This window comes from Rhineura floridana, chromosome 17, assembly GCF_030035675.1.
Source record: "Rhineura floridana isolate rRhiFlo1 chromosome 17, rRhiFlo1.hap2, whole genome shotgun sequence".
Lineage (NCBI taxonomy): Eukaryota > Metazoa > Chordata > Lepidosauria > Squamata > Rhineuridae > Rhineura > Rhineura floridana.
Genome location: NC_084496.1, coordinates 5,888,724 through 6,010,619, shown reverse-complemented (window position 1 = coordinate 6,010,619; position 121,896 = coordinate 5,888,724). Strand labels below are relative to the sequence as shown.

General features: G+C 45.5%; 3 protein-coding genes, 1 non-coding gene and 2 pseudogenes across 4 annotated transcripts; 4 read left to right on the top strand and 2 right to left on the bottom strand.

Annotated features, from left to right (window-relative positions):
• The first annotated feature begins 467 nt into the window (after positions 1-467).
• On the top strand, positions 468-1,403 carry LOC133372064 (olfactory receptor 13C2-like). The gene has a single exon (XM_061600296.1). It carries the CDS (start codon positions 468-470, stop codon positions 1,401-1,403), a length of 936 nt encoding a protein of 311 aa, XP_061456280.1.
• A 2,724-nt stretch (positions 1,404-4,127) lies between these two features.
• Positions 4,128-18,482, bottom strand: EEF2KMT (eukaryotic elongation factor 2 lysine methyltransferase). Its single transcript, XM_061599364.1, has 8 exons — positions 18,288-18,482; positions 12,106-12,168; positions 10,734-10,814; positions 10,174-10,275; positions 8,941-9,074; positions 8,528-8,835; positions 7,832-7,981; positions 4,128-6,251 (listed from the first exon to the last, which is right to left on the bottom strand). The coding sequence occupies exons 1-8, from the start codon at positions 18,405-18,407 to the stop codon at positions 6,151-6,153; spliced, it is 1,059 nt and encodes a 352-aa protein (XP_061455348.1). The 5' UTR covers positions 18,408-18,482; the 3' UTR covers positions 4,128-6,150.
• Positions 18,483-23,470: 4,988 nt separating this feature from the next.
• Positions 23,471-23,544, top strand: TRNAA-UGC (transfer RNA alanine (anticodon UGC)). The gene has a single exon. It is a non-coding gene; the product is annotated as a tRNA-Ala (tRNA).
• Positions 23,545-24,706: 1,162 nt separating this feature from the next.
• LOC133372063 (ectonucleotide pyrophosphatase/phosphodiesterase family member 7-like) lies at positions 24,707-54,681 on the bottom strand. The gene is made up of 5 exons (XM_061600295.1): positions 54,426-54,681; positions 45,678-45,822; positions 32,033-32,660; positions 25,918-26,242; positions 24,707-24,813 (listed from the first exon to the last, which is right to left on the bottom strand). The coding sequence occupies exons 1-5, from the start codon at positions 54,679-54,681 to the stop codon at positions 24,707-24,709; spliced, it is 1,461 nt and encodes a 486-aa protein (XP_061456279.1).
• Positions 44,618-44,736, top strand: LOC133372170 (5S ribosomal RNA; annotated as a pseudogene).
• LOC133372190 (5S ribosomal RNA) lies at positions 52,412-52,530 on the top strand (annotated as a pseudogene).
• Positions 54,682-121,896: the final 67,215 nt, after the last annotated feature.

Here is a 121,896-nt window from a genome sequence, read left to right as displayed (position 1 = left end):
CATAAAAGGAAAAAAGGGAGGGGAAGGGAGGAGAGGAAAAAAGTGCAAGCTCACACACCTTAAAGTTAGAACGGTGGAGAAATCTTGCTTAACTCTTCCCCTTTGTCATTCTTCAACGCTGTTCCCCCCTCCCCCCGCAGAGTTGTGGGCTCTGGATCTTTGCCACAGTGAGTAGGGAAGCACCTCTCTCTTTCTCTCTCTCTGAAAAGCTCAGGGGTAGAGCATCTTCTTTGCATGCAGAAGGTCCCAGGTTCAACCCCCGGCATCTCCAGGTAGGGCTGGAGGGATTCCTGCCTGAAACCCCCGAGAGCTGCTGCCTGCCAGTGTAGATGCTACTGAGTTAGATGGGCCAATGGTAGGTCCAATGAGGCAGCTCTCTATGTTCCTCTGCAATGTCTAAGATTGGTCCTATGGGACACATCACTTGACTCTGTTCTTGCTTTCTAAGCTAGGTACTTGTCACAAAAATGGAAAGTAAGAACCTCACTTTTTTCACCGAGTTCATCCTCCTCGGATTTTTGGGCCACCCGCAGCTGGAGGTCTTCCTTTTTGTGGTGGTGTCCGTGATCTACACAGTGACCCTCTTCGGAAATCTCTTCATCTTGGCATTGACTTGCTTTGATTCTCGCCTCCACACCCCGATGTACTTTTTCCTCAGCAACCTGGCCTTCTTGAACATCTGTTACACATCTGCTGTGGTCCCCAAGATGCTCATCAACTTCTTAGCTACCAAGAAGACCATCTCGTATCGCCTGTGCATCACCCAAGTGTACATCACACTTTTCTTGGGGGCGGCCGAGTGTCTTCTCCTCCTGGTGATGGCGTTTGACCGGTACGTTGCCATCTGCAACCCTCTGCATTACACGGTGACAATGAGCAAGAACATCTTCCTTGCTCTTGCAATCGGTGCCTGGGTCGGCAGCTTCCTGGTGTCCGTGGTCCCTTCCTTTATGATGCAGCTATCTCTGTGCCATTCCGTCATCGACCACTTGTTCTACGAAGTCCCCGTTCTCCTCCAGTTGGCCTGTCCCAGGGACGACACGTCGACCAACGAAGCCATGATGGTTGCAGGGAGCACCTTCACCTTGCTCATGCCATTCATCTTGATCCTGCTGTCGTACGTCCGCATCATCGTCGCCATCCTAAGGATCTCTTCGGTGGACGGGAAGCAGAAAGCATTCTCCACTTGCTCAGCTCACATCACTGTTGTTACCATCTACTATGGAAGCGGGATGTTTATGTACATGAGGCCCAAGGCTAGCTATTCAGCCAAGAAGGATAAGCTGATCTCTCTTTTCTACTCGGTGATCAACCCCATGTTGAACCCCATCATATACAGCCTGAGGAACAATGATGTGAAGGACGCCCTCGTGAAAGTGCTGAGGAGATCCAAAGCACCCTAGTAAGAATAAGGCAGCGGTAGAGAACCTCACAACCAGGGGACAATTGGCAGCCCTTCCAGGCTTATCTGGTCCTTGGAACTCTGTCCAGGCCACACTAGGTACAGAAAGATCTGTCAGTTGCAGTTCTGTGTCTCATTTTTCCAATGTGAAGTTCAGTTTCTGCGGCAATTTACAGATTTCATCCCCATGAAAAATTCTCCAGCATTTTTAGTGCGAATGTCTCATAATGAACACATTTTGTTGGAGGTTTTGATCAATGTACAGATTTTTGCAAGCCATTTCTCGTCCTGTAATGCACCCTTGTATATTGTTTTCACTCGTATATTCATTTTTATGTACAACTTTCCCCTAATATGTGCATTTTTGTAAACATTGTTTGGTGGGCGAATTGCATTGCGAAAATTGAACAAGCATGACCCACAAAGGACGCCTGTGCTTCAGTTCTCATATTGTTTCAGAAAGGGCAAATTTGAGAGATTCGGCTTGAAATGTGAACTGAATAGAATTTCCCACCCATCCCTAGGCCACATCCCCTTCCTTAGCCACACCCCTTTCCCCAAGGCCATGCCCCTCACCCACCTTGCTTCACCTACTCCTTGAGTGTTTTTTGGCCTGGCTGGCATGTGTCCTGTGACCCTGATCATGCTTCCCAGGATGGAGGACAGAGAAGGGTGTGCGAGTACGTGTAGAAACTAGCCGAGCAAAATAAAGTTTATATTTATTGATCCGCCCACTTTTGCCTCTGGCCCCGCCTTCCAATGGCATGCAACCTCCATAAGGTCCTCCATAAGGGAATGTGGCCCTTGGGCTGAAAAAGGTTCCCCACCGCCAGAATAAGGTAATCCTAACACCTCACAGAACCTGTACTTGTCAGGCCCAGGATGTGACTCAGAAACCAGACCAACGGCTGTAGTTAATTCGTGTTTTATTAGGGTAATGTCCAAACAAAGACTGCGTTTTCCACTAACAGGCAAGCACCCTTCTTTCTATATTTTTCTTTTACTTGACTTAAATTGTTGCTGTTTAAAAGAGATTTGCCAGATTGATCGGTTTTGGACATCTCACTGGGGAGCCATAACTTCTCTCTGCTACGCACTAATTAATAGCTTATCTCTGTTTTTGTTGCAAAAAGCTGTCCTGGATTTGCATTCTAAAGATATACACAGAAGAGGGATTTCTATTCCAGATTTTTATTTTGAAGAATATTATATTGTCTGAGACTACTCTCTTTTTGGTCTATTTTATTTTGACGAATCTGTTTTCTGACGACTGCCATTAATTGTTTCGATCCTGGGAACTGCATTTTGTTTACTTAACTATGGAGAGATAAGGCTGTCTGCTCTGTTTATACTGTGATGTCACCAAGTTTGGAGTATTAACCCAATTGTTGCTGAAATAAGAAGTGGTTTTCCTATATTTTTCTTTTAAAATGGCAATTAAGAAAGTGGCTGAGAATCTGGAAATAACTATGTTTCAGAAAATAATGGATGAGATTGAGATAACGAAACAAAACCTGCGACAGGGTTGTAAGGAGTTGAAAATTGAATTGAGTAAAATGACGCAGGAGATTAAAGATATAGGGGTCCCTGTGAGAGAGGTGACCCTGGAAGGGGTCCCTGTGAGAGAGGAGACCCCGGAGATTGGAACAAACGTGGAACAGGAAAAAGATTTGGAGTCTATGGACTTTAGAAATAAAATCTATTGTTTGGAGACACAGGAGATTAAAGACATAGGGGTCCTTGTGAGAGAGGAGACCCTGGAGACTGGAACAGGGGTCCCTGTGAGAGAGGAGACCCTGGAGACTGGAACAGGGGTCCCTGTGAGAGAGGAGACCCCGGAGATTGGAACAAACGTGGAACAGGAAAAAGATTTGGAGTCTATGGACTTTAGAAATAAAATCTATTGTTTGGAACTCAATGTTATCTCTGAAGAAATTAATGAAGATTCTAGAGATAAAGTTATCAATGGCATGGATAATCTTCTGGACTGGAATGACGTGATGGAGCCCAATATAGAGAAAATCTATGGAATTAACTGCAGCCATGTGACAATGGAAAAACTTTCAAGAGATGACCCAGTGTATTTTGAAAAAAAGAACAGAGATATGATTTTACAGCAGTATTTCAGCAACCTATTCAGAATGGATGGCAAGAAAATATTTGGGATAGAGGTAATTCCCATCAGACTCTTACTATATGACTATGGCTTTGACAGCAAGATTATTATGGAATACTGATAATGGAAGATTGGATACTGAAATTACTGGACTTAACAAGACTACTGAAGATGGAAGATGGAAAATGGAACTAATAGGGATAATAGAACAATGGCTACTGAAATTACTGAACCTAACAGATTCTGATGTGATGGATTAATTGAAATGTTTATTTTGACTATGGTTATGACAATAAGATTATCATAATTAGTAATGAGATGGATTAATCGATATGCTTATCTGGAAAAAAAAATTGATAGATATATTTCTTAAAGAATTGAAACCTCTCTTTGACTTTTTGTGGAAAGAATAAAGTAATGTTTATGAGATTTGATGATTAAGTAAGATAACTATTGGAGGAAAGTGATTTTATAATATGACTTAAGAGACAGGATTGTTATATATTATAGACTTATAACTGATCTGATCTTTGACAAATGGGAAGTCAATATTTTACTCTTTATTTTTTATTTTTATTTTTATTTTTATTTATTTTTTTTTTTTTGTTTAACTATTTTTGATTTTGTTTTTTGTCTTTGAATGTTTTATGATTTCGTCTTGTATGTTTTATGAAAATTTGAATAAAAATTATTGAAAAAAAAACAAACAAACAAAGACTGCGTTTTCTCATGAAGCAATACAGGGATACAGGTCCTGCGGCATTGGGAGAAAGTTGACAGAGCAAGGGACTTCTTCCCGCCTGTTCTTTAAGAAGGGGCCAAACGGGCACGCAATCTTTTGCTCCTCCTTAACTGCCCCTCAGGTACTGCCCGCCTTCCCCCCCTTCTCTCCTGTCTTTTCAGCTGTCTGCGTGTGCGCGGTGAGGGGGGAAGCATCACCCCCTCCTCTTCTGAAGTTTCCGATTCCAGGATGGGGGATAGGGGAGGGGCTGATGGTAAACTGCCTCCCGCTTTTTGGCTGTGAGCAGCCCTCCCTCTTCCCCCTCTTGCTCTGAGCCTGAAAGAGGGGGAGGCGTGAGAATGTCCAGGGAGGGCTCAGGCTCCCCGTTGCTAAGCGACCTTATCACTGGCAGTTCCTCTGTTTCGTCTTCGCTCCAAAGGGGGGGGAAGTTCCTCCCCCTTCCCTCTGCCATCCATCCGAATACTCTTCTCCCAACTCTCCGGGATCCAGCTCCCCGGGATTGGGACTCCAGCTCTGCCTTCCGACAGTACTGGAAGATCCTTCCTTGTTGCTGTTCTGTGATAAGAGCGCATGCTTTATTCTAGTATCGGCATTTTCGTAACTACTTGACTGGAGAAAGGCAGTGCATTGCAAAATCTGGAGAAGTGCAGAGTTCTGTGTTTCAGGTTGCCTCTTGCATCGGAAAGTGCAAATTAGGCAAGTTCACCTTGACACGCAAATGGAATCGAATTTCTCCTTCATCTGTAGTTAACGGTGGACCTGAGTCACAGAATGTCGGTTTGACAGGCTGAGATGGTTCTGATCATAAAATAAGATATCTCACTGATCTTTTTTAAGGCTAGATTTAATTTCCTTGGGTTGTCTCTAATGCTAATCCTACTCAGAGTAGACCCACTGAAATGAACGAACGTGGCTAATGTTGGTCCATGAATTTCAATGGGTCTACTCTGAGTAGGACTTATTTGGATACAACTTCCTTCTACTATATTGGATGGCTGTGATTTGCTTTTTGTATCCCTTATAAAACTGTTCGTCAACTTTGGGTCCCCAGATGTTCTTGGACTCCAACTCCCATCATCCCCAGCCAGCGTAGCCAGTGGCCAAGGGATCATGGGAGTTGTAGGCCGACAACATCTGGGGACCCAAAGTTGAAGAGCACTGCCTTACAATAGACGTCGCTGTCCCTGTGAAGATGTACAAGAGAAACTCTAATACATGTTCTTTTTCTATGCAACTTTTACAGAGACAAGGGAAGGGCCAGAGCTCAGGGGTAGTGCACCTGCTTTGCATGCAGAAGGTCCCAGGTTCAAAACTCAGTGTCTCCAGGCAAGGCTGGGAATATACCCAGTCTGCAATCCTGGAGAGCCTCTGCCCATCTGTGTAGACCACTGTTCTTCAAACTTGAGTCCCCGGATGTTGTCGGACTACAATTCCCATCAATCCTAGCCAGCTTAACCAATGGCCAAGGTGATGGACGCTGCAGTCCCATCAACATCTGGGGACCCAAGGTTGACGAACAGTCTTCTAGACCATACTGAGCTAAATGGACCAATGGTCTGACTCTGTATACGGCAGCTTCCAGTGGTCCTATGAGCAAAACAGATTATTTACTCCCATCTCACTTATTGGCCTACACAAACAAAACAATGACGGAAAGAGTTGTTCGATTACTTTTTTCTGCTGCAAAGATTCATGCAGAGGGATTCTGTTTCTGTGCAGTTTCCCCCCTCCTTTTTCTGTTCTATAAACGCCCCGTAAATTTTAACCCGTTTTCTGCTAGAAATTGTACGTAAGGTGTTTAATTTTGCTTTTAACAGGTCTGTGACTGCGTAACAACATTTGATTGATGAACTGGATATAAAACAAGAGTTCAGAGGGAAAAAAACTAACTTAAACAAGCAATCTTAGAATTGTTATATTTGCACGCCGGTCGTAAGGAAAAAGGTGCTTCCGAGGGTTGGGGACGACTTCCCATCTGATGCCAACTTTATCTAGAATGAGAGTCAGGAAGAAAATGGGTTATGCTTAGGGAGGCTTCCAAAAAGTTCCTCATCTCAACTTAGCTCTGGACTTTAGAGGTTCAAATTACAGTAGCACCTCAGTTAACAAATTCCCCAGGAAAGAAGTTCATTTTAAGAAAGTCTTTTTTGGGTGAGGGGGGCACTCTGATATAGAATATGGCTCCTTGCCTACTGGATTGTGGCTGCTGCAGGCAGCTCTCTCACGCATGACTGGAGTGGCGCTCCTTGTCAGGTGGTGCAGGCGCTTCCGCAGTCAGCATTGCTTTGGGTGCACTATTTACTGCAGATGCATCTGCTCGAGTGTAGGGGAGGATGGCAGAGAGAGAGAGACCAAGCGCAGGGTGGTGGTGGTGGCAGCTTCCCCTTGCTGGCCTGCTCGAGTGTACGGACAGAACTGTGCTCAAAGCTTTAGACTGCTACAGCAAGATACTACACGATAAAAGAAAAAAGGCAAGCCATGGATGCATTTTGGAAGAAGCCTGCAGGTGGTCTGTATGCAAGGCTTACCTGACCTGGTTGTTTCATTTCAGACATGCGCATTGTTCATTTTGAATAAAAAGTTTGCTGAAATATGTTAAATGGCTCTTCCTTTTTGTGGTGTAGGAACCTGTCCCTATTCTTTCCATGTTATTCCTACCTCTGGTACCAAAGTTTCTATTAAAGAAGTGCCCAGGAACACACGCACATCATTAACTGAGGTATTGCTGTACTTAGTCTCCTTTCCACAACAGAACCGATACGTCAGAAATCCCCCCCTGGTCCCAAAGGTCCCTGGGATCTCCAGGTAGGGCTGAATATTTCTAGCCTGAAGCCCTGAAGACCCAGTGCAAGTCAATGTAGACAGAACTGAGCCAGATGGAACAATGGTCTCATTTGGTATAAGGCACCTTCCCGTGTTCTGGATATCAGTCAGAGGACAAGATTCCAGTAGAATCTTCCCAGTAGGAGTCATGCAATAACAGTGAAGGGCCGTAGCTCAGCGTTAGAGCATCTGCTTTGCATGCAGAAGACCAGTCCCTGGCATCTCCAGGCAGGGCTGGGAGAAACCCCTGTCTGAAACCACAGACAGCCGCTGCCAGTCAGTGCAGACAATATTGAGCTAGACAGACCAACAGTCTGACACAATATAAGGTAGTTACCTGTCTTCTTATGCCTGTTAGGGAAAGGGCCATAGCTCAGTGGCTGAGCGCCTGCTTTGCATGTAGAAGGTCATAGGTTCAATCCCCACTATCTCCTGGTAGGACTCCTGCCTGAAACCCTGGAGAGATACTGCCAGTCAGTGTAGACAACACTGAGCTGGATGGACCAACTATCTGAATTGGAAGAAGGTGGGTTCCTATGTTTGGTCTGGAGCAACCCTTCCCCAAGCTGTTGCTTTCCAGATGTTGGACTTAATCCCCATCACAACTGACCATTGAGCATGCTGGCTGGGCTTGATGGGAGCTGTAGATGGGAAATGTTTGGAGCACATCCCGTTGGCCACCCTTGTTCTACAGGTCTCCATCAAAGGAGGGTGGATCCGTGGTTCACAAACCGACAAGCCCACCTACCAAGTTCTGCTTGGAAGCCGCAGTAAGTATCTGGATTTCGAATCGCAAAGGCGATGTAGACTTCGGGGGCCTTCCCATCGCTGCTGCAGCTGAAAAGTTTTTGCACCGCACCAATAAGGGACTGTGTTAGCTCTGGATCATACACCACATCTGGTTGGGAAGAATGTATTCAAAGAAAAAAGATGATCAAATACTGTATGTAGGGGGGAAATATCTAGGAGAAAGCAATTTGACAGTACTGCCAAGTGGCCGAAAACGGTTTCAGTGGTGGAGGAAGGCAGGACATCCACTCAAGTGAACAGTGGCTCCAGTTTAACAAACCTTTAAATTGGTCCCTCTAAGAGCAAACTCAGCTACGAGATAATAATCATGCGGAAAATAATTAGGTCTTGGCAAAACTAACCCGGTTCCCTTTCTTCATCTTACCAGGCAGCGGAGGGGAAAAGGGTCTTTCAAGTAACCCAGTCCAGAGTTGTTTAGGGCTTTGTATGTAAGTAAAAGGATCTTAAAACAAGTTCAGTGGCTAACAGGCAGCCAGTGGAGATCCCCCAAGTGCTGGCATGATATGTACCTGATAAGGAGCACCGTTCATCGCTGAGGCAGTGACATTCTCCACCAGATCCAGCCATAAAGGAAGCCCCACACAGAGCGCATTACAACAGTCTAAACCTAATGTTTAGACTCTATGGACTGTACCTGCAGCAATGACGATGTCAGCCTGAAGTTCCATCAGCCGTTCTCTTGTAACCAGGTTCCAGTCAAGCTCTGCTACAATTATGTTTGGGCCCTGCGATCTAGCAAGCTCTGCCTTACAGGCTGCATGTTCTGCTGTGCTGTGACCACAAACTTCAGGCTGCAGAAAGAGGCCATTCAAGCGGATGTTCGCCGACAACTGCTGAAGAACACACTCGTGGTGATCGCTGAACGTATACGCTCTGGGGTGGCAAGCTTTGCAAATCGCAATCCCCGTCAGTCCAATGCCACTTCCTAATTCCAAAACGCTCCTGAAACACAGAACAGCAATAAAGGACGTCGATTAGACATCCCGAGGCTAAGCCCAGCCAAGCACTGGATCCTGCCTGGGACCAAACCCCACCAGAAATTGCTACCTGTTACAGAAAACTGCAGTATTTTCTAACGCCCATTCGGCCAGGTAAAGACCGGCATCCCATGTGACGAGGCCGGTGGTTCCCTGTGAAATAATCGCCACGGTCTCACAGAGTGTGACAGCATCTCCTGAGGGCTGCAAAAAAATAAATAAATAGTATTAGTACAAGCAGCACAACTTAATATTTTAAGGCAGGGCTGGGGAACCTTTGGCCCTCTAGTTGTTGCTGAACTACAACTCCCATCAGGCTCAGCAAGCATGTCCAATGGTCAGGGATGACAGCTATAGCTCAGCAAAATCTGGAGGGTCAACGATTCCCCACACCTCTTTCAAGACAGCACAGTTTATTCCACTTCTACGGGACTTGATTTATCAAGCCAGAGCAGAGTTAATACCTTTTATTAAGCCTCACCAAAAGGTCTCAAAATAGCATGCAAGCTTTTGAATTATTTATTAATTATTTTATTTATATCTCGCCCTTCCAACTGACAGGAGCCCAGGGCGGCAAACAAAAGCACTAAAAACTTTAAAACATCATAAAAACAAACTTTAAAACACATTAAAACAAAACATCTTTAAAAAAGTTTCTTAAAAAGCTTTCAAAACATTGTCTACGTTTAAAAACATTTTTTTTAAGGTTTAATTATCCAGAACAACCTTATTTAGTTTTTAAATATTTTTAGATCTGGATCCCTCCCTTCTTTCAAAAAGCCCAGAGTGGCATGCATGGGTTTCTCCTATTTTGTTCTCACAACAACCCTGTGAGGTAGGTGAGGCTGAACGACTTTCGTCCTGCTCAAAGGTACCTAGTTCTCCAGTGCACCCAAGGGCAGAAGGTTAGTTTACAGGACACAGGGCAGACTATGGAGCACCCACAGTTTTGGAAGTATCCATAGCTCAGCGGCAGAGCATCTGTTTTGCTTACACAAGGTCCCAGGTTCAAGCACTAGCATCTCCAGGTAGGGCTGGAAATATCGTAAGAACATAAAATGAGCCAGCTGGGTCAGGCCAGTGGCCCATCTAGTCCAGCATCCTCACAGGGTTGTTGTGAGGACCAAATGGGGGAGAGGGAGAATCATCTTTGACACTGCAAGCTCTTTGGAGGAAAGGTGTGAAGTATATAAATAAATAAATAAATAAATAAATAAATAAATAAATAAATAAATAAATAAATAAATAAATAAATAAAATGTTGCCTGCACTAGATGCAAAATAAAAAGACGTTCTTATTTACCAATAAATAGTTTTTATAACAGTGTGTGGTTTCTTCAGAATTTAAGACATCCCCAAGCGCTTCGTACAACTGATCCAGGGGTTCGGCACCTGTAGACTCATGCTACGTGACACAAAGAAGACGCGGTAGTCAATCTGTGATCTTTGAACATCACACAAGCAGCAAACAGTCATAGAATCAAGCTGAAAATCATGGAGTGGTGCTGTTTGAGTTTACTGGAACAACCTTCCTCTAAGTAAATTTTCTGGCTGGCTCACACAGAGAAAGGCCATTCCTGAGATATGCTTGTTCCAGGCCACTTACAGCTTTAAAGGTCAAAACCAGGACCTTAAATTGAGCCCTGAAACTAACCCAAATCCTGTGAAACTGGTTTGGGTTCAACGGGTTCCAATCAGTAGTCAGGCAGCTGCATTTCAAACCAATGGAAGTTTCTGAACTATTTTCAAGGGCAGTCCCAAGAAGAGTGCATTACAGTAGTCTACTCTGGAGGCACGTTGAGCGCGAATGACTGATCTTTCAGAACACGACTGATCTATGCCACATTACCACCATATTTTTACCTTCTTAATGAGCTCTGATAAGAAGCATCTTCTGTACTTCACAGAGGGAGGGTACTTCAAGCACATTGGGTGAAAAACAGTCTGAAACACAACAGAGTGACAGCAGATGGCAGCAACTGTATGTCGACTAGAAACTCATCCAACAGGGCCCGATCAAAAAACCCCTCTCAAACCAAATTAGGTTACAGGCCAAAGCAGAAGTTGCTAACCCTACAAATGCCGTTGGACTTATTATTATCAATATTTATTACCACCGGTTACAACAATTTTAAAATACAGCATTAAATAGAATTAAGAACAACTTAAACAACAATAGGAACATAAGGAGAGCCTGCTGGAGCAGGCCAGTGGCCCATCTAGTCCAGCATCCTGTTCTTACAGTGGCCAACCAGATGTCCCAATGGGAAACCCGCAAGCAGGACCCTGAGCGCAAGAGCACTCTGCCCTGTGCACCTTCCGGCAACCGGCATTCAGAAGCAAACTGCCTCTGACTATGGTGGCAGAGCACAGCTATCATGGCTAGTAGCCACTGATAGACTTTTTCTCCATGAATTTGTCTAATCCTCTTTTAAAGCCGTTCAGCAATCCCATCAGTCCCAGTCAAAATGGCCAAGGGTCTGGGATGATGGGAGTTGTGGGCCAGCAACACCTGGAGGACGCCACATTGACTATCCCTGGACCAAACCAACGTGTAGAAAACATGTTGAAAAGCGATGACTGAATACTTGTAATTTAAAGACAAAACAAACTGTACAATAGTCCTGAATGCCACTCAACAGGGAAGAGAAGCAGACAAAGGTTTGCAGACCACTCGTCCGCACGAGAAAGGATGGAGAGTCCTCTCGGGACTGTAGCACATGAAAATGCAGGTGGGAGATTGGATGACTTGCTGCTTCCCCATGCTCCAAATTCTCTGCTCATTGAAAGCAAGTATTTCAGAGAAAAGGCGAAATTAGCGCCCTCCCCTGGCAACATGCTCATTTTGCGTGTTATTTTACACAGAGAAGAACTCAAATGTGCAATTCACCTTTTTCCACATTCTGTAGAGGGCTCTGCCATCTGCTTTTTCTGAACATGAAGAGCAATCTAAGATGCTAAGTTGCTAAACCTGCGCCCCCCCCTCCAAAGAAAAACACAACACAAAAAGACCCAAACTAAAGACTCTTTAAGTTGAATGCTTTACATTGGATTCCTGCAGGGGGTTGGACTTGATGGCCTTACAGACCCTTTCCAACTCTGCTATTCTATGATTCTACTCATCACTAGGAAAAGAGGCGTCTGTGAGGGGACCCTGAAGGATCCCTCCACAGCTGTTCCTCAGTTTCTCGTTGCGTACCAGGAATGAAAGACATCGTTCTCAAGAGATGCTTACCTTCTGCAAAATAGTCAACAATGGCGAGGAATCCTTTGAATTCTTAAGTATCTCTTCAAGATCCTAGATCACAAGAAACATAAATGATCGGGGGCAAACAGCAGCAGCCTCAAAAAGCCTTGCAGCACTGTGGAGACTAACGAATGTTGACAGGGCACACGCTTTTGTAGATTATGGCCCACTTCTGCAACACGAGGATGCGGGTTAAGAATCTCGCTCAGTTATGGATGTAGCTGGATTACTTTTGAGAACATATCAAGCATGGGCTCTCTCTCTCTCTCTGTCTCTGTCTCTCTCTCTCTGTGTGTGTCTCTGTGTCTGTGTGTGAGTGAGAGAGAGAGAGAGAGAGAGAGAGAGAGAGAGAGAGAGAGAGAGAGAGAGAGAGAATACTCCTGGGCTAAAGCTGCCTTTTGCACACTGTGAATCCAACATCTAGAATCTGGTCTGCTTCTTGGGTATCGTTGCTTGGTCACACTAGGGTGTGACATGGGATGTTTCAAAGTGGCTTCATGGAACACAGCGCATAGGAAGCTGCCTTATATACAGTCAGTGACTAGCAGTGGCTCTTCAGGTTTCAGGCTCTTTTAGGGTTTCTCTTCCAGTCCTGCCTGGAGATGAACCTGAAGCCTTCTGCATGCAAAGCAGATGCTCTGCCGCTGAGTTATTTATTATTTATTTATTTATTTATTTTTTAAACTTATATACCGCCCGACTAGCAATAGCTCTCTGGGCGGTGAACATAGATACAATAAAATACAATATAATACAAAAACATCAGTCTAAAATCAAATTTCACAATCTAAAAACAGCAAAGGCTAAAATCAAATTACAAACATTACAATCATGAACAAAAAATTAAAATGCCTCGAAATAGAGAAAGGTTTTATGGTCCTTCCCACGGACCTTGCAACCCAAAGCAGCTGGGGAAAAGCAAAAGGCAAATTAGCAGAGCGGCATTTAATTCTATTTATTACGTGTATACGTTAACGGCAGTTGCTGCAATGCAGCCGTTTCTGATCCTTGCTGAAAATATTCTCTGGTGGATTGAGTTGCTGAAATTAAACTCCCTCTTTCCTTTTAAATTGCCAAGTGCTCCTAACGAGATGAATGAAAGCAGCATCAGGCGAAGAACTTGCTGGGAAAGGAGAACTCACACCCCCGCCCAATTTAATTTTACTTTGAGGGGAGAAACAACTTTATTTAAAAAATTAATTAAACGAACACTCCTTGCTACTAACAAGCCATGCAAGAAATGCAGAGAGCTCTTAACCTACACACTGCTGCATTGTTTGTTTTTTTAAAGATTGAGGATTAAACCAATGGGGAGTCCTTTTCATCCCAAGGGCCACATTCCCTTCTGGACAACCTTCTGAGGGCCACATGCCAGTGGTGGGCAGGGTGAGAGGCAACAGTGGACAGGACAATGAATGTAAATTTTACCTTTTACAGTAGGCTAGTTTTTGCACACCCACACCCTTCTCTCTATTCTCCATTCAGGCATTGTAAGAATTCAAGGATGCATAAGCCCTGGGTATGCGTCTATGCTGGTGGGCTCTGTCAGAATGTTGTGCCTTGGCTGCTGCCTTGGTACTGTGGTTTTCCCCATTATGGGAGAAAAGTGGGGATGAAATAATAATTTGAACAATCCCTTGCTAACCACAAGAAGTTACACAACCTCATCAGTAGGCACAGCTACAGCTGGCCCTCGGAGCTGGCTTTGAGCTTTCTCGGCGACAACCCTGCCGAGGAGGCCATGCAGCCAAGGTCGTAGCCAAAAGTTAGTACAGTGAGCCAATGGCAGTCCATTCTCTTCTTGAAAAACATATTTTTTCAACAGGAAATAATGAATCTCCTGACTGAAGCCCCATTCACACTATTCCTTTAAAGCAGCATTATTCCACTTTAAACAGTCACAGCCTTCCCCCCAAAGAATCCTGGGAACCATAGTTTGTTCAGGGTGCTGAGGTTAGGAGACTTCTGTTCCCCTCACAGCTACAGTTCCCAGAGTGGCTTAACTACCAATCCTTCTTCCCAGGGAACTCTGGGAATTGTAGCTCTGGGAGGGGAACAGGGACAAAACACAATCTCATGCATTTTTATTGAGAAGTAAGCCCCACTGTATTTTCAGTGGGGCTTTCCCTTGGGCTGGAGAGCAGTGGGTTCTCTTTTTCTGGAGAGGCTGATGAACTCTTAGGGATGTGCTAGCTCTGAATTCCTAGCATGGAGCAAGGGGGTGGACTAGATTGCCTACCAGGCCCCTCCAACCCCAGGATTCTACGTGCAGGGACCCCAGGAGTGTTTTAAAGAGTAGCGACGGTGCTCCAGGCCATCAGGACATGATGCACACTGCCTACATTTGGCAGCTATTTCCCCATCTGCTTATTTAGCGGGTGCATAATACAGCGGTAAGCTGCCACAGTTGATATTGCTGAAACAAGTATATTGCAAATCACATGAACGCTTGAATGAAGAAAGAAATTTTAGACCCGGATGTTAATCAAAAGTGATAGGATGCTTATAGAACATCCATCAGCCTTAACTCTAACAACAGCATTTTTTTTTTCTCCGATCATGCTGAAAGGATCGGTTCTCTCTAACCAAACCCCTCCTGTCAATCTTAGGGGAAACTCTGGCACCCTTTGTCCCCCATTTCTGGGGTTTGGGGGTTTAGGATCACAGCCTAAAGGAAGGTCTGAGAGCATAGCGGATTGCTCCACAGCAATAGCTTAGTGGTACATCCAATCTCCAGGTGGGGCTGGCAGAGATTCTCTGTCTGAAAAGGCCCTGGAGAGCTGCTGCCAGTCAGTATAGACAACACTGAGCTTGATGGACCAATGCTCTGACTCAGTATAAGGCAGTTTCCTGTGTTCATCAAGGGCATCCACAGCTCAGTGGCAGAGCATCTGCTTTGCACGCAGAAGGTCCCAGGTTCAACTCCATGGCATCTCCAGGTATCTGAAATGGAACTGGGCTGCCTTCAAGTCGATCCCAACTTATGGTGACCCTAGGAATAGGGATTTCATGACAAGCGGAATTCACAGGGGGTTTCCCATCACCTCCCTCTGAGGCTAGTCCTTCCCAGCTGGCTAGAGCCTGCTGAGCTTACCACAGCTGCACAAGCCAGCCCCTTCCTTGTCCGCAACTGCCAGCTGGGAGGCAACTGGGCTCCTTGGGACTGTGCAGCGTGCCCACAGGTGGCAGGGCACGTAACCCCTGAGCCACTCACTTTGGGGGTGATCTTTAGCTGGCCCTTGAAGACACCCAGGAGACACGAGCGGGGATTTGAACTCACAGACTCTGGACTCCCAGCCAGGCTCTCCTCCCCACTGTGCTATACCAGCTTCCCAGGTATCTACTTATTTATATTTAACAAAATTTATATACCGTTTGAAATACTGTAAGAAAACTCTAAGCAGTTTACAAAACCCCCCAAAAACATGAAAATTACCGATAAAAAACAGCTGAAAGCAAGTAATTAAAAACACGTTTCTAGAACCGATCCAAACGAGAGCAGACAAAGCAGCACAGATTAAAAAGCGTCAGCGTCTATGTGTTTGGAGAGGCTTGCCTAAGCAGGTAGGGGAGGGAGGGAGGGGCTAATGGGAGATGTCGCCCAAAATACCTGAAGGGCACCCACTTGGCAACGGCTGGCTTAGCATCAACTGGACCAGCGCTCAGCCTTCCGGAGTGTCGGAAGGCAGAGCTGGGGTCCCAATCCCGGGGAGCTGGATCCCGGAGAGTTGGGAGAAGAGTATTCGGATGGATGGCATTCGGATGGATGTTTTATTAGGGTAATGTTCAAACAAAGACTGTGTTTTCTCATGAAGCAATACAGGGATACAGGTCCTGCGGCATTGGGAGAAAGTTGACAGAGCAAGGGACTTCTTCCCGCCTGTTCTTTAAGAAGGGGCCTGACACGGAGGGAGGGCTTCGGTAGGATCGCAGGTCATTCTGGGTGTGGGTTGGATGTTTAAAGCAGCGTGTAAAACTTCCCAAGTTTTTGAGCCCTGGGGCCTCTTTTTCCCCTCTTTCCATTTGAGGCCCAGGGTTCTGCCCCAGGTTTTTTGCGTGGGATGAGTAAATAGGGAAGAGAGTGCTTTGGGGCATGTGCAGAGTGTCCTTTGGGTAGCCTGGTAGCAGCAGTAGATAGTGATGGTGGTGGTGATGATGCACCCATCAGCAACAGTAAATCTGCCTTCTCTGGGGTTTTAGCCAGGGAATGTTGTGCGATTGAGTGGGAACCACACACAGCCATAGGAAGTTGCCTCATACCGAATCAGGCCATTCATCCGTCTACTCTGACTGCCAACGGCTCTCCAGGTCTTCCGGCAGGGGATGTTTCCAGTCATCACCAGGAGGGATCGATCTGGGACCTTTCTGCCTGCACAGCAGATGTGCGACCACTGAGCCATGGCCCTTCTCTGAAGTTCAAAAGGGGTAGGGTTTTTTGCATTGATGCCGGCTGCAACTCAACTACCTTGAGTTCACGTCCGGGTTAATTAAACCCCTGGGTGGACAGTCTAATCATGGATTAAGAACAGCTTTTTGATTTTAAGCCTCCCCTCCAGAAGAGTATTACGGCATGCATCTCACCAAAAGCGTTAGGCCTGGGAGAGATGCCAGGGTAGGGTCATGCCTGCGTTAACCCGAGGGTCGAGCTGGGCTATTCTTTACTTATTTGTCGAATTTCCAGGCTAGTGGGTGGGGGACCATGGATAACAAAACGCAAAATAAAAGAAACCACCAACACTCGAGCCATAAAGCTACAACTGCTTGTGGGCTTCCCATCGGGGCATCAGGTTGTGAGAACACAACGCTGGATTAGACGGGCCTTTAGTCTCACTCAGCAGCGCTCTTCTTGCATTCTTATGCGCCTAGCTGCCATTTCAGTTCCCCGCAATGACCCTGGTGTGGCCACACTCTGGAGTGATCGGCTGCTAGCCAATGGCCATATTCTACCTCCCCTGTGCCTCTGCATACAGGTTTCTGGGAATCGCAAGTGGGGGACAGTGCTGTTGTGCTCAGGTCCTGCCTGCAAGCTTCCCATGGGGGCATCTGGTTGACCACTGAGAGAACTGGATGCTGGACTAGAAGGAGCATCCACACCACGCATTCAGTAGCGTGGTGGCAAATTCAGAAGTGCAGGGACCCTTCATGATAGTCACAGCCACATCTCTCTCCCCCTTTCTTTGCTGCTGGGTTGAGAATGAGATCCTTGTCAGTGGCTTCTCCCACAACAGCTGTTAAGCCAATAGGCATGCAAGGGGGGGGAGTGTTAACTACCGAGAAGAGTCTTCTCACTGGCTGATTCCAATTAGCTCCAATCAGCAGGAAAGGACAAGGAAGCATGTTAGGAGACTTCTCAGTAGCTCCCTTTTCATGCTGATTGGCTTGCAGAACACAAGAGACACAGGGACCCTGCTGGGACCCTGCTCCCAATAAAGTAAGGGGTCTAAGACCCCCTGAGACCCCAGACAAATACACCACTGTATGCACATGGCTTTCCTCAAAGAATCCTGGGAATAGTAGTTTGTTAAGGGTGTTGGGAATCGTAGCTCTGTGAGGGGGCAGACTACTGAACCAGTTGAAGTTTCTGAACTGTCTTCAAGGGTAGCCCCAATAAGAGAGGTCTGGCGGGCACTCAGTTCACAGACTACTCTATATAATGCATTGTGGGGGAGGCTCGAATTCTGCACGTCAAAGAAATATTTCTTTCTGCTGTTGGAATAAACTGTACAAGCCTGGCCGTGCGAGCACAAAACAGTTTGGTAAATACCATTTTTAGCCATTCAGAAGAGGCCTCTTAAGAACTGGTGGATTCCTATATAATAGGAAATCCATTTCTTGGGCTGCGTACATACCGTATATTTAAAGCACATTGCTTCCCCCCTCCCCCGCCAAAAATCCTGGAAACTATAGTTTGCCACTCACAGCAGAGCACCCTTAAGCAACGACAGTTCCCAGGATTCTTTGGGGGAAGCCATGTGCGTTAAAGGTCTGGTGCAGATGTGACCGGCCCTCTCTCCCCCAGCAGAGCTCCTCTGACGGCACCAACCCCTCCTCACCAGATCGGCCACCCCCTTCCAAGTCCCCCCATCCCGGGGCTTGCTTCCCAGTTTCCTGCTTCCGCGCATGGACAGTCCCCGGCAGTGGCGTCCTCCGCTCCGCCTCCGCGGGCTCACCTCCCAGGGGAAATCGCTCAGCCGCTTCCCGGCTAGGAAGCCACGCTGGAAGCGGTGCGCCAGGCTCCCTTCCGGGGCCTGCCCTGCCTCGGACGCGTGCCGGGGCTGTCGCTCCTCCATCGGCAGCCGCCCCTCCTCCTCCTCCGCGGCGCGGGCTTTCAAGCCGCGCCTCCCCGGCTCCAGCGGCCGGCCTTCCGGAGGGAGGGCTTAGGAAGGATCGCTGCTCAATCCCGGGTGTGGGTTGTGGCGTGTAAAACTCCCCGAGGTTTTGAGCCCCGGGACCTCTTTCCCCCCCCTCTTTGTATTTGAGGCCCAGGGTTCTGCCCTAAGGTTTTTTTTTTTTTGCGGAAGAGAGTGCTTTGGGGCATGTACAGTGTCCTTTGGGTAGCCTGGTAGTAGCAGTAGCTAGTGATGGTGGTGGTGATAATGCAGCCATCAGCAACAGCAAATCTGCCTTCTCTGGACTTTTAGCGGGGGAATGTTGTGTGATTGTGGGAACCACACACAAAATTGCGTTGCACCCTGTGCTAGTCCTAGTAGACCCATTGGAATTAATGGACATGGCTAACTTAGTTTGATTCATTTCAGTGGGGCTACACTGAATCGAACTTAGCAGGATACAACCCATCTCGTCAGCATTTTTATATTTTGGAGGGGAGGAGGGAGTTGTTGCTTTTGCTAACCAGTTGGGAGGCAGAAACCCTTTGTGATCTACTGCTGCAACTCAGTACCGCTAGATCCAGATCTGCTTTCCGCCCACCCCTACTCCCAGAAGATATATCTGGGTGAAGAATGGGTGCATCTTGGGGGAACGTTGAGTGAGCATCGCAGCTGATTCCTTGAAATCGGTGGGCATAAAAGTCAGCCATCGCTATCGATTTCAGCAGATGAACTGTAGATGAATACAATCCTTCATCTCTAGTGCACACTCAGAGGGGGTTTACCATTGCCGTCCTCTGAGGCTGAGAGGCAGTGACTGGCCCAAGGTCACCCAGGGAGCTTCATGGCAGTGTGGGGATTCAAATCCTGGTCTCCCAGGTCATACTCCAACACTCTAACCACACAAACTATAAAGCAGGGCTGAGGAATCTTTTCCAGCCATCTTCTCCTCTGGCAACTTTCCAGGGGCTACTTGCAGAGGCAGAAGTGGGGCGGGCAGAGCAACAGCTATAAGTTTTACCTTGGTACAGTAGGCTTTCGACCCACAATCGCACACCCTTCTCAATCCTCCAGACAAGCAAGAATTCAGAGTTCAAGGATGCATTTCAGCCAGGGAAAAAAAAAGCCGGGTTGTGAAGCAGAGCCTATGAGGTGTGTGGCTTGGGGCGAGTTCCGAGGGCCAGAGAGAGACCTGGAGGGCCGCTCTCAATCCTCTGGTCCTTAGGTTTTCGTCTCCTGCTCTAAAGCATAATATACAACGAGGACATTGAACTCGTCAAGGCTTATCAATACCTCGGCACAGTTGTTAACTAAAATGGAGACAATAGTCAAGAAATCAGAAGGAGGCTAGGACTGGAGAGGGCAGGTATGAGAGAACTAGAAAAGGTCCTCAAATGCAAAGATGTACCACTGAACACTAAAGTCAGGATCATTCAGACCATGGTATTCCCGGTCTCTATGTATGGATGTGAAAGCTGGACAGTGAAAAAAGCGGATAAGAGAAAAATCCACTCATTTGAAATGTGGTGTTGGAGGAGAGCTTTGTGCATACCAAGGACTGCGAAAAAGACAAATAATTGGGTGTTAGAACAAATTAAACCAGAACTGTCACTAGAAGCTAAAATGATGAAACTGAGGTTATAATACTTTGGACACATCATGAGAAGACATGATTCACTAGAAAAGACAATAATGCTGGGAAAAACAAGGGAGTAGAAAAAGAGGAAGGCCAAACAAGAGATGGAGTGATTCCATAAAGGAAGGCACAGACCTGAATGCACAAGATCTGCACACAACAGATCTGTTCACAACAGATGCTATTGGAGGTCGCTGATTCATAGGGTTGCCATATGACTTGAAGGCATGTAACAACAACAAACTGTATGCAGCATGCAGTTTCACTCGCTGTAGCCGCTGAGATGTATTTTGACCTGCGAAGATCTGGTAGTGTGGTTCTGGTTTGTTTTTTATTGTCAAATAACTTTAATTAATTAATTAAACAAAATGTAAGTACCGCTTGATTGTAATAAACCCACAAAGCGGCTTCCAAAAAAACATTAAATTTGCCAAGACAAGACAGGGAAAATCAGGTACCTGAAAACATTCAACAGACTGAGCTACAATTCTCTTTCTCTGATGAGATAAAAGTAAAAACGTACTAGTCCCGTTTTCTATAGATAGCAAATGATTAAAGCCTGGTTTACATATGCAACAGAAAAGAAAACAATGAAAGTAAGAAAATTAAGATAATAACGAATTTTATAGCTTATCCAGGGGAAAAAAACTACTGTGCCAATCCTCTCACTGCTATACTAGTTTTCTACTTGCAGAGAATTGTTTATAAGGGTTGCTTACAGGAGAGAGGGTGGAGGCAAGGTCTATCTCCTTTACATATTGTAATAGCTACCTTAATTACGGTTTTTAGAAGGCTACAGGGAGCTGTGATTTGGCTAAAATGGGGAGGGGGATTTCGGGGAGTGGGGTTTTTGGACTTCATGAAAGGCCTCCCTGTTCCCTACCCCCATAATTAGAGCCCTGCCATAGTCTGAAATGGTGCACTCCATTCCACCCCCCTCGAGGACTTTGCCACCTCATGGACACCTCATTCTGCAGTGTGTGCAACCTAACCCTTAGCAGACGTCCTCCCAACATCAGATTGCTTTCTTTGAACGTGAAACTTGACTCATCATAAGCCAGTTGACGGCAATGCTTCTTTCTTCATTTCTTCAGGATGCTCATCTTTTACCCTGTAATAGATGGAAGCATTTGTATTCAAACAAATTAACAAAATTTTAACAAATACTAAAAATTATTATCTAATTAGAGTTTAAAAACTGGAGTTTAAAAACTACACCACACTGGCTCTCCTTTATTTATTGCACATAGCAGGGCTTCTAAAATTAAGACTCGCATCATTTCAAGGTGATGCAGACCAGATATGCCATCACTAGAGGCACAGCTGAGACAACTATGAGCGGGACCTGCAACGTTTACTCCTTGCTCTAGATTGACAGCCCTTCCAAACATCTTTTTTTATTGTGCATTCACAATGATTTGTGCTCATGACAGTATTGGGGCAGTTATCGGCAATCCTGTTTTAGCACTGTTTGCACCTGCAAAAGTTTTAGGGCAGACATAGTGCTTCGTTTCTAATCTGAGCATGGTCCTTAACTTCCCACTGAATTCCTGCAAATTTTCATCCCACAAATGTTTCATTTATTTGCCCTTTTTTTATTGCGCTATAGTGCAAGAGGACCTCTCTGGATGGCAATAATGGAACAACACTGAGGATGCGTCACAGAACTAATAAAGTGATGTACGGATGGTCCTGTATAAATCCATGCACTGTTATTGCATCAGTAACATGTTGCAGAATACACACCTGCAAAAACAAACCAACGCACAAAAACCCCACCAGTTTGGAGGGGCTCCCGTACACGTCACCATCCTGCTAATGTGCTTTGCTTAATATGCACAGTTTTGCAAAATTTCCCCTGATGTAATGCAGTTTTGTATGTTATTTTCACCACTGTTTGCATTTTTTTGTGCACAACTCACCCTAGTATATGCATTTACTTGACTAGAGAACGGCATTACAAAATTAGTACGGATTTCAAAGGACGGCTGTGTTTCGGTTGTCGCTTTGGAAACTTCAGAAATTCGGGAGGTTTGCCTTCAAGCGCAAACTGAACCGAATTTCTCCCCAGTCCCTACACACAGGCCTCTTCTAGATGACCTGTTCTTTGACAATCCATTGTTGGGAGATTAGTCAATGCCGGTTATTTATTGAGCGTTCACTCTGATTTATTTGCAGGGAGATTAGATGATGTTGCATCAAGTGTTAGCTGATGCTTCCAGAGCATTTTCCCGTCACTTTGCTGATCACAGAAAGTCTGATTTTGGGGTGGGTGGCAAAGCAGGCTTGTTGTGAAGGAGTGCCAAATAATCTTTAATTGCACAACTTGAATTTGCCAGCATGTGCTTGAATCCCACCCAAATATAGCACCCGACTGGAAGGGCCCACAGACTGTACAATGCCAGCCTCTGACACAAACCCTGATGGCACCTCTTTGTTTTCAAAGATTCATACTAGGCAATAGATTAGACTCGAAGCATCGCAACTGCCAAAACCCCCCCACACCAATTCTTTAAAAAGAGATACTTTATACTCCTCTGCTTTGTTAAAGCTGTTTATGAAAAGCCGATTGCATTCCCATTTCACAGTCCACAAAACCAGCAAAAAAAACATATGTGCAATCTTTGAAAATGTGTTTTGAATGGGTGCCTTTTGCTGCTGCTTGTGCAGGCCATTGTGGCTTCTAACAGATTGCCAAAGTCGTTTCTAGATGCTTTTTATTCAGAGATAGATGATATGCTTAATGAAACATCTGCGATGTTATTGTTAATTAGGAACTGGAAATGGTTTCTGTGCAAAGAGGGGAGGGGAATCCACAACCGTCTATAATAGTGAGTAATGGAATATCTTTATTTACATGAGGGTATGTCAAGATGCCAACTTCAGGGAGTCCTGGTCAGATCCAGGCACGCTCAGAAATTCAAGAAATATCCCAGGTTAAAAATACTGGGAATAAAGCACAAACGCATGTCACAAGTGACCTGAACCGGGGGGGGGCAGAGGAGGGATGATAGACAGAAAGGCAACCTCTTCTTACATCTGCTGGTTCCTCCTCTAAAGTGTTTGTTCTTTTTGCAGGCTTTGCGCCTCTGCTTCCTCCCTTCTGTTGTCCTCAGTTAGTTAGCAATGGCTCCCTGAGTGGAAGCTGCATGGTTGCTTCAGCATGTATGATGTTACCTCTTTGTAGTAATTAACCTTAACTTTCTTTATTTTTTTCAGTTTTATTCTTCAGTTTACTTTATTATTTATTCAGCCAGTCATAACAGACCAGTTATACCTCTTACCACCATCTCCACACTTTGTCAGCCTTCTCTGTGACATCAACATTAAAGACACTTGGGAAATTAAATCTTTAATCCCATGTGAAATAACTTGATTGGCACAAGGGGGAGGGCTGTAGCTCAGGGGTAGAGCATCTGCCTTGCATGCAGAAGGTCCCAGGTTCAATCCCTGGCATCTCCAGGTAGGGCTGGGAGCATCCTGTCTGGAATCCTTGAGAGCTGCTGCCAGTCAGTGTAGACAATACTGAACTAGATGGACCAATGGTCTGGAATCAGTAGAAGGCAACTTCCTAGATAGTCATGGCTGATGTGATGGGGAGAAGCTGTAGAACCCCTTCCTGATATTAGGGGTGGGGGAGAAATTTGATTCAGTTTGCATTTAAAGACACATCTATCAAATTCGCGCTTTTGAGATGAGAATCGGAACATGGACACCCTTTGAAACCCACACTTCCCCAATTGCTGCCGTGTGGTTCTCCAACCAACCAATGTTTACAAAATATGCATAAGTTAGGGAAAAGGGTATCTAAAAATGAATATGTGAGTGAAAGCAACATACAAAATGTATTATATTGGGAGAAATTGCATGCAGAAATGCTTACATTCATCAAAACTGCCTACCAAAATGTGCTTATTGGGAGACAGTTGAACTAAAATGCTGAAGGATTTTCATGAGGATTTTGTTTTTTAAAAAATTGCAAATTGCTGCTGAAGTGTGGAGAACAAGTGGAGCCTTGAAATCCATCCTGACGAACAAAAGGTGGGATTCACAGACAGGAACACCTGGGCCTTTTATGGGTACATGTCAACTCCCCTGTTTTGAAGAAGCAATGTACAAATCTGTTCCCCCACCCACTTTGAGTACCAAATTGCAGCTTCCTAGCTAGTGCAGATGTAGCTTGATCCTTTTGGAGTGCTTTTGGAGGGTGGGGAAATAATTGTAAAAGTGTCCAGTTTTCAGATTTTCCTGGGGGACCATGGATTGTGAAAGTACCAAATTTCAGGATCCTAGTCAGCAGGAAATATCTTACTATTCCGATAGTGCTGGGATGGGGAACCTCAGGCCTAGGGGTCAAATGCAGCACCCTCAGCCTCTCTGTCTGGGCCATGGGGCTTTCTCCAAGCCATATCCTCTCTCCAGGCCACACCCCCTCTCCCCAGACCACGCCCCTTAATGGCTCTGCCTTGCGCCATCTTTGAATATTTTTGCCTTACAGTGCATCCTTGAGCTCTGATAATGCCTCTTGTTTGTGTGAGTGTATGTAGAAACTACCTTGCTGTACAAAGGAAGAAATGGCATTAGCCTGCCCCACCCACTCTTACCTCTGGCCCCGCCCCCACTATCATGTGGCCCTCAGATAGCTGCGCAGAAGGGCAATGTGGCCCTCTGACTGAAAAAGTTTCCCCAGCTCTGTGACAACATCTGTATTGAGTTTCTGTACTACTACATCTGTGCATAAGATAAGGCGGAACAATATTTAGAAAAGCAGAGGAGAGGAGGAAAGTTGTGGCTTCCATGATATCCCCTACGAATGTGGGGCCCATTTTGAGATGTGTCAGTTGAGAGCCTAAGTTTTAGTGTGCCGTAGTTTGGAGTGCAGATGTCTCTTTATGGGCCCCAGTAATTTAGAAGGCAAAATGAAAATTGCATGAGATATTTTATAGTATCACAAGCAAAAAAGAAAAAAAATGGCCTTCATAATTGCCGGCTGATTGAATCCATGTGAAAGTTTTATACAGATACATGTTGTTTACTCAAATGTTTTCACAGAGTGTAATAATGCTTGCATTGATATTTCATTCCAGAATAATCAATGTGTGAGTGAAACATGACTAAATTATGAAGGGGAAATGAGCGCGCTGGTGTTTTTTTTATTGAGGTTTCAGAATGCGAATATGATTTGTGAAGATGCGGATTATTATAATTTTTTTTCTCTAATGGGAGAGAATGAAACAGAATTTGCAGTGAGTGGCTTCCCAGCTGTCATTTGCTGCTTTTCCTGACAGGAATAAGAACACTTCTGTCCTTTGCGTTACCATAGATCATGGGTGGGAAACCTTTTTTAGCCTGAAGGACACATTTCTTCATTGGCAACCGGTAGTGGCAACGCCAGCAGAGGCAAAAGTAGAGAGTGTAATGAACATGATGCTTACCTTTGTACAGCAGGGTACATTCCACCCACACAAAAGTCAGAGCTTTCCACACACCCACCTATGTACCTACCTCACATTCGGAGTTAGACCATTGATCCATCTGGCTCAGTGTCATCTACACTGACTGACAGCAGCAGCAGCAGCTCCCTAGGGCTGTAGATGGAGTCTTTCCCCAGCCCTACCTGGGGATGTCGGGGACTGAACCTAGGACCTTCTACCACTGAGCAACAGCTGTTCCCAAAAGGGTAAATGCCAATGGTGGACCCTACCAGAATACTGGGGCCCTGATAGCTGCCTGAGGATCCCAGGTGCCAACGCCAGCCATAGTTTACCCCTGCTGTCCCCCTCCATGATATGCCCACTTCCAGCAGCAGGGAGCATATAAGGAAACATGGCTTACCACTTCTTATAGCCTTGTAGGACACAACAAAGATGGGTATCAGAAGAAGCAGGACCCCTATCGTAACACTCACAGCGATGGGAATAAGGAGGTTCTTGGCTGCCGCTGAATGGAGCATGTCGCAAGTAAATGCCAAAGAACCATTGTTGGGTTCAGGTTGGACTCCCAGGAGCTCACACATCAACGGGTAAATGTGGATGGTGTCAAACGGCTCCGCTAAATAGCCCTTCTTGAAATCTGGACCAAAGGCTCTAAAGATGGTCTTCATATCCATGTCTTCGTTGTCGAATCCGTGGTCACCTTTGTTGAAATAGATGATAAACCTCTGAAAAGAGAACTTAAATAAACATATGCACACGGAAAAACATCCCCAATGGTTCGTATAGTTGTATTTATTGCACAAGTGAAATGCTCTTAGATTTGTGGAGGAGGGCACTTTCATAACGATTCCACCTAGGTGCATAGCTAAGCAACATATAATTAAATTATGGACTTTGTAACTGTAAGTTATAGAGGTAGCTACTAGCACAGACAATTTCTTTTTTTGGGGGTGGGTGGGATTACAGAGCAGTTCTAAAATGGCGGGGGAGAGGAGTGGAAGGAGAATTAAAGATGGACAAACTGCTTTTTCATGTGCTCTGCTGGGTTTGGGCTGGCAGAGCAGGAAGTGATGGTGGTGGAGGAGACATTTGTCATAGAATCATGGAATTGTAGAGTTGGAAGGGGCCTATAAGGCCATCGAGTCCAACCCCCCGCTCAATGCAGAAATCCAACTTAAAGCATACCCAACAGGTGGCTGTCCAGCTGCCTCTTGAATGCCTCCAGTGTCGGAGAGCCCACCACCTCCCTAGGTCATGGGTTCCATTGTCATACCGCTCTAACAGTTAGGAAGTTTTCCCTGATGTTCAGTCGAAATCTGGCTTCCTGCAACTTGAGCCCATCGTTCTGTGTCCTTGTGTCCTTCCATGCTCGAGTTTTGTTTAAAAAATGTTTCATTGCAATTTATTTCAAAGACAGGGAAATAAACTGTCAGCTCCAGGACTGGTATAGCTTGTCCCCTGTTCCAAGGGGTGTGTGGGGAATGGGGAGACTTTTGATCTTGGGGATCCACAGCCACTCCAGAGTGACATGCCCTCAGAATGTCCCTGTTTTGCCCTTCCTGAAGCTGTGGTGTGTGTGTGTGTCACTGACTGAAGACTGTTCTGCAGCCTCATGGGGGAGGCCTACGAGGTTGGATCTCCTTCTCTGAGGCTGGACCTTCCCCTTGGAGTGGGGGATCTGAAGAACCCAGCGGCCACTGGGATGCCCTTTGAGGGACCGCTGGATTTCAGCCTTACATGAGTTCATGAAGGAGAGCTCTTATCAATGGGGACATTGGAGGATGGGCCCTTCCATTAAGCAAACTGAGGCAGATGCTCTACCACTGAACTATGGCCGTCGTTCCTCCTGCTGGTCCATCTAGCTCAATATGGTTGTGTGACAACTTCCCTATCCAAGGTCCTCAGGATCATCAGAGCCCCAAAATGTGTCTTATTTCCAGACACACACACATCATGGGTGAGTCCCTTACTCTGAAAGTTTAGGCACTCTTTTCATCGCCAGATCCTGTGTTGGTAAGGCTGTTCCTCTCAAGCCTTTTCCGTCTCCTACACCCCTCCTAGCTCGCCACTGGGGTTGTACACCCCAGAGCCTGGTTTTATTTTTCCCTTTGCTTCAAGCTACCTCCTTGTTTGTCCTTGTTTGTCCTTATCTCCCCCTATGGTCTCCTGCTTTCCCCAGCTCTGGGCTCCCACTCCTTTTCCTCAGAACCTGCCTCATCTGTGTCTGCAGCTTCCTTTTCTTTTGCTGACTACCTCACCTTGAGTCTCCATCCCTTCCCCTATTTTACGCCTCAATTGTATTTCTGGCCAGCCCAGCGCATTTCCCAGTAGGGATGTTAGAGTGGCAGCACAGACAGCGGCGCAGTGTGCTGCAGTCTCCTGACAGTGGTCTACACGGGCTAGGGATGTGCTAGAATTCCTCCCAGTTTGGATGTGGTGCCAAATTTTCCATTAATATGCTTATTCTCAATCGCTGAGGATTGAGTTTTAATATAGCCAACATCTGCAGCTATTTTTGAAAACGGACTTTTTTTTTTAAAAAAAATCGACCTCTAAAACATTGATGGTAAGAATGATCATTTATCGATATTTCTTTTTAAAATAACTATGTTCCTTTCAAAATGCCGATATTTTTTCAAAGTGAAAAAAACCACACCCTGGATTGGTAAGAGCAGCGGCTAGCGGATCCAGAACAAACTCAAATCGATGCCAGCCTGTTTGGCTGACGGAATGCTTTCAAAGCAGCACCAGCCCATGGATGCCATCCTTAGCACTGACTGGCAGAGGCTCTCCAAGGTTTCAGGCATGGCGTCTCTCCCACCCCTGTCTGGAGTTGAGGACTGAAACTGGGACCTTCTGTACGGAAAGCCACTTTCAAATAATATCCTTCCCAGCATTCAAAGAACATGCACCCAGGACAGTCCCACTTCAATATCTTTGTTCTGAAGCAGAAATTAACATGCACAGAATGTGGGGTGGGATTCCAGAATGCGGCCGGAGGCAGTACCAGTTGCTGGAAACTGCAGAATGGGGGCAGGGGAGAGAGTGCTCTTGCGCTGAGGTCCAGCTTGCAGGCTTCCCATTGGGGCATCTGGTTGGCCGCTGTGAGAATAGGATGTTGGACTGGAAGGGCCATTGGCCTGATCCAGCAAACTCTTCTGATGTTCTTAAGAAACTGCGCTGTAAACTTGACATGGGTAACCCATTGCAAAAATGGCACACACACACACACACACACAAAGAGGGAATGCTATTTGCCAGGGCAGACAGACAGACAGACAGACAGACAGACAGACAGACAGATAGATAGATAGATAGATAGATAGATAGATAGATAGATAGGTAGGTAGGTAGATAGATAGATAGGTAGGTAGGTAGATAGGTAGATAGATAGATAGATAGATAGGTAGGTAGGTAGATAGGTAGATAGATAGATAGATAGATAGGTAGATAGGTAGATAGGTAGATAGGTAGATAGGTAGATAGATAGGTAGGTAGGTAGATAGGTAGATAGATAGATAGATAGATAGGTAGGTAGATAGGTAGGTAGATAGGTAGATAGATAGGTAGGTAGGTAGGTAGATAGGTAGATAGATAGGTAGATAGATAGATAGGTAGGTAGATAGGTAGGTAGGTAGGTAGGTAGGTAGGTAGGTAGGTAGGTAGGTAGATAGGTAGATAGATAGATAGATAGGTAGGTAGATAGGTAGGTAGATAGATAGGTAGATAGGTAGATAGGTAGGTAGATAGGTAGATAGGTAGGTAGATAGATAGATAGGTAGATAGGTAGATAGATAGGTAGATAGGTAGATAGATAGATGATAGATAGATAGATAGATAGATAGGTAGGTAGGTAGGTAGGTAGGTAGGTAGATAGAGTGGAGACAGGTGGCTCTGATGTCAATGGGGCAATGAATCTGCTCTGGGTTTAGGTCCCAGCTTTCATGGAGCTGTCCAAAGTGCTGAACCTATTTTGGGAATAGGTTTCAGCACCTTGGAAGCTCCTTGAAAATATGGACTAAAGCCCAGAGCAAAGTCACTGCCCCACTGAAATCAGAGCCACCAGTCTCCACTAGAGATAGATAGATAGATATGCATTGTAGAAATGATTAGTAACAGATCATGATCCTCATAGCCTCTCTCCATTCACAGCACAAGCCTTAGGACTTGATGCACCAGCCACTACATGCCAGTATTGTTCTACTGAAGTACTACAGTATTGCCCTACAGAAACTGATCACATCCACAGCTTACAATTCTAGAGTTACACTTTCAAAACGTTTGATGTGCAGCTAAAAAAAAAAGTGTGATGTGTGAAGAGGTCCTTTGTGCTTCAGCATGGCTGAAACGTAAAAACTGGGTCAATCTTCATGTTTGGGAAAGGCCTGTGGCGCTTTCCTGCTCAGGTTGCACCACTTCAGCATGCAGGTAGGCGACTGGATGGTTGAAAGCTAGCTTGTTTTGGAGAATGGATATGTTTGTCTCTTTAGTTTTAGCATTTTTACTCTGCCCTTCAGCTGGGGGGAGGGGAAGGCCTGCAAAACATAAATAATGACTTAGAGTTTAAAAAAATGGAAAAGGGCTTGGGAGGAAAGAGAAAAAAAACAAACTTGGGCACTAGATCTTAGTTATAAAGTTCTTGTAATTACCAGTTCAAATGAGGGGAAATGCAAAGAGAGGAGGAGCCAAAAGTGGCTGCTCTCAACTGAGCTGGGCCGATGGAGTAGTCCTGCTTCCCTTCGATTCCTCCCTCTGTTACTGCCTCATGCAGTATCTCCTGCCAAGTGACAGTTGAGGGTGGTGGAGCCTGATGGAGCTGAGCTGTGTGTACACACTTTACATTTAAAGTACACAACTTCCCCCAAAGAGTCCTGGGAACTGTAGTTTATCCCTCAGAGACTTACAATTCCCAGCACCCTTAACAAACCATAGTTCCCAGGATTCTCTGGGGGAAGTCATGGGCTTTAAACATATAGTGTGTATGCAGCCCTGGTCTTCCAACAGAACAAATGGAGAAGCTTTGCAGCCCCAGCTCTCCCTGTGCTGTAGCCTAGTCTCCTTGACATGTGAGCTTTTTACAGGCAGGGAGTTTTTTTGGTAGAAACAGAGATGTATCTCGCTGTCAACCTCCATGCTTTGAAGAGGTGCTGTCCGAGGAGGACAATATCACGAGCTTTTTCTGATCATGTTGATTTGCTTATTCGCTCTGTGCACATCTTTGTTTTGATATGGCAAATCCAATGCAGCATAATATTTGCGTCTTGTTTTGCGGAGGGAACATTTCCACAGGATGCACACCCACGTGGCAAGTTTTGTCACATTTTGTGCTTTGCAGATCTCTGGTTTTAGTGGCTCCCCAGGTTGCATCATGACTGACGGTTCTCCAGATGGGGGCATAATCAGAAGGGAAGGATCACAATGTGAAAATGAGAGTTTAAAAAAACCAAACACACATTATTCCCACCGAAGTTGCACTTGATTCTATTTTGAATTCCAATTTCAGATGCTAGTTGTAATAATGAGCATTTGGGACCACAGCCAGCGAAGCATGTTTTATTGTGCCTCACAGGATTGAAAACCTTTGTTCCAGATTAATTACAGAAAGGATGGGGAAGCTATGGCTCTCCAACTCCCATCAGCCCCAGTTTGCATGGCCACTGGCCAGGTATGGTGGGTGCTGAAGTTCATTTCCTTCCGTTTATGAGTCACTTTCTATGAAACGTCTCAAAGCAGCAGAACAATAAACCATCAACAATAAAGAAATATATAGAAACAATTTCATATATAAAAATGATTCAGCAACATCTGGAGGGCCACAGATTCCTCTCTCCTGAATGATGGATAAGCAAACGTGCAAGTGCTAACTTTGTATAACTCATTTTGCTTTCAAAAAAATACAAGCATTCTTGTGCGGAGGGAAAGCCACACCTTAAGAACATAAGGAGAGCCCTGCTGAATTGGGCCAAGGGCCCATCTAGTCCAGGATCATGGCCAACTAGATACCTATGGGCAGTAGTGTAGTGGCAAATTCAGAAGTGCAGGGGCTCTTCGTAATAGTCACAGCCACACCCCTCCCCCCCTTTTGCTGCTGGGCTAAGAACAAGATCCTTATGAATGCCTTCTCCTACAACAACAGATGTCCATAGGAAGCAATTGCCATGAAAGGGGAGAGTGTTAGCTACTGAAAAGAGTCTTCTCAGTGGATGACTCACCTCCTTTCACTCTGCTTGGTTCCAATCCACAGGAAAGGAGAAGGAAGCATGTTAAAAGACTCTTCTCAATGGCCAACACACTCCTCTTTCTTGCTGATTGACTCATAGGATGCTGGAGACATAGGGACCCTGCTGTGACCCTGCTCCCAAAGAACTAAGGGCTCTGAGACACCCACAGACCCTGGACAACTACACCCCTGCCTATGGGATGCCCAGAAACAGAACCTGAGTGCATCAGCACTCTCCCCACTATGGATTCTCAACAACTGGTATTCCGAGACTATGATTTCATATTGAACTTACCCCATTAACACTGTAGCCAGAATCTCCATAAACCAAGATTGGCAAAACTCGTTCATGGCGAGCGTAATGGAAATGCTCAGGAAACTCTTCCTTTTTATGCACTTTGAGATGAGGATGGGCATTTTTCAGTGCCTGATAGATTTCTTCTTCCTTGCCTGGTTTGGGGAGTATCATGCCAAAGCCACCATAGTCTAGAATGTCAAACTTCACCAGGTCCCCAAATTTAATGTAGTTGGCCAATAAGATCTCGTTGACTTCTGGTTTCTTCTTGACTGTGGTCATGCCATGATCGGATGTAATGATGACATTGAGGGTGTCTTTCAAGCCGTGCTTCTCAATAGCGTCAAGGAGGTAGCCAATGGTTCGGTCAATCTGCTGGATGATTGTTTTCCTGGCTTCAGTCTCTGGGCCAACTTTGTGCCCTACACTGTCGGGTTCTCCATAATAAAGGGTGACAAAATCAAAGCCTTCCTTGGTGAACCATTTCATGACAATGTCAATGTTCTCTCTCCACTCTGTCTCATTGCTGTCAGGGTGACTGAAGGATTCAACCAAACTTCTATGGACTCCTTGGCCGCTGTAATTGGCACCTCCACCTGGATAGTGAAATGAGGCTGTTTTTTTCCCCAGTGGAAAAAAAAATGTATATTTTTTAAAAGGAGAAAGGGGAATATACTTATTGTGTGAAGCACAAGGTAGAAAAAAAATCCAGTGTCAAATTAAGATCTAGCATCTCTCTTCATTGTTGCAACCTAAATGCTCTTGTACAAGACATCCACTTTCTTTTTTTAAAAAAAGGACTTTTTGCAGTTAGGAAAGTAACGAGCAAATGTACCAAACAGTGCAGGATAATAATTTATTGATGGGAAGATGTATAACCTCTGCACAAAAAGATATGGAGGAATGCTCATTGCCCTGAAGCTTTCCCGGAAACAAATCAGAACTAATGCTCAATAAAGAGCGGGCATCACATAACCTCCGCAAGGGCTTTCGCAAGCAAAGTCTACTGGTCAGTGGGAGGAGCCCAATGTTTGTGGGAAGCTTATACGACATCCACTCAATAAACTCATGTTTATAGTAATACCTCAGTTAACAAATCCTCCAGGAAAGCAGCTCCATGTCTTTTTTGGGTGAGGGGTGGGGGTGGGGCGTACATTCTGATATACAGTAGTTAGAATGTGGCTCCTTGTCTACTGGATTGCGGCTGCTGCAGGCAGCTCTCTCATGGGTGGCTGGAATGGTGCTCCTTGCCAGGTGGCACAGGTGTCTCCACAGTAAGCAGAGCTTCGGGTGCCCTGGAAGCACTGTTTGCTGCAGACTCATGTGCTCGAGTGTAGGAGAGGATGGCAGGGAGAGAGACCAAGCGCAGGGTGGTGGTGAGGGCTGCCCCTTGCCTGTCTCCTCGAGTGTAGGGAAAAGAGAACTGTTCTCAAAGCTTTAGATTGCTATAGCAAGATGCTACATGATAAAAGAAAAAAAGGCAAGGCAAGCATCCCTGGATGCATTTTGGATGAAGCATTCAAGTGGTCTGTATGCAAGGCTTACCTGACCTGGTTGTTTCATTTTAAACATGTGTATTGTTCATTTTGAATAACCTGTCCCTAGTCTTTCCATGTTATTCCTACCTCTGGTAACAAAGTTTCTGTTAAAGAAGCAATGTCCAGGAACGCATCTACTTTGTGACCTGAGGTATTACTGTGTTGAGCTTTCATTCTGATTTGTTTGCAGGGAGTTTCTATGATGTCATGCCAAGCCATTGTTATCCCACACATTTTCCAGTGCATTTTCCTGTCACTTTCCTTGCTGCAAAGACTCCTTTTTTCCCCCAAAAGAGGGCACAGGAGTGCCAAATCTACTTTAATTCCACAACCTGAATTTGCCGGTATGCACTTGAATCCCACCTGCAAAACGACAGCCTGGGGAAATATATGGGAGAGACAGAATTGTTAGCCACTTGTCCCCACAACACAAGAATAGGGAACCTGTGCTTCTCCTGATGTTGCTGGACTCTGGTTCCTATCGCCCCTGAGTGTTGGCCATGCTGGCTGGGGCTTGTGGGAGTTGCAATCCACCAACATCTGGAGAGCCACAGGTTCCTTATCTCCACCATATTATAAAACAGCCTCCCACAACGTAGTGTCTTCCAGATGTTTGGGACTACAAACCCCATCAGTTCCATCCAGCACTTGGGAGTTGTAGTCCAAAATACGTGGAGGACGCTGGTGGGGGGGAAGGCTTACATATAGTTTACGGCAAAGCAATGCTGAACATAGTAGGCTGAACATCACAGATGGGCAATGCTCACCCAATGTTGGTTACTCCATTAACAGCACACCCTGTACATGTTTTCTCAGCGTTAAGTGCCATTGAGTTCAATAATCCTTACTTCTTGGTAAGTGGGTGTAGGACTGCAACCTCAGACGTAACAGTAGGCCCCATGATATGTCTCAGTCAACTCAATGGGACTTCTGCTCAAACATGTATAGGCTTGTTTTGTACGGTAGACATTTCTTCCACATATGGGGGGAAAACTGTTGAAGTGGAGGTAATCTAACCCCTCCCAAGTATTTTGATTAATTCAATTAATTTCAGAATAGCACCAGTCAGATTATTATTATTATTATTTATTATCCTGAATTTAATTCTAGACTGTTAACCTGAGGCTGTAAAATAATAAAGTTCTTACTGACATTTAATATACCATTTTAGGTTTGGGAAAAGGTCAAAGCTGATTTAAAACCTAACTTCACAAAAGGCAGCAAACCTTGCTATGGAATCAAAAGACCAATCCAAATTCATAACAATTCCACAATAAACACAATGGCTTGTTCTATAAGAGTTCATGTTGTGATTCCTGGCACAGTTCGAGAGATCTGTTTCATAATGAGATCCTACATATGTTTACTCAGAAGTAAGGCCCACTAAGCTCAACAAAGCCTACTCCCTAGTGAGTGTGCACAGGATTGCCATCTCAAAATGCAATCCTAAATATCTTTACTTGGAAGTAAGTCCCATTGCCAATTTTATTTCAGGTAAGCCCTGAGAGTCCCTCCAGATATTGTGGGGCTACCCTAGGGCTTACAGAATTACATAGGGGAAAACCAGCCCTATCCCCAAAGAGCTTGCAATGCAAGATCTCTAAAATTAACACGGCAAAGAGAAGGCTAGGCTGAACCCCGCTGCTTGATGTGCTACATTTCTGTGTGCAGGGAGCTTTATCTGCAAGTATACAATCTGCCCCACCTCCTGAAGTGGCACAGTCCTGGGAATGTTTTACCACTTGATCTTGCTTACTATAAAATGGTCGTCAGTTCGGGTACGTGCATCGTCTATATCATGAGTGGGGAACCCTGTTTAGCCTGAGGGCCACATTCCCTTCTAGGCAACCTTCTGGGGGCCACATGGGTGGAGCAACAAATGTTAACTTACTCACACCTCCTGCTCGGTCCCCCATCCTGGCAAGCAGGAAGCATGATCAGAGTTCAAGGCACATTCCAACCAGAAAAAGTCACTCAAGGAGGTTGTGAAGCAAGAACTTTGGGGAGGCGGCGGTCTGGGGAAAGAAGGTTTGGCTAGGGAGAGTGTGTGGCCTGGACAGAGTCCCAAGGGCCAAACAGAGAGGCCTGGAGGTATGCATTTTGCCCCCTGGTCCAAGGTTCCCCATTCTTGACATGTAGGCCCTATGAAGGGCAGTAGCTAAGCTAGGGAATGGAAGGATCTGTCTATTGTTGCTGTTAGATCATCGTCCTTCCCTGTGGGACCTTTGCCTGGCACACGAGTATCTTGCGAGACTGGCCCCAGATACCCATCCAGCTCGGTCTGACCTTTACCATCTGTCCCACTTGGAGGGATGCATAAGTTGGCTGAGGTGGTCTGGAAGACCTAGGGCTGGCAGGAAGAGGAGAACATCATGCCTAGGGAAAAGGAACTTGCTGCTACTGCTGTTGGTGGATTATCATCGCCATCTCCACCACTTTTGGGGGGGCTGTTTTAAGGGCGGGTGTCTGCCTGAGCGGCGGAAGCTGACATTGGGGCATGTGCTACTCGCAGGGGAGTGAGGGGGAAAGGCTGGGAGGCCATTGTATACTGAGGCTGGGCGGCAGATGCTGGGGGAGAGCTAGGGGCAGGTCAGGTCAGATAAGAGGAACCAGAGAGAGATGCATAATATCTGTCCCTCGTTCCAGGCCTGCCCGGAACCAACAGATAGCTGGGGGATGCTTGACTCCATACTCTGGCCTTCGATTGCTGCTGTGCAATGCCAGGTCTGTCACCCAGAAGACATCTCTCATTCATGATATGATATTGGATGAGGGTGCGGACCTGGCATGTATTACGGAAACCTGGTTAGATGAAGCTTCTGCTCCTATTCTGGCTGCCATGTGCCTGGCTGGGTTTTCGTATGCACAGCAGCCGAGGGTCGGTAGTCGGGGAGGGGGAGTGGCGGTTATTTATCAAAGGTCCTTGGTTCTCACCAGACCCCCTCTCTATGGGACCAAGGTGGCTGACTGCATGTACTGGAGGTTGGGCCCAAAGGGCAGTCTAGGGATTCTGCCCGTGTACCGCCCACCCCGCGGCACGACAGTCTCCCTGGCTGAGGTGCTGGGGGTGGTCTCGTATGTGCGGGTGCAGTCCCCAAACCTTCTGGTATTGGGGGACTTTAACTTACATTCGGAGGCCAGTCTCAATGGGGCACCTCGGGACTTCTTGGAAACCATGGCTTCCTGGGAGCTGCACCTTATTTCAATGGGGCCCACCCATGTAGCCGGTCATGCACTCGACCTTGTGTTTGTCTCGGGAGAGGAGGGGAGTGATCTGAAAATTGGGGGTACATCCATCACCCCCTTGTCATGGTCAGACCACTATCTAGTGAGGATGGACCTTTTGCTACCACAAACCCTCCGTGGGGTTGGAGGGCCCATTAAGATGGTCCGCCCCAGGCGTCTGATGGATCCTGATGGATTCCTGAATGCGCTTGGGGATACGTTGGAGCAAGCACACAGCCACTCCGCTGAAGCCCTGGTGGAGGGCTGGAATGCCGCGATCACCGGGGCATTAGACCGTGTGGCTCCAAAACGCCCTCTCCCCCTGAACAGAACTCAGACAGCACCGTGGTTTACCCCACGGTTGCGAACTCTGAGGCGGGAGGTGAGACGGCTAGAGCGCCGGTGGCAGAAATCTCGCTCTGAGGACGATCGAACACATGTTAGAGCAGCTGCAGCAGCCTATCATGTGGCAATAAGGGCAGCAAAAAAAGATTTTTATGCTGCCTCTATTGCATCTGCAGAGTGTTGTCCCAGGAGACTGTTCCAAGTGGTCCGGAGCCTGGTCGGTCCAGTTGCTCCAGCACCGATGGAGCATGATAAGGTCTCCTGTGACAAGTTTGCTAAACACTTTGCGGATAAAATCGATCGTATTAAAAGTGATATTCCGTACACTGTGGATACAGGGAGTGAGCCAGAGGTGACCAGTGTTGCTTCGGTGGCGTGGGATCAGTTCCAGCTTATTCCCTCTGATGAAGTGGACAAGGTGCTTTCAACCCTAAAGCCAACCACCTGCCTACTTGATGCTTGCCCTTCGTGGCTCATTATGAGCTGCAAAGATAGACTGGGTGAGGGGATCAAGCTGGTGGTAAATACATCGCTTGAAGAGGGAGTAATGCCATCACTGCTCAAGGAGGCGATAATAAAACCAATCTTAAAAAAGCCCTCCTTGGACCCTCAAGATCTGAATAACTTTCGCCCAGTCTCAAATGTGCCATTCTTAGGCAAGGCAGTTGAGCGGGTGGTGGCTAAACAGCTGCAAGCACACTTGGAAGAAGCGGATTATCTGGATCCATTTCAGTCGGGCTTCAGACCGGGGCATGGGACGGAAACAGCCTTGGTCGCCTTGGTAGATGATATGAGGAGGGCGTGGGATAGAGGCGAATGCACCTTCCTTGTCCTCCTTGATCTCTCAGCGGCTTTTGATACCGTTGACCACGCTATCCTCTTGGACCGCCTGCAGAGGTTAGGCATAGGGGGCACTGTATTGCAGTGGTTCCATTCCTTCCTCTCTGGGAGATACCAAAGAGTAGCACTGGAGGAGGAGGTGTCGGATCCTTGGCCTCTCACTTGTGGGGTGCCACAGGGTTCTATCCTCTCTCCAATGATCTTTAACATCTATATAAAGCCGCTGGGGGCAATCATCAGGAGATTTGGGCTGCAATGTCATCAGTATGCGGATGACACGCAGGTCTATCTCTCATTTAAATCTTCACCGAGGTTGGCTGTGGAAACCCTGTCCAAGTGTCTGGAGTCGGTGAGTGGCTGGATGGGAAGGAATAAGCTGAAGCTGAATCCTGACAAAACCGAAGTGCTGTTTGTGGGAGACAAGGGAAGGTTGGGGGATACAGACCTGGTGCTTAACGGCGTACGTTTGCCCCTGAAAGACCAGGTCCGTAGCCTGGGGGTCGTTCTTGACTCCCAGCTGTCCATGGAGGCTCAAGTTTCAGCGGTGAGCCGGGCAGCTCTGTATCAACTTCATCTGATACGGAGGCTACGCCCCTACCTTCCCAACCATCTGCTCCCACCGGTGGTACATGCCCTGGTCACCACTCGCCTAGACTACTGTAATGCGCTCTACGTGGGGTTACCCTTGAAAACGGTTCGGAAATTACAACTGGTACAGAATGCGGCGGCTTGTCTGATTAAAGGCAGCCGCCGGCAAGATCACATCACTCCTGTGTTGAAGGAGTTGCACTGGTTACCGGTTGTTTACCGAGCCCAATTCAAGGCGTTGGTCTTAACCTTTAAAACCCTATACGGTTGTGGCCCAGTTTATCTGAAGGAGCACCTCCAGCATCGGCAGGGACGCCGCTCAACAAGATCAGCCTCAGAAGACCTTCTCTTGATCCCATTGGTTAAAACAGCTAGACTGGTGAGGACTAGAGAGAGGGCCTTCTCAATAGTGGCCCCCACCCTGTGGAATTCTCTCCCAAATGATCTACGCCATGCCCCGTCTATGATGAGCTTCCGCTGGACCTTGAAGACCTGGCTTTTCAGGCAGGCTTTTGGGGCGGGTTAGGTTCTTACTGTCTTTTAAATTTTTTAATTGTTTTACGTACTGTTTTTACCTTGTACGTCGCCCAGAGTGGCTGGACAACCAGCCAGATGGGCGACTCATAAATTTAATAATAAATAAATAAATAAAAAATATTTTGGTTCTCTTTCTTTCTAATTTTTCCTGTCTTAAATTCAGTCCCCAACTTTCTTCAGCAATTTGCAAATTTTTTGAGAAAAGAATAATCCTCATGAAAATTCTTCAGCATTTTAATGCAGATTTTCCTCCCGAGAAACACATTTTGTGTATGCAGTTTTGAATAATGTACCCATTTTTGCAAGCGGTCTCTCCTAATTTAATGCATTTTGTATGTTTTCATGAAGATATTCATCTTTATAGGCACTTTCCCCCTAATATGTGCATTGTTGTAAACACTGCTTGGTTGGAGAGCTGCGTCGCAAAATTTGGGTAGGTGTGAATTTGGAAGGATGACTGTGTTTTGGTTCTCATACTGTTTCGGAAAGTACAAATCTCATAGATTCATCTTTAAATGAGAACTGAATCAATTAACCTGTCTTTTTGCCTCTTTACCCCTGGAATTTTATCTTAGAGCTTTGCAGTCTGGCTCCAGTTCTTTTTAACCCGAGCAGCTGAACTCACATTGAGTCAAAATCCAGCAGGGGAATTCTTCCCATTCTTAATTCCAACAAAACAATTTAATAAAGCTCAATAAAAATATAATTATGTAGAAACAAGAGGGTATTTACTGTTCTTGCCTCCCCATTTTATTAACATAATCAACTTTACTAGCAGCTGTAAAAATGCAATATTACCAGTTTAACTGGGAACATTATTTCCTGTTAATATTGCTTCTTTATTTTCTTGCAAACAACCACAGCTATTTTTATTGTTCCTGAAAGTTGTGCACTGAGGCTGCTGGTAAGTTTTGGGGGATGTTTCCAATCCCCACTTTCCTGATCATATCCTTTGCTTAAACTAAAGTGCTTAGTAATTTCGGTTGCTCTCGCTTCCCACTTCGAAGGCTGCTTTCAATTTGTAGAAGCTAGATTTAACCTTTAGCTGCACAAAGACTTTAAGATTCCTGTTCCGTGTGTCATTCAAATTAGCATCACTGTTTTCCCCAAATGGGGGCAAAGAAACCATGGTTGCATTTGCCGTTGCTAAGAGGAAAAAGCAGACATAGTGGAACTGGGGGAAAATTAGAAAAACAACAGAGTGAAGTTATATTGTTTGGCTGGGGATCTACAAGGTCAGGGTTTCTCTTGACATTCTATTCCGTCTCCTGCTAAACATTGCAATGTATCTTTGGAGAAATACTTCAAGGCCCTCATAGGGATGGTCAATGCATTACAAAAAGAAGGGGAAAGAAATTACATTTATTACGTTTAATCCCTGAATTGCTGAAGTGACTTTTGCCGAGACCAAATTCCGTTGCTCTGCCTTGAATTCAGCATGCCTTTTGTCTTTTTCCAAAGCAATAAGGATGGGAGCTGTCAACTGATGAAGGAATATTCAGTCGATTCATCATCTGCCTCCTAACCAATTCATCAATTAATCAACAAAGAGGTAACTATTTCTAAATACTTATTTACCCACATGAGGTGTGGTCAGGAAATGCTGGCAGCCAAATCCAGCCTCTTCTTTCTCTCTGCCACTATATCAGGTTTAAGAACTTAAGCCTGCTGGATCAGACCAATGGACCATCTAGTTCAGCATCCTGTTCTCTCGGTGGCTAACCAGAAATCCCTGGGAATGCCAAAAGCAGGACTTAGAAGTGCCCCTGGTGGGAGGAAAGAGGACAGGGAAAACCACCTGAGAGGAAGTGTCCATGACTAACACCAAGCAAAGGACTTTGAAGTCAGAGCCAGACCATGAAGAGCTCAGTGGGGAACTGTAAACCAAGCAAAGGTCTAGACTCTAGAGGCGACTGAGGGTCTTATCTCCTCATTGCCAACTACTCCTTTTCCTGGTCATCTGCTGAGTCATTGTTCACAGCTGAGCCTTCTCCCTGCCACTGAGAAGAGTCTTGAAGCCGAGGAAACCGCTGGTGGTGGATCCTTCTGGCAGCCTTCTGGTGGTGGGCACCGCTACACCAGATCTGGGCTCCCTGCTTGGGTCTGCTGCTGCCTTCACTTACGAGGCCCAGGTGACAAAGGGATTGAGGTAGGGCTTGGGCTGTGGTCATGTCAAGAGTCTTTTCCTGACCTATAGCTCATAGCACCTTTTGATCTGAGTTGTATCAAATGCCATCCACTGTCTCCTAGGACCTTCTCCCAGCCACGTCAGAGATCTCAGGCCCTAATAGTGACTTGCCCTCTCTCTTTACTGGGTCTCGATAGGGTGAAAGGCACGTACGTCATAACTCTTTTTGCTAATTTACATGGCTGACAAAGAATTACAGCCCCTTCCCTGGCATAGGACCAAAATGGCAGGGGATTGTGGGACTGGTGAATCCAAGGGATGGTCCAATAAGAGACAGGATTACCCCTTCCCCCAGAAAATAACTGTAGTTAAACTCAGTGGTGGCTGGTGCCAACTGGGACTGGGAGGGTGGTGTCAGACTCTGCCGACTGAATGAAATCGTTTATGGCTGCAGTAAGGTAATTAACAGATAACGGCCAGCAAAGATGCCTGCAACTACAGTCAGTGGAAATACCAAGAGAGTGAAGAACAGATGAGTCTGGGGGAAGTCCAAAGTCAAGGTACCAAGGATCCGATGAGACAGGGCAGGGCCGAAGACACGCAATCGCAAGCCGGGCTGGCTACAAGGAGTCACGAAAGGTCAACGTTTCCAGCAAAACCCCCAAGCCACTTGGTGCCTTTTGAGCTCCTGGTCCAGGTGCTAGCAATCAGCCCTCTGACTCCCACGAGCTTGTAGCCATAAACAGCCAGCACACCTGCATTGCTCTGCTACTTGCAGGTGTCTTTGCTCTGCAGGGAGTGGAGGGGCCTCCTGTTCACTCTCTGAGTCTGACTGAGGGGCTCCAGCTGTGTCTGGAACATCTTCCAGTGGTGGGAGGTCTGCAGCTGCTTCTTGGGTGAGTTGACTTGTTTCCTCTCCTGGGTCCGTTGTGCCAATCCCTGCTACTCATCCTCCTCTGAGGACTCATCTAATGGAGTCGTGATAGGCGGAAGGCTGGGAGGTCAACAGTAAGCATAACCCTGTAGCCCATGACAACCAATTCTACGTTTTGTCTCTGTGTTCCTCTCTCCTGGAGTTAGTGGTTGCTGGCGGCTCCATGTCAGTGGGGCAGTGGAATCCGTTCCAGTTTTCATCTGAACATTCAAGGAGCTGTCCAAGTTGTTTTAGCATATTGTCTCATATTGTTTGGGAAAGCGTGAATTTGATAAACTCAGCTTTCAGTGACAACGGAATTGAATTTCTCTCCCATCCTTACACCAGCCGTCACCGTCCTGAGTTCTAGAAGGGGCAGTGTTGCAATTAAGGAGGAAGAGGAGGAACTTGACTGCACTGGTTGCAAGTAAAAAGGCAGGCAGATGTGGTCTGGATGAAGCCAGACTGAGGTTAGTGGGCAGTGCTCTGTTTGCCCTAATTGACCAGCCGAAACATTCATCAACCCAGCATCAATCTACAGCAGCCTACACCTTTTCTAGTGTTCCAGTGGAATCCTGGCACAGTGGATTCTGTCAAAGAATAACGATTAGACTTGGCTAGGTGTTAACACATTTATCTCCACAGAAACATGCCAAAAACTGAGCAGGAAGGGAAGGGCCAGTGTCCTGATGATGAATCATGCCAGAAAAAGAGATAAATAAATAAATAAGCCCAACTTTGTCCGCATCAGATCTGGTGAAGTCAACATTTCCTTGAAAATGATGCAGGCGACGCCACGTAAGGTGAACGTTTTTTTGAAGAGCTTTGCTGATCTTTAGCTGTCAGCAGGCTGTAAGCTCTTGGGGTTCCTAAAATGGTCATTGCCTGGGCGTTGTTGACATGATTAAGAAGGGAATGCCATCTTTTGGACAATTGCCTGCCAGTTGAATGAAGAGTGATGGCTCTAGAATGACAGATTTGCCCGGAATGAAAGGTGGTTTCTGTACAAGTCCTGACTAGCTCAGCAGAAAAAAAAGGGAAGGAATTCAGGTGATAAGCATTAAAGGAAACATTGAAAGCTTTGTCAGTAGCAAGAAATCAAAAACTGAGAGTAGGGATAGGAGAGGAATTCAGCAACATAGCAGGCTGCCTTATACTGAGTCAGATCTAGTGGTCCATTTAGCTCAGTGCTGTCTACACTGACTGGCAGTGGTTTTCGAGACTTTCAGTCTGGGAGTCTTGTCCCAGCCCTCCCTGAAGATGCCAGGGATTGAACCTTCTGCATGCAAGACAGATGCTCTGCCACTGAGCTATGGCCCTTCCCTTTTTTGAAATGGGATTCAGTGCGCATTTACAGGTGAACTTCTTGAATGTGCGCTTTCCAAAACAATATGTGAACTGAAACACAGCCATCATTAAAAATGTGGACTTCTCTGAGTTTTGCAACACAAGGCTTCAGCGAAGTAATGTGTACAAGAATGGATATACTAGTGTAAAGAGTTTGCATACCTGAATGAGAATAACATACAGTAAGGCCCCACTCATACGGTGGGTTATGTTCCGGACCCCCGCTGTAAAGCGAAAACCGCTGTAAAGTGGAACTCATTGAATAGAATGGTGCGCGATGCCCGAAAACCGCCATAAAAGGGGAACAAGCGCCGTAGGCTTTAGTCTAATTGTGTCTAACTGAGACCGCTGTATTAGCGAATCACTGTAAAGCGAAGTGCCTTAAAGCGGTGCCCTACTGTACAAGAATGCCTTACGTTAGGGAGAATTGCATGCAAAAATGTGCATATTAGGAGAAATTCGCACTAAAATGCTGAAGAATTTTTATGAGGACTTAAGAAAAAATGTAAACTGGTGTGGAAATATGGGGAACTGAACTAAAATTTAGGAAAATGAGAAGCTGGAAGGAATCAAAATTGGCATGTTCGCCCAACTCTAACTGAAACTATGTCACTAACTTGCTGTTCCCTGGCCAAATAAACAGACACAAAAATAAGATAGCAGAGAGCATGACATCACTAGACCAGCCATTGCCAACCTGGTGCTCTTCAGGTGTTTGGGACTCCAACTACCAAGTCTGACCTGGCATAAGGCAGCAGTATAATGAAGATCCTTTGAGGCCATGTTGATAGGCAGGTTCTTAGAGGAGCATTTGCTCTAAGCTGAAAGCCTCTGTTTCCACAGACAAGGAACACAAGGGGTTGTCGTTAAAACCCAAAAACACACCACAGTGATGCTGATTCAGCTGCGTCGTTTGCAGATCCTTTCATTTCTCTGAACAGAAATATGTGAACACCATCCGTCGGAGATAACCACTGGAGGCTGGTCTATGGTCCATTAGGGCAAGTTGGGCAGTGCCCCACTGACCTCAGCCTGCCCCCAGCCAGCCCCCAGCTGCCTGCATTCTCACAACCAGTCTAGGGGGTGGCACTGCCAGTCAATTTTCTCCTCTGTAGTCTCTGTGTTCATACAGCCATACTGCCCTGAACACGACCGATCTCGTCTGATCTTGGAAGCTAAGCAGGGTCAGGCCTGGTTAGTACTTGGATGGGAGACTGCCTGGGAATACTGGCTGCCGTAGGCTTAGAAGCAGGCAATGGTAAACCACCTCTGGATACCTCTTACCATGAAAACCCTATGAAAATATCCAAAAAGGTTCATAGGGTCACCATAAGTCGTAATCAACTTGAAGGCATATAACAACAACAGTCTCTGTGTTTGCCCTTGCAGAACTCAGCAAGTGGGAGGATGGTCACAAAACTAGAATTAGTTGTCTCTGCCTGTCATTGGCTCTGGCTCCACTTCTTGTTGGCCTCTCCGCCTTCTGCCCTGCCAGTCCCAATGGGCACCAGATACCACTGGAGACACCAACTCTGTTGATTCACTGTAGATGATCCTTCTAGGTGTGCATCACCCCTCAATAACTTTAGAAGCGCCCTAAGGGATCAGGCCAGAGTCTCATTTAGTCCAGCAACCCCTTCTCGCAGAGGCCAGCCCGATGCCCATAGGAAGCCTACAAGCAGGACATGACTGCAACAGCACTCTCCACAGGCGTGATTCCCAGCAACAGGTGTTCAGAGGTACACCTCTGGTAGCCAATGACAGCCTTACCCCTTGAAAAATGTAACTCCCAATCTGGAGTAACTTTGGGGTCATCATCCTAGGTTAAACATAGTAATGATCCTTCCATAGTTAAACTATGGGATTCATTCCCACAACAGGCAGTGATGGTTGTTAAGGTGTATGGCTTTAAGAGAGGATTAGACAAATTGAAGGCTATCAATGGCTGCTAACCCTATGCTCTACCTCCATGGCTGGAGACAGTGTGCTTATGAATACCAGCTGGTGGAAACAGCAGGAGGGGAGAGTGCTCTTGTGCTCAGGTCCTGCTTGTGGGCTTCCCAGAGGCATCTGGTCAGCCTCTGTGAGAACAGGATGCTGGACTAGATGAGCCACTGGCCTGATCCAGCAGGACTCTTCTTATATTCTTATGTTCAATACAGGCCCAGCCCTGGACCCAGTACCTGGTTTTGAGCTGTGATCCACAGTGGAAGAACTCCATTGTCCCACCATTTAGTCTTGTTCTGTGTTTCTTTGTGGCCATACTTTCTCAGAGTCTCTGTGTTGAACATCATATTATGGATGACTCCATGGTCTTCAATCCAGCGGCCTAGAAGAGAAGAAGATGACAAAGAAGACAAGGAAGAAGAAAACAACAAAGAAGACAAAGAAAAAGAAGATGAAGATGAAGACAATGAAGAAGAAAACGACAAAGAAGACAAAGAAAGGAGACGAAGAAGAGGAAACTGATGAAGACAAAGAAGATGATGATGAAGTAGAAAATGATGAAGGCAATGAAAATGACAACAAAGAAGAAGCAGAAGCAGAAGAGTGGTAAGGGGTGAGTATTTTAGGACTCTTGTGACTGTGGATGCACTGTCTGACTCCTGTGCCTCACTCTCCACCCTGTCTGGCTGTAGCCTAGTTCAGTTACGACCTGAAGAACCAGCACTGACAAAATGAAAGATGAGTTGCCTAATCAGTTGCACTGGGAGGTGGTGGCAGGTATCTCCTGGACTTCCAAAGGAGGCAGATGTGAGTAGCGCGGATGTGTCAATTTCAGGTCTCCCAGTTTCTCATTTTTCCAATCTTAAATTTAGTTCTCCAAATTTTGCAGCAATCTGTAATTTTGTTTTAAAAAATATCCTCATCAATATTAGCATTTTAGTGCTAATTTCTCCCCATAAACACATTTTTATGTGCAGTTTTGACTGACAGACACGTTTTGGCAGGCAATTCTCCCTAACTGAATGCATTTTTTTTGTCTTTATTTTCATGGATATGTTCATTTTCATGCACACTTTCCTCCAGTAAATGCACTTTTGTCAACGTTGTTTGGTCAGAGAGCTGCATTGCAACATTTGGAGGAGTGTGAATTTTAAAGGACATCTATGTTTCGGTTTGCATATTGTTTTGGAAAGTCCAGATTTGATAGACTTGGTTTCAAATGCCAACTGAATCAACCCTCTCCCCAATCCCTAGCCTGGATGGATAGATGTATTTGTGTGTAAATAGACACCTCTGATCTTTGTGTGTAGCCTTCACTACAAAAGTATGAGTCACTTCTGTGGCTCCACCCACTTTTGCTTCTGGATCATGCCCAACATTGACATGTCTCCCTCCGCCCACTCACCAGGAAGGTTTATCCACCAGGGAACAGGGCATTAATCATTTCTCCATCCCTGCTGCAAGGTCTGAATACCTAATGCATTCTGGTGATGAGATACCTGCTTGTAAAGGCACAGGATAATTTCCCTGCTTCTGTTTGTCTGCCTATAAGCGATATGGAACAAGAGCAACATTCCTTCTTGTCACCACTTTTCAGCCGCTCTTGCCTGTGTTGGTCATCAGGGAAGGGAGCCAATACAGGCAAGGGAGGCTTCATTACAACTACTCCCTCATTGAGAAGGCAACTTTGGGGTCAATTCTTAATGTGTTTTTTCCATGAATACTTCCACAGTATTCATTCTTTCCCTGCTGTCACTTTGGCTGGTATTCTCCACCTCTTTCTGGACCAGTACCTTGCTTGATTCACTTACTTGAGTGTTCTGGACCTTTCTGCTGTGCTACCATCTTGAATATAGAGCGATTTGTGATGCTGGGCTAATGTGTAAGTCAATATGAGAGGAAGGAGTGAGACTTCAAACTCTTAACGTTTCACTACTTCCACACTTCATTAGCGCCCACTATATTGCATCCTAGAATTAATTTGTGGCAAAGATAATCCTTTTTAACCAATCACATTGAGATACTAATTAATTCATTATCTGAGTAATGTATTTACTTTATGGGAAGTTCCTTTTAATGAGGAATATTAATTAAAACCTGTTGGGGTGGCTTGTAAGCATATAAGCATGTCTGCCTGTCTGTTTTAATTAATTCCCAGTAAATAATGAGACCATATAAACATGTAATTGCATTACAGATTTTTAGAGCTGTGTTAAACTTAGTCTTAGAAATATATATTAAAACTCCTCTTGCTGTTCCTGAACTTGAGGGGAGAGTGGTTTTGTGCTCATGTCCTGCTTGTTGTCTTCCTATAGGGATCTGGTTGGCCACTGTGAGAACAGGGTGCGGGACTAGATGAGCTATTGGACAGCTCCTTGAAAGTTCAGGCTAAAACCTGGAGTGGATTCCACTGCCCCACTGACATGGACCTGCCAGCCACCACTGAACCCAAATAAATTAGCATACACAGGTCCAGGGTATCTTAGGGACCACCTGAACCTTTATATCCTAGCTCGATCACTGAGATCATCTGTAGGAGTGGCTTTGGTCATCCCCCAAGTTGGCGAGGCTCATTTAACATCAACATGAAAGAGAGCCTTCAGTGTCATCAGCCCAGTTCTCTGGAATGCTCTGCCAACAAAGATTCAGCAGGCACTTTCTGCTTTAACTTTTAAGTGCCTGCTGAAAATCTTTCTGTTCCACCAGGCTTATGCAGGCAATTAATATGTCCCCCCCCCAAACAGTTGACCTTTGTTTGTATTGTATTTTTAATGTTTTTATTTTATGGTTTTATTTTATTTTATTTTATTTTATGGTTGTTTTTAACACGTAAACCACTTTGATGTTTTTAACAAGAGGTATACAAATATTTTTATAAATAAATAAATATGCAACTTTTAATGCAAACATGTAGCCTCTGTTGCTGTCTACTCCTGGTGATGCATCTCCTCTTTTTGGTGATATGTAAGTGGCCACCCTAGTTTGGGCATTTAGAAGAGTGTGTGTGTTGTGTTCTGGTCCAATGCTGGATCTCACAGGCAAAGCAGAGAGTCTGGTCAAAGGTTGCAGGACCAAGGATAGCTCCAGGTGAGCAACATGCTCTAACATAGGTTGGGATCAGACTGAGGTCTTTTAAGCCTCTGTCTCCAGACTACTTCTTCTAGCCTTCAGCCCCCTCATGGAGAACGTCAGAGCCTCCAAGAACCAACCCTTTGGCCTGAAGATGGGCACTCCTCCATTCCATAGCCTCCCTTCTGGTGCACTCCTTGTGCCACTGGACTGGTTGATGTGCAGTGGGAGGCATCTGGTTCATGAGGGTCCAGGCTCTGGCCCTGTAGGCCATGGTGATTTGGGAGGTTCCTGGTGGTCTGGGAGGTTCAGCTGCACTGATCTTTCTATGTTCAGCAGTCAGCTCTGTGCCCTGACCCAGCTCCCCATCTGGTGCCCCTGCAACCTCTGACTCTGTGTCCACATCAGTGCTAGATATAGGGCTCATGACACAGTGAGTACAGCAAGATGCTATCTGAAAGAACAGAAGAGGCTAAAAACTGAATGAGAGGAGTTTGCGGAAAGTAGCCTGATACCTGTCTTGGCAGCTACAAGAGGCGAGAGGTGATAGTTCAGACTCATTGTGGGCACAGGGCATGGCGTCCACTAAATTAACTGCTGAGCAACAGACTCCTTTGCAAAAGGCCAACACTTACAGTATTTCGCTGTGCTATACATAATGATCTACCCAGAGAAAGAGTCACAGGATCTGGCACGGAAGAGGGGGAAAAACAGCTTTGGTCTTTGAGGAGAAAGTTCTAAGCAACAAATACCAAAGCTGCCCCTTGTACTCTCCATACTGGACCAAGATGCCCCACGGCAACAGACCTTGGTCAACTACAGACACAAGTGAGACAAACGCTGGCAAGGTGTAAATCCAGAGCCAGTGTAGCATAGCTGTTAGAGTGTTGGACTAGGATGTGGGAGACCAGGGTTCAAATCCCCACTTAAGCCTTAAGGCTCACTGTGTGACCTTGGGCCACAAACCATAAGGGTCACTGGGTGACTTGTCGTCTCTCAGCCTAACCTACCTCACAGGGATTTTTGTGTGTAGAAAAGAATTAATGTTTTTAAAGTCAAAATAATCTTTTATATGTGTGTGTGTGTGTATTAGGGATGGAAAGATCTGTCTGTCTCAGTTTTCTCGGTTTCCCACATTTCTAATGTTAAATCCAGTCCTCTACATCTCTACAGCAACCTGTGATTAAAAAAAAAAATCCTCATGGAAATTCTCCACCGTTTTAGTGCAGATTTCTCCAAATAAACACATTTTTGTAGGCAGTTTTGACAAAAGTACACATTTTTGCAAGCCATTTGTCATCACATCATGCCTTCTTGCATGTTATTTTCACTCACGTCTTCATTTTTAGGCACACTTTCCCTTAATATATATGTTTTTATAAATGCTGTTTAGTTGGCGAACTGCAGCCCAAAATTCTAATAAATGTGGATTTCGAAGGATGGCTGTGTTGCGGTTCTCATGTTGTTTCAGAAATTGCGAATAAATTCTTCTTGAAATGTGAACTGAATCGAAATTCTCACCCATCCCTAGTGTATATGTATATACTATTATTATTATTATTATTATTATTATTATTATTATTATTATTATTATTATTATTTATTATAATAATAATAATAAATAATAATATTTTATTTATTGGTCGCCTATCTGTCCAGGTTAGTGGACACTCTAGGCGACTTACAATAACAAAAAGCTATACATAATATACATATACAAAAACAAACCACAGTCCTAAACAATTTAAAACCAATTTCCAATTAAAACATCATAAAATTAATCCTCCTTAATCCCACCAAAAAAAAAAAAAATCTTTTCATGATTGAAACCCAAAGCAGCTTACATACGGTTCCCAGGCGGTCTCCCATCCAGGCACTGACCAGACCTGACCCTGCTTAGTTTCAGGAGCTGGCCTCAGGCACCTTCAGACCATATATCCCCAGCCAGCTCAGGAGCTGATGCTAGGCCTCTTTCTGTTGGGGTGGTTTTTTAAGGGCTCCCTGGGGTTGCAGGGCCTTGGAGGTTGGCCCTGAGATCCAGCCCTAGCTGCACCATTGCTCTTCATCACCAACAGAGCAAACCTAACCATAGGAAGCCAGTGTAACTTAAGACAGGGTCAGTTAGCCTGTTGCAAACTCCATTCAGGAGCCAGCTGAGCTGGCAGGTGAGCATGGGCCTGGGTTTTGAGGGTTGGGCCAAAGAGCCAAAGAGAGTTTGGAATAGATATAAGTCTTCCAAGCAATCTGCGTAAAAGTTGGGTCCGGAAGGATTAATCTAAACCTTGGAAAGCCCAAAGAGCTGAAAGAGGAAGTGGGAAAGAACGCCAACTTCCTCCTTCAGCTCTATGTACTTTTCAAGGGAGAAAAAGGTTACCACACTTGCTACCTCATGACCAAGGGGAAGGGGGGGTGTTCAGAGCTTTGTGGGCACCAGGGGAAGACCTCATGAGCTCCATTGTGCCCTTAGGTGCCACACTGGTGACCACCCCCCTGGAGATAATTTTTTTAGCCTTGGATGCTTTTGATTAATTAAGTTTGACTGCCAACATATCTATTTGCAATCAGAATTATTCATCTTTTTCGACCCTGACAACTATTTATAGGCGAGGATTAATTAATTAATCAAAGCACCTGCCTTTCTGTCCTAGAAATGGGCCCTTTACAGTGGCTGACAACTGTGATGAAACACCTAACAATAATGCAATATAAACACTAATTAACCAAGACGACAGTTTAAACACTATTCCCGAAGGATTACCAAAAGACTAAACAGTTTCCCCATTGCTATTCTGTAAGGCGCCCACCTGCAACAGGGCCAGTCTAAGCTGAAGTCAAGGCAAAGCTGAATTAGGGGCCTCTTCAATGACTGCACTCTCCCCTTGGGTAACCGATGTCCCTTTTTATGACATTATTTTTTCATTTTGCAAACAGCAGAAGGAGCATTGCAAGATAGTCACTTAATTGGTCCTTGAACTTGAAAATAAGATTTTATCTTGACTTACCTAAGGTGTATCTCTTGGTATCTGATAAGGGCTTTGATTCTCTCTCTCTCTCTCTCTCTCTCTCTCTTTCTCTCTCACACACACACACACACACACAATTTTTCAGGCTATTCTCCCAGAGGCAGCCACAGAGGTCATATACCAGAGACTTTTCTTTCACTCTTGCTTTCTTGGGGAAGGGCCATAGGTGGGACATCTGCTTGGCATGCAGAAGGTCCCAAGTTCAATCCCCAATGGGCTCTCCAGGAAGGGCTAGGAGAGACTCCTGTCTGAAATCTGGAGCTCAGTAGATGGACCAAGGGTCTAACTCAAGAATAAGGCAGCTTCCTCCTTATATCCCCATACTGGTGAAATCAGTTCATTGCTGATTCATTGTAACAGTGAAGCGATGTGAGCAGAACTGGGTAGATGGAAATGGACTGCCTTCAAGTCGATTCCGATTTATGGCAAATAGGGTTTTCATGGTAAGTGGTATTCATAGGGGGTTTGCAATTGCCTTCCTCTGAGGCTGAGAGGCCCAAGGTCACCCAGTGGGCTTCATGGCTGGGTGGGGATTCGAACCCTGGTTGCATTTTCTTCTTCTTCTTCTCCAAAACCCTGCTGTTGACATAGCTTCACTGTTACAGTGAGCCATCAATGACTTCTCCCTCTTGGATGACTTACACTGGATAAGGGACAGCAGCAGCATCGCTCTGAGTTCTTCTGGATCCCCTCAGTGGTTCTTGATGCCATTGGCTGTGGGATCTGTGGTGTCCCTGCTCACTTCAAAATGCAACACTCTGTCCTTCCAGGTCTTTACCAAAACTGGAAATTGTTCTTCAGCTCTGATCATGCCTCTTGTATTCTTGGATGGAGGACAGAGACAGGTGTGTGAATACTTGTAAGACTAGCCTTCTGTATGTCTACAACGGTACTATCTTGAACACGCCTGCTCTCGTCTGATATCAGAAGCTAAGCAGGGTCAGGCCTGGCTAGGACTTGGATGGGAGACCGCCTGGGAATACTGGGTGCTGTAGGCTCAGAGGAAGGCAATGGTAAACCACCCCTGGATACCTCTTACCATGAAAACCCTATGAATACATATTTTTAAAAAAGATTCATAGGGTCACCATAAGTTGTAATTGACTTGAAGGCATATAACAACAATAAAGCCTTCTGTACAAAGGTGAATTTTACATTCACTGCTCCACCCAATTTTGCTGTTCTCTGCTATGCTGTTCTGGCCCCGCCTACCTTTGGCATGTGACCCCCCAGAAGGCTGCCCAGGAGGGAATGCTGCCCTCGGGCTGAAAATGTTCCTCATCCCTGATCGACATGAAACTGCTGAGAGAAATCATTTGCAGGTTTGGGCTGCGGTGTTACCAGTATGCTGATGACACCAGGTCTACCTCTTTGTTCCATCATCCTAGTTCTTAGATCACAGAGTTCCTAAACCGGTGCTGAGAGGAGGTTTTGTTTCAGCTGGATTTCGGGGTTGAGGTGAAATTCTGGTCTTGTTTTGGAGGAGGAGGGAGAGAATCAGAGCAGCTGCCATTTCCCCCCCTGTTCTGAAGTGGTTTTTGAGTTTTGGGAAATTCAAATTGACTGTTGCCTTGAAACCTGGGAGCAGGACCCAAGTGCAACAGCACACTTCCCTCCCACAGTTTCTAGCAATTGGTATTCAGAAGCATACTGCCTCTGACAGCAGAGGTAGGACCTAGCCAGTCAGGGTTAGTACCCATTGATAACCTTCTTCTCCATGAATTTGTCTGATCCTCTTTTAAATCCATCCAAGTTGGTGGCCATCTTGACATAAGAACATAAGAACATAAGAAGAGCCTGCTGGATCAGGCCAGTGGCCCATCTAGTCCAGCATCCTGTTCTCACAGTGGCCAACTAGGTGCCTGGGGGAAGCCCGCAAGCAGGACCCGAGTGCAAGAACACTCTCCCCTCCTGAGGCTTCCGGCAACTGGTTTTCAGAAGCATGCTGCCTCTGACTAGGGTGGCAGAGCACAGCCATCATGGCTAGTAGCCATGGATAGCCCTGTCCTCCATGAATTTGTCTAATCTTCTTTTAAAGCCATCCAAGCTGGTGGCCATTACTGCATCTTGTGGGAGCAAATTCCATAGTTTAACTATGCGCTGAGTAAAGAAGTACTTCCTTTTGTCTGTCCTGAATCTTCCAACATTCAGCTTCTTTGAATGTCCACGAGTTCTAGTATTATGAGAGAGGGAGAAGAACTTTTCGCTATCCACTTTCTCAATGCCATGCATAATTTTATACACTTCTATCATGTCTCCTCTGACCCGCCTTTTCTCTAAACTAAAAAGCCCCAAATGCTGCAACCTTTCCTCGTAAGGGAGTCGCTCCATCCCCTTGATCATTCTGGTTGCCCTCTTCTGAACCTTTTCCAACTCTAGAATATCCTTTTTGAGATGAGGCGACCAGAACTGTACACAGTATTCCAAATGCGGCCGCACCATAGATTTATACAACGGCATGATGATATCGGCTGTTTTATTTTCAATACCTTTCCTAATTATTGCTAGCATGGAATTTGCCTTTTTCACAGCTGCCGCACACTGGGTCGACATTTTCATCGTGCTGTCCACCACAACCCCGAGGTCTCTCTCCTGGTCGGTCACCGCCAGTTCAGACCCCATGAGCGTATATGTGAAATTAAGATTTTTTGCTCCAATATGCATAATTTTACACTTGTTTATATTGAATTGCATTTGCCATTTTTCCGCCCATTCACTCAGTTTGGAGAGATCTTTTTGGAGCTCTTCGCAATCCCTTTTTGTTTTAACAACCCTGAACAATTTAGTGTCGTCAGCAAACTTGGCCACTTCAGAAATAAAATAAATAAATACATGGAGATGCAACTTACGAAGGGTGGGTACCAGACAGTTTGAAAAGATGTGATGGCCTTACCTGAAATCATTGTGAAATGGGAAGGTGAGGTCATGGTCACAAACGGAGGAGACACATATTTTGCTTTTACTCCTTCCTTGACTAAGTGGTCCAAGTTTGGCGTGTCGACATCCTGGTCGTAATTCCACCGGAATCCATCAAAGGAGATCAAGAGGAGTTTGTGGACATTTGCTCTCATCTCATTCTGGGTAACAGGGTAGCAAGCAACGGCTGTCAAGAGGACCAACGTTGGAGCGAAGGAGTTTGGGATCTTCATGCTGAGCTTGCGGGCAGTTGAAAGGGAATGTTCTCTATCTTATCTGCTGCTTTTCTGCTGTCTGTCTTTTTTAAATCTAGAACTGATCAGAGCAAAGCTCAACACAGATAAGATTATTCACAGGTGCATTGCCATCTTCATAATATCACCAGTTTTTTATAAAATGAAACTAGGCCAAGTATTATTTCAAATCTCACAGTTTTGGGGCATTGAAATGTATAAACCTACATTAGTCCTGTTTATTAATGTTAATAGGTCTGCTCTGAGTAGGAATTGCATTGAAGACCACCCACTGTTTTTTTCATCTATGACTTTGTGAAAATGTAATGAATTCATTGACTAGAATAATTCAATTAACTAACTGAATTAATTCATTGTCTAGAATGAATTACTCTGGGGTGCTTTCTCCACTGGCATTTCCCCCCTAACGAGTTGTTATGCTTCTGCAAACCTTGGGGCTCCCCCTGTGCCTTCTGATACCTGCCTCTTCTGTATGGGTGGTGCAGTTATGGATCCATACTTGAGTTGTATACATGCCATACATTTAAAGTACACGACCTCCCCAAAGAATCCTGGGAACTGTAGTTTCTTAAGGGTGCTGGGGATGGCAGCTCTGTGAGAGGTAAACTACAGTTCCCATGATTTTTTGGAAGGAAGCAATGTGCTTTCAATGTAAGGTGTGTACACAGCCAAAAGAATGAATTTCCTGCTGTATGGGATTGTTAAGAATCCTCTCTTGAATCGCTAAAACTGATATTTTCCAAATTGTTTTGTATGTACATGTGGGGGCTTGTATAGTTTATTCCCATTGCAGAAGGAAAGATTTCTTTGGCATGCACAATTCAAGCCTCCCCTCAAACATATTACATAGACTAGCCTTCGTGAGCCTAGCGCCCTCCAGAAGTCTCTTACTGGGACTCTTATTGGGGCCCTTGAAGACAAGTTCAGAAACTTCAGTTGGTTCAAAATGCAGCTGCCTGACTACTGATTGGGACCCGCTGATCCTATACCAGCTTCATAGGATGTTAATTTCAGGGATCAGTTCAAGGTGCTAGTTTTGACCTTTGGCCCGGGATGAGCATATATGTGAGTCTGCCAAAAGCGTTACTCTTCTCTGAGGTCCACTGGCTGAAATATGTGAGGTGGGTGCCTGGGACAGGGCCTTTTCAGCTGTGGTCTCCAAGATTTATATTCACCTTCCAATGGAAGTCTGCCCGGCCTGATCCTTGCTCATTTTTAGATGAGTTGCAACGACTGTTCCGTTCCAGCAAACTTGTGCAGAGTTCTGTTCTATGCTTCTGTGCCAGCCTTGTGCTCTTCAGTTGCTTTGGACTACAAAATCAGCCCCAGCTAGCACAGCCATGCTGGGTCAGGCTGATGGGAGTTATAGTCCAAAACTTTTGCAGGAGAACCTGCTTGGCAAAGGCTGACACAAACTCTTGGGAGGACATTAGATTGACAGCTGATTTTTGGTTCCCAGAACATTAGGCCTAGCCTTTGGAGAATAAACACTGTTATTGCCATGACTTCTTACAGAGATATTCTGGAACTCTGACCCTCAAACTTTCACCTTTGATGCCTTATGCCATAACTGGCCAACGCAATCCACAGTTGACTGGCTACACCGGTTGCATGCCAAGTGGGCCTTTCGAAAGAGCAGGGAAGAGTCTACCACGTTTGGAAGATGGGAAGGTCAGTAATTAAGGTGACGGCTTGTTCTAGGAAAGGAGAGTGAAGAAAATTAAACTGCCAACAATGAATAATGAGAAATCTTTGATGGAATTAGTGATGCTGAACAGGGGCTTAATGCTTCCTTATTTCCTCTGGAGCCTAAAGTTTTAACAGAGAGAGAGAGAAAGAGTTAGTGGAGAACAAGCGTGCCAAGAATCCAAGTCTGAGGATGAAAAGCCATGGGTCAAGCAGGAGACTTCTTTTTTTTTTGGAGAAGCCAACATAGGTGGATGAATCAGTAGGGTAGGCTCTGCACTGCCAAGAAAACCTAAAAAGTAGACAAAAGAGGACACAGCTTTGCACAAATTTGCACATGCTAATTTACAGGTCTAGGTGCACATTTAGAAAGAATGACTATTCTCAGTGGCAGGGCCGGCTCCAGACGTGACTGGGCCCTTTGGCACCAGCCTGCCCCAGGCCCATGCCGTCATAGCCCAACACTCTCCATACAGGTGGTGTGGGCTAATGAGCCTGCTCGCGCACCCCACCTAACTCTTGTGTCGTGTGAATGACATGTGCATGTAGCACACACACCTACCATAAACCAAGACAACATTCACACTGATGGGAGAGGTAGGTGGGGCCTGTGGGCAGGCTTATTGAAGCCCACGCTGGCTGTATTGGAGTGGTGCCTGGTAACTCCCTGTCCACAATCCATGGCAAAGTCAGATGGCAGGACCCGACGCTGCAGTGGATCACGGGATGGGAGTGCCATCCTTTCATGCTAAGGAGGGGCCCTTCACGGGGCCCTACTCCTTGAGCTCCCTACCAGTCCCAAGGGGCACCAACCATCCCTGTCTATACTTTAAATAGAAATGCAACCCACCTCATCCTCATGGGTTAAGTCTATGGCTGGGTGACCCGTGTGCTTGCCGTGCAGCTGTGCACTGTGGGTGGGCAACTTCAACCCCCCCTTCATTCGCCCTTCTTAGTTTTCTTTATCTCTAAGCTGGGCTTGGACTTGACAGCCCTTGAAACAGAGCAGTCCTTCAAGCAGGGGATTTATTCTGAGATCCCTTCAAATGAAGCTGTGGACGCCAACTTTGGGTCCCCCAGAAGTTGTTGGATTATGAATCCCATCACCCCCAGAAAGATTAGCCAATGTTGCTGGGTTACATATTCATCACTGTCAGACCAAACTAAGAACATGGAGGGGAAAAGCCATAGTTCAATGGTAGAACATCTGCTTTGCATGCAGAAGGTCCCAGGTCTCAATCCCTGGCATCTCCAGGTAGGGCTGGGAGAGGCTCCCTGCCTGAAATCCTGGAGAGGTACTGCCAGTCAGTGTAGACAATACTACGCTACATGGGCCAGTGGTCTGACTCAGTATAAGACAGCTTCCTATGAGCTATACTTGCTATGTTCTATACTTCCTATGGTGGAAGACAATCTATGTAGATTATGGACGACTTCCCACATGCACTTGGTATGGGTTGCCAAAAGCGAATGCATACCATCCTTTGCAATCTGTTGAATATTTTGCTTGGCTATCTCCCTGAGTTGTTAGAAGGAATGTGCATTTTTGCATTAGCTTGGCATCTACCAGTCACAGGGCTAGGTGCTAATCAAATAGCTAATCAAGTGGCCCAACCCTGATTGTCCAACCCTGATAAAAGGGTTGACTTATGGCCTGAACAGGAGTGATGCTCATTGCATGAATATAGTTAACATGCACATTTTGTGTTACATAAATACCAGCTGTGGATGTCTGCCCATCAAATCAGGAGAAGCAAATGCCAAGGATGCATTGCTAGAACTTGCTCTCAATGTAGAGTAAAAGATGCTTGGCAGAGCAGTCATCAAGGGCAGCCCCACAGAGAGCACATTACTGCAGTCTACCTTCTAGCTAGAGCAGTCAGGGAAGAGATCCAGTTTGGGGTGGTGACTGGACTAGGACTAGGAAGATCAAGATCCATATTCTCTCTGAGCCATGAAGGTCTACTAAGTCATGATGGTATGCCTCTGAGTGCCATTTCCTGGGGATCACAAGTGGGGAGGGGAGTTGTGGGGCTCATGTCCTGCTTGTGGGCTTCCCATAGGCACCTTGAGAGCCAGTATAGTGTAGTGGTTAGAGTGTCAGATTAGGACTCGGGAGACCAGGGTTTAAATCCCACTTAGCCATGAAGCTTACTGGGTGACCAATCACCATCTCTCAGCCTAATCTAATCTACCTCACAGGGTTGCTGTGAGGATAAAATGGAAAGGGTTGAAGAAGAACCATGTGTGCTGCCTTGAACTCCTGAGAGGATGTGTGGGATATAAATGTTATAATAAAAAAAAAATCTGTGGTATCAGGATTCTGGACTAGATGGGCCTTCAGTCTGGTACAGCAGAGCCTTATATTCTTATGAAAGGAATATCTACAGGAAAGTGTTTTGCAAACTGGCTAGAGTGGGCCACTGAGGGTTCCTGGCCCCCGTGGGAGCAAAGATGTACTCAGCCCTTCAGCACTCAGGATTGCACCTGCCACCCCAAAATGGTCATTGTTCCGTTGTTGTGACTGGCCTTATTTAAAATTAAAATATAGTCCCCTCTCTATCTTGAGATTCTCTTGAAGGAGCCTGCTAATTTACTTAGCGAAGAGACACAAATGCAACCTTAACTTTTCTTCGATGGTGCTTGGATCTTCCAGAGGCAAAAGTGTCACTTTGCAGAAATGATCGATCTGTTTCAAAATAGCCTTCCTCGTGGTTACTCATTAATGAACGGGTCACACTTTTGTCTCCTCTGCAAAGATATAAGGGGGGGGGAGAGAGAAAGAGATATGTCCCTCCCCCATCTCTACCCATGACAGCAAGCTTGACATAAATACAGTCGTGTCTGTCCGTCACAGGTTTATATGTTTTGCATAGTTCAAGGCATTTAACCTGTCACTCTTCATTATGCCACCCCTGCTCCCTAGGAGAAGGAGAGTCCCCTCTGTATTCACCATGTCCTCAGCTGAATTCAGAGGTAGCAGGAAGGTGAACTTGGGCCCAGGAAGATCTTTCAAGTTGGATCTCAGAGTCTAACTCCGAGTTTTGTTTTTTTATCTGGAAGCCGCCGTGAGTTCCAATTTGGAAAAACGGCGAGGTATAAACAAAGTTAATAATAATATTTCATGGTTGAACTTACAAGTCTGCCTCTGAGAATGAAGGTCCATAATTTAGTGGTGGAACATCTGCTTGGCATGCAAAAGGCCCCAGGTTCAGTCTGCTGCATCTCAAGGCAGGGCTGGGAGAGGCTCCATGTCTGAAATCCTGGTGAACTGCTGCTGGTCATTGCAGACTCTAGAGGACCACTGCTGGTCAGTGTGGAGCTTGGAGAATCGTTGCCGATCAGCGTAGACAATACTGGTCAGTGCAGACGATGCTGAAAAATCCATGGAGGATAAGACCATTGATGGCTTCTAGCCCTGATGGCTATGGTCTACCTCCACGGTCACTTGCTGAGAATCCCAAGTGAGAAGTGCTGCTATGCCCAGTTCCTGCTTTGGGGTTTCCCATGGGCATCTGGTTGGCCACTGGGAGAACACAATGCTGCACAAGATGGTCCTCTGGCCTGATCCAGCAGAGCTCTTCTTATGTCCTCACATTCTTAGGGGAGAGAAAAGGGCCGTTGCTCACTGGTACAGCATCAGCCTTGCATGAGACTCTGTGTCTGAAATCCTGGAGAGCTGCTGCCAGTTAGGGTAGTCAGTGCTGTCCAACATCCCAGTGAGATTGGAATGGCTTGAAAGAGACCAGAACACACACGCAAGATGGAGATTCTTCTCTCTGTGTCAGTTGTGGGAACCAATATATTAGTGAAAATGACATGCAGAAATGCATTACGTTAGGAGAATTTGCTTGGGGAAACTGTGTCCATTAGTCAGGACTGCAGAGCCCTATTCCTATACAGCTATAGACCCCTATACAGCTACAATTCCCAGAGTTCTCTGGGAAGAAGGACCGCCTGTTAAACCACTCTGGAAATTGTAGCTCCGTGAGGGGAATAGGAGTTTCCTAACAACTCTCAGCACCCTTCACAAACAATACTTCGCAGGATTTTTTGGGAGAAGCCAAGACTGTTTAAAGTGGAATGATAGTGGAATAAATGTCTGGTGTGAATGCGCCCCAGTGAGCCACTTCCAGGCTTTTTTCTACACATACTCACACAACTCTATCTGCCATCCAGGGAAGCCAAGAGCCTTTACCAGGGCCCATTACAGCAAAGTAAAAAACAAAAACATCAAGGAGATTGTGAAGGAAGGCTGGTGAGGGGGGATAGCCTGGGGCGAGTCTGGAGGGCCAGATGAAGAGGGCCGGAGGGCCGCATTTGAGCCCTGGGCCTGAGGCTCCCCATTCCCTGAACTATTCCACCCACTTGCTGAGCTGGCTCCCAAGAAAATCTCACCAGCTCTGAACTTTGCAAAATGTTTCACAACCCTTGCTTAAGATGACCCGAGCCCACAGCCGCATATCCAGCCGGTAGATAGCGCAGTGGCTCTGACCTCTCTTGAAGCCCTTTCTTTGCAAGAAACTGGCTGTTGAAGAAGACTTTTTGAAGATACTTTCTCAAGTTGTCGCAGGAAGACGGAGTCAGTCTCTCCCCCCACGTTTAAATCCTACTGAAGTTCCTATTCTTGAAAAAGGACCGTTTAAGAAAACCCAACCACCCTCTTTGCCAAATGTATCGCTTGAAATGCCTTTGTTGTTAATCCATTCTCCAAGGCCTCCATGCACGCACTACATCATCAGAGCGACATGCTTTGATGGCTATGGAGCTCTCTTTTATTAATTATTCATCCCTCTTTTTATAGCACCTACTGTGGCACCAGCTGGGAACAAACAAATATTATAGGCATGGCACCAATGATAATAATAATAATCATAAAAGCACGTATATTCAGTCTTTAAAAATCCTTCTTGCCCTGCCAAGGCTTGCACATTGCAATAGAATGCTAACTGCTGCCGCCACCACTTTCCTGTTCCAAGGGCTCCCTTGCTGCGAGCCCTGTTGAGGGTTTTAATGCTCTTTTGCCAAATTGCTGCCCGTTCCCAGATTTCATAAATGTGACGGATTCCTTCTGGAGACGATCCAACTCCTTCACTCCACCCACTAAGTTTCCCTTCTCTCTTTAAATATTAGACTTGTAAATCTCAAAACAGGGTTCTGGGTTCAATTTGATGGTGGGAGGCTGGGAGGTGGAAGATCTAAATCCTGCAAACACTGGTGCAGCCGTCAGGTTGTTTTAGTCTCTGGGCTTCATGGCTGAGTGCAGGGGTGGGGAACCTTTTTCAGCCCAAAGGCCACTTTCCCTTCTCATAAACTTCTGAGGGCTGTTTCCTAGTGCTGGAAAGGCCAGAGGCAAAAGCAGGCAGAGTAATGTAAATCTCACCTTTGTACAGTAGGCTAGTTTCTGCCCACACTCTCACACAGCCCTCTGCACCCTCCATCCAGCAAGAGTCACTATCAGAATTCCAGGATGCATTCCAGCCAGGCCCAAAGACTTGGGGTGCGAAGCAAGGACAGTGAGAAGTATGGACTGGGGTGTGGCGTGGGGAGAGGGCCACACAGAGAGGCCTGGAGGGGCACATTTAGCCTCTGGGCCCCCATCCCAGGTCTCATGCCACTGCCCCCTTGTCAGATGCTGCTCAAGGCCGGCTCTGCCATTAGGTAGAATGAGGTGACTACTTCAGATGCTAGGGGACATAGCCAGAGGTGTAATTGTCTAAGGCCTCAGGGGGGTCCTGACTTTTTTAGCAGCAGGGTCCCAATGTCTCCATCTTCCTATGAGCTAATCAACATGAAAAAGGAGTGTGTTAGCCTCTGAGAAGAGTTTTCTAACATGCTTCCGTGTCCTTTCCTGCTGACTGGAGTCAATCGGAATGAAAGGAAGTGAGTCAGCCACTGAGAAGACACTTTTCAGTAGTGAACACGCTCCCCTTTCACCTTTAATGGCTCCTAGGGACATCTGTTGATGTGGGAGAAGGCATTCACAAGGACCTCATTCTCAACCCGGCAGGGGGAAAAAAGTGTGTGTGTGTGTGTGTGTGTGTGGCTGTGACTATCATGAGAAGACCCTGCACTTCTGAATTTGCCACTACAGTACTGGACAGAGCTGTTTGTGTGGCACATGAGTTGCCCTGCACACCCAGAACTGGCCTCCTTCCCCAGGTGCACTGGAGGAGGTGGCACCAGTGTTGAAGTAAGAGCCAGTTTGGCTACTGTATGTGGAATGGAGAAAGGGTGCCATCTTGTCCTTTGCCCCCGGCAGAAAAGTGCCACTGGCTGGCCCTCCTTCCTGTGCCTTCGGGAGCAGTGCTTGATCCAGCAGAGAGCTTCTCCCAGTACAAGACCCACAGTGTGCAATGCTGAGATGGTGGAACTTCCAGTTCATGCTTCAACCCCAGGGGCTGCTCTGGCCCTGGAGATATGAAGTTTGACTTCAGGGATATGTGTTGAAGTTGCGTTGTTGGTCTCTAGCTCTTGGTTTGATAACCTGTCAGACTTTGATCCTCTGCGTTATCACTGAGATAAAGGATATCTGCTTAGCCTTCAAATCAAATCTGGAAAATAACTGTCATCTCCAGTTACATTTTCACTCACGGATGGGTTATGTTGTAGTCGTTTAAATAAAGAGCACTTGTCAGCCAGGGCCAGCCCTTATCATTTTCCTGCTTGAGGTGAAGGACAAGATGGCACCCTCTCCCATTCTAAAGCTAACCAGACTGGCAACTGAATCTTCCAATACTGGTGACGGGGCAGCATCCTCTACAACAGGGCTGGGGAAACTGGCCCTCTGGATGTTGTTGGATTATAACTCACATCAGCCTCAGCCAGCATGGCCAATGGGCAGGGGCTAGGGTTGCCAGGCTCAGGGCCTGAGACTGATCCTGTATCTTTAGGAGAAGAGAAAGTCAGCCAAGTGCAGGTGTTCTTGCAGCATTGTAATGGGAAAAACCACAAGGTGGAATTCTCCCTCCCCCCTGCACAATTTTTAAAGATACAAAAGGCCTCTTGGTTGCCAGGCCTGGCCTACAAGAGATCTTCTGTAGCTTTAAAAGTTGTGCAGGGGGGAGGGAGAATTCCACCTTGTGGTTTTTCCCATTACAGTGTTGCAAGAACACCTGGACTTGGCCTACTTTCTCTTCTCCTAAAGATCAGTCTCAGGCCCTGAACCTGGCAACCCTAGCAGGGATGATGGGAACTGTATTCGACCAACAGGTGGAGAGTCACAGGTCCCCTGCCCCTACAGCAACTGAGGGCAGCAGGTTAGCTTTGGGGGTGCTGATCAACCTGCATGACACACACAGCCCTTCCCTCCCTGGATCAGACCACCTTGCTTGTAGGCTTCTGTTTGGCATCAGGTTGACCGTTGTGAGGACAGGATGTTGGACAGATCCAGCTGGGCGCTTACATTCTTACCATTCAGTCCACCATCCGGACCTCAGAGTGGCCAACCAGATGCGTCTGGGAAGCTTATAAGCAGCATTTAAGTGCAACAACAGTCTCTCTGCTTGTGGTCCCCAGGACCTGGTATTCAAAGGCAGTCTGCTTTTGTCAGTGGAGAGAAATAATAATAATAATAATAAATTTTATTTTTCAGCCGCCTATCTGTCCGGGTTAGGGACACTCTAGGCGACGAACAACAAGAATAAAAGCAATCCATATAGATCAACATAATCAAATTTTAAGCTAAAAAACCATTCATTAATTCAGAACATAAATTAATCTGTCCCAATCTTGTAGGCCTGCCTGAACAGCCAGGTCTTCAAGGCTCGGCGATAGCTGGACAGGGAGGGAGCATGTCTGAGATCGAAAGGGAGGGAGTTCCAGAGGGTGGGGGCCACAACAGAGAAGGCCCTCTCTCTGGTCCGTACCAGCCTAGCTGTTCTCACCGGTGGGACCGAGAGAAGGTCTTGCGAGGCTGATCTCGTCAGGCGGCACAATCGGTGATTCTGGAGGCGTTCCTTCAGATATACTGGGCCGAAACCGTATAGGGTTTTAAAGGTCAACACCAACACCTTGAATTGGGCCCGGTAGACAACTGGTAGCCAGTGAAGATCTAATAACACTGGGGTGATATGATCCCAGCGACGGCTATGCGTAATCAAGCGTGCTGCTGCGTTCTGTACCAGCTGTAATTTCCGGACCGTTTCCATCATGGCTAGAAGCCATTTACAGCCATTTCTTCCACGAATTTGCCCAAGCCTCTGCTGCTGGAGGTAGTACATAGCTATTGTGGCTATTGTTAGCCTTCATCAATTTATCTAATTCTCTTTTAAAGTCATCCAAGATGATGGCAATCACTACCTCTTGTGGCAGTGAATTCCATAGTTTAACTCTGCACTGCATGAAGAAGGACCTCCTTTTGCCTGTCCTGAATCTTCCAGCATTCAGTTGCCTTGGATATGGCCCCAGATTGTAACATTATGATAGACAGATCAATGGTAGGGCTGGTCGGTCTTCACCTATTGCTTAGGTTTAGAAATAGATATAGACATGGATATAACCGACCGCATCAGCTCTGTTGATCAAATCATGATAACTGAAAGATTAGATAATGGATATTACAGTAAGTGTACCTAAAGTAATTCAGATACCAGGTGTTTTTGATTTGGGGTCTGGAAGCAATCCAATGGCCCAGTGCAACATTGTGTAAAATTTCTAGCCTCAATCTACCTCAGAGGCTAATTTGCCCCATAAATGTTTTATATTTTAGGTCGGGGTTGAAGAATCTCAGGCCCAGGGGCCAAATCTGGCCCTCCAGGCCTCTCTTTCTGGCCCTTGGAACTCTCTCCAGGCCACTCCCCCTCTCCCAAAACCACACACCCTCACTGGCCCTGCGTCACACCTCAGGTGCTTTTGCTTGGCTAGAATGCGTCCTTGAATTCCAGCAGTGCCTCTTTCCTGACTGAATGGAGATGTGTGCGGTATGTGTGGCAGCAACTAGCCTCCTGTATATACAAAGGTAACATGAACATTCATTGTTCTGCTTGCTTTGGTCTCTGGATCCACCTACCCCTGGCATGTGGCCCTCGGAACGTTGCCATGAGGGGAATGCGGCCCTCAGGCTGAAAAAAAAAAGCTTCCCCATTTCTTCTTTAGGTAGGCAGATTTTGTGCTGGGCTCCAACTCAAATCTTCATTTTGGCGAAGAACACACCCCACTGCTTTTCATGCAAAAGCCCCTAGGTTCAGTCAGCAACATTTCCAGGTGTGCTGGGAAAGGCTCAAGCCTTAATTCTTGGAGAGCTGCTTCCAGTCAGTCAGCTCTCCGACACTGGAGGCATTCAAGAGGCAGCTGGACAGCCATCTGTCAGGAATGCTTTGACTTGGATTCCTGCATTGCACAGGGGGTTGGACTTGATGGCCTTATAGGCCCCTTCCAACTCTACTATTCTATGATTCTATGAAATAATATTGAGCTAGATGTCCCAACGGTCCGACTTGGCATCAGACAGCTGCCAATGCTCTGACTTGTTGGACGATGGACCATGAATGTTCGATCCAAACACTCATTTGCTGTATTGGCCTCCTCTGTTCTTGACCCTTTCCCAGACAGTCACTTTTATATGACCAATGCCAGAGCCTTTTTTAAAAAAAGTATTAATTTACCGCCAGAATGACACTTCTAATCATTAAGATGTGAATAATGTAATTCTGAGTACACTTTAGCTGATTTTGGACTATAAAGTCCCTCTCCGGTGGAGATTTCTGGCTGGCTTGCACAAATGGCCCCTTTTCTTTTAATGCTAATGATGTAAAAAGTGAAATTTATTGAACCAGAGCTAGCGCTAATGTTCAATAAATCATGCCTTTGGAGATTTTAGGTGAAGTTGGCGATAAATACTAGGCTTAAATTACCGTTTATGTGAAGCTGGCAAATTGGAAAACTCTTTTTCTTTCCCAAGGTTACATGTTCAGGAGGTGACCCAATCACCCCCTAGATGGCATTATTTCAAATCCCGCCCCCCATCAGCTACTCATAAGAACCAATACCTCTGGAGAAAGTTGGATAGGGCATGTGCTGCTAACAGCTGAGGAAATTGAGTAAGTGGTTAAAATAACCAAACAATCAATGCTTATACTCTGGACCTTGGAGCACACGTCCATGGATTAACTTTACCAGAAGTTACAGGGGTTGCAATAATGTCTCCCCTCCCCTCCCCCTTTGTCAGTGTTGGGAATGTGTTTCACAAGTCATGAAATTTCAGGGGGCAGGTGTGTGTGTCTTAGTCTCATTTATGCTTATCAGGCACCTCCTGAGATAAGCCTCAAGGTCAGGAGTAGCCAATGTGGTGCTCTCCAGATCTTGTTGGACTATAACTCCCATCAGCTCCAGTTGGTATGGCCAATGGTCAAGGATGATTCCTCCAGTGAAGAAGACAGAAAGGTTCGGAGAGTCATGTTTGGCTCCTGGGGCTGAGGTTCCACATGCCTAATTTTGGGCGATCCTCACTTGTGTGGCTTTAAAAGGATAAGGCTATCAATGGCTATTAGCCATGATGGCTATGTTCTACCACTACAGGGGCACTATGCTTCCAAATACCAGTTGCTAGCATCTGCAGGAGGGGAGAATGATCTTGCGTTCAGGTCCTGCTTGTGGGCTTCCTTTGAAGGCATCTGGTTGGCCACTGTGAGCCCAGGATGCTAGACTAGATGGGCCACTGGCCTGATCCAGCTGTAGGGCTCTTCTTATGTAGGTGGGATGGTTATTTTATGCTTTTTTTAAAATGAATGAACACTTTTTAAGTGTTTCATTTTCATGGATTTTTATTGCATATTTTGCATGTTATTGTCCCTATAACTCGCTTTGGGGCTCCTTCTGGGAGCATGAAGCACTATATGAATGGAATTGAATTGGCCCCATTTACACTTCGATGCTGTGAAATTCCTGTATGGGGAAGACCCTTCAATGAAAACGAAGCACATCTCCTAGAGGAAATCCTCTTTACAGCATTAGCGCGTTTCCTAATGAGCCTTAGAAATCAGAGCGGGGGAGTGTCAGTGGGGAAAACAGAAAGAAAGCCAGCCTCTTCAGCTGGCTCCCCAGCAACAATTACCTCCTCCTCGCAGAGTTGACACACACAAGGATCATCATTGTTGCACCATATTTTATTCAATGCTCTGGCTTTAATGATATTGCTTAAAAACGGAAGCCGCTGTGAAGCGCCTTCATCTCTGGGCTAATCAAGCCCTTTTCTTTTTTTTTTTTTTCAATAATTTTTATTCAGATTTTCATAAAACATACAAGACAAAATCATAAAACATTCAAAGACAAAAAACAAAATCAAAAATAGTTAAACAAAAAGAAAAAAAGAGAAAAAAAAAAACAAAAATAAAAAATAAAAAGTAAAATATTGACTTCCCATTTGTCAAAGATCAAATCAGTTATAAGTCTATAATATATAACAATCCTGTCTCTTAAGTCATATTATAAAATCACTTTCCTCCAGTAGTTATCTTACTTAATCATCAAATCTCATAAACATTACTTTATTCTTTCCACAAAAAGTCAAAGAGAGGTTTCAATTCTTTAAGAAATATATCTATCAATTTTTTTTTCCAGATAAGCATATCGATTAATCCATCTCATTACTAATTATGATAATCTTGTTGTCATAACCATAGTCAAAATAAACATTTCAATTAATCCATCACATCAGAATCTGTTAGGTTCAGTAATTTCAGTAGCCCTAATCAAGCCCTTTTCAATGTCTGTTCAGCGCTTGCTGTGGCTGGCCAGGATTAGGGCAGTGGAAACGGCACCAGGATATGCAGACAACAAAAAAGCACCCTTGGCTTCCAGAAATGCAGACCCCCCTTGGCATGATTAAACTCCTCCCGCATCAGAAGTAACCATTGTTCCAGCGGAAGGGGAGTTCAGGTTGTCCACCAGTCACGGACCCCCGCATCTGACCCCCGACAGGTGAGTTGATCCTGCTTCCTGGGAGGGGCGAGGCGACAGCAAGTTCGGCTCAGTGCACTTTCCCCAGTGGAGCCAATCTGGTGCTCCTGACGGTGTGCTTGTACACACCGCCATCTTCCTGTCCACCACCTCACACCTCTCCCTCACTGCTAAGCAGCAGCGACTCCCCCAGGACAGCAAACAAAACAATTTGACAACCACCACCACCTTCTCAAAAACATTCTTCCGTCCAGTGATATCCAGGTTGCCAGGAACAGTCTCCTTCAGCTATCAAATGCCTGGGTAAACAGGAATGTTTTCAAATTCCTCCTAAAAGTCATTAATGTAGGAGACAGATGCACCTCCTTGGGAAGGGCATTCGGCAAATGGGGAGCCACCCCTGAAAAGGCCCTGTCACTAGCCAGCGCCAATCCGGCAGCCCCCAGTGATGGCATCACCAACAAGGTCGATCATAGGGTTTGAGATGGTTGATATTGGAGAAGGTGCTCCTTTGGATACTTGTTAACAGTCCCTTCTACTGAATGCCTCTCCCTATCATAGGAGCGTAGGAAGGCTGCCTTATGCTGAGTCAAACCCGTTGCTCCATCTAGCCCAGTGCTGTCTACACTGACTGGCAGCAGCTCTTGGGGGGGGTTGAACCTGGCACCTTCTGTCCGCATGCGAGGCGGATGCTCTGACCCCCTGACAGGTGGGTTGCTCCTGCTTCCTGGGAGGAGCAAGGCGACAGCAAGGTCGGCTCAGTGCACTTTCACCAGTGGAGCTCCTGGGTCCTCCCTCCAGGAAAGCCAGAGGCATTATCAGAGTTCAAAGACACATCTCAGCCTGGCAAGAACCCTCAGGAGGATGAGAAGCATGGCCAGTGAGGGGTAAGCCTGGGGTGTGGGGTATGTGGCTGGGCAGACAGGGACAAAGGCACAAAGGTAAGAGTCACATCTGTGACTCCATCCCCTTTTGCCTTTGGCCATGCCTTCCTCTGGCATGTTGCCCTTGGAAGGTTGTCCATGGGAGAATGTGGCCCTTGCGCTGTCCAGGGGCCACAGCTGAGGCCCAAGAATGTTGCCTGATGACACTGGGGGTGTGATAGGCCCGACCGATCCTTTTTTTTTTGAACCCCACCAAGTCTTCACTCTGCCAGGCTGTCTTGAGCCCCTGACCTTGCCTGGTACAGATATCAGCCAAAGAGTATTTTAGAGCTCTTCCTCAACGTTGCAGAACAGAGAGATCATTATTTGGCATGTGAGTCGGCCTTGCGTAATCTGAAATGCCGTTGGCTGGGAGGGCGAGGGGAGAGAGGACTGAAGCAGACAAGACTGCCTGCCCCAAATTTATGGCCAGATAAATGTGAAGTCGTCAGCTTTCCAATTGCTTCAGCGTTCCCATCGGCATTAATTGAAGTTACATAACTATATCCCGTAGAGGGAGTAATAAATCAGCAGAGGGTGAGAGAACAATTCATGCCACAGAACACAGGTAGGGAACCTGTTTCATTTCATGTGCCCCTCCCATGCCTCCTGAAACTGCCATTTTTCCATCCCGACAAAGTTCCTGTATTAGGGTTAGTTCTTGCCTTAGCTTTCCTGTGTGTGTGTACAATGAAGTTAGAAAGGAATTGCTTTCTCTTGCTTTCTAGAACAGTAAATAATAATAATTATCAATAATTAATTATTTAGACTTATTAAGCTATTATTTATTAATTTAAACAACAACAACAATAATAAATGTTCTCTGTGTACCTATTTGTGAATAATGCCTCAAACCCATTTCTGAACAGACTTGCATAGGCCTGGGAATTCTAATTTGAAATGGCTGTAGTGCAATTGGAAGCAGGGTGGTCACATTATATTACACAAACATTAAGATCCACCAGGATGAAGGGCAGTTTAGAAACTGGTTGCAACAGAAGAGATGCTGAGCCAGTGTGCGGCAGTTGTGAAAAGGGCAAATTTTGCGTTCAGTATAATTAGGAAAAGAACTGAAAATAGAACTGCCAATATCTGTCATAATGCTGTTATACATGATATGACCACATTTGGAATACCGTGTACAGCTCTGGTCACCTCACCTCACCTCAAAAAGATATTGTAGAGTTGGAAAAGGTTCGGAAAAGGGCAACCAGAATGATCGAGGGGATGGAGCGACTCCCCCGTGAGGAAAGGTTGCAGCATTTGGGGCTTTTCAGTTTAGAGAAAAGAAAATAAGAGAAGTGTATGACAGAGGTGTGTAAAATTATGCATGGCATGGAGGAAGTGGATAGAGAAAAGTTCTTCTCCCTCTCTCATGATACTGGAACTCATGGACATCCAATGAAGCTGCGTGTTTGAAGTTCAGGACAGACAAAAGGAAGGACTTCTTCATGGAGTACATCGCTGAGCTATGGAATTCGCTCCCACAAGAGAAGACCACCAACGTGGATGGCTTTAAAGGAGAACTAGACAAATACAGGGAGGATAAAGCTATCAATGGCCATGAGGGCTATGCTCTGCCTCTATACTTCTGAATACCAGCTTCTGTAAGCCACAAAAGGAGACAGTGCCCTTGCGCTCAGGTCCTGCTTGAAGGCTTCCCATTGGCATTTGTTTGGCTACTGTGAGAACAGGATGCTGGACTAGATTGGCCACCCTGACCCAGCAAATAGGCTCTCCCTTTGTTCTTAGATGGGCTATTGCCTTTGTGGTCTTCCAGTGAGTGTCCCTGAAGTGTCTGCTGACCACTATGGCAAACAGAATGCTGGACTAGATAGACTTTTTATTTGATCCAGCAATGCTTCCTTCTGTTCTTACGGACCATTGCACATCTCAAATGAAAGCTTGCATTTCATACTCAGGGTAATTACAGAAATTGTGTCAACATCATATCTTTTGAATTCAGGAAGGAAAGGGGTGGGAAGAAACCTCTCTAAAAGCGCTAATGAATTTGACAAAGCTCTTCCCATCTCCTTCACAATTGCTTGGGACTTTTATTTGTGACAACTTTAATGTCTCCCCATGTGGCAAGAATAAAAAGATATGGGAGGGAACATCTGGCAGATTTATTTCTGGTACTATATTTTCTTGCTAGCCTGATCTGCAGAAATCTAAGGCACAGGCACTCCTTTGGCTATGCTGAGGTCCTCGAAGAAAGCAAACAGTTTTCTAGGTTGATGACAATGGTGGGGGCTGGGGGAAGGGGGTGAGAAGAGGGGGATTATTATTGTGTTTCATGTTGTTATATTTTTATTTGCCAATATTACAATGAAAGGAAAGGGGGGAAACAAAGAAAAATGATGAAATGAAATAAAAGAAATAAAAAAAATTAAAGGTACAAAAATGAAAGATAAAGAAAAAGAAATAATATATGAGTACTACGACGACAACGACTACTACTACTACACAACAACAACAAACCACCATCATTTTACATTACGGATACATTAACCATCAGTACATGCATCTTGAGTTAAGCATAAAAGGCTGCAATCCAAAACCTGTCTGCTCAGAAGAAAGCTTCATTGGGTTCAATGGGAGTTACTCTTAGGTAAGTGTGTACTAGATTGCAGCCTAAGGTAAAAGCTAAGCAATCTCTCCTTCCCAGCTCTGCTATGATTTGGACAGTGCTTCCTGGGAACGAGGAGAACGGCTGCATGTGACCCCTGCATGAATACCTGTATGCAAGGGCCATGCGAACATATTATGTGCATGCAATATCAAAAAATGCAGCAGCAGCTGCAGGCAGGATGTAGGGACTTGTTAAATGGCGGTGCAGTCAGCTGAGAATGACACAGACATAAAAACTGGGATGCCTTGTGAGTATGATTTCCCCAAAACTGGTGGAGGGCTGAGCTGAAAGCTGCCCCTTCCAGCTTCAACATCCCTTTAAAGATATATGTTGTGTGTGTACAGAAACCACTGTCTGCATGGCTGTAGTGTAGCCTACTGTACACAAGTAAGACTTGAATCTGTCTCTCTGCTCACGTTTGCGTCTAGCCCCATCCACCCCGGCGTGTGGCCTCTAGAAGATTGCCAATGAGGGAATGCGGCCCTTGGGCTGAAAAATGTTCCCCCACCCCTCCCCTAAAGAGAGGACAAGGAGCATTGCCCTCACCTCAACCAACCTGTCATGGTGATTCTATGGCATCAAGTGACACAGGTGTGGAGAACCTTTCGCACTCCAGATGTTGCTGAACTGCAGCTCCCATCATCCATGGCCATTGCCCATGCTTTCCAGGGCAGATGGGAGTTGTAGTTCAACAATATCTGGAAGACCAAAGGTTCCTCACCCCTGACGTAGCATCCCTATGTAGTCAAATCAGAGCGAGGGCAATTTTTCCTGCCATAGCTCTGAGGACTCATGGGATAGAAAACATAATAGCTGACAGCTCCTGGGAGCACAATTCTAGTCACACCCTCTGACACAACAGAGAACAAATGTGTCTTTTAAATGGTAGCCATTCAGATATTTGAAACGAGCTATTATGCCCTTATTCTTCTGCTGTCTAGGCTAAACCTTTTCAGCACTTTCAAACTATTCCTTGTAGGACCTCATTTTGGTTATTTTTTTAAAAAAAATATTTTATTAATTTTCCATTTTAAAACGACAACTCTTTCTCCCTAATACATGTTATTTTAATAATGATGCTCAAGTAGCCATATGTATCATCATCATAGATTTACAAATAAATACAAGTACAATAATCTTATTGATTCACTCATTCTGTTGCCCAACATATATCAGCTTTTTTCCTCACTGTTACTGACACGATTAAATTAGAATGGTATACATAAAAAAGGAAAAGAAAAGCGAGGACTCAGTTAAAAAATAATCAAATCCTATTTAGGCCTGGGGAAGACTATAATTCTCTTGGCAAAATTGTATAAAGGGACTTAACATTTTTGTACCTGATCATCCTGGTGACACTCCTCTAGATAGTTCAAGACTCTACTTGTAACTGAAACTGAAGGCTTTCAATTTCTTTCAGAGGAGGAATTGAGTTGTTCCATTTTACCCAGGCCATGGAAACTAGCAGAACATTTCTGCCCTAAAGCTTAACCTAGAACAATGATCAGACAACATATCTTGATGGCATGGCATTATCAAACCACCTCTGCTTCTCCTGAAATATCTGTTTCTGTCCTAAATCAGTGAGGTGTATGGCAGAACACAAAATGGCTGCCATGGGGAAGTGGCGTAACACAAAATGGCTGCCACAGCTAAAAGGGCAGAAAAAGAGACAGAAATACAAAATGGTGTGGGCATGTCTCCTCCATCCTGAGCATTGTGGATTTGTGAGGGGATTTTTACCACCTTTCACAGCTGCCCTAAGAGGTACCGGCAGGCACACTGGTGACTGCACGCACCAGGTTGCCAACCCCTGATTTAGGTCTGGTCCACTGTCTCTCAGACTTTCTTACTGTCCTTAACCATCCCCACCCAGGGAAGGTGATGGCACAAGCAAAATGGAGACTAGTAGGCCTGGGGTTCTAGAATAGACTGGTAGCTAAAGCCAGGCCAGGTGGTTAGGGTAGGCTGAAAGAGAGTGCTTTGCCCAAGGTGAGTTAATTAGAATCATTCTGACAGCCATTAGCATGATGCCCACTTCACCTTTACTTGACAAATCACCAGTGACAAAACCCGCTTGTTGCTGTGGGCACTCAAGCAGCAGGATCTGTACTTATTTTAAAATTTGCACTTTTTTCGGGGATGGGATAATATGCATGCATTTGATGGTATATAAGGAATTGGCTGGTCAAGGGCAAAACCAAGCAATATAGGAACATATGGGAATTTATTTATTCCATCTATAGGCATCTATAGGAGCCTTGTGATGAATCTGACCATTGGTCCAATTCGCTCAGAACTGTCTACACTGACTGACAGTGGCTCCTTGGGTTTCGGACAGCGGACATTCCCAGTCCTACCTGAAGATGCCACAGATTGAACCTGGGGCCTCCATTCAAAGCAGATGCGCTGCCCCTTTTGTCTCCCGTTGATCTGTTTTGCCCACCACTGTCTACACTATGACCCTTCCCCTAAATAGATGTCCACATATATATTCCATCTTTTGACTTTTGAGTCAGACCATTGGTTCATCTAGTGCAGCACTGTCTGCACTGACTGGCAGTAGGTCTCTCCCGGGTTTCAGATGGGAGGTCTATCCCAGCCCTACCTGGAGATGCTGGGAATGGAACCTTTTGCATGCAAAACAGATACTCTACCACTAAGCTGTAGCCTTACCCGTATATCCCACTGTATCTGGGGAGGTCAGTTCACCTTGCATAGTTCCTAGGTGCTCTTCAGTCTAAGCAGCAGAAAAACCTAGGCCTGTTTGGTTTCAGCAAGCTTGCAACATGATGTGCTTTCAGACCATCCCTTGGACCCTGACTTTTCATACTGTTGAGTCATTTGAAGATTCCTTGTATATAGGGAATTAGATGCCTCCTCATAGAGATCTAACTGTCACCTTCTATTCTATTCATTTAAAGCATTTACAACTTCCCTTTTAGGACCAATGTCTCATAAAGTAATGTTGATACAAGATGCATTAGGCATATTGAGTTGGTGTGTAATTACTATGAGAAATCTGCTCTGAATCACACAAGTAGTTCAAACTCTTGGGGAAAGGCAGCAGAGCAGTTAGGTTTTCAAGGTCCTCTTCAAAGCCTATATTGAAGGGGCTAAATGTCAGATAATTGGGAAGGGAGTTCTATAACTGTGGGGTCACCACCAAGAAGGCATTTATCTCATGCACACCAGCCTAATACCTTACTGATGGGCACATACATAGGACCTTTGAAACAATGGATGGACAGGAGCATACTGGGGGAAGGTGGTCCTTATTTTAACTCAGATCCAAAGTTTTTACAAGCCAGGCAATAGCCAGGCAAAGAAGCTCAACCAAAGTGGCTAAAGTAGTAAGTGATGTGTAGCCAACCTGGTAGAAGTGTTCACATGAATGTCCCTCATGCATTTAAAGGGTGGAGAGGGGTAATGCCTTTACCACCAAAATCCATGCTGGATGTACCCCCATGTTTGGTGCATGTAAGAAGGGAGCCCATATGGCAGGGGATGTAGTCACTGGACACATTGGTGTTACACTGTGGAGGTAACCTACACAGCCCTTCAACACCTTCATGTGTCCTTTGGATGCACAACAGGAGTCCATCTGAACTCCTCTGATATTGCAAACTGAATGAGCAGGAAGCTCTTTGAATGCCTGAGTAAGGTGGTACCATGGACAGCAGCAAGGCTTTCAGGACCTTGGAAAACTCCAAGTAGAAAGCAAAACCCTTGCTCTAGGATAGATGTGGGGAACCTTTTGCCTTCCAGATGTTGCTGAACCACATCTCCTGTTATCCCTGGCCATTGGCCATGCTTTCTAGGGCTGATGGGAGTTGTTGTTTAGCAACATCTAGAGGGCCAAAGGTTTCCCAGCCCTGTTCTAGGGGAAAGCCAGAGCCCCAACCAGCCCTTATATCAGGGATGGGGGAGCTTTGACCCTCCAGATGTTGCTGGACCACACCTTCCAACATCCCTGGCCATTGGAAATGCTATCTGAGGCTGATGGGAGTTAGACTCCAAGAATATCTGGAGGGCCACAGGTTTCCCGTCCCTGCCTTATATCCTCAACAACCCTGCAGGCTGTGAGTGCCATGCCCTTCAGAAAAAGTTAGACCCAGCCTATGAGAGAGCATTTTTCTCCAAATGCAGCTGCCAGTTCAAGCCTGGAGGGAAAAGGGGAGCTGGCCATAGCTCAGTGGTAGAGCTCATGCTTTGCATGCAAAAGGTCCAGGGTTCATTCTCCTGGAGAGGCCCTGTCAGTCAGAGTTGACAATACTAGGCTAAATGGACCAAGTTGAGGCAGCTTCTGAAGTTGCAAGGGATGTAAAAAGATAGCACTCTGACTTGAAGTTAAGTGCTATGGTGCTTTTGAACAACCTCAGATTTTACCTGTTGTTGCCTCCTGATGTCTAGGAGGCTGGGCAATCTTGTTTGGTTGGTGGCTTGAGTGATTCAGACTGCTCATCTGAAAGAACTGGACCACCCATCCTGGTTTCAGAGTCTGGCAGTGCAACACATCCTGTTCTGAGAGCTCTGTGGGGAGGTTCCCTCCTTAGACTAGATCTGGCTGATTCTAGACCTCTGAAACCTTATACCACCACATTCTATCTCTCTGATTATTTACATCCTTACCCATAATACTGAATGGCTGGATGTACCATCTTTACTCAGAAACGGGCATACTCCCAAGGACATGTGTCTTTCTGTATGAGACTGCAAGCCGATAGCCCATGTGAGAAGCTTCAGAGAGTTTCTCTCTGTCTGTCTATATCCTCTTACTAAGGCTCCCAATGCACTTTTTTCTGGTTCCACATTCCTAACAGTTACAGGTCAGAAGGAAAACATTACATAGCAGACATGATTGCAGCAAATGTAAATACCTTACAGTCGGAGGACATCCAACGATGCTGAATGTTGGAACATTCAGGACGGATACTAGAAAGAATTTCACACAGCACATAGTTAAACTATGGAATTCACTCCCACAAGAGACAGCGGTGGCCACTAACTCGGATGGAGGAGAAGGCTATCAATGGCTACTAAACCTGATGATTATGTTGCAGCGTTGGAGGCAACAATGCTTCTGAATACCAGTTGCTGGAAACCGCAGGAAGGACAAGTGCTCTTGGCAGGCTTCCCATAAGATTGGCCACTGTGAGAACAGGTTGCTGGATGAGATGGGTCATTGGCTTGATCCAGCAGGGCTCTTCTTCTGTTCTCACATGGAGCAGTGTTTGCACCCCTGGCCAAGTTGTGGGTTGTGTTTATGGCTTGCTTGCGCTATCCATTTGCTATGCCGGTGAAAGATAATTTGTTAGAGCTGCGCACAAATGGGCCCCTTGAAATTCTCCATGCTATTTGTGGATAGAGTAATTGGGCAGATGGTGAGGGAGAGTCCACCAAATTTCCCCAGTGGGAGGAGAAATCTCTAACACTTTCTCAGGGGTGGGGCTCACCATAAGCAGCGACAGACAGCTTCCTTCCTTCCTTCCTTCCTTCCTTCCTTCCTTCCTTCCTTCCTTCCTTCGAGTTCTTGCTGCTGCTGGTGACAACAGCACCCGTAACTGAGCCTGGCCACCATTTTGGATCCTCCACAATCCCATGAACCTACCATGATGCTGGAGCATTGTGGGTGGTTGTGGGGAATGTGCCACATACAAAATAAGTGCAGAACATTTGCAGAAATTCTGCAAGGGTCCTTTTGTGGGGAAGGAGCGAATAAAAAGAAACATCTCAAGACATTCCCCTCCCAAATGTCTGCTGAGAAATTTCAGCTCAGCTCTAGAAATGTCACAGTTCAACTCCCTGACGATCAGCCCACATTCATTCTGCCAATAACATCAGAGTCCAAGCTCAAAGCCCTCTAGAATGAGTCTTCCTCCCCCAGATGGTTGCATCAGCCATAGATTTGTGGAATGCTGTTTCCCTTAGGCATCAGTCAACCACATTATTACTGTTCCTCCATCCTTTTAATTGCTTCTTTGAGAGAACTCCCTTCAGCCCAATTATAATCTCAATGTTTTCGTTTATTAACCAAAACGCATCTACAAATTGATGCAGTTACCACTAGTTAAACAGGCTGTAAATCAGCTGGCTATCTCTACTGAGCATGTGGTAAGCACTTTTGTTGCTCAGCCTCGTTGCTCAGTCTGTGGACAGTATTCAGCTTGCAGGATGTGCCATGAGAGGCTTATCAAATATATTTGATAGGTCCCATCATACAGCAGTAGCCAATAGCCATACTCCAATTGCCTTCAGCAATGGTCAATTTAGACTCTGGACTTAACGGTGTGACTATTTCTTTAGATGGTAATGTCTGTCATTTCATTTTTGGCAAAATGTGGTAAATCAGCCTTGGTGATTTTCTGGGGGGGTGTCTTCCTGCTCATTGTGCTGGTTAGGGCTCTGGGCATCTGCTCTAAAAGTCTTGGGCCTTGCCAGTGGGGCAGTGGGATCTGGTGAAGCACGTTGGACAGCTCCTTGAAAGTTCAGACTAAAATCTGGAGTGGACTCCACTGCCCCACTGACATAGAGCCATCAGCTGCCGCTGGCAGCACTTCTGGGTTCAGTTTTGGAGGAGAATCCTCCTGTATCACAGGGTTCTCATGACCACAATCTTGACTTTAAAGACTCTAAGTAAAGGCTAGCCAGTGTAGAACCCTTCAGAAGTTGTTAGGCTCCAGTTCTGATCAGTCCTAGCCAGCATGGCCAATAGTCAGGGATGATGGGAGTTCTTCTTTTTCTTCTTCAAAAGCATATTAAAATAAAATTTATTTAAAAACATATTTAAAAAAAATGCTTTAAACACATTTCTAAAAAGCTAATTCCAGCACAGACACAGACTAGGATGAGGTCTTTACTTAAAAGGCTTGTTGAAAGAGGAAGGTCTTCACTAGGTGCCAAAAAGATAACAGGGATGGCGCCTCAAATATTTAAGGGGAGGGAATTCCAAAGGGTGGGTGCCATAATGGTAAAGGTCCTTTTCCTATGTTGGGCAGAACGGACCTCCTGATAAGATGGTATCTGCAGGAGGCCCTCACCGGCAGAGCGCAGTGATTGACTGGGTATATAAGATGATCTTTCAGGTATCTTGGTCCCAAGCTGCAAAGGGCTTTGTACACCAAAGCAAGAACCTTGAATGTAGAGTTCAAGGACACCTGGAGGGCACCTCATTGCCTATACCCGCTGTAGGGGCTAACTAGAAGTTTTGAGGATGATAGCAGTAGCCCTTGAGAACACTATCGTTCCCAGGAACCACTGGGGCTTTTCTTCTTGCTAAGGTACTAGCTCTATCTTCGCTTCACCTGAATGCTGCTTAAAAGGAAGGGGAGAAGGGAAGCTGGGAGACTGAGGGCCAAAACAGAGGGTTTGATTTTTCTAGCAAAACGTTTCAGCTTCTGCCTTTATCAGCTGCTAACAAATGTAATGATGCCGAAGAGGCAGTTATAGAGCTTTGAGGGGATATATAGGAGACAGTACCACCAGAAACAAAAACTCTTACTTGTGAGTGGCCACATATCGCATTGCACTGTAAATCTACCTGACAAAGACTCAAAAGCCCATGATGCAGCACGAACTTGATAAAAAAAAATACTCATGCAATATAATGGAGCACTTTCTTCATTTCGGTGGAAAGGCTGCATTTGTATGCAAAAGGCACCCACATAACACCTTTGAAATTCAAGCCAGAAAGACGGGAGAACAACAGTCACCTTCCCTCCCCCTCCCAAATCAGACACATAGTTTTAGCCTCCCGGTAGGACATCTAACTGTGATGAATAATGCAATCTTGCTTTTATTTACTGCTCTCCTCTCAGTGTCACAATGAAGCTTTGCGGCAAGAAGGAAGGGACCAGAGAGCAGAAAAGAAACATCGTGGAAATTATTTACCATTCCATAATGAAAACTTCCCATTCTGCAATGGGCTTCATTTGGTTGCTGTCATTCTTGGCGCACTCTAAAAAATGCATTAGTTTAGGCATACATTGCTGCTTTCCCCATATCAGAGCAAGTATATCTTTCATTTCAGCTGTAGGAAACATTTCCATCCTCTTTGGGGGCAGGCCATTTCCCAGTTTCCCTGGGGGAGGGGGATTCTCAACAGTTTCTCAAGGGGGGGGGGTCACTATTAGCAGTGGAAGCACAGCATCACTCTCTTTTTTGGATGTTCTCCCCCCACCCCAACACAGCAAGTATGGATAGATATGCAGGCTGCATTCAGACATAGGGCTTATTGCATTAGTTTAATAGATTAAAATGGTAGCCCTTCTGCCCCGATTTCTAACATTCCTTTCACATTACAGTACCTGTTGCATTAAGGAACCATGGCGTTTTCAGCTGCTACACCAGCACTTCACACACCTGTCTTTCACACTGCTACAACGAACAGTGTTTTGCTTTCGTCCCTCACCAGTTACACAAATGCACACTATAGCTCCCCCATAATTCACTGCTTGAGTTAGGGTCTGGACACAGAGGTGTATGTAGGAAAAGGAGTACTGGTATTCCGGGCTTTCTTGAAAGTCTCTTCTTCCACCCCACCCCAGTGAAAGAGGCTTCTGTTATTCCACCTCATTCACAGGAATTCCACTGAATTTCTACTGGGGTAGAATTGTTGCCAAGGGGCATGCTTTTTCTTTTCTTTCCATTAACAATTCCTTTAGCGTTCCACAGCCTCCCTGACAACCCGTGCTTACAGATCTAATGCAGAATTTTTTTGCAAGTTGGGACTGAAACTTCTTGGATTCCATTCCTGGATCTCTTAAAGATGCCTCCTTGACTTCCTGTACCTCCTGATGATGATGATGATTACCTGCCTTTCACCCAGAGGTCCCAGGGCGGTTTACAACAATTTGAAAACACACAATTAAAAACTCATAAAAACATCCTGCACAACATCCCAGAAAATAGGGTGAGCCCCAAAAATACACTTCTCAGGTGGTGAAGACCCGGGGAAAGGGGTAAAGTTGCCAGGCACACATCTAAGCAAGACCTTTCCTGCACAGCACTAAGTTGGGACTGAAACATCTTCGATTCAAGCGCCGGATTCCTTCAAGAACCCTTCTTGTACTTCCTGATCTAAACAAGACATTTCTAGCACTGCACCAAGTTAGGACTGAACGTCTTTGATTCGATCCCTAGATTCCCTAAAGAAGCTGACGTTTGGCCCACTTCGCCTTGCTGCTAACCAAAATGGAAGATGGCAGCCTGTTATCTGCCACATGCATACTGTGAAAATAGGAATATATGACCCTTAGCTCCTGAATCAGTTCCTTCATATTTCTCACATGCTGTGGTCTGCAGCACAATGCTGACTTTTCCAGGAGGTGGGATGAGGGTGGGAGCAAGCTGCCAGAGAGGGAACTTTCCTCCCGCAATCTCCGAATCAGCAAGTCACACAGAAGCAGAAAATGGAAACGAGGAGGCTTTCCTTGAAATAAGAAAGTAAGCACATTAGAAAGAGCTAGGGCAGCAGAACACTGCAGAGACGAAGTATCGCTTCACTGAAGCCATTTTTTTTTGCCAGCTTTTATTGTGGCTCAGTTTGCTTACTGCTTATGAAAAGCAATTTATAATTGTCATGGAGTCATTGATTTAGGAACACCTGTGGTTTGAGGGCACATCACGGCTGTGGAACTCTACGGAACTAATTTAACATAAAACACACACCATCTTGTAGCTGCTGGGCTGGGAGCTTCCAACCCAGCATCCAACACAGACTCCGATTCTTCACTCAAGCCAGGCCCATCTTGGCATTTCGATGCTATGCAGCCCAATGCAACATGTGTTTTCTCTGCTTCCATGCAGTAAGTACGGGTGAACCAATCCATTTCTGACCTGTATCAATTTTTGGCCCATGCAGGTAGGTATTGGATGAATCCATCAATTTGTCACTTCCACGTGTGTTTAGGGCTGAGGGAGAAATGTGCAGTCCTCAAAACAATGTGCTTACAGGAACACAGCTGTCCTTCAAAATGTGTATGTCTCCAAATTTTATGATGCATCTCTCCAGCCGGAAAAAAAAGTGTACAAAAATGCGTATATTCGGGGAAAGTGTGCACAAAAATGCAGCTATTAATGAGAACAACATATTGTATGAAAATGCATTGTATTGAGGAAATTTGCTTGCAAACACGGGTATGTTAGGAGAACGTGTGTATGTTGGTGAATTTTTGTGAGGACTTTCTAAAAAAAAAGACATTGCCAACTGATGACTGGTAATGTGGTGAACTGATGAATGGAATAATCAGAAATGGAAATGGGCAGATTTGCCCATATCAGACAGTTCTGAAAACAACACACAGAACTTCACCCAGGTTTGCTCTGGATCACTATAAGGATTCCGTTAACCACCTAGAAATATACCCATCTGAACGTCTTGCTAGAGCCACCAATAAGCCTCCTGTTGTAGCATTTTGCCAGCGTCCTAATTTACACAAACTATCATTAAGAGCTGTGCTTAAGCCACCTATCAGTAGTCCTGGATCTCATCCTTGTAACGCCAAACACTGTATCACTACAGTAGAGACAGCTACTTTCTAAAGTACTAGAATGGGCAGAACATATTACATCAAACAGAATATCATCTGTAGGTCTTTGCAATACAATTTATGTCATCAAATGCAAAAAAACCAGGATGTCATATGACTTAAGGAGCTTCATAGCAGGCAGGGACTCAGGCCCAAGTGTCCTTAGTCTAAGGCCCATACACTAGCCACTGCATACCTTGCTAGCTGCTCCTCCTTCACCTCCATGTGGTGAAGTGCAAAGAATAAGTGAGGAGGCAACAGCTCATCAGCTGTGGCTCTTTCCCCCTCCCCACTCATTTTATACTCACAATAACCCTGCGTGGTAGGTGGTGTGCAATCCGACATCGCCAGGCCTCACTGCTGGCTTGAGGATGCTGGGTTTATGGGGACAGCTGGCTCCTTCTGTTGGATGATGAGGAAGTTTGACATTTTGGGAGCATTCCTGGAGAGCAGCTTTCTCAAAATATCAATCTGCAAGGCCCCCATTTCCACTTGAAAGCCATATGATTTTTGAGAGAGCTTTGCTTCAATCCCCCTCATCCTTAACCCGGCATAGTGCTTTAGAAAGTCAGATTGATACAAATTCCCCTTCTGATGAGTCCAGCTCTGGCTCTGGTAGTTCACATTCCGTCTTGCCAACCGAAGTGGACGGTCCACGGCACCAGGACAACTCTCTGGCATCCTTTGAACGGAAGAACTGTACTGCGATTTTTTCCCCATTCATGAACTGATGGTGGAGGTTTGTTCCTGTAAAGGAATACCCAAGATTCAACAAATGCAGCAATGAATTACAGGGACAGCAAAATCTCTCAGCAGCCTGCGCTCCCAGTGACCAGATTCCCCAACAGGAAGCCTGAAAGCAGGAGTGAGCACTGGAGCAGACTCCTCCCTTCTCCACTGATAGCCTTATCGTTCTTAAATTTGTCTAATCCTCTTTTGAAGCCATCCTTGATGTTGACCATCACTGTCTCTTTTGGGAGCAAATTCCATAATCTGTCCTGAATCCTTCCTTTTGAATCTTCCAACATTCAGCTTCATTGGCTATTCCCAAGTTCTTGGTTCATCCAAAGGAAACCAAGCCTATACTTTTCTTCCTGGACTTCTCACTATTCTGGAAACTGGGGAGTGCTTAGTAATGTTTTCAAGGGAGAGCAAGTATGGCTTCTTTCTCCCAGTATGCCTTCGCAGGAACCTGGGATCTTTGGCACCTTTGGCACCATCTCATCTAATTTGGCTGCAGTCCTAACCCTATTTATTTTGGGAGAAAGCCCCATTAAATTCAATAGGACTTACTTCTGAATCGACATGGTTAGGATTGCAGTGTTGGCTTTCAAAGAGCTTCCTGAATTATTATCAGAAGACTGTGACAGACTACAGATTGAGCAATATCTCTCTCCACCATTGTCTTTTTTTTCTTACATCACACCTAAGGAAACACTTCGTGAAACACTAAAGCACTGTGCCGTTTGATCATTGGTTGTCTTGAATAAATATATTGAATATTCAGTTTGTTACTCTGAATACACGCTTGCATGCATACATAGCTTCACAGTCCCTGTTTAGCCTTTTTTTAAAAAAATGGGCCAACATTCATTTATTTTTATTTTTAACAGGGTTTATGTACCACTTAATCATCAAAACCACTAAGCAGTGTACACTAAACATAAAATATACATTAAAAGTACCAATCAGATGTTAAAAAGAAGCTAGCATATTTTTTTCAAAATAAAACCAGTTGTTTTAAAAACTTATATTATAAAATATGTATCAAAATACACACCAGATTTATGCGTCTTTGTAGGCTTGCTTAAAGAAAAAGGTTTTTAGCAGGTGCTGCATACAGTACAGCAAAGGTGCCTACATAGTATCCGTGGTCAAGTTCCAAAGGTTAGGTGCTGGCTTCAGTTAGTTTTTGATGTAATTCCATTGTTGGTATTCTAAATCCACCCCTCCCCATCCTAGTTTAAAAACTACAATTGCACAAGCTGTATTCCCCCTGGAAATAAAAAAAACCCCTTCTTCTTCAAAACCCTTCCCAAAAAAGATGTGTGCAGAAACCTTCCCCCCTACCTGGTCCAATCTCTAAGTGCCTTGCAAATGCTGATGAATAACTTGAGCATAATCACCGGCTTTTCCTTAAAACCTGACCCCTGGTGCTTTGAAATGCCTTCTCCATCCCTTTCATCTGTCAGCCCTGAAATTTCCCATGGCTTTTCTACCTACCACTACCTAAAGTAAGCAGGCATTCTTTCTGTAGGTTGCATTTCAAGGAGAACATTTGGCTGACTGATTCTAATCGAGGCATGTTAGCAACCATAAAAAGTGTGCGTTGAGGGCTTGTAACTCTAACTTCTTGGCAAAAATCAGACTGACAGATGAGGGATTTAATGGATAAATGGTTACCCACTACATCGCTCCGAGGCCAAAAGCAGGGAAATGGAGAAAGAACAGGGCATTTGAAATGAGTCTTTTTGTGGTGGTGGTGGGGAGCACTGCATCTTAAAGTATTTTCACCCTGCTTCTAAAGCAGGGTGGAGGACCCTTTTCAGCTCATGGGCCACATTCTCCTGGGGGCAGCTTTCCTGAGGGACCTGTGCTGGGTGTCGCCAAAGTGGGCGAGTCCACACCACATCCTCTGTCTAGGCAAGCAAGGGGTGTTATCACAGTCCCGGGACCCATCCCAGCCATATAAAATCACTAGAGGAGGTGCAGAGCAGGACTAATGAGGCATATGTGGCTTGGAGGGGAAGGATGGCCTGTGAAGGCTCCCAATGACCAGATGCAGAGGCTGGAGGGCTGTATTTGGACCCAGGGTCAGAGTCTCCCCACCTCTGTTCGAAAGCAAGGATGGTCAGTCTCTGTACTTTCCAGAGAGTCATCTAGAAGTTACTCCAGAGAGAACCAGCAGGGCTCTTCTTTTATTGTAACCCTCCCCTGCGCTGTGGTCACCGCTGGAGAAATCAGTCAGCTGGTAGGGCTCATGACAGCAATGGCATATTCCGGCAAGAAGTGAATGGAAGGAACCAAGGCAGCATAGCCACTTCTGTATCATGACCCCAGAGTGACCAAGACACAGAATGGGAAGTTGCAGAGTCACCAGCCGAGGGGCCAGAATGGGGATCTGTAACTGATCCTGAGTCTGTTGACCAGGGAGCTACTAAATCACAGGCTGGAGGACTGGAGCCCATTGAACCAGATCCCAAGCACCAGGGTCTATAGAGCCAGAACTGGGACCCTCCCAGAGGCCTTCACCTTGCCCAGAGGAATCGAGCGCCTCCCAACCTACCATGCCAATCTCACAGTGGAACATAAGGAAGCTGCCTTACCCTGAGCCAGACCAATGGTCTACGTAGCTGAGGGTTGTCTGCACACTGACCAGCAGTGGCTCTCTGCAGGATTTCAGACAGGAGTCTCTCCTAGTCTTTCCCAGAGATACTGGGGATTGAATTTGGGACCTTCTGCATACAAGGCAGATGCTCTGCCACTGAGCTATGACCCTTCCCCAAAGAGAGTGCAAAGAGAGCACTAAGTGGGAGGCCAGGGAGCACAGAAGAAGCACCCATCCACAGGCCATAGGGCTGGCCCTTTAAGGAGTGTACTACTCACAAAGGGGGTGGAGTTTAGTAGAGGTGGACTGGAAGCAGATGCTCAAAAGGCCTCTGTCCACTTCTAGCCTTTGTTGGACCAAGTTGTGCTCTTTGAGCTCTCCATGGTCCTGAAACCCCAGTGCTGCCTTGGACCAAGCTGCTCATTCAGAGCTGTCTGTGGTACTGAAACACTTGACCTGCCTTGCTGCCTAGGAGCAAGTGGTTTGCTTTGACCTTTCCATGGTGCTGAAACACCTGACTTACCATGCTCCAAGTTCTCCTTGACTAGACCAGACCAGGACATGAATTACCAGAAAAGAGGAAATGCATCACAAAAGAAAAAGAAAAGAGAACACATAATTTGCATATGCTAATTTATATGCACATATGCATGTTTAGAAGGAATTTCCATAATTTAAATAGAAATAGAATTCATCTCAGCATGGTGGGGAAGACTGTAAGCTGGTCACCTGCTCAGTCAGCTGTCCAGGTGCTGTTAACTGTTGATGGGCATCTTCTAGGTTCCTGTTCTCACTTCTTAAGGTTCTTCATTTTTAAAGTGGACTTGGATTGGCCAGTCCTTTGAATAGGGGGCATTCAAATACAGAATTCACCTCTGTGAAGTAGGACACATTGCCACTCTTAGCTGAGAGGGGGGGGAAGTCAAATCAAAGTGAAGTTCTCCATGGCAGTGAAGATCCATCAAATGATTCCAAAATCTGAAACTGGTCCTGTTTGCTTTGACTTTTCTAACTTTTGCTGCAGAGACAATGGTAGATAGACTGAGAAACAGCCCAGCAAGGATTTCCTTTGGACAAGTTCCTTAGCAATACAGATAACTTGATTGCAATGCACGGCAGCTGTTTCTGACACAAGCTTTGAAGTTTGTTCCTAGCATGAAATCTAATGATGAATGAAATGGAAGATCTGGAACAGCCAGTACATTATTTGGAGGTGGTAGACACAGATGGCAAGATAGAGGAATGCGGCAGACATATGGTTAGAAGAAGAAACCAAGAAAATGAAACAGAGAAGAAGAAAATAAACAGGCAACCACTGACTGGTTTGGGCTGGATTTGGGGGTTCTGGATGAGGAGGAATTGTTTGCAGGCTAGAACAGGGATTGAACAGAGACAGCTTCTGTTCAGCTACCAAATTTGCACTTCCCAAATCAATACGTGTAGCTGCCCTCCAAAATTCTCACTTCTCTGAATTTTGCAATGTGAGTTTCCACCCAAAAAAGTATACAAAAATGCTTATGTTAGGGTGTAGGTATACATCAAAATGCATATAGTAGTGACTAGAACATCCAGAAATGCCATTATATTATATTGGTGAAATTGCTTGCCAAAAATGTGTCTAATAGGATATATTTACATACACATGTCTGTGCAGACCACATATATATGCAAATGATGTGGAAATGGGGTGAGCTGAACTTAAGAGTGGAAAAATGAGAAACTGATTGAAATCAAAATTGTCAGATTTGTTCATCCCTAGTGCAAGATTGCAGTTGTGACCCTGCAGGCCATAGCAGGGATTCTGACTAGGGGCATGCCCAGTCCTACCTGGAGATGCTAGGAATTGAACCTGGGACACTTTGCATGCAAACCAGATGCTCCACAACTGAGTCCTTCCTTTAGATTAGATAGGTCTATTGTTTGATCCAGCAGGACTCTTCCTACGTTCTTGTATTCCTCCTTTGGCGTGATGTCATCCTGAGTTTCTCCACTTTTGTCCTGTGTCATTGGCTGCTGCCCACGGCCAGATAAATGTGGCGTTCAGTGATATCCCACAACACCTTTTATTCTATAGCACATTGCTACAGGAAAGAGGAAGCAAAGCGAGGTTGCTTTGATCTAGTTTCACCATGGGACTTCTCTTTTGAAGATCCCGAGCTTTCTTCAGAGAAGAGATGCATTTCCTAGGGCTCCCACACACAGCAAGAATGACAATTGAACTATGTTGATGTTGGTAATATAGGTAGACCCAATAGAAAAGAATATTGATATAGGGGTGTTACCCAGTCATGTTTGCCTGGGCTTCTATTCACTATGGCTGATATCTCCACTATGGGCCATGGAACGTAAAGCAATCCAATTAGACCCAATGAAATATTTACTAGAGTGTTGGACTACGACCTGGGAGACCAGGGTTCGAATCCCCATACAGCCATGAAGCTCACTGGGTGACCTTGGGCTAGTCACTGCCTCTCAGCCTCAGAGGTAGGCAATGGTAAACCACCTCTGAATACAACTTACCATGAATTCCCTATTCATAAGGTTGCCATAAGTCAGAATCAACTTGAAGGCAGTCGATTTCCATTTTCAAGAAGTAATTAGGACAATGCAATGCAGAGTTTAAGAGCAGAAGGTAATGGAAGTAAAATGAAAACCTGGAAATGAATTTTTCACTTACGTGAACTCATGTGGACAATCTGTTTGCCCCTCTGGACAATCAGGTGCATAAGCACCAGATTATATTGATCAACCAAACACCTCCCTTGTGACATCATTGATTCTTTGGGTTGCCAACTTTTCAACTGACCCAAGTGGCTGTGCCCTTCCCGGAAGCTGAATGTGCCTCCATGCATAAGGATAATGGTCATCATTGCGCTGCCACAAAAAGTTTCTCCTGCTGATTTCTCTAGAGAAAGCTGCTGTTCAAGGCACAGCAGCTTGGCAGGCTGGTCAGCTGGCAGCCTTAGCGTGGGATGAATGCCCAAGGATGGAAGGGCTGCAATTTAAAGCTAGGAATATCATACATTTCTGAGGACATTCCAGTACCCTGGACAGCAGCATTTTGGATTTTGACAATGGCTTATGGAAGGGCCAGCCATAACTCAGTAGCAGAGCATCTGCTTTGCATGCAGAAGGTCCCAGGTTCAATCTTCAGCATCTCCGGAGAGACCTGGGTGAGACTCCTACTTGAAACCCTGGAGAGATACTACTGAACTGGATGGACCAATGCTCTGATTTGGTATAAAGCAGCTGATCTTTTGCAGGGTACAATGCAGATGTCCTGGTTTAACAGCACAACCCTACTCATGCCGATTCAAAAGTCAGTCCCGTTGAGTTCAACAGGGCTTATTCCCAAGAAATGATATAGGATAATAAAGTCATTCCTTCACTACAGGGAATATTGGGAACCACCGTTCTTTTTCTGTACGTCTGTGTATTAGAGAATTTGTTACTACCACTCACATTTGGGCGGGCAGGCCAGCGGGGAGAGAATCCATATTTTCAAAGGGTGCACTTTGGCAATTTTCAGACCTGTGTGCTACTGCAATGACCTACCCACATCATTTGTGAAAGACCAACGTACTAGATGTTGTGATTTACCAAGAGACAGTGCAGTGCAGTAGACAGAGTATTACTGGAGAGATCTCCTTGTTCAGCTGTTGAAGCCTTCTGGGTGACCTTATTGTCCAGTCACCATCTTGCAGCCTAGTCTGTAGAGGCTGGCACATAAGGGCGAATGGGATGCTGCCCCACCCCAGTTAGCCTTCCTACTCACAACCAGTCCAAGGGGTAGCACAGACTGTCAGCTTCCTCTTTAGACTCAGTGTTGAATCTTGTAGAACTCCATAGGAAGGAGGAAAATAGGGACAAAGTAGAATTAATTGGTTCTGTCATTGGCTCTGGCTCCATCTACTGTTTCAGCCCCCTGCTTTCCACCCTGCCATCCCAGTGGGCACCAGTTACTACTGAGCCTAGCCTACCTCACAGGGTCTTTGTGAGGACAAAATGGGAGAAAATCCATGCATACTGTGCCCAGAAGGGATGGTGCAGCTGAGATAAGCTTTAGATACCTTATTATTAATCATCAATATAGATGTCAAACAATGACACACAAATCATATTTTTAATAATGCTCTTTTATTACCTTAAGAAGTTCTTTCAATCTGCATATATGGAGAATAAAATCTGAATCTGCTACATGGAGCTAGGGAAAGGGATGGTATAATATTCCTTCCTTGTTTATTATCAACTTTTTTCTTTTTTTTAAAAAAAAGGACATTTCCAGTGGTGCATAATAATTAGTGAACAATGATAAGAATACTAAAAGTTTAGACAGTGTCATATATGTTATCTATAGGACCTTTTATGAGTCACAATATTGTGACTCATGTGTTGCAGCAGAACATCAAATGAGAAAGGTGGCAATTGATAATACTGTGGGTAAGACTTTGATTTTCTACATGCTACACCACCAAGTGGAGGAGAACAGAACTTCAGGCATTTAAGAAGCTAGAATACCTCTGCAGACCAGAACCCTCCTGGTCTGGTCCTGAGAGTCATGTGACCCTGGGGAACCAATCGCACGATATTGGGAGACCAGCTGCTGAGGGAGGCTAGCTCCCCCTTCCCATGGCTTGCTTTTTTTCAGCATGGGGGAGAAGATGGGCTGGCACTTGTGCCCAACACAGAGAAAACCTGAAGCCAAGAGAACAACCATGAATGCATCCTGGCTCCCAGCTCCCACACTTAGTAAATAAAAAATACCGTCTGAAATTTAGATTTTTTTTTTAAAAAAAGGATTGCAAACTGATTTTGAGGGCTTTAGCTGAAAAGCAGGAGAGGAATTCAATAATAGTTAAACATATAGACGTTAAAAAAATGTAAAAGCTGGGCAGTCCCATATCACAGCCAATACAAATCCCATTATTAAGGCAGCAGGACCTGACTTCCTGCACCATAGAGTCAGCATGGCTAGAGGAGGCATTCCCAACTGAGCTATGCGACTCAGCAGCACCATCTAGGGGACGGCATAAGAAGCCTCTCTGGCTGACTCAGCACCTCGTCAGGTGACCTAGGGAACCAATGCTGTTCCACCTGACTCTATAAAGCCTCAGCCCTGGGCCACATACCTTCTTTCTCGTCTGAGCAGTTCTGTTTTCTGAGGTAAAAGTCCTAGTTTTTTCCACTGATGGAGCAACCAAACTATGCTGCTTAGCCCTGACCTTTGTGAAGAACAGCTTTCCAAAGGGCCCCAAGAGACCTGTTGCATCAGCAATGGACTGACTTAGCTTGAGGACCTTCACAGGAGCTAGAGCAGGCATAGGAAACTTGTGGGGCCCTCCAGATGTTGCTTGGAAAAGGTCTGGGGAGCAATGATCGGTAGGCTCTCAGCAGATGCCTGGACATGGTGGCCCTTGATGGTGGCCCTGCCAGAAGAGCTTGGGAATGGCAGGGTTGCTGGCAGTGCCAGTCACTGCCTCTCAGCTTCATGAAAACCCTATTCATAGGGTCGCCATAAGTCGGAATTGACTTGAAGGCAGTACATTTACATTATGGAGGCCAGCAAGCTATCTCCCAGGGAAAGCCCTTGCGAATGGTTTTTCCAATATGATAGACAAGGAGGAGACATCAGAAGCTCCTTTCATGTAGTCATAAATAAGTCTCTCCTCCCCCTTTTGAAGTAATGCAGTCTTGGGCTTTTCAAACAAACCAAGGATGCCCGACTCACCCTGGGTAAACTACTTTCCGACAGGCCTCTCTGCCTCTGATTGGAAGAAAAAAGACAAATGAGGACTAGAAACGCACAACTTTTCAAAGCAAACATTCCCTCAACACTGCAGGCAGCCAAAGGATGCACTGAATTCAACAGTGCTTGGATGTGCAAAAAATAGCAGTGCTTGGGTTCTGGCATAGATGGATAGGGACTAATGCTATGATCCAAATTGCCAAGTTGTATTTAAGAATATAGGATTTTTTAAAAAAAATCTCCTATTCCTATAGAACTGGACACATAAACACTGAAACTGATGATTTAGTCACAGTAATGTGAGGAGAAATTATCAATATACAAAAGGTTTATTGTGTGCATTCTGGAAAGAGATATTAAAGTTTGTACCTTGCCGTGCGCAGACCCTGCTGCTGAAGGAATAGCTCTTGCTAGCAGCAGAGGGAGCTAAAGAAATAGAAGTGGATCAAGCAAGCTTTGCAAAGGCACGGAAACACCAGCTAAATTTCCAAAAGAAGCTTGTGTGTGTGTCGGAGAGTGAGGCAGAGAGCTCTCAGGAGCCCCAAACCTTTCCCCAAAGAGGCAGCTTCGCTAGGCCAAAATAAAAATTAATATATATATTAAAGTGCACAACAAGCGTGTTTCTTCCCCCCCCCATTTTAAAAAAAATGTCCAATCCTTCTGGCAGCTTGGAGGAGGCAGTGAAACAGAGAATCAGAGAAGGCAAGATGCGACGGGAGGAAGTGGAGGAGCCACAACCCGAGGGGAAAAGATTGAAGCTGGGCAACAATGGAATGGAAGGAGGAGAAGAAGAGGAGGAGAAGGAGAGGATGCCTCGCTTGGGCAGAGAAGAGTCTGGGACCCAGACAGACAGAGAAGGCCAAACTGTAAGTAGAGGCGTCTGGACTGGTGGTGGTGTGTGTTGGGGGGAGAGGCTTGAAGGATGACTTTTTGTGGTGGGTGGTGGGGATGACTTGCCTTTGTGAAGTTGATCAGATTTTGCACAAACGGAGCACAGTGCCGTCCCACCTTGTTGAGAGCAGCAGAATGTATCTGTTGAACCATCGCTCTTCCCTTGTCCTGTGTTACTGTATGAGTTTGCACGGTGCAGCCCAAGCCTCCTGGCAAGTGTGTTGTGAACTCTCTTAGCAGAGATGCGTTTCTCCCGTTTGCTCCCTTCCACTCTTTTGGGGACAAGGTCCCAGTTGGGATGGGGTCTGCCGTGACTGCCCATCAATCAAGGCCCTTGTTCCTAGACTTGACGAGAACAGTCAAACCGTGGATCCGCCTGAATGGTGTGGTGGATTGCGGGCATGGCTTAAATGAGGGGAAATGCACTGTTGTGTTGACGTTTCCAACAGATTGGAAAATGATGACATGTTGCTGTTGGGCGAGGGAATCTTTTTTTCTTTTTAAACCTCTCCCTGTCACCTGAGTTTCTCAGCATAAACAGCGCTGGTTCTTGATTCGGCTTCTGTGGTTGATGGCAGGTGCTGAGAATGTAGCTGGAAATGGGGCAAGTTTCCTAAGTGAGCTCCTTGGCAGATGGGAAGTTTGTGGCGTTGACTTGTTTTGAAAAGCATGGCTCCCCTGCCCCCACTTTCATAGGTGCCTGTCTTGACGTGAGATCTGCATCAATGCCTGATCCATGCTTTTGGAAGTATTTACAGAGACCTTACTAATTTGAAAGGCAGAGAGTGTTTTTTTTCCCTTTTGCTTGATGCATCCCACTGGCAGGATTATTTTTCTGAATGCCGTCTCTTTGCCTGCTTGACAGCATGCAGTTGGCATTTAACACATTGTCGTTGGTGGCCAACTGCAAGGAGCAGGCGTGACATTTCTCTTATCCCTCTCTGTTGTGTCGCGTCTGACGTTTTGTGTACCGTTCGAAGGCTTTGGAGAACTCTCTGCGTGTTGGATGCTGTGCCGTCAAGACTGTAGCGGACGAGGTCTTGTTGGTTAACTACTGAAGAACGAAAGCCAAGATGACTAAACCTCTTCACTGACATGTCACTGAGTGGGATTGGGTAGTCGCTAAACCAGGCTAAACCTTGGACAGATCTGAATCAAAAGATTCTTGCTTGTTACTGTTCATTATTCCATGCCCCTGCCCTCTGCTTCCTGAGCAGTCATTTGAGGAGTAACTTTTCACAGAGTCTGGTTTCCTCTTGAAGGGGAAGCTCTAGTGAATTCTGATGGCATTCTAAGATCTGTTTGTTTACAAGTTGAACAGTCAGATGAGGAGTCTTTAAAGGGCAGACAAAAGAAAGTGCTTCTTCACACAGTACAATTCACTCCCATGCTAGGCAATGATGGCCATCAACTTGGATGGCTTGAAAAGAGGTTTAGACAAATTCCTAGAGGAGGCTATCAATTGCTACTAGCCCCGATGGCTGGGTTCTATCTCTGCTGTGGATGCTTCTGAATACCAGTTGCTGGAAACTGTAGGAGGGGAGAGTGCTCTTGTGCTCAAGTCCTGCTTGCGGGCTTCCTATAGGTTGGCCACTGTGAGCACAGGATGGTGGACTAGATGGGCCACTGGCCTGATCCAGCAGCAAGGCTCTCCTTATGTTCTTAAAACAGCATCAGCTGCCCCTTCCCCAAGCAACAGCATGTGTTTGCCGGCCCTCACAAAGGTGCTTCTTGCCAACCTGCTGTAAAAATGTCAAGATTAGTTTACTGTTCGGTGGCTATGCTCAGACTGCGACTGTATTTTCTTCAGTGCCCATCCAAGCAAGTGGGGAGTCTCATGATGATGAAAACTAAACAGTTTTAATGCAGGGAATGGCCAATGTGGTGCCTTTCAGATGTTTTTGGACTATAACTCCCAGAATTCCAGACCAATGGCTGGAGCTGATGGGAACTGATGTTTAGATGTGATGCACAGTCAGTATTGTTAAGGGCAGCCTCCCCCAACCTAGAGCTACGCCCCTGATGTTTTGGACTATAACTCCCACTAGTCCCATGGCCAGGGATGATGGGGGTTGTAGTCCAAAACACCTGGAGAGGGCACCAGATTGGGGAAATCAGATTAAGTGTGTCTTTGGCTAGAACGTGGAGATTATCATCGGTTATAAGGGACGAGGGAATCTATAAGAAATGTTTCATTATCTGAAGGTGCCTTACACCAGGTCAGGATCTCCATAGCCCAAGATTGTCTACCCTGACCGGCAGCAGCTGTCCAAAGTCTTACGCAGAGGTCTGTCCCATTACCCAATATTTTCAGTGCCGGCTCCAGGTTGTGGAGGACCCTTGGGCAAGCCACCCTCAGTAGACCCCCTTCCTCAATGAGTCTGTCTCCTTGCTCCGCTTATTCTTATTGCCAGCTGCTCCTCTTCCTTCTTGTTTGGCACCACCGGCTTGCTTGTCAGACAGAGAGCGATGAGCAAGCAGGCAGTGGCTCCTGCTACTTTTCACTGTTGTCCGGGCAGGAGTGAGAGATGGTGTGGAGCCGGCTGCAATGGTGAAAACAAGCAGTGGGTCCAGAGGACCTTGTCAGTGAGCCCCCTGCTGTCAGGTGGGTCCTTGGTGGATGCCCAGTTATGCAGACCGTACTTGCTGTCCCTGTTTTTACTGATGACAAAACCACAGGGATCTGCCTTATCCCAAGTCAAAGCATTGGTCTAGCATTGTCTACACTGACTGGCAGCTGCCGTCCATGGTTTCAGACCAGGAGCCTTTCCCAGCCCTACCTGGAGATGCCAGGGACCGGATCTGGGACCAGATGCTCTTGCACTGAGCTATGGCCCTTCCCTCAAAGGCATAGGGACATAGGGAGTGGTTTCATACCCAGTCAGGCCATTGGCCCCTTGGAGCACAGCAAGTCCTAGAATTCGACTCGTGCCTTTCTGCATCAGACCCAGAGAAGGATGAGACCATATCCATTTGACTCTCTCTTGAAAAGTTTGCTGTTTAAAGGAAGGGACAGAGGAAGCTCCCTCATGCAGAGCTGAATAATCTAGCTTATTATCGTCCAGGCACGGGCTGGCTCTCAGAGTTTCTAGCAGGGGATATTTACAGCCCTACCTGGAGATGATGGGGATTGAACTTGGGACCTTCTGCGTGCAAAGCAGAGGCTCTGCCCCCAAGCTATGGCCATCTTCATCTCCATCTTCTCTGTCTTTATCCAGTCGTTGCCCCTGAATCCAGTCCATGATGGTTCAGAAATGTCAGGCGATGGTGATTTTGTTTTCAGTTTGTTTGTCAAGCTGCAGGAAAGGGATATGCCACGTCCCCTGGGAAGGGTTTGAATAGCATCAGTTCAATCTTCTCTCTCTCTGTTTAAAAAAGAAGACTCTTTTGAACAAGCTTAATGGCCTTCGAAGTCCAGGCAATCAATGGCTGCACTGTAGAAAGATTCTGTAATAGTCCATAATGATTTCTATTAAAGAAGTGCATTAAAAAAAATTATAGCCTTTATTGGGCTGGCTATAAAAGAAATTCCACACAGTGTGACTGTTTTCTTCCCCCTTTTCTATTTGTTTCATTTTGCTTTCTGCCTCAGCAGCTCTTCTTGGGGACAGAAGGAAAGGACCACCCCAGGCTGTCAAGACACTGTAGACTTGCATTGCTAACCAGAGCGCAAAGCCTAGACTTGATGAAGGGCACATGGGAGTTGTAGTCCAACAATATCTGGGGACCCAATGTTGAAGAACACTGATCTAAAGGCTTAAGTGATAGTCAGGTTTTTCCCTCCCCAAAATGCTCTCTCTCTCTCTGTGAAAGATGTTGGGCCCCTCCTCCTGTCAAGCTCAGAGGACAATCTGGATGAGGAGCGTTCATCTCCCCTACCAGGTCCTTCCACACCAATAAACATGGCTTTGATGGACTCTTCCAATTGGGAAAACTCACTCCTGTGACAGCCCATAACCTCGCCCCCCAATGCTGTAGGAGCCAATTGATGGTGAAAAAGGCAAATATGTTAGGTAAGGAATTTACTGGTAGATCTCTGAGTGAAGTAGATTGACAATGATTGCTGTCTCCCAGTTTTTTACCAACGGCAACAACAAAATGACCCTCCCCTCTAATTACACCCCTGAAATGAAGAAATCTGACAGGAGGTAACAAGGCATGTGGAGAGACTGTGAACAGCTTTAGTTCTCAAACCAAATTCCTGAGTTTAGGATTTTTTTTTTAATACATTTAATGGAGTTTGGGGGTTTCACCCCATTTATATCCATACAACAAGCACAACAATTACAAAAAATGTAAACTGAAATAAAACCAGAACTGAAAGGGGGAGAGGAGCACCGTTAAGAACATAAGAAGAACCTACTGGACCAGACAAATGGCCTGTTGAGTACAGCATCCTCACAGTGGCCAACCAGATGCCTATATGGGAAGTCCACAAGCAGTAACTGGGTGCGACAGCACTCTTCCACCACTGATTCCCAGGAACTGATATTTAGACACATACTGTCTCTGACAGTGGAGGGAGAACATAGCCAAGGTGGCTAGTAGCCACTGATAGCCTTGTCCTCCATGAAATTTTGGAATGTTTTGCTCAGTTTTCAGTTCACATGCGTGTCATGAAATATCTTCACATTCAGCTAGGAGTGGAGTTCAGTATAAGGCTATCAATGGCTACTAGCCATGATGGCTATGCTCTGCCTCCATAGTCAGAGGCGGGATGCTTCTGAATGCCAGTTGCTGGAAACCGCAGGAGGGGAGAGTACTCAGGTCCTGCCTGCAGGCTCCCCATTGGGGCATCTGGCTGGCCACTGTGAGGACAGGATGCTGGACTAGATGGGCCACTGGCCTAATCCAGCAGGCTCTTTTTATGTTCTTAAATTCGTCTAGGCATGCCATATAGTTTGGGAAGTATCTAATTTCTATAATCTCTTATGTGGAGCTAACTCGTGCATGGAAAATGAGGATAGGTCATGTGGCTCAGGAATTTTGTCCTTTGTATTGCACCTGGACCTGGTTGGTGGTTCTCGGGATTCCAGTTAAGAATGGAATAGATCCCACAAGCCTGAAGTCTGCTCTTCTCTGAATTAGGAGACTGATTCTGCTGCTATCTGTAAGTCCCTTCAGTGTTTGCATCTTTGCTCTGCCTTACACAATTTTGACAGGAGCCAGGTCTGATGTTTAACTGAGAACGAAATAAATACTTCAGTATTGGTTGGTGTTTTTTTTGTTTTTGTTTTTGGACAAGAAATTCATTCCCGGTTTCAGAAATTGAGCAACACTGGTCTGCTTTCTGGGTTATGTTTTTTAAGAATTCTGATGAGAAGGACCCAGGGAGCCGGGCCAATTGATGTCTTGCCAATTCTGGCTTGTTCGTAGTAAGTACATTTTCTCCTCTTTCGGGTCTAAGTGTTAAAAATATCAAGAAATGGGGCTTTCTCCACTTCCCTTGGGAAGCAGCTCAACAGTTTAATCATTCTTGTTGTCCTATTTCACACTTCTTGCAGTGTCAATTTAAAGGCGAGGTACAGTTGGCAAGCAAGGGGTCTGAAAAAGTCTGTTTCACTTCCAGTTTTATTATTATGAAAAAGGAGCTACCTTCTCACCTCTCAGATGGGGAAGGCATCACACCCCGATGGGAGCTTGAGAAAGGGCCTCAGATGAAGATCTTGGGGTCTGGGTAGGTTCATATCAGGAGAGGTTCTCTAGAAGATACTGAGTTTCTTGGACCACAAAGAGCTTTGCAGGTCAAAACACACTTTTAGTTGGGCTTGGAATCATACAGGCAAGTCAGCATGGTTGGGACACAACTGGGATTATTTGATCTTTCCTCCTCGAACCTGTCAACAATCTGGCAGCCTCATTCTGAGTGGAAGCTTCTGAACCCTCTTCAAAGGCAGCCCCACGGGAAGCACATTGCAGTAGCCTGGTAAGTGTTTCTACATTGTCCTTTGATTGGTCGGAGAAGAAATGTGAATTGTTAGGCTTATGATCAATCCCCACAGAGCAGGGATACGGAAATCTGTGTCCTTTCAGATGTGGTGGGATTGCATCTTCTAGCCACCCCAGCTACCTTAGCCAATTGTCAGGGACGATGGGAGATGAACAACCAGTAGCGTAGTGGCAAATTCAGAAGTGCAGGGTCTCTTTATGTTGGTCCTTTATTTTGCTGCTGTGTTGAGAATGAGGTCTTTGGTTAATGTATCAACAGACACCCCTAGGAGCCAATTATGAATGGGGAGACTGTTAGCTACTGAAAAGAATCTTCTCAGTGGCTGACTCATCTCCTTTTACTCTCATTGGCTTGTAGGATGCTGGAGACATAGGGACCCTGCTGGGAGCCTGCTCCCAAAAAAGTAAGGGGTCTAAGACCCCCTGAGACCCTGGATGGCTACACCCCTGTGAACAACATCTTGAGGGCCACAGGTCTCAACGTCTCTTTTATAGATGGATCATCTCCTAACACACTTGACAGATCCAAGAGAATTTTATATTTTTTCCCCTTGATGCCTTAGGTGAATTATTTATTTATTATTTGTATGCCGCTTTTCATCACCAGGTGACCTCAAAGCAGCTTCCACAGCAAGAATAAAAAATATAATAAAAACAATTCAGAACATAATAATATAAAACTTCAACAGTATCAATAAATAACACCACAAAATAGCATAAAAGAAGCTCAAAACTCAAATCAATCTAATCTGCAAAATGGTTTCCTGGAGCTGCCTGGGACTCAGGAACGCACGGCCAACCCTGCCAAAACCTTTTGGAAATGGATTTTGGAATCATGTAAGGTGATAGCATTCTCTTGGATTTTGCACCTCTGTGTCACATGATGCCGAAATGCATTTGCTAAAGTGATCTTGCACTTGTTCTGGTTTTGGGTGGCTTTTTTCCCCCTTTGCAAGTATTTCCTTCCTTTTTAAGTGTAAATCCCACAGAAAATTGGATTTCCTTTAAAATAAATGCAATGCTCTTCATCTGTACACTGTGCTTTGGGTTTTTGAACCAAATGCTTAGCATTCTCACTGTCAGTAGGAAACACCCACCCCTACTGTCCAAATATCCAGATAATATTTAAGTTCTTTCAAGAAGGGAATTTGAAGATGTTCTTTGGCAGCTTGATAAACAGCTAGGGCAGGTGTAAGGAACATTTTACCAGCCTAAAGGCTGCATGCCATTCTGGACAACTTTCTGAGGACCACATGGCAGTGATGGGCGGGACCAGAGGCAAAAGTGGGTGGAGCAACAAATGTAAATTTTACCTCTGTATAGATGTACCACTGAACACTAAAGTCAGTATCATTCAGACCATGGTATTCCCAATCTCATGTGAAAGTTGGACAGTGAAAAAAACAGCTAAGAGAAAAATCAACTCATTTGAAATGTGGTGTTGGAGAAGAGCTTTGCGCATATAATGGACTGCGAAAAAGACAAATAATTGGGTGTTAGAACAAATTAAACCAGAACTATCACTAGAAGCTAAAATGATGAAACTGAGGTTGTCATACTTTGGACACATCATGAGAAGACATGATTCACCAGAAAATTGAAAAGGTAGCAGAGCAGCTTTTAAACTGACTGAGGGGGGAAACCCGACAGGAGCTGAGAAAGGTCCGGTTCGGAATAAACCTCCCCCCTGGGATAAAAACCAAAGAAATGATGAAATGTTAAAAGGGGTAGGCCTAGAAGTAGGCATTGTGAGAGCAGGGCACAGGATATAAATTCAGAAGAGCAAAATTACCACAGGCCTAACCACAAGTGCCAAAGACGCTTGAAGAGAGACACTGCTTACAAGTGCCTGTACGCTAATGCTAGGAGCCTCCGAACCAAGATGGGAGAACTGGAGTGCTTGGTCTTAGAGAAGAGCATTGATATAGTGAGCATAACCGAGACCTGGTGGAATGGAGAAAACCAGTGGGATACGGTTATCCCTGGATATAAACTATATCGGAAGGACAGGGAAGGACGTATTGGTGGCGGAGTCGCTCTATACGTGAAAGAAGGCATTGAATCCAGCAAGCTCGAAACCCCCAAAGAGGCAGACTCCTCCACAGAATCGTTGTGGGTAGTGATACCGTGCCCCAGGAGGGACTTAATACTGGGAATGATCTATCGTCCCCCTGATCAAAATGCTCAGGGAGACCTTGAGATGAGATATGAAATTGAGGAAGCATCCAAACTAGGAAATGTGGTGGTAATGGGTGACTTCAACTACCCGGACATAGACTGGCTGCATATGTGTTCCAGTCATGACAAAGAAGCAAAGTTTCTAGATATTCTAAATGACTATTCCCTAGATCAGTTGGTCATGGAACCGACCAGAGGGACGGCAACCCTGGACTTAATCCTCATTGGGGACCGGGACCTGGTGCGAGATGTAAGTGTTGTTGAACCGATTGGGAGCAGTGACCACAGTGCTATTAAATTAAACATACATGTAAATGCCAATTGCCAAGAAAATCCAACACAGTCACATTTGACTTCAAAAGAGGAAACTTCACAAAAATGAGGGGATTGGTAAAAAGAAAGCTGAAAAACAAAGTCCAGAGGGTCACATCACTTGAAAATGCTTGGAAGTTGTTTAAAAACACTATATTAGAAGCTCAACTGGAGTGCATACCGCAGATCAGAAAAGGTACCGCCAGGGCCAAGAAGATGCCAGCATGGTTAACAAGCAAAGTCAAGGAAGCTCTTAGAGGCAAAAAGTCTTCCTTCAGAAAATGGAAGTCTTGTCCGAATGAAGAAAATAAAAAAGAACACAAACTCTGGCAAAAGAAATGCAAGAAGACAATAAGGGATGCTAAAAAAGAATTTGAGGAGCACATTGCTAAGAACATAAAAACCAACAACAAAAAATTCTATAAATACATTCAAAGCAGGAGACCATCTAGGGAGACAATTGGACCCTTGGATGATAAGGGAGTCAAAGGTGTACTAAAGAACAATAAGGAGATTGCAGAGAAGCTAAATGAATTCTTTGCATCTGTCTTCACAGTGGAAGATATAGGGCAGATCCCTGAACCTGAACTAACATTTGCAGGAAGGGATTCTGAGGAACTGAGACAAATAGTGGTAACGAGAGAGGAAGTTCTAAGCTTAATGGACAATATAAAAACTGACAAATCACCGGGCCTGGATGGCATCCACCCGAGAGTTCTCAAAGAACTCAAAGGTGAAATTGCTGATCTGCTAACTAAAATATGTAACTTGCCCCTCGGGTCCTCCTCCGTGCCTGAGGACTGGAAAGTGGCCAATGTAACACCAATCTTCAAAAAGGGATCCAGAGGGGATCCCGGAAATTACAGGCCAGTTAGCTTAACTTCTGTCCCTGGAAAACTGGTAGAAAGTATGATTAAAGCTAGATTAACCAAGCACATAGAAGAACAAGCCTTGCTGAAGCAGAGCCAGCATGGCTTCTGCAAGGGAAAGTCCTGTCTCAGAAACCTATTAGAATTCTTTGAGAGTGTCAACAAGCATATAGATAGAGGTGATCCAGTGGACATAGTGTACTTAGACTTTCAAAAAGCGTTTGACAAGGTACCTCACCAAAGGCTTCTGAGGAAGCTTAGCAGTCATGGAATAAGAGGAGAGGTCCTCTTGTGGATAAGGAATTGGTTAAGAAGCAGAAAGCAGAGAGTAGGAATAAACGGACAGTTCTCCCAATGGAGGGCTGTAGAAAGTGGAGTCCCTCAAGGATCGGTATTGGGACCTGTACTTTTCAACTTGTTCATTAATGACCTAGAATTAGGAGTGAGCAGTGAAGTGGCCAAGTTTGCTGACGACACTAAATTGTTCAGGGTTGTTAAAACAAAAAGGGATTGCGAAGAGCTCCAAAAAGACCTCTCCAAACTGAGTGAATGGGCAGAAAAATGGCAAATGTAATTCAATATAAACAAGTGTAAAATTATGCATATTGGAGCAAAAAATCTTAATTTCACATATACGCTCATGGGGTCTGAACTGGCGGTGACCGACCAGGAGAGAGACCTTGGGGTTGTAGTGGACAACACGATGAAAATGTCGACCCAGTGTGCGGCAGCTGTGAAAAAGGCAAATTCCATGCTAGCAATAATTAGGAAAGGTATTGAAAATAAAACAGCCGATATCATAATGCCGTTGTATAAATCTATGGTGCGGCCGCATTTGGAATCCTGTGTACAGTTCTGGTCGCCTCATCTCAAGAAGGATATTCTAGAGTTGGAAAAGGTTCAGAAGAGGGCAACCAGAATGATCAAGGGGATGGAGCGACTCCCTTACGAGGAAAGGTTGCAGCATTTGGGGCTTTTTAGTTTAGAGAAAAGGCGGGTCAGAGGAGACATGATAGAAGTGTATAAAATTATGCATGGCATTGAGAAAGTGGATAGAGAAAAGTTCTTCTCCCTCTCTCATAATACTAGAACTCGTGGACATTCAAAGAAGCTGAATGTTGGAAGATTCAGGACAGACAAAAGGAAGTACTTCTTTACTCAGCGCATAGTTAAACTATGGAATTTGCTCCCACAAGATGCAGTAATGGCCACCAGCTTGGATGGCTTTAAAAGAAGATTAGACAAATTCATGGAGGACAGGGCTATCCATGGCTACTAGCCATGATGGCTGTGCTCTGCCACCCTAGTCAGAGGCAGCATGCTTCTGAAAACCAGTTGCCGGAAGCCTCAGGAGGGGAGAGTGTTCTTGCACTCGGGTCCTGCTTGTGGGCTTCCCCCAGGCACCTGGTTGGCCACTGTGAGAACAGGATGCTGGACTAGATGGGCCACTGGCCTGATCCAGCAGGCTCTTCTTATGTTCTTATGTTCTTAAAAGACAATAATGCTTGGAAAAGCAGAAGGGAGTAGAAAAAGAGGAAGACCAAACAAGAGATGGATTGATTCCATAAAGGAAGCCACAGACCTGAACTTACAAGATCTGAACAGGGTGGTTCATGACAGATGCTATTGGAGGTCACTGATTCATAGGGTCGCCTTAAGTCATAATCGACTTGAAGGCATATAACAACAACAGATAATAGGCTAGTTCTACACACACTGTCTATCTAGGCAAGCAAGAGGCATTATTATATTGGAAGGGAAAAAACAAAACAAGACCCTTGGGTTGAGAAGGGGGACCAGTGAGAAGTGTGTCCTGGAGAAAGTTCTGAGGGCCATCGAGAGAGGCCTGAAGGGCCACATTTGGCCCCCAGGCTTGAGGTCCCCCATTCCTGAGCTAGGGTAATGTGTTTTTTTCTTTTTTTGGACCTTGGTTCAAGGAAACAGATGGGACAAAAGGGAAGGAGTTGAGGGTGAGAGAAATCCAGTTTGCTCTTCATTCCACAACAGTCGGCACGTTCTGCTGGGGTCTTTCAGAGGGTGAGCAGGGAAGTAGGTCTGGACGATAAAGGCCAAACTTCAAGGAGCTAACGAGATGCTTATATGAGGGAAAAGGGAAGAAAGCCGAGTTTACCGAACACAATTTGGAAGATCAAAAAGCACATGGATGTCATGTGCTCTTCAACGAAGGGTGACAGTAGCTAAGGCTCTTGCCCTGGCTGAAACTGATGGACCAGCCTAGGAGCTCGGAGGAAGAAAGAGCTGGGCGAATGATGAGGTGCCTCTTGCTGCTCTTGGTTGGTGTAGAGTTTCTGCCCCAAATTGTGTCTTCTGCCAAGGTGCTCATAGTATCCCCCTTCCCCCAGTTGCCAGGAGATTAGTTGCTCATGCCCTGCTCATTTCTTACCCCTTTGCCATCTTGACAGCAGGCTGTCGGCACTTGGCCAGAGAGGCATCACGTCTCTCTGGGGAAGGGCCATAGCTCAGTGGTAGAGCATCTGCTTGGCATGTAGAAGGTCCCTGCTTCTATCTCCAGCATTTCCAGGTACGGGTGGGAGTACAACTGGGGGAGAAATTTGATTCAGTTTGCTTTTAAAGTCGAATTGATCAAATTTGCACTTCATGAAACAACAGGAGAACATCCTTCAAAATTCATGCTTTCCTGAATTTTGCAATGCCATTTTCCAACCCAGGATGGTTTATGAAAATGCAGGTATTGATGGAAAGTGTGCATGAAAATGAACATGGAAGTGAAAGTAACATAAAAATGCATTAAATGAGGAGAAGTTGCTTGGAAAATTATGTGCGTTCGTCAAAACGGCATACAAAAATGTGTTTGTTAGAAGAACTTTGCACTGAAATGCTTCAGCATGAGGATTTTTGTTTATAAAATAATTGCACACTGTAAATTTTCGTGAGGATTTTCGTTTATGAAAAAATTGCACATTGATACATAAATGCGGAGGATGGAATTTAAGATTGGAAGTATGAGAAAGGGAGAGAATCAAAATGGACAGCTCCCTCCATCCCTAACAGGGAAAGACCTCGGCCTGAAACTCTGCAGAGCTCTGCCAGTCAGTTTAGACAATACTGAGCTAGATGGACCAATGGTTTGGCTTGATATAAGGGAGCTTCTTAGATTTCTCTGCCTTGTACATGATGTGATGGCCCAGGGGGTAAGCACTGGGCTGTGGCCAAGTGCAAGATCTAGGCCTGAATCCTCCCATCCCATCGGTGCAGGTAGAAGATGCCCACCTCCTGCCAGTTGCAGACTGCTCAGCCCCACATCTTCTGTTCTTCTGAGCCATTTAGCAGCAAATAGAGACCCCCCTCCTCACGATTTTTATGGCCAGTTTCCCTCGTATCAATTTCCAAACGTTTATGAAAATTGCAGTCTTCAATAACCATTTTCCCAAAGACGAGTCGTTGAGCTAGACAAAAGCTGCAAGCATTATGCAGATGGCTGCAAATAGGTTTCTCCATCGCTGCAGAGTCTTTCTTTTTGCAAACGGTCCGGAAGAGATGGAATGGAGTTGTTTTTTTTTTGCAAAGCGTGAATGTATTCAGAGACAATTCTAGGGGTGTCCTCCCCCTCAAAACTTCTTCTTAAGAACATAAGAACATAAGAAGAGCCTGCTGGATCAGGCCAGTGGCCCATCTAGTCCAGCATCCTGTTCTCACAGTGGCCAACCAGGTGCCTGGGGGAAGCCTGCAAGCAGGACCCCAGGAGGGGAGAGTGTTCTTGCACTCGGGTCCTGCTTGCGGGCTTCCCCCAGGCACCTGGTTGGCCACTGTGAGAACAGGATGCTGGACTAGATGGGCCACTGGCCTGATCCAGCAGGCTCTTCTTATGTTCTTATGTTCTTAAGAAGAAGTTTTGAGGGGGAGGACACCCCTGGAATTGTCTCTGAATACATTCACGCTTTGCAAAAAAAAAACAACTCCATTCCATCTCTTCCGGACCGTTTGCAAAAAGAAAGACTCTGCAGTGACGCAGAAACCTATTTGCAGCCATCTTCTGCCAGTGGATGAATAAGAAGCTCTCGTTGAAAGGTTGCAATTATGGTATTGTTAGGACGTGCTGAGCAAGACATTAACTGGTCACTTTGATTGGGCCCTGTTGTTTTTCATCGAAATGCAAAGGCGCTGTGCTGTGGGAAAGGAACAAAACTATTCAAATGCCCCTTGCACGATCTGAGCGTTCTTCAGAGAAGGCTTCAGATTGGATTATACAACTTTGGGCAAGTTTCTGCTTGAAACTTGCCCATATGAGAGAGGTGAGAGGAGGCCAGTGATAGGGAAGTGTAGGTTCCAATCCTTTTGGGCAGTGAAGCCCATTGGGCAGCCATCAATCAATTAATTAATCAATCCATTAGTCTCCTGCTTTATCTGATGGGCTCAGAATTGGCTTCAGCAGTTTTCAGCTGCAAACATTTTTGTCCACAAAGGTACGGACAGAGGAGAAGTTAAATTCAGTTTGTATTTAAAGGTGAACTTACCGAATCCACACTTTCTGAAATGAGAACTGAAACACAATGCCATCCTTTGGAATTTTCACTTCTCTGAATTTTGCAGTGCAGTTCTCCAGTCAAGTATATGCTAATGTAGAAGATGTATACAAATGCATACATTAGCTAAAGTTGCAAGCAAAAATCCATTATATTAGGGGAAATTGCTTTGCAAAAATGTGTATATTAGGCAATATTGCATACAATGTTTCTTTTAAATCCTCATGAAAATTCTTCAGGATTTTAGTGCAAATTTCTCCTAACAAACACATTTTTCTATGTGCTTTTTAAAAAACTAGTGTACATATATTTTCATGCATTTTTTCCCAATATAATGCATATTTTATGTTTATTTCACGAATATATTCATTTTTATGTACACTTTCCCCTACTGTATACATTTTTGTAGACACTGTTTGGTTGGCAAACTTCATTGCAAAATTTGGATCAGTGCAAGTTTTGAAGAGTGGCTGGGTTTGGAAAGTGCAAATTTGATAGATTAGGCTTTAAATGTGAACTGAATCAAAATTCTCCCCCATTCCGACTCCATCCTACCCTGCAGCCTTCTGTACCTCCTGAAAAGGCTCTTCAGATGGTTGGTGTGAGTGTGCGAACCCTTCTGAACATCGCAAGTTGCATTACTCTGGAATGCAGTGGGTGAGGAAAACCACTGAAAACTGGATGAAGGAAACTTGCACTAGTGGAATTCTGCTCTGCTCATGTCGGATTCCTTCACCCAAATCTGTTCCTTTCTCCTTCCCACTGCAGCCCTGTAGAACAAATTGGGTTAACTTGAGAGGGTGGGCCACCTGAGATTTAGCTGATAGGGAGCTGGTAATCTGCAATCTTCAAGCTTTACATTTGATTTTTAAATAGGTGATTTTTTTAAAAAAATGAGTATGTTATATCTGTCGTTATCTTCCCCAGGCTTTTGGGGTAGAGCAGGCTTAAAAAAGGTAAAGGTGTCCCCGCACTTGTAGTGCGAGTCGTTTCCGACTCTTAGGGTGATGTCTTGTGTCGTTTACTAGGCAGACCGTATATATGGGGTGGGATTGCCAGTTCCTTCCCCGGCCTTTCTTTACCCCCCAGCATATGCTGGGTACTCATTTTACCGACCACAGATGGATGGAAGGCTGAGTGGACCTCGACCCCTTTTACCAGAGATTTGACTTCCTCCTTCTGTTGGAATCGAACTCTGGCCGTGAACAGAGCTTTCGGCTGTGTTACTGCCGCTTACCACTCTGCGCCACGGAGGATCTTTTAGGCTTTACACGTAAGTAAATAAAATAAGATTGTTATCTAATTATGTAATTACTGGGAACACAGTTCTGGTTGCAGGTACCCAAGAGAGATTTTAATTTGCCATTAATTAGGAATAAGCTGCTGAGTGTTTGCAAATATCGCTTTGGTTGGAATACCACATCATCTAACATAAGTGCTCTGAATATTATTGCTTCCTTCTTAGACTGGAAGCAGCACAACATGGCTGAGTGTTTTATCCAGCTGTGACAGAAGATCTGATGCTGGCGCATCTGAGCACAAATCTTTGACTTCTGTCATCAACTAAACAGGGGAGAATTCCAGCCTGTATGTCATTAATATTCCTGGATGGGGAATATCTGCTCCTTGAGAAAAAAGGATAGCTTATCTCTCTGTCATGTCTCCATCAGAACAGCCTGCTGGAACATGCCAGTGGCCCATCTAGTCCAGCATCCTGTTCTCACAGTGGCCAACCAGATGCCCATGGGAAGCCCACAAGCAGGACCTGAGAAGAACACTCTCCCCTCTTGTGATTTCCAGCAACTGGCATTCAGAGGCATACTGCCTCTCATAGTGGAGGTGGATCAATGCCATCATGGCTAGTAGCCATTGTGATAGCCTTATGCTCTACAGAATGGCTAGTTTTCCTTCTTTTACCCTTCCAGTCCTCAGCCTTCATTGCTCACCGCCTTGTTGAATCAAAATGGCTGTGACTTGTTTATCAATGACAGGGGGTGGTGGTGGTGAAGCCTTTTTCAGCCCCAAGGGTTGTGTTCCCTTGTGGGCAACCTTCCATGGGCTGCATGCCAGTGGCAGATGGGGGCCAGAGACAAAAGGTAGCCGAGAAAAGGATTCCAGCCTTGCAAGAGCCAGAGGTTTCTCTCTCTATATGCACAGCTCTCCATCCTCCGTGCAGACCCTGAAATAACTCCAGCATTTCAAGGGATGAAAAGGAGCACACACAAGAGCGCTCAGGCTGCAATCCTATACTCACTTACCAACTATCTGGGAGGAAGCCTCATTGAACTCAATGGGACTTAGTCCCAAGCTGACACGTGTAGATAGGATGGCACTGTCAGTCAGAAAAGTGGTTCCCACTCTACTTCATCTCTCCTCTTCTTCTCGATGTTCTGTTTTCTGAAATGTTGTGAAATTTGACAGGTATGATACCCACAGAGTAGGGACGGGTAGGAAATTTGGTTCAGTTCGAGTTTCAAGCAGAATCTATCCAGTTTGCACTTTCTGAAACGATAGGAGAACCGAAACTCAGCCATCCTTTGAAATGCTCGCTTGTTCAAATGTTGCGATGCAGTTCACCAACCAACCAATGTTTGCAAAAATGCATCTGTTAGGGGGAAAGTGTGCATAAAAATGAATATATGAGTGAAAATTAACATGCAAGAATGGCATTACATGATGAAAAATGGCTTGCAAAAATGTGTGCATCAAACTGCCTACAAAAATATGTTCACTAGGAGAAATTCGTATTAAAATGCTGCAGAAGTTTTATGAGGATTTAAAAAATAAATAAATCACAAATTGTTGCAGAAATGTGCAGAACTGAATGGTTGGGGGAATGCCTGCATGTTTTTTGTTTACATCTTAAACAGCTTAATATTTTAATTGATTTAATACGTTTTATACTTAATATTTTAGGATTGTGTCTGCCGTTGTCCATGTGTTTAACTATGTTTGGTTATTTTGTTACATTGTTTCCATGTGTTTGATATATGTTTTTAATTGTATACTGGATGTTTTTATGCTGTAAACCGCCCAGAGAGCTTCGGCTATTGGGCGGTATAGAAATATAATAAATAAATAAATAAATTTTTGATAAGAGCCACAAAACTGTACTTGTCCTATCTCTGTTTTAAGCAGGGGTGGGGTGCCTCAGGCCTAGAGGCCAAATGTGGCCCCCAGGCCTCTCTGTCTGGCCCCCAGGCCTCTTCCCTCACTGGCCCCGCTTCGCACCCTCTTGGGTGGTTTCTGCCTGGCTAGAATGTGCCCTCGAGCTCTGATCATGCCTCTCGCCTGCCTGGGTGGAGGATTGAGAAGGGTGTGTGAGTGTGTGCGGAGACTACCCTACTGTACAAAGATAAAATTCACATGCATTGCTCTGCACACTTTTGCCCCTGGCCCATCACCACTGGCATGTGGCCCCTGGAAGGTTGCCCAGAAGAAAATGTGGCCCTTGTGCTGAAAATGGTTCCCCATTCCTGTTTTAAAGCAACACCTTCTTTATACACCATCGTGACCAGTAGTTTTCTGCTACAGTCCCATCTGGCTTACCATTCAGCACTGAATGGTCCTTTGGTGTAGTACACTGTAGCTGCTGAGTGATCTGACTGCCATTGATCATTGATTGTATTGTGGCACTCAGCTGTGTAATTCTCAACTTGCCGTCATGGGAGTTAATTAATATAGGTCCTGTAAAGCTTCGGATGTCAATGAGAAGCGGCAGGAGCAGATGAGATCTCGTGCTCAGCCTGTCATAGACAGGGACTGGACATTTGCAAGGGGAACTTCCCAAAGGCGGAAAGGTATTAGCAACGATGGGAGATGAACACAAAGCAAATGGGAAGCCACCTTCAGTTCCTGTGGAGGCTGGTGCCCATTGGGACTGGGAGGGCATAAGGCAGGAGGCCAACTGAAGGTTTACAAGTAAGGAGGCAGGGAGGTAGAGGTGGGTTGCAGGCAGACAGGGCTTAGTGGGGCAGTGCCCCATTTGCCCCAATGGACCATCCCCCACTATTGAATTCCAAGGGTTGGATCCTCCCCATTTCTTTGCAAGCAAAATCCCCATCTTATTGTTGTTCATGTTAAATAGGCCCAAATGCTTCAGTTCTTCCACATCACACTGGAGAGTATAAAATTTGTCCTTTAGAGATGAGGTCTAGGAGCCATCATTGCTATCTTACACTGGGAATTAGGGTCAGAGTGAGAACATAAGAAGAACTCTGCTGGATCAGGCCAATGGCCCATCTAGTCCAGCGTCCTGTTCTCACAGTGGCCAGCCAGACGCCTCTGGGAATTCAACAACCAATACCTGAGCAGAAGAGCATTCTCCTCTCCTGCAGTTTCCACCAGCTGTATTCAGAAGCATATTGCTTCCAACCAGCAGAAGGTGAACTAAGCAAAGAGAAGCTTTTGGCACCAAGGGGGACCTTACATGACCCTCCACCCAAAATCTTGCAAGACAGCACTTCTTTAAGGTCATAGCTGTCAATGCTCAAACTGGCGGTGCTAGCCAACATTTGATTTGCAGTGACTGTTTCAGCCTTTTCATCCCAGAGCTGGTTTCCCTCTTCAGTTGAGATGCACAGCTTGACCACACCCTCCTTTGGCTGGAGCTTCTGTAATAGATACAAATTGCTATGCACGATGATTGCATAGATTTTTATTACCTTGTTTTACTAGTTGGATGTACTGTACATTCGATGCTAACTGGGTTACTCGATTTCCAGCGAATGTCCTTTAGGTCTTTTCAAAATTAAACATCTTAATCACAAAAAGTGTAATTTGATTTTGATATGTATGATTCATAGCGATCCACCGCATAGAGATTAGATTAAGGTTTGGTGAGTTGGATGGTAATGAAATTGACCATATGTGTTTTCATCGATTTAGGTTCATTGGTGAAGTCAGGTCTGCTTTAAAATGCTGAGCAGATTTTGATTTAAATGCTTGCGCACATAAATGCACAGCTATATTTTAACTAAACATGGAACTACCACCCTCCCCCCCCACAGCACAGTGTACTTGGCTTAAATCTGAAAGCCACAGTAGGGTGACCTCTTGATTAGGATCAACCAGCGAAGTAGCGAGCAAGTATCTGAGATCTCCAGAATTCTTCTTCAAACTGAACATCAGCAAAACAGAGACAGAAAAAGCTGGAGATTATTTTCAAGCCCTAAAGTCTGCAGTTTCTAACATGGCACATAGGAAGGGTTAAGCAGACTTAGTGAGCCTAGAATATGGGTGGGGAACCACAAGCCCGGGGGCCAAATTCAGACTTCCAGACCTCTCTGTTTGGTCCTCAGAACTCTCCTCAGGCCAAACCGTTTCTCCCCAAACCACAACCCTCACTGGCTGTACTTTGCACCTGAATGTTTTAGAAAAGGTCCTCAAATGCAAAGATGGATCACTGAACACTAAAGTCAGGATCATTCAGACCATGGTGTTTCTGATCTCTATGTATGGATGTGAAAGCTGGACAGCGAAAAAAGTGGATAAGAGAAGAATCAACTCATTTGAAATGTGGTGTTGGAGGAGAGCTCTGTGCATACCGTGGACTGCGAAAAAGACAAATAATTGGGTGTTAGAACAAATTAAACCAGAACTATCACTAGAAGCTAAAATGATGAAACTGAGGTTATCATACTTTGGAGACATAATGAGAAGACATGGGTCACTGGAAAAGACAATAATGCTGGGGAAAACAGAAGGGAGTAGAAAAAGAGGAAGGCTAAACAAGAGATGGATTGATTCTATAAAGGAAGCCACAGACTGAACTTACATGATCTGCACAGGGTGGTTTATAATAGATGCTATTGGAGGTCATTGATTTATAGTGTCGCCATAAGTCAAAATTGACTTGAAGGCACATAACAACAAAATGCCTGTTGCTTGCCTGGATGGAGGATATTGTGTGTGTGTGTGTGTGTCTAGCTCAGTGTAGAGTATCTCTCTTGCTTGCAGTATGTCCCAAGGTCAATCCCTGGCATCTTCAGGGAGAGCTGGGAGAGGGACCCCTGCCTGAAATCCTTGAGAGCTGCTGCTAGTTAGCGTAGATGAGTGTTCTTCAACCTTGGGTCCCCAGAAGTTGATGGATTAAAACTCCCATCATTGACCATTCATTCCTGTCTGAGGACTGGAGTTGTAGTCTAACAACATCTGGGGACCCAAGGTTAAAGGACAGTAGTGTAGATAATACTGAGATAGATGGAGTGATGGTCTGATTCAGTATAAGGCAGCGTCTGCATGCGTGTGCAGAAATTAGCCTGAGCGTCTTCTGGGAGGAAGGGTGGGATATAAATTTAATAAATAAATAAATAAATAATACAATAGCAAGGTCAAGTTTACATTTGTTGCTTCACTGGCTTTTACCTCTGGCCCTCCCCATCACTGCCATGTGGCTCTCGGAATGTTGCCCACAAGGGAAAGTGGCCCTCAGGCAAAAAAAAAAGGTTCCCCTCCCCTGCTAGAGGACATACTTGCTTTGATGTTCTCAGTTGTGCTGGGGCTTAGCAAATTAAAGGGAAGGTCTGAAGCTCAGTGGCGGCGCATCTGCGTTGCAAGCGGAAGGTCCCAGGTTCAGTCATCAATGGCATCTCCAGTTAGTGCTGGGGGAGACCAATGCTCTGACTTGGTATAAGGCATCTTTCTATATCCCTTGTGCAAAAGTTAATCCCCCAGTACAGGGCTGTGGGTGGGTGCAGCTGGATATCTGAGGTTTCTCGGGTGCAGTATAGAGTCAGGTCCAGTGAGCTTGCAGGTTCTCTGTTTCAGTCATAAGACAGTAATACATAACTTTGTGTCGGGCTATTAGGCTTAGCTTTGCTTGATTAAGGTTTGTGAAGAGTCACGTGTCTCTGATGAACGGCACTGTGCTAGCGGGAAGGGTGGTTTTGGATTATAGAGAGGCAAGTTCCCGTCCAGTCTTTTTTCAGATCTGGAGGTTGCCTTGAGGGTCATGTTAAATATAAGTTTGTCTGATCGCAACCATCAATAATAAGCTTTCAAGTGAGCGAGTGGAAGAAAGCATCTCTTGCGTCCCTTTAAACCAGTGGTTCTTAACCTGGGGTGCATGCACCCCCGGGGGTGCGAGACACTTTTTCTAGGGGTAGGAGGCGGTAACTCTATACAACCAGAGATTTTGGAAAACTGTCATTTATCTTAGCTAAGTTAAGCTAAAACACACATTAAAATTAAATTAAATTAAAAATGAACGGTGTTTTTTCAGGGGGTGCAAGAGTATATTTTGGAAATCCAAGGGGTGCCGGCAGTGGAAAAAGTTAAGAACCACTGCTTTTAACAATGTATCTTGCTTAACAGAGTGCCCATTTCCTGTTGGTGAGGATGGCAGCAAAGTTCCTCCAACTTTGGGGGGGAAGGAAATGGTCACCTTTATGACTCCCCTCCCAATTATTCTCTGGCTCGGATGGAGTAGGGAGAAAATATGCAAGGGTTAAACAAGCAAGTGTGTGTAAATGCACAGAACACCCATCCGTGTGGAGGGAATGGAGATGAAATTTTTTGGGGGTCACATTTTAATATGAAATTCCCTAACTCACACTTCCTGAAACCGTGCCTGAACTGAAATGCAGATCATGAACTATGACTCAAAGCAACTGGCATTCCTCCTCATTAACTGTTTGTAATTGCTCTCCTTTTCGGTGTATGGTTGATATTGGAAACCCTGGATCAAGGGAGGGGAAAGTGTGGGAAGGCAGTGGTTGGAGGAGACCATCATATGGACGAGGGTGAATTAAGGGAGGCACAAAGGTGTACATTACAGATTATATGGATAGATGGATGAGTCCAAAGATGCTGGTGTGAACTGGCCCTCCATGGCTTTCAGAGCAAGAACATACGTTGCTTGATGCAGGTGAATGACTGAGATTGAAGGGTCAAGATTTAGGCCTGCTGGATCACTCCCTCCCATCTCATGTGTGAATTTCCTTCCTTTCTCAGCCCTCTCTTTCTGGGCTTGGTGTTTGTGATGTTCCTGCTTATATTGTAAATATGGTAAGTGCTGTTTATATAGAAGACATATGGTAAGTGGAGTGAAAGAGGAGGGGGAGTACATGAGCAGTAGAATGCTGGATGATTGGCTGAGCGTTTGAATGGCTGGGAGTATAAATGGAAGAATGACAGTTGAATCTGGGTGGTGTGTGGAGAGGTGTTTGAGAGGTGAATTGGGTGGTGAACTGTGAGGTGGTGGATTGTAAGGTGAATTGAGGAGGTGGGTGGTGTTTGGTGTTGTTGTTGAGAGTGAGTCGGAGTTCTGAGGCAATTAGTAAGAAGTCAAGTACATAACAGAATATAGATGAAACCATAAGCTTGTCAACAAAGTAATTAAGTAATCTTGTTATTTCTAATTCTTAATAAATATATTTCTTGGTTAAACATAAGCCTGATTCCTTCAGCTGGGAAACACATACCAGGGAGAATAGCAAAGTAACCAAGGCTGAACAGTTTGTATCGAATGGTGGCAGCGGCGGATCAGAGGAAAGTGTATCCAGTCCCACAGAGAAACCCAGGGCTGTATGCTTCAGAGTCAAGGGGCTGCAGGGGGGTTTGGAAATTACCTATACCCATAGACACAAGGTATTGAGATAGCCTGACACAGTCTAAAGGTTATAAGAGATACAGAGTGTGGGGTAGTAAGGCCTAGCAGGGGGATTTGTTGAAATCTGTGCTAGAGCTGTAAAGGGTAAGAAGAAAACCTGACGTTCCTGTCTGCTGGTAGCCACAAGTGAGAGCTTCACTGGTGGTGCTGGGGAAGGACGTCACAGTGTTAGCAAAGAGCGGGGAAGGAGAGGTGTCGGTGTGCAATTCCAGGCCCTCTTCCTAATCTTTGGACCTTGCTTAATTACATCTGCACCAGGGAACAGATTTGCTATCCAGACGTAGAATGTCCTCCTCAGCATGATGTCGATCTCCTACAACAGTGAAGCGGCCACCAAATAAAACCACAGGACAATGAAAATTAGATGGAGGGTAATAAGACTGTTCTTGCTGTGCATTTATTGCGGGTCAAATACACAATCAAGTTTGCGTTTTAAACCACAGGGCAGACTAAATGAGTGATAATTACGTCTGGATTGCTTAAGTGGCTTTAAAGTGCCATGGCGGAACATCAAATGGCTGTGTAGTTACATACCAATAAAGATTTATTGTCATTAAAATGTAGCCCTTGCGCGCCATCTGCCAATGCTTAGATTCTAAATATAGAGTGATTTCTTTTTCTTTTCTCTTTTTTGCTTATGTAGCGTTTGGTAAATTTATTAGCTTTAAACTTTTTTCTTTTTTTTGCAAATTGCAAAACTATCCCTAGATCAGCTTGCTTTGATGTGGTATGTCTGCTTGACTGTGTTTTAGTTCTGTTTTAAACATGCATGCACATGTGCACGCATGCGTGCATGCACACACGCTCGCCTTTAGTTTGTCTCAGAATGTCTTGATATTGCTCTGTGTATATCATGATTGAGGAACATTTTTCAGCTCAAGGGCCATGTTCTCATCTGGACAACCTGCTGGGGGCCACTTGCCAGTGGTGGGCAGGACCAGAGTGGGTGGGGCACAGTAGACTAGCGTCTACACACTGACACACTTCTCTCTGTCCTCTGTCTGGGCAAGCAAGAAATGTTATAGTAGAGACCTTTGTCCCAGTCTGCATATGTATTGGAATTGTTTTAACGATGTTTTTCAGATGTTTGGTTTTAGACGTGTTTTTCAGATGTTTTTGTTTTATCATTTGTTGTTTTCCAGCCTAGGCTCCTGTTGGGGGGAAGGACAGAATATAAATTCTTCTTCATCATCATAGTTCCGCGTCACATCCCAGCCAGACAAAAGGACTCAAACACTCAGGTCACAGAAAAGGGTTGGTGAGGGGTGTGGCAAAAGGAGAGGAGACATTGTGAGTGGCCATGTGGCCCAGAGACAATCCCGAGGGCCATATGCAGAGGTGTGGAGGGCCACACATGGCCTCCAGGCCTGAGGTTCCCCACCCCTGGTATACACATTCATCCAGTGTTGGAGGCAGTATTCTTCTTTATATGAGGTTCTGGGAATCACACATCAGGAAAGTTGCTGCTGCACTTGGGTCCTGCTTGTGGACTTCCCACTGGGTCATCTGGTGGGCCACCATCAGAACAGGACGCTGGCCTAGATGGGCCCTTGGCTCAGCCCTGCAGGTCTTTTCTTATGTTCTTAAGCTCCTTTAACTTCTAGGCTGTTCCATGGATTAAAACAAGAGTGTTTAATATGTACACCTCTGCCTATGCATCCTGCTTTGTCGGGTGCGTGCAAGGAGTGGCAAAAGCTCTGAGACGTTGCTGTAGAACAGCAAAACAGCACAACAAAACAACAACAAAAGAGCAACATGCAACAAGGAGATTTCTTAGGTATGGCTGCAAAGGTGGGCATGTGCCTCTTCCTTACTTGGAATGTTAGGGCTCTTTGGGGTCCTCCAGTTGCAACAGAGTTGGAGACTAAAGAGTCAAGTTGGTTGAGGGTAGGGATGGAGGAATTAAATTCAGTGCTCATTTAGAGCCAGGTCTATCAAATCTGCACTTTCCAAAGCAATATGGGAACTGAAACACAGCCATCCTTTGACAGGCACACTTACCTGAATTTTGCGCCGCAGCTCTCCAGCCAAGCAGTGCTTCTAACAATGAACATGTTAGTGAGAATAACATACGAGAATGCATTGCATTGGGAGCAATCGCTTGCAAAAATGTGTGCGTTAGTCAAAACTGCACACAAAAATGTCTTTATTAGGAGAAATTCACAAGGAGGATGCTGAAGAATTTTCATGAGGATTTTTTTCAAAGAAAAAACTCGCAAATTGCTGCAGAAATGTACAGGACTGGATTTATGATTGGAAAGAATGAGGAACAGAGAGAGCCAAGATGGACAGCTCCTTCTGTCCCCTTGTTGTGGGTAAGAGAGCCCTCGAAGAAGGATTTGTATTCGAAACACATATTGTTGTTTTGTGCCTTCAAGTCAATTATGACTTATGGCAACCCTATGAATCAGGGGCCTCCAAGAGCATCTGTCATATAATTAAAAAAATAAAAAATAATTTTTTAAAAACCAGACGTCTTTCTGCAGGAGGCGGCTTCTCCCCTAGGGAACCCTTTGGCCTGAGCCAGCAGGGCTCTTCTTAGGATGAATGAATGAATTTATTTCTTAGGATCTTTACTTTCATTCCCTTCTTCCCTCAACTGTGAAAATGGGGGACATTGTTTTCCTGCCACTTTCATTTTCCACCCCGGGCAGAAGCATTTCAGATGAGGTGAAGTGGGACTGGCACTTATCTTAACTTCACGACGGTGCCAGGTGGCTGAGGGTTTCATAGAGTCATTGGAAGCTGCCCTTCCACTGAGCCAGACCACTGAGCCATCCAGCTGAGTCTACTGCACTGATTGGCAACAGATCTCCAGATTTCAGGCAGGGAACACTCCCAGCTCTGCCTGGACGTGCCATTGGGGGGGGGAGCTCTGGGACCTTCCACATACAAGGCAGATGTTCTGCCACTGAACTTACAGACCTTCCCCTATTCTATTCTTTATTTTCTTCCAATAGTAGTCAATAAACACCCAGACTTGCCCACAGAGCCATCTTTTGACAACCAGAATGTTGGTGGGGGCTGCTTCATTATGGGGCATGTGCCCCATCTACCTCGATATGTCCTCCACCTGCTTTTCTTCTTAATTCAAGACATCCAAGGAATGATAATGCCTGTCTGCTCTTTCCGTTAGTCTCAGTGTTGCTGTTGTGGAACTCAGCAGGGAGGAGGATGGCCACTCCCTGTCATTGGCTCTGGTTCCTCTTGTCATTGGTCTCCCAGCCTCCTGCCCCACCACTCCCTATGGGCACTAGATATGCCACTGCAGACCAGAGGTGTAGTTGTCCAGGGTCTCAGGAGGGTCTTAGACCGTTTCCTTTTTGGGGAGCAGGATCACAACAGGGTCCCTATGCCTCCAGCATCCTAGGAGCCAATCAGCATGAAAGGGGAGGGTGTTAGTTACTGAGAAGAGTCTTCTAACATGCTTCCTGGTCCATTCTTGCTGATTGGAGCCATTCAGAGTGAAAGGAGGTGAGTCAGCCACTGAGAAGACTCTTTTCAGTAGCTAACTGTGACGCCCTTCCCTGGCTCTCCCTGTCAGGTTCCTACCTGCTCGTGGCTACTGCCTGTCACTAGGCACCACCAGGGACTCCACCAGTCTGGACTGTCCTTTTTTATGGTTTCTCTCTCCGCTCTAGCACAGACCTCACCAGATCTCCCTGCTAGGCAGCACCACCAGTCATGTCCTATAACCAGTATTCCCAGAGACTCTGCCTGAGTCTCTCTATCAGGTTACCTCTGTGACTGTGTGCTTAAGCTGTCCCCAATCCCTTTGATCTTTATATAAAAAGCATACAACTCTGGGTTGCTCTGGATACTTGTGGTGTTATATTCTTCCCTTCACCGCTGCCACCAATTGTTACAGTTTCCCTTCAGCCTTGGTAAGCACCATGCCCTCCCTTCTGGTCTGTATATTCCCCAGCCAAGGATCAGGCCTCTGGTAAACCAAAATAGTGTTTATTAAATATTAGAAATAACAAGATTACTTTATAAAGGCACATAAGCATATGGTTTCATCTATTCCTGTAATACTTGTCTTAGTATTAATCCGAACTCCACACTCTCCCCACATCCACCTCCAAACACCTCTCAAACACCTCTAAAACCCACCAACGTCCACCCAGATTCAACTGTCATCCTTCCATACTCTCAGCCATCCAAACACTCAGCCAATCATCCAGCATTCTACTGCTCATTTACTCCCCCCTCCTCTTTCATTCCACTTACCATGTATCTTCTATACAAACAGCACTTACCATATATACATTAATACAGGAACATCACACTAACACTATCCCCTTTCATGCTGATTGGCTCCTGGGGACATTCTCCTAGGAGAAGACATTAACAAGACTCCCATTCTGCAAAAAAAAAAAAAAAGTTGACTATGATGAAGGGCCCTTGCAGTTCTGAATTTGGCACTGCACTACTGCTGCCGACTGGTGTCCGCAGGAGGATGTTATATTATCACGTTCTCACATGGGCATTCCAGGAAGTAAGGTCAGCTGGGGAGGTAGTGGAGATGTTGTGGAACAGTGCAACACATTTCTTTGTTTTTTTGTTAAAATAAACTTTAGGTCTTGTTTTTTGAGCCCTTGGTTTGTTTCTTCCTCCTTTGCACACCTTCCTTTCTAAGCCACTGCCAGGATCAGCACTCAGAACGTCAATAACAAGCTGTTTGGGTGTTGTTTCTTAGGAGGAAGCTTGCCGGGTAGATTTGGACCTGGGGATCTGGTTCGCATTGCGGTTTAGCAGACCGCAACTGTCATGTCACTCACTGGAGAAAGAGAGGGTGGGGGGGGGAAGAATCACATTTCATAGGGGAACATTTGTTTAATAACACAGCTGAATGTCAGCCAACGCTTTCTGCTGTGGTATTGAGCCTGAGAAATGAAGAGTAAATCTCAGAGTGGCATTTCTGCATGAGAAAGCGAGTAGGTCTGTTTGGGAAGAAAGGAAAGAAAATCCCCCTGAGCCATTGTACTTAAAGAGTGGGACATTTCTCCCAGGAGGCATGGGTAGTGTCTAAGGCAGGCGTGGGGAAGCTTTGGCCCTCCTGATGTTGCTGAACAACAACTCCCATCAGCCCAAGCAAGCATGCCCAATGGCTAGGGATGGTGGGAGTTGCCGTTCAGCAACTGCCAGAGGGCCTAAGAAGACCCTCCTGGTCGTCCCTCCCTCCCAAACATAGTGCTGTGTACGGTTGCCCGCTATTTATCTGGGGCTGCCAGCGTGGTGCCCATGGCTGCAATGGTGCCCTTGAGATTTTACTTGGTGCCCCAAAGCCTCTGAGGCTCCCTGCTCATTGCCACTTTGGTCATGAGGTGCTGAGGGTGGTTATACATTTTGCACCCTTGAAAAGTACATAGAGGTTAAGAAGGAAGTTAGAAGAGGGACACTGTTTCCCACTTCCTTTTTCAGCTCTGTGGGGTTTTTCAGGACTCAGATTAGTTCTGCTGGACCCAACTTTTACTCAGATCCATTGGAAATATGAAGACTGTGTGCACATTCTTGCGCTTGGGGAAATGACCAGAGAGGGTGGCATCCAAGGCATTTGCCCAGAAATCCAAATGTGCCCACGGGCCTAAACATGTTGGTAACCTCTAATTTATCTTATCTTCCTGTTCAGTATTTCCCCCTCTGATCCAAGTCTTTTGCTGAATGAAACAGTTATTTTGAGCTGGGGTGCATGTTAAATCTTTTTGCTGTGGCCCCCAACTCTTACCCACCAGGCTCCATCCCCAAATGAACCTGTTTCTGGATATATCTTGACCTCCCCAACAGGCTCCAAACCGTCAAAACCCACTTCTGGCACTTCTCCATTTCCAGGTTTTTAAACAACAATAATACAAGTTTGATTTTGTATATATAGATGCAGGAATGTATAACCCACAAATAATTCTTTAGCCCATTTATAACGAGGGAAGATGTTTGCATGCCGTCGACATCCAGCCTTGCTTCTTTTTGTAGGGGTCGCAAGAACCAAATCCTGCTGCTTGGCATTCTGCAGCTTGCAGGCGTGTTCTGAGATGCTGACATTGGGGCCCAAGTTTGCTGTTCCAAGCCGCCATATATTTATTTATTATTTGATTTATATCCCGCCCTTCCTCCCAGCAGGAGCCCAGGGCGGCAAACAAAAGCACTACGAACATTTTAAAACATCATAAAAACAGACTTTCAAATACATTAAAACAAAGCAAGTTTAAAAGCGTTTTTTAAAAAAGCTTTGATCTTAAAAAAAGGTTAAAAAACATGTTGTTTTTTTAAAAAAGGTTTAAAAACATATTAAAAAGCAATTCCAACACGGAAGCTGAATATACTGAGTCAGACCATTGTCTACACTGGCAGCAGCTCCCCAGCGTATCAGGCAGGGATCTCTCCTGATTTTGGCTTCTTAATTACTTGGAAAGGCAAGAATGCGTGTGCTTTGCAGGTAAGCCCCCCCCCCAGGCAGCTGGGCAAGTCAGGTTTTCTTTTTCTCCCTCCCAGCCTACCCCCTCCCCACTTTTGAGAGGTAGCGAGGTGAAGATCACTGGGGAATCCAGTAGGCTGCCTCTAAGCTGGGCATGCTTAGCCTTGAGAAGAGAAGACTGAGGGGAGATAGGATAGCACTCTTCAAGTACATGAAAGGTTGCCATACAGAGGAGGGCCAGGATCTCTTCTCAATTGTCCCAGAGTGCAGGACACAGAATAATGGGCTCAAGTTGCAGGAAGCCGGATTTCAACTGAACATCAGGAAAAACTTCCTACCTGTTAGAGCCATACGGCAATGGAGCCAATGACCTAGAGAGGTAGTGGGCTCTCCGACACTGCAGGCATTCAAGAGGCAGCTGGGCAGCCAGCTGTCGGGAATGCTTTGATTTGGATTCCTGCATTGCGCAGGGGGTTGGACTCGATGGCCTTACAGGCCCCTTCCAACTCTACTATTCTATGATTCTATGAAGATGATCCTTTTCCTCTCGGAGAGGAGTGGAAAATGCAGTTTTTTTCATCACTACGGCCTTTGCATATTGAAGACCAGATAATATTTATTTATTATTATTTCAATTTATATACCGCCCTTAGCAGAATAGCTCTCAGGGCGGTGAACAAACAAGATAAAATACAATATATCATAATAAAAATCATAAAAAC

Bases quoted from the DNA above. Each gene is read 5' to 3' on its own strand.
- LOC133372064 (XM_061600296.1), top strand. From the start codon at position 468: ATGGAAAGTAAGAACCTCACTTTTTTCACCGAGTTCATCCTCCTCGGA.
- EEF2KMT (XM_061599364.1), bottom strand. From the start codon at position 18,407: ATGGAGGAGCGACAGCCCCGGCACGCGTCCGAGGCAGGGCAGGCCCCG. The intron at 12,169-18,287 runs GTGAGCCCGCGG...CTTGTGATCTAG, and splicing joins TGAGCGATTTCCCCTGGGAG to GATCTTGAAGAGATACTTAA. The intron at 7,982-8,527 runs GTACAGTCCATA...CTTCCCAACCAG, and splicing joins TGACATCGTCATTGCTGCAG to ATGTGGTGTATGATCCAGAG.
- LOC133372063 (XM_061600295.1), bottom strand. From the start codon at position 54,681: ATGAAGATCCCAAACTCCTTCGCTCCAACGTTGGTCCTCTTGACAGCC. The intron at 32,661-45,677 runs GGTACTGGGTCC...TTTTTTTCCACT, and splicing joins TGGATCACAGCTCAAAACCA to GGGGAAAAAAACAGCCTCAT. The intron at 24,814-25,917 runs GTAAGCCATGTT...TCTTATGCACAG, and splicing joins CTACAAGGCTATAAGAAGTG to ATGTAGTAGTACAGAAACTC.